This window comes from Onychostoma macrolepis, chromosome 19, assembly GCF_012432095.1.
Source record: "Onychostoma macrolepis isolate SWU-2019 chromosome 19, ASM1243209v1, whole genome shotgun sequence".
In the NCBI taxonomy this organism is placed as follows: Eukaryota; Metazoa; Chordata; class Actinopteri; order Cypriniformes; family Cyprinidae; genus Onychostoma; species Onychostoma macrolepis.
Window position 1 is genome coordinate 24,896,636 of NC_081173.1, and position 144,179 is coordinate 25,040,814.

At 36.0% G+C, this 144,179-nt stretch overlaps 3 protein-coding genes across 10 annotated transcripts; all 3 read right to left on the reverse strand.

Moving 5' to 3' along the window:
• Window positions 1-8,663: 8,663 nt before the first annotated feature.
• On the reverse strand, window positions 8,664-11,891 carry edn1 (endothelin 1). Its single transcript, XM_058753874.1, has 5 exons — window positions 11,124-11,891; window positions 10,570-10,720; window positions 10,327-10,464; window positions 9,938-10,042; window positions 8,664-9,561 (listed from the first exon to the last, which is right to left on the reverse strand). The coding sequence occupies exons 1-5, from the start codon at window positions 11,308-11,310 to the stop codon at window positions 9,423-9,425; spliced, it is 720 nt and encodes a 239-aa protein (XP_058609857.1). The 5' UTR covers window positions 11,311-11,891; the 3' UTR covers window positions 8,664-9,422.
• A 1,060-nt stretch (window positions 11,892-12,951) lies between these two features.
• On the reverse strand, window positions 12,952-93,367 carry hivep1 (HIVEP zinc finger 1). Of its 7 annotated transcripts, XM_058752896.1 has the most exons (10): window positions 93,220-93,367; window positions 88,442-88,557; window positions 71,566-71,727; window positions 28,596-28,649; window positions 20,178-25,891; window positions 19,933-20,069; window positions 19,668-19,843; window positions 18,924-19,025; window positions 17,537-18,081; window positions 12,952-17,287 (listed from the first exon to the last, which is right to left on the reverse strand). In XM_058752896.1, exons 3-10 carry the CDS (start codon window positions 71,603-71,605, stop codon window positions 16,127-16,129), a joined length of 7,929 nt encoding a protein of 2,642 aa, XP_058608879.1. In that variant the 5' UTR covers window positions 71,606-71,727; window positions 88,442-88,557; window positions 93,220-93,367; the 3' UTR covers window positions 12,952-16,126. The 7 variants fall into 7 exon arrangements, with proteins under 7 accessions (XP_058608879.1, XP_058608878.1, XP_058608880.1 ...); XM_058752895.1 differs by lacking the exons at window positions 88,442-88,557; window positions 93,220-93,367 and adding an exon at window positions 75,545-75,783; XM_058752897.1 differs by lacking the exons at window positions 88,442-88,557; window positions 93,220-93,367 and adding an exon at window positions 75,199-75,512.
• Window positions 93,368-99,188: 5,821 nt separating this feature from the next.
• On the reverse strand, window positions 99,189-119,458 carry tmem170b (transmembrane protein 170B). Of its 2 annotated transcripts, none has more exons than XM_058754810.1 (3): window positions 119,022-119,458; window positions 108,778-108,948; window positions 99,189-105,136 (listed from the first exon to the last, which is right to left on the reverse strand). In XM_058754810.1, the coding sequence occupies exons 1-3, from the start codon at window positions 119,176-119,178 to the stop codon at window positions 105,006-105,008; spliced, it is 459 nt and encodes a 152-aa protein (XP_058610793.1). In that variant the 5' UTR covers window positions 119,179-119,458; the 3' UTR covers window positions 99,189-105,005. The 2 variants fall into 2 exon arrangements, with proteins under 2 accessions (XP_058610793.1, XP_058610792.1); XM_058754809.1 differs by having other exon boundaries at window positions 118,911-119,458.
• Window positions 119,459-144,179: the final 24,721 nt, after the last annotated feature.

Consider the following 144,179-nt stretch of genomic DNA (forward strand, 5'->3'; position numbering starts at 1 on the left):
GCATTACATGGATTAAACATGGCAGAAAAGACATTAATAATCTTACAATAATTAATAATGTTCTTTTGCACTTTCTATCCATCAAAGAATACAAATACAAAATAATAAGAATAGATATCATTTTCTAACAAAAATGAGAAGAAATGTTTCTTAAGTATCAAATCAGCATATTAGAATGATTTCTGAAGGATCATGTGACAGATTATGATGCTGAAAATATGGCTTTGCATCACAAGAATAAATTACATTTAGAAAACAGTTATTTTAAATTGTAATAATATTTCACAATTTTACTGTTTTTGATCAAATAAATGCAGCTTTGGTGAGCATAAGAGACTTCTGTCAAAAACATACAATTGTACCAACCCCAAACTTGTAAACAGTGCAGTTTATATTGTTTTTACAAAGCAGTTGGTTTGCTGATCATTTCAACTCATTAGGTTTTACATTGTGCAATAATTCAAGCATTTAACGCAATAACAGTTAGGAATGTGAGCTATTTTTCTCTGAAAACGAGTGTGACATAACTGACAGACAGGTATTTTGTATGTTTTCCATCCTCTTGGCCCCTGCTTTGACCTGTTTCATGCCGCGAGACACGCGTCTGCCAGAGAGATGGATTCAGGGCAGTGACATCAGTATCTATATGAAAACATCCCAGTGTGAGTCCAGACAGCCTGCTTTCCTTCACCGCACACTGCCACACACACCTCACAGACTCATTTGTTGTTAACTTTAGCTACATAAAGTTATACTGACCTCTCTATTCTAAAAAAAAAAAAGTCAAATGCAATTTAAATGTCAAATTATACAATAATAATTTAAATTTTATATAATAAATTATTTATTTTATTTTATTTCATTTGTTGTGACATATTTTTTATAACCTTGCAAAAAAGTATCAGTTTGATTTTTATTTGTGTCATTGTCAGACAAAACACCATTTCTTATAGGCTTCTACACGTCTGACATTTTAAAACTTTTTTCTAGGATTGTTGTTATGTCACTCTCCCCTATCATCATTTGGGCAAATGCTATTGTTGCATTTTAAATATTATGGAACAAGTTGCTGTGTTTGTCCTACAATAACGTATAACTTTATTTTAGAGCCTGAGGTTGTTCAAGAAGCTGATGGTTGCCATAGTACTGAGTGATGTCATGTGTTCTTAACGTTTTATTACTTCTGTTTTCCATTCAAGTGTATAGTCTCCCAAATTGCCACAGAGTTGTGAGTAAAACTATTTCTGTAAAAATGAATGGCTTCATATGTTTTCATATCTTTATCACAGAGATAAAGAAATTACCAGAAAATACAAGAAAAGGATCAAATATGCATTTTCCCAATGGGTGCATGTAAATACAAACAAATCAAATAAGTGTCCTAATTATGATTTCCGAACTCGTCAGTGCATGGGAACTACCCATAAAGTGTTGAAGGAAGTTTATAACAATGCTGAAATGAGATAATAGAAAATAAACTTTAAACATTTAAGAAATGTTCTCTTTAATAATTTAACATCCACTACTAAAGTCAGTAATCTAGAGTAAACATAATTGATTTTTATAGAGAAATCTGGTGATTTCAATGGGCCTGTCAAAATTAATTTTATTTTATTTTATTTTATTTTATTTTATTTTATTTTATTTTATTTTATTTTATTTTATTTTATTTTATTTTATTTTATTTTATTTTATTTTATTTTATTTTATTTTATTTTATTTTATTTTATTTTATTTTAGTGTTACAGTTGGCATATTACTCTTAAATTAGATTCAGTTATTTAATTTAAATTTTTAATTCATTTAACTAAATTTTCATTATTTCAAACCACCATTGTATTTATTCGTTTATTTATTTATTTTGGTGCTTTTGGTGTTTTGCCCTTAAATTAGATTAAATTATTGAAATTAATTTGTTATAAATTAATATATTTAAATATAAATTTTATTGTTTAACAAAATTATAATTTTAAACCACCTGACTGATAAAGGATTCTAAATAAAGGAACAGTTAAAGGACTGAGAAAGGAACTGTTTAGTAAACACTCTTTGCAGACCTGAATAGTGGCAGGTGTGTTGGACAAATTACAAAGAAAATCCTTTACACTGCCATGGTTTGCTAGAAATCTAATCTTTATTGGCACGGCAGTATTTATTTTGCTCATGATTTCTTCTTGAGGCATTTCATTTTGTGTGAGTGTCTGAAGAAGTCACGTTTCTTTTTCAAAATTGGATTTCTTGCAATTGTGTGCTAAATATTTCTTCAACTATATTTTCATTATACCTTGTTTGTCTTGTTTAAATTGCATAATTAAGTATATTTAGTATAAACATTTTTTTATAGAGAAACAGAGAGATTTCATTGGATGGAGGTCTATCTGAATGACATTCAAGCAGTTCACACATTAACTACTGATTGGATTTCTCAACAGCAGTTGCAAGGTTTCATAGAAGTGGCTTCAAATGATTCGTATTTTCACAAGGGTGCTCTGAATAGCTTGAAAACCCTCTGAATTGCCCCAATAACAGCTGGTGTTTAGTGTTTTGACATAAATCATGTTGAGTGCACGAGAAGCCGAAGGGGAAGAGGTCAAGCCATTACGCCTAAATGTTACAAAAATAGCAGGTGGCTATAACAGTGTTTTCTCAGTGAATCTCTTCTGAAACACTGTGGAAACATGCACTGATTAATTACCAGTGACTGAATCATTTCCGGAAACATTATGCATTTATTTGTGTTTTTATTCTGTAACCTCATGCCAGAACATTCTGTGGTGTGATGCTGATGTTTTATTGTCACAAGATAATAGAGGTAAGATAATAGCTCTGTTCTTTCTGTCTGTCCTCTTATGTATAGGAAAGTTGAGCACAACGGAAGCGGAGCCAGAGCACCGACTGTCCATATTGTGACTGAAATGATATGTTGATGGGTTACTCTGACACTGAAACCCCATTCACAAAAACTGGCACATCGGGGTCTGAGATTGGCTCAGTGGTATTAATTTAAACCCACATGCTTAAAAGTTTGAAAAAATACAAATACAGTAAAAACAGTATAACTGTGAGATATTATTGCAATTCAACTGTTTTCTAATTGAATATATTTTAAAATGTAATATCATTACTCCCGTCTTCAGTGTCACATGATCCTTCAGAAATCAATCTAATATGCTGATTTACTGCTGAAAAAAGTTATCTTATCAATGTTGAAAATATTTGTGATACTTAATATTTTTGTGGAAATCATGATACGTCAATGTTGTACTTGAGTAAATCACACCTACTTAACATGAGTACTCAGACTTAAGTACTCTAAGACACCTTGAGAGAAATTTCCTTTTGATATTTTTCTGCAAAGTACCTGACCAAAACAATGATGTGAAGATGTCTAATTGCTTGATTTAGAGTATTCAGTGCAATTTTGTTGAAAATGAGGTCAGTGAATTTCTGCACAGAGGAGGAATCCTTCCCCCAGGATAGTGTTTCCCATCTTATTTGTTTTTGTTCAGTCTATTAGTGTGGTATGTGATGTCAAGTAGGCTTCAGTTACAGTACATGAGAGTGAGGGGAGTATGAAAAAAGAAAAAGAAAAAAAAAGTTGTTTTGGAAAAAAAAAATAACATGAAAGAATGTGTGTCCTCTGCTTAACAGAACCCCATTAGTGCTGTCATATAAAAACAGTGTCTTGTTTTGTGGCGGGGGTCTTTGGATCTTTTTTCCAACAGAGCTTCGTCTGTCTGGATTGTTTCAAATTGTAAATAAGACGATATACCCAATATATACACTTATATTCAAAAATCTAGCATCGGTAAGTTTTTAAAAAAGAACTGTTTTTGAAAGAAGTCAAAAATACAGTGAAATGTATTGTTACAAAAGTATTATTGTGACGCAAAGCTGAATTTTCAGCATCATTACTCCAGTCTTCACATGATCCTTCAGAAATCATTATAATAGGCTGATTTGCTGCTCAAGAAACATTTCTTATTATTATCAATCTTGAAAACAGTTAATATTTTTGTGGAAAAAAGTGATACATTATTTAGGATTCTTTGATGACTAGAAAGTTTAAAAGAACAGAATTTATTTAAAAACAAAAATCTTTTTTTAATATTATAAATGTCTTCACTGACACTTTTGATCAATTTAATGCAGCTTTGCTTTGCTTTGCTTTCCTTTTTTCTTTTCCTTTCTTTCTTTCTTTCTTTTAATGAAAGATATTTCATATTACAGCAGATTTTAACTCATTAGCTTAAATTTTTGGTGGCATAAAATTATTCTGCATTTCAACAGGAATTCACCAGGACGGTATCCTGCTAATGGAAGACGAGATTTGGCATATGTGTTCCTTCTCATAACCAGACTACCTAAACAGAGATGGTTCAGCCAAAGGAGACATTTCTACTCACCTGGAAAAAGGTAAAAGGTGTTGTCTGGCATGTGGTGGCAGGGGACCCTAGAGTACCCAGAGGCCTTTGTGTTTCGTGCCAGGATGCTTTGATGATGCAGCATGCTGGAATGCACTCGGAGCACTTTTCTATTTTCAGTATGTCGTTAACATGTGGGTTATGCCTGCAGCACCTATATGTGGTGTTTTATCTTTTGGGTGTTTAAATGTCAAGTGCAAGGGAATACAGTATTATCTGAAAGACTAGATGAGTTCATGACCGCGGTCCATTCGCACGCACACTTTTTGTATTGCAGAATATTACTCGAAACACTCGTGTGACGTATTCTGTTACAAGATGTTTTTTAGTAATGAAGTACTTGAATAATAACTTATCTTCAGGTTTATTCCAGTTTATTTATTTTTTTATTTTTTTTAACTGAAAGCTGTAGGTTTTTACCTGTTTTTCTTTAGAAATCATTTTAATCTGCTGATTTGGTGTTAAAGAAACATGGTTACACTTTATTTTACAGTACATGTACTTCAAGTGTGCTTACCTAGGAAAGTACTGGGTACTATGAGGTCACTACATGGGTTAAGGTTAGGTTTAGGTGCAGGTTCAGGCTTAGTACCTGGTTATTACCTAGTAATTGTAATTGCTATCAGTACATAGTATGTACACACGGAAAATGACTGTAAAATAAAGAGCTACCAGAAACATTTATTATTACAATGAACGCTGAACAATTAATATTTTTTTGGAAACTGCTTTTTCAGGATTCTTTTATGATTTGTTCAATGGAACAGCATTTATTTGAAATATGTTTTTTTAAATTTATTATTTTTTTATTAGAATGTATTTACTGTCTTATCAATTTTATGCCAGTTTTTGTGAACTGAAAGCTGTAGGTTTATACTTGTTTTTCACCATCAAGTGAATTATGAAACATACACTGTGTTATTCTGGTAAAATAGGCAGTGTAACTTTCCATTTCTGCTTCTGGGTACAAACACATGATGTTTTCCTATCTGGCACTGTCAACAGACTCCATAAGATGGGATCTGATCTGAAAATAACTGTTGTTATGCATGTTATATCAAGTCTGCTTGGCACTGAATGATTTAACCTCTGTTAGGGATGTACTGTAATACTAGTTAAGTGAATTAGAGTCATGTTACATGCAATAACCTTGTAATGGAAATATGTAAGTGAAAATGGCAACTTCACTATTTAGTAATTTGTATAAAACACAATATTATGATTATTCTCTGATATGTCTGATGTGACATTGTGTACAAGAAGTCAGTCTCTTCATCTCTCAGTATCCTTTAGAGTTTTGCAAGAACCTTAAATGGACAGTATTGTTTCAAAGTTTGCAAGCACAAGTAATTAATACTGTCAATGCTTTTCTAAACTTTTGATGGAGAAAAATACATTGTGTACTGTAAATAGTCAATAGTCTAGATTGTGATACTGTCTAATTTATAGATGCTTGAAAGTTCCTGCCATCTATTCTGCTAAATTTTGAAATTAGACAAGCACAGTAAGCAAAGTGCGTACATCTGAGCTCATTAGATATTCGCAAATTGCTGTCTGTCAAAAAAGAATTCTGAGAATGTTTTGGGGATCTTCCATAATAGCTTTCAGAGGTTGTTTTGTTACTGATGGAGATGACTGGAGGCGTAGAGGGTGTGTGGGTGTGTGTGTGTGTGTGTGTGTGTGTCTGAGTTGTGTGTTTACCACAGAGAAAGCTGGATTAGGATGAAAAGACAGTGTGCTGAATGAAGCCTATGCCAATTCTTGTAAATGACTTTGTGAAATGAAAGCTCTGTTTCTAAATCGAAATGCCAAATTCTGAGGCCAGTCAATATATTCAAATTAATGCTGTTCTTTTGACCTTTCTATTAAAAAAAAACAGAAACATTTTTTTTTTTTTATCCCAAAAAATATATTTTTTTGAAACTGTTTTGATCATTGATAATTATAAAAGAAAAAAATATATGTTTTGAGCAGAAAATCAGCATATTAAAATGATTTCTTAAGGATCATGTGACACTGAAGACTGGAGTAATGATGCTGAAAATTCAGCTTTGCCATCGCAGAAATAAATTGCATTTTTAAATATATTCATATAGAAAACAACTCATTTTAATTGTAATAATATTTCACAATACTACTGTTTTTACTGTATTTTTGTTCGAACAAATGCAGCCACGGTGAGCATAAATAAGGGTTTTATATAATATTATCTCACAATAGGTGTTGTTAGCTTGTTGCTAAGCTAATGATGTGGCTTCTAATAACCATAAAAGTACACAAATATTGTGTAAAATAATTACATTTTGACTTATTTTCATTCAGTACTGAATAAAGCTGTCATTTCTCTCACCTTTCTGCCTTCTTGAAATTGAAATTTGCTTAGTTTATTGCACTACGTTCTAGAAATGTCAAAACTACAGAAGAGTCGAGTTTTAAATAGGAAAAATATTGAAACTCTTTGGTCATTTTTGAGCGAGATGCTAACGGTCGAATCAGATTCAATGAACTATGCTAAGCTGTAGCTAAAAGTGCAACCGCCAGACCCGAGATCGGCTGAATGGATTCGAAAACGGTAAAACTCAACTGTTTAACTCTTGGGGAGTTGGAAAATGAGCCTATTTTCAAAAATAGTGGTGTGTTCCTTTAAAACTTGCTGCCTACAAAGATTTGCAACAGAGCCATGTGTCATCACTCTCCACCAGGTGGATGGTCGACCGCAGACATATTAGTGAGACAACACACCTGTGGAATTTGCACTCCCATGACACATTTATTTATCGGGGAGAATCTCTAGCCCTTCTAAAGAATAATTAGGACTTTTATGAGTGTAAAAGACAGCCTAGATCATTTAAAACACTGATCAGTACCCATTCAACAAGCCCTGAGCCCATCAATCAACTCTCATAACGAGCGCCTCGTTCGGAGATGATGAGTGAAGGATTTCAGCTGGAACAGCCATCAGCCTCAAAATCACAGTCCCGGGATGCCCTTGGAATTTACGTTTGCGTCAATGTTTTGTGTTATTATATGGCATGGTGTGTGTGTGTAAGGTGGATGCATTGTTTGCATATGTGTGTGTGTAGGTAACTGAGGGCGGTGACCCCGGCAGCATGCGGAGACGTCAGAAGCCCGAGGCGTGTCCGCCCCTCCCTGAGTATCTCCCATTGTTTGCTCAATGCCTGTCGGTTCGAGGAGATTCCTTGTGCCATAATGGGCTATTATTTGTGCTCAAACTCTATTCAAGCCATAATGACTTCACGCCAGTTTTCCCGGCCCCTGGAGACCCGCATGCGTAAAGTGCACAGCTCAGGAGGAGAGATAGCCTTTGTGTTCGACTTTTACAGGCTGATCCAAGAATATTTCTTCTCCCTTCTACACGTATAGACAAAGACAGGTTAAAATTCACCAATCAAAAGAATCTATTGGAAATTCTCTGCAGGGTGTATTTTCTTATGTGTCTTTTCTAAAGTTCTTGTAAAGCAGGAATGCAGTGTGGGCGGAGTCTTATTAATTCTTTAATAAAACATTAGGGATATAGAACACTTTTTGGATGTTTGTAAGTGTAAATTAAAACCAATTTAATTAATTGCATATAAGGTACTTATTTCAGCCCATCTATTTAATTGAAAGTGAAAATTGTTGCAAAGTAAATAAACTAAACCATTATAATAAACTAAACCACCCTAAACCATTTTTTTATGACACTCATTGTTTTGGTTTAAAACTTTATCATGGATGAAGACTAGTTTGCCATATCCAATTTGCTTCTCATGTGCCCATTTCAGCACACACATAAAACCATCTGATCTGTGTTCATTGAAAGATTTCTTTCTGCACCTGGTTAAGCTCCATTGTAGGTGCTAAGGCTTTCAGTGAAGTACATCTTTCCAGAGCTTTAAGACCATATTAAACGAATGCACTGTTCTTCAACTGACTAATCCCTGTAATGTCTCTGAATGTTACTTGCTCTTTTTGTGTTCCGCTCATGCATGATTGTTTGTGTGTTTGAAAAGGCTTGTTTATGCTTTGTGAAGCATCCTTGGGCTCTTCAAAAAAAAAAAAAAAAAAAAAAAAAATTATTGAAAGTGTTTACTGATTGTCTTTTAGTAGTTGTAGTTGGAGCACATAATTCCGTCTATTAAATTTTAATATTGTTCGAACAAATGAAATTTTGCATTTCAGTGGGATGTAAAAAAATAAACAGAAAAATTCACAAGCAACTGAAGTTGTTTAAATAATGCAATATATTTATTATTACCTAACCATGTTTACCACATTAATGGCAATTGAATGTTATCATTTCATAGAAATAACATTGAGAAAAATCTTATTAGCCAATATGGCTAAAGATAAATATTTAACATAAATGTGAAATATAGCAATTACAATGATGCACTGACACATTTGCAGAGCTTCGTTGTTTTACAGTGAATAAAGTGAATGAGTCCAGTAACAAGATCCATGAAAGAGTCTTTGGCTTGTAGTGGGGATGTTCAGTGTCTTCTGATGGGCATCACACACCGCTTTAGGTTCCTGGAATCCCTGATTCCACAGTTTCATTTAGTTACAGCATATTCCTCCTGTGCAACAAGTATCTTCAATGCATAGTCTTTATATGCAATCAGCTTAATTTAAACGTCCCACTTGGCTTGCCCGACTAGTTATCCCATGCACCAAAGGTCTAGTTCAGAATTGTTTAGGGTTGATAGAGGTTAGTCTTTATAATTTGAGGTTTGGTTTGTTCTAGTCAACATCTTCCTTGGTTTTTCATCCCATTGAGCTCCACAACTCCACACTGATGCCGACTCGCCTCTAGGGTGGAGACCACATGACAGACACCACAATCCAAGACGCTTGCATCTGCAGGTATTCCAACACACCTGATGACACCCAATGGCATGAACACACAAGACGTGTGTGATGAATGAGCAGAGAGGAGCCTTTTATTCAGGTAAATCCTGTGGTGGCTCAGCAAACGGCAAAAGCTGAGCTTGATCTCTACGAGGCAGCGTTATCAGACGTCCACGCTCGTGCCCTATGGTGCTGCCTCACTCGCCATTTCTCCAGGAGAAGATGGATCCTCTTGTTGGCCCTCACCCTGGAGAGGAAGTCACCAATCTGTTTTGTGTTCTTCACTCTATAGAAAAACAAAGCAACTAGGTTAATATCACAGCAAACACAGGTAGAACCCTTGACCTGATTTACCTGGCAAGCACAAGTTGTAATTGTGTGTATACATGAAAAAACAATAGTGCCCTCAAATTTGCATTTTAGACTCTTATTTATACTGTATCCAGCTAAACACATTGACAGTAAAATCCACTTTATACTACAGTCATACTTTCAAAGTTAACGTGCTTATATCTGTTATGATTATTAATGACAGGTAATTTGTCACAGCCACAAAAGACATCAATCTTATAGAGGCTTGTAATTAAAGCACCCATTTATTTCTTGAATGTGAGAATGTGAATGTGCTGCTACATTTTTTTAGTGTATGCGGTTTGTCTTACCGTTTAATCTTTGTCTGTTTGTCTGCCAGTTTGTGTTTGCATTGCTTCTCGGGACAATCTTGGCCCTGGGCGGCATGGATTGCCTTGTCTGACGCTGCTTTATGCCTAAAAAAGAAAGCGAGCAGTCAATTCCTGAACAAGTTCAATAAAAGTCTACAAATAGAACTAAAACCTGTTTCTGCAAGTTCATCAATTCATGCAGTGACAGCTATTATGCCTTAGAGCATTACTGAGGTTCCCACACACAGCTCGTGCTCGGGAAAACAAGTGTGTCCCAAATATTTTTCTAACCAGTAAGTCTTGTGACCTTGAAATTGGTCTTCAGATTAAAACTATCTGGCTTTGAACAATGATGAAGTTCGTGTTATTAGCATTCAGTGTGTACTTACGCATTGTTCGGCTGACAGAAGGAAGAGCATGTTTTGTCTTGGCTATCTGCACATTTGCAGCGTGACTTGGGCACAACAGGTTCTGTTACTGAGCGCTTCTTACGTGGAGCGTTTCCAAGCCCGTATGACACTGTTCGCCTGGGGGAAAGAAAAAATCATTAGAAAACAATGTTAGTCATGCCATCCTTCAATAATGATTTACAGATTTATTTTCTTTTTAAGTCATGAAATATAATGACTTACTCTGGTGTGTTGACCCATATTATGTCCAGGTGGCAAAAGTAGACACACTCTTTATCCATAAAACTTGCACAGGAACACCTCTTAGTCCTGGAGTGTCGCACAGAGATCGGTGTGCCTTGTGCTGTGCCATGACCCAACGATGCTGGAGCAGCTAAAATCATAAAATTGTTGAATTCATAAGGTTTTGCAACATAAAGAATTCTACCTACAAACACACACTGTGATTTTTACACTCTTAACTTGCAAAACTGTGTTTGATGGACTGGAAAAGCTGGAATTTGTCACGCTCAATTAAAAATGACAGTGATGCTCATCATATAGTTTACAAGAATATTAAAACTTTATCTTGCATGTGTTTACAGGTTGCTTAAGCAAGGTCATAAAGCACTACTCTTATACTTAATTACACCTGCACTTTTAGGTCTGTATTTCGACACATTGCAGATTGTTTAATACTTAAACTTTATAAAACTTTTAACAGTAATTAAGAAAACTATTTAAAAAGCACTCAAATAAGCTTTAACACAAATATTGGATGTAAAGTAAGTACATACCCAAGTCAAAAATGCCAGATGACAGCATGGACAACACTGGGAAAACAATCCTCAAATCCATTTTGAAAAAAAAAATTCTTATGCAAGTCCCTGATTCGGCACAAACTGTAATAATCCAATAAATTTGCAAACTGCTAAAAAGGTTCTGTTTTACACTATTAAACTGCAGTCTTCTCAATGCACTCATGCATCTTTCTGTAATCCAGAGCACACTCCTGTACAGGAGCGCTTATATACGCGCCTTCTCCGCCTCCCGCCCGCTCGCTCACGCGAACACAATGCTGTTTGTTAATAGTCACCGACAAGCAACGTGTGGAGCGAGATAAGAACTTTGTATTCCTGAGATTCCAGCGGGATGGAGACGCCGGGCGGCCGACTGGTGCCAAGTGTTTTTTTTTTTTGTTGTTTTTTTTTATGGTAAGTAAGGTGTCTTCACTGAGTACAGTTTTTATACAGGACAGTAGAGGGCGCGCGAATACAAACCGCTCAGACCTGAGACAACAAACGAGGTTTCTCTTCAGGAAAACTGTGAGTAATAAATGTAGGCTAGTGTTAATTGTATTACACAATTTATGTCTATTAGCCTATATACAGTGTTGGGGAGTAACTAGTTACATGTAACGGAATTACGTAATTTAATTACAAAATAAATGTAACTTTAACCAGTTACTGAATAAAATGTGTGGGCCTAGTTAAATTACAGTAACTTATGAAAATGTTAACTATTACAAACAGGGGCACTTGTGTGCATATTTTTAATAAAGTAATACTGTGCAATTTTTTTATTATTTAAAAATAATTGCTTTCTATTTGAATATATTTTAAAATGTAATTTATTCCTGTGATTTCAAAGCTAAATTTTTAGCATCATTACTCCAGTCACATGATCCTTCAGAAATCATTATAATATTCTGATTTGCTGCTCAAAAAACATTTATTATTATTAGTAGTAGTAGTATTATGTTGAAAACAGCTGAGTTGAATTTTTTTCAAGTTTTGTGATGAATAGAAAATGCAGAAGAATGTATAATTTATCTGAAATAGAAATCTTTTGTAACATTATAAATGTCTTTTTCATCGCTTTTGATCAATTTAAAGCATCCTTGCTAAATAAAAGTAGTAATTTCTATACTTTTTCCCCCTCCCCTGACTCCAAGCTTTTGAATGGCATAATGTATAAAAGTTTTTTATTTCAGATAAATGCTGATATTTGGATCTTTTTTGTATTCATCAAGGAATCCTGAAAAAAAAAAAAAAAAAAACTGTTTTAAATATTGATAATAATAATAATAATAATAATAATAATAATAATAAAATGTTTCTTGAACAGCAAATCAGCATGTGACACTGAAGACTGGAGTAACGATGTTGAAAATTCAGCTTTGACTCACAGGAAAAAATTACATTTGAAAATATATTCAAATATAAAGCAGTTATTTTAAATAGTAAAAATATTTCACAATATTACTGTTTTTGCTGTGTTTTGGATCAAATAAATGCAGGCTTGGTGAGCATAAGTTCTTTGAAAAACATTACAAATCTTACTGTTCAGAAACATTTGACTGGTAGTGCATATGTCATTTCCATACCTATAATACATATTTTACAGTCACTGTTATGCACGTTGTGTGTACACAGAATCCGTGTGATCGCGAAATCGAAAGTAAAAGTGAAAGTGAACGGCGAAAGTGAAAAATAAACATAAATATAAAGTTTAAACATTATTAAAGACAAGTGACAGCCAGTAACTAAGAACAAATGAACAAATTATTAATTAAGCATTACCACAAATAAACATAGGCCAATAGTACAAAGATAGAAATGAAACGATGCTTTAGGTTTTTATGTTTTGTAGATGTTCAGGTACAGAACTCGAAAAATCACATATAAAATAACATTACTGTGTGTTGCACCTTGATTTTTCATAGCCATTTGAAATTTTAATCATGGATTAATCCACAAAAATAAATAAAACATGTGCAACTTTTAATTTATATTAGACTGTATAATTTAAAAATCTGAAGCAAAAACAGAATGACCCGACTTTAGCTTTGTGAAATTACGCTATGGTTACATAAAACATCGGCATTAAACAGAAACAGCAGACGGGCTGAGTGAGACGCAATTTCACTCTCTGCCAGCAGGCGGCGCTCACGGAACAGTGATACAGCATTTCCTTGGTTACCACTGTAAACACAGCAGCGCTGCGCATATTAACACCAATTTAATATGCATTATATGGAGACAAGATGAAAAGAAAACGCCATTTCTGAAAACAGCCAGTTCCCCTCAGAAACACATTCATATTAAATTCAATATTTGGATTTTCTTCCTATATTTCACGCATCGTGAACGGAGATCTTGTTCTGCCTGTTAGTGCTACAGTGTTTTCTTCTCTTTGTGTCCGTCTTCATCGTCTCTGGCCTCTTAGAGACTAATTACAATAACAACATATTATTTCCACACAAATGACATTTGGGGAAATGATTGCATTGGAGTTTGTGTGCAAGCAAGGAACAGAAGATGCTGTAAAATAAAACAAAAAAATGTCCGGTCGATAAGTGCATCTGTACTCCAGTGTATAAATTCAATATAGATTAATCATTGTTAAAGTTAATTGCCAAGAGGGGTATTTTGACATACTTTTGTAGGTATTTGCCCGTTCAGGCGGCTCGCGCGAGTCAGAGACGCGGCTGTCTGTGCGCGCGCTGTTCACACAGAACAGAACACAGCGCGCAAGTACTGAAAGGAGTTGTCTTTCGCGCCCAATTGCTTTTTAATCGCTTGAATTTTTAAATGAACAAGGCTTAAAAACGCATGCAAATAATAAACTTTCGTGACAAATCCGTCTACTGTCCCGAACGTCCTCCAGGCTTGCCCCGGGCCATCGGGCACTCCTTATTGTCCTGATTTATATAGTGTAGACTGGGGATAGTTAAGTTTCACAGTGTAGGTAAATTGAAATGTAATGTTTTGTATAGGCGTGAAGAACTTTAAAATTTTGGCTACGAAAAAACTATTGAACATACTCGTCCATATTGCCCAGTAAAGTTCATTGAAGTTAACTGGAGCACTCAATATGGGGTAAATTGTCACAGATTAATCTGCTATTAAACAGAATAGGCTCTTTAGCACAATTTGGTGATCGATTAGTTTGTAATTGTAATTGATTTAGATTCAGAGAGTAGGCTAATTTCGAATCATTTTGGTTTGTATGAATCATTGCAAACTGATGTATATTAAGCAATACTAGCAGTAGTTTAGAAACTTCAGCCTCTAGCTCTGTCCCTGCCCAATGGAAAACCCAGTTAATGGAAACTCTGGCCAGTTTACGCTCACAATTGGCTACCCTCCACCCGCTTCAAAAATTTATTAAATATTACAGTGTGAAGATTCCATGTTCATGCTTGTTGAATCTAAGACAGAGAATTAGGACAACAATAAAAGCAATCTATTAAGATCAGCTGAATATGGATGCTGCATTAAGGACAATTATGGAAATATGCAGTTCTGTTTTCAGTCTTGCTCTCCTCAGGCAAGGGTGGCATGACTGCATTAATATTTTTCAAATATTCTGACATCGTACTCATAGACAAGGCTAAGCCTCACCTGTACATACAGGTCCTAATGATGAAACTTATCCTTTTCCTTTACAAAATAGAACTGATGCAAACATGCATTGACATTTGCCAATTACAGAAAAAGGATTTGTTTAGAATGAGGTGGAAAGTTTGAAATTCATACACATCTACAGTATGGTCAAATCTAGGAATGTCTTTTCCATTGCAGAATAGTTTAGTGTTCACTAGTGAGTTTTAAATGTTCTACTCTCACTTTGGCTAAATTCATCAGATTTGGATGGACTGAATGTTCAGAACTGTTTCCAGAGAGTCTCACCCACTCTCATGCTCTGCTGTGGGTTGGGTAACTAAGCAACATCCTCCCCCACCCCACCTTCCTGCATGATGTGCCCTGCACTCCTCTGTATGCAATAACACTACCCATCCAGCAGGTGGCGTTATTGAGTCACAGTCTTGGTGGACTGGAGCAGCAAGCAGTTGATAGTATTTATCAACTGAATGAGTCATTCTGGGGCTGTAATGAGAGCTTTTGCTCCAAGCCTCTTGAGACAAGGACAGTGTCATAGTCAATAAAACCTCGTGGAGGGACTGATTGGTGACGTCATTTTCTGGCCTCTCCAAGCTCCTCATTAGTGATTTGAACTGCTGAATAATTCTAGTGTCTTGGAGAGCCCCGGGAATAACCCTTTCTACAGGGTTGATTAAAGGAGGGAAAAAGATAAATCAGATAGCTAATTACGGCACTTAAAAAAGGAGACTTCAGAGGCATCTCTGCACTTGTAAACAATGTTTTACTGATACTGTCGATAGTATAGATACAGCAAATGTAAAGCCACCATTTTACTCATACCTATGGACTTATGGAGTTCAAAATGGGCACCAGGTGGAATATAATAAATACTTGACCACAACATCTGTGCACAAGAACACTGCCCCCCAAAAGCCATAGAAATGTTTATATATAAGTACAACATTAATTTCCCCATCAATTTACGATAGACATAAAACTTTTCAAAAAGAAAACATTTAAAAAATAAAACAAATTTCCTCCATTCTTCTTTAACTTCCATATCAACTTAACTTCCAAATAGGTAACTACTAGATTTATAAGATATTATATACAGGTTTCTAAACGAGAAACTCCAAAAGGCACAATTGTCTATACAACATGTACAAAAAGAAAAGGAAAACTGTCTGGTGCTGACAAAAAAGTATAAAATAAAATAATTGGTCATCATTTATGATTGCACATACAATATGACTGTCAGAAAATGTGCTTTTAGAGAAGGCTTGCAGAGCTGCAAACCTTCTGAAGTGTTTCAGTTTTACAAAGTGACAAAGTTTTACAAAAAAGAAGGAGAAAAAGGTGGAAAGAGAAAGAGAAATTCATAGGCAGAAAAGAAAGAGCTTTTATTGGGACTCTCAGGTCGCTATGACAAGTCTATCCTCATCATCACTGGAGGCTTCATTGTAGTCATCAGTCACTGGTTGTCTAGAGACAGGTCGCTGTAGTTTCACTTCACTAGCCCCACCTGCTCTTGCCTTGTGTGCAACCTCGCAGCCTCTCTCATTAGAGGATGAGGGGGAGGAGGGTGAAAGAGGGTGTGGTGGTGTTTTCGGTTTGTCCATCATGGCTGTAGTCTTCTCAGCACCCCCTGTGTCCTTAGATCCAGCGCTAGGGCTGTTTTGAGAGACCTGCTTTGGCTCTGTGGATGGCTTTGCATTTGTAGGAACATCTCCTGGATTGGCTGTTGGAGGACTGGCTGAAGAAGTAGGTGCTGGTGGCGATTCTGCAACCTGTGCTGGTGGAGGTACAGATGCTACACCCTCAGGGCTACGTGGCTTGTCCAGGGCTGCTGGAAGTGGGCTGAGAGCTGAGAGGGGGCTGAGGGATGGTATAAGGGCTGGCAGGGCAATGTTGAGGATCTGCAGGCCAGGGATTTGTGCTGGGGAAGCAGTGCTGCACTGAGGGGCAGGGCTAGCTGCCAACACTTGTACGCCTAGGGTGGCATTTAATGGCAGACTCTGTTGAGGCACCAGCTGGGTGGAGTTGGCTAAACCCACCACGCTCAAGGTCTCCAAACCCACAGGTTGCAGAGCAGTTTGAGGAGCACCTAGTGTCTGAAGCCCTGCCACTTGGCCCAGCGGGAAACAAGGCAGTACACTGCTGACTGGTTCCTGAACTACCAGTGGCTGGGTCGGGGAACCCTCTGGCCGGGGCGAGGTGTTGGGGGCTGGGAGAGGGCTTCCGGTCTGCCTGTGGATCACACTGAGTGCAGGGATGGTTAGCTGAACTGGCCCGGCCTGAATGGGTACAAATGTGGAGTAAGCAGCCAAACCGGCAGGAACAAGCTGGATGCCACCCACAGGTACCATGCTGTATGGGGAACGTGGGGGCTGTTGGGAGTGCAAGGGCAGGTGGCTGAAGAGATGAGTAGTGGCTTCCACTCTGGGCTCACGGATCAGATCTGCATTTGGAAAGTGCAAGGGTCCCTGAAGAGGGTCAGAAGAGGTCTGAGTACCACGGTCAACGTTGGCATTGCACTCATTTGCAGGCTGGGATATGGTGCTTGACACTCCTTCCTGTTAAAGAACAACATTATGAATGCTTTTATCAACACTGCCAAACAACACAATAGCAGTCAGTGACTACATTAAAATTCTATTCACCTTTTCATGCATTCAAAGCAGTTTTGCTGACGTGCCAGGCATGCGAGACTCAAGACATTGAAATGCATATGGGGTCGGGTACTGGTATGGGGTGAAGTGTACATGTAGAGAGGGAGGAATGCATGATGGGAAAGACAATGACTGCGAGGACACGGGTCTCACCTGGCCGAGCTTGCCACCCTTGCCTGGCACTGGGGGACTAGGGGGAACGTCAAAGTCAGGGTAGTCGATGGACATCTGCCTACAAGGTGACACTGGGCTCATCATGTGTACGGAGTCAGTATCAGAGGTGTGGGATTCTGAGGCAGGGGTAGGGTGGGATGTGAAAGATGTGGGATAAGGGCCAGGGCTTGAGCAGGACGCAGAAATTGACATCTGTCTGACCAACAAAACTGGACTTGTCATAGCCACAGACTCTGTGTCTGAGGTCTGGGAGTCTGAAGCTTGAGTAGGCTGAGTTTGGGGAGCGAGGCTTCGAGTCGGGCTGATGGACATCTTCGCCAGTAGAGAACTAGGAGCCATGTCAGCCTGGTTAGCAGGAAAATGCTGTGGGCTTGCAGAAACAGATGGTGTTGCAGAGAGGCCAGACTCTGCCTGACTGTCCTCCTCGTCTTCTTCTTCCCCGTCGTTATCTTCGTCGTCTGGGCCATCAGAGTCATCACCATCTGAGTCCTGTCTGTCAGCACTTCCTGCTCTTCCTCGATCACCTTTGGGAGAAAAACAACTTAATGAACAAAAAGAGCAGGAAGAATCGTATAATATTGCATAGCTAATCCAAGCAGATATCTATAAATTAGCTACTTTGTAGCTCTGCAAAGTAGCTACAATTTTCAAAGTTCTATTTTTTTTTCTAAAGGTCTTTGAAAATTATCCCAAGGACTTTTCACAATCCTAGTGTGACCTAAATAGTGTGACCTAAAGATGACAGATTTAAACTGAATCTTTAAGTAATGTTTGTTTTTTCAACAGCTTTCACTTTCCAGAGTTATAGCTTTCACATCTACCGCAGAGCAAAAAAAAGGGATGATAGGTCTAGAAATACCCATCACATTATATAGGGAAGACATTAACACCTCAGACCACAAATGCAGCCTGTGCTTGACAGCTTGTGTGGAACTGTGTGAGAGGAAAACAAATATGCTCTCAGTAACTGAGACCAGAGAAAGCTCACAGCTTCTCTCTCTCTTTCCTGATAAAATTAGATGCAGCAATTTCCTCGCAGTAAACGCTGTGTATGCCGCCCACATGCACCAAGAGTTAACAAGGAAAAAGACTGCGTTTAGAATCTCTAATTAGACCATGGCATTGCCATTGATCATCACTGCAACGGAACATAGCCAGGGACAATCCACATTTAACAGATGGTGCTATTATTAGTAAGCCTATTAATGGTCAGGTTGATTCTGTTGAATATGTAATGGTGTAAACAAAACTATAGTTTCTGCTTTCTCAAGTTGGTTGGTTAGGCGTTGGTCCTCATCAAATAAACTCCCCTATTCAATGGTCTGGTTAAGATTGTTATTTCCAAAAGCATATATGAGACTTCTACCTGAGTCTTCTGTGTCCTGGTCCTCAATAATACCCACAGCAACTCCCATTTCCATGCACTTCTTGCTGTGGGCTTTGGACTTCATGTGCTTGGTTAGGTTCCCTGTGTGGTTAAAGGGAACAAAGAGGTCACTCAGGTGGGAGGTGGATGCACGGCATGGGAGTGGTTTACATAAGCATGACATGTTCCCAAGCACTAGCTCTATGTAATGGGTGAGTAACTGATAAAGAAGTTCTTAAAGGAACGTGGGCTGGTCTGACACTGTGTGCTGTTCTGCAGTGCCGCGTGGGAAGTTCAACTGTGATGAATCATACTGGCTTTTTTAAGAGAACAGGCACAGTCTTCAAAAAAGCAGGTAAGAAAAAAACACTTTATACAGAAATAATATCCAACCGTCCCTATGAATTGTCTAAATTACCTAACTGTTCTTAAATCCTGACACATTTCATTTAGAAAATGAAACCTTTCAAGTTAACATGTTTAGATGTGTCCTTATGCAAGTGTATGAGTTGGCCATTTATGATGGAAGGCAAGAACCAGAGGTGCTTTTTAATTACATTTTTTCTGGATTATTATTTTTATTTATTTATAATTTTTTTTACAGTCTTTAATCCTGTTTAATATTTGTAACAATTTGCATAAGTTCTGTTCATTATTTATAATAATTAATAATTACCATTTAAGGAAGAAAACAAACTTTAAGCATAATTTAGCTTTCAAATCAGTGTTTGGGACTGAACCCACCTTTGGTCTTGAAAGAGAAGTTGCAGTGCGTGCAGTGAAATGGACGGATGTCCGAATGAGTACGGATGTGTTTCCGCAGCATACTAGGTTTCTTGCAGCGGATTCCACATTCCTCACATATGTATTTTCCTCTTCCACGCCCTCTTACGTACACATACTCCTCATTCGACTTGTAACTGAAAACATACCACAGATAGCACACTTCAGAACACAATGTCCTGTAAAATATTTGTGAAGTGGGGTAAAACAAATGAGATTTACAAACCCTCCATCAAAGATCTTCACTCGTTGGGGTTCAGATTTGGAAGAATCTCTGTCTGACTCTGTCTGATTAATTGGTTGAGTCTCTGGTTTTGTTTTTCCACTATTCTCGGTTGGCACAGATCTTTGCTGAATCAAAACCTGAAACAATACAAAATACAAGAAGAATTTGTTAATCATGCATGTACCAATGCATAACAAATGCATTAAAATGTAAAATAGCAAACTATATGTTCAAAATGCTCTTACTTTTGGCAAGATGTCCTTCAGCTTCCCAGAGTAGGTCAAGATGTCAGATTTCAAAGTTGTTGTTTTTGCTTGGGTGTAGTGTATTTTCTTGGATGTCTGTTTGGAGTCAAACAAGGACATGACCACTTTTGTGGGAAGCCCCAATGGATTGGGATTGTTGGGGTTTACTACCCATGCAGAGTAGGCAGATATCCTCTGGTCTGCCTGTTGAATGTGGAGGGGTTTCCTTTTCATGAGAAAACACCAGGTGAAGGTTGTAGCTGTTTTCAGACTAGGGAAAGACAAGCGATGACTGTCTCTGGTGTTGACAACAGACACAGAAGAAGCTAATTTCACTTGTCCCTGAAATGTTGGAGGCCTCAGAGGAGATTTGGATGGAGACCAACGCTGCTCCTCAGGTTTTTCTTGTGGCTTCAGAGTGGAATTTTCTGGCATGGTATAGCTTTGAACTCTGGGTGAAGAACATGTAGCAGGTGTTGTGGTAGGTGTTCTGCTCTCCATTTCCTGTTCACTGACCTCAGTTGTTGTCTGAGATACTGGTGTCTGGGTGTTCTTGTCAGCTTCTGAAGTCTCTGGCAATTGTTCTGGGGCATCAGTCTCAATTGGGCTATCCACTGGCTCTGTGGTGCAGACCTGTCTAACCAGCATTAACTTCCTCTGCCTGGTAATTTCAGACATCTTTGAGTTCAAGTAGTTTAGAGATCTACCATCAGTGAGACATGCAGCTCCGTGCTCATCTTTAGCCCGTTTCTGTGTTTTTTCCATAGCAATGTCCAGGCTGTTGGCAGGAGAGAGCATACGCTTGCTTGAGGCAGTAGACTCTTGGGGGCATAAATTTGCAGATGCCAGTTTTTGTGTACAATGCAGTGAACCGAGGGACAGAATGCTTTGCTCAGTGGTTTGGTTATGTTCAGTAAATTTCATATTATTTTTCATCTGTATAGCAACAGACCCAGGTTGCCTGTGAGCTTGAATTTCTGGTCCAGTCTTTGAATCACTGTTCGCAACATGTACCGTAGGGAAGTTAACCTTAGAAACCACAGAAGCAGGTGCTAGGGTGTGCTCATGGGTGATTAGAATCTGTGGTACAGGTGTAGATACTGGTGCTATATGAGACGCTGTATCAACTTGCGGACCAGCAGGCAGTACAATTGGGGTCTTATTGATTACAGCCTGATAACCTGGTTGTGCTACATAGACATTTTGCATTCCATCATTTGACTGAGAGACTTTAATTTCATTAGCAATTGGTATAGTTATCACTGGCAAAGTGATCTGTGTGCCTTGTACACCTGCTAAAGAATATGTCTGGCCTGCTTTTAGTACAGGGCAATTCATTTGGTATTTAGGTACAAAGCTCTTCTTATTTTTTTCATCAGAGCTCTTCTGAACATCTGTCTGACCAGCCACCATTTGGACCAGAGGTTGCACATGGCATGCCACAACCCTTGAGGTCTGATGCCATGGATGTGGAAGACCATGAACTTGGGGTTGTTGGGTTTGGCTTCCAAGGTTGATGCTTTGAACCACTTGCTCATTTTTCGGTACTGGGGCCTCTCCAGAATGTAGAGAAACAGACTGAACAAGTGTAGATGTGTTCATATTTACTGATCTAGGTTGGGACCCAGAGCATTCATTAGTGAAGGGGACTCTTTGGATGGGGGGAGTCTGTTTCAATGGCAATTGAGGTTCTGGTGCAATCTTTAAGGACATCTGACGTACCAGAGGACCCCTTCTTCTTTCAATGAGAGGCACCTGGGTAGTTGGAGGACAATGTGTCATTTTTGGCAGGGCAGTCTGCATTGGTGACAAAGGCCTGCTGGGTGACATGCTGCTGCAATCAAAGGATTTGCTACGGTAGTCACAAGAAATTTCCAATGATGACTGAGTGCAGCTGATTTGTTCTGAGGTAGCACGTCTCATCATGCCTGGCACTCCAAGAGTGTTGTTTGCTACAGGGATCCCTTGAGCTTCTGGTGGCTTCCCAACACTATCAGCCCTTGATGGGCTGTCAGATCTTGGTGGATCATCTCTGTCAAAAGAGGCTGAAATACTAGAGCACCTTGACAAGCTACTATCTCTACTGAGGCTACGAGAGAGACTTGACTCAAAGCTAGATTCACCAGAAGAGTGTTCCATTTGAGCAAGTCTTATGCGCTTTTTCTTTGGGGGGAGTTTTTCTGTTGGCAGTTTAGACAAGCTCTCACTCCTCTGAGGCCAGTTGAATGTTTCTGCAGGTTTCTCTGTTGATTCTACAACTGGAGTTTCATGATCTCTGTCTGGTTCCTCTGTTACTAAGATTTCAGGGACCTGAATGTTGTTCTGCCGCACAAGCCGTGATTGCTGTACAGGTGTGCCATCACTAGCAATGGCAAAGGTTTGCTTACCATGAGGTTCAATTCCTTGGCTGGCACATTTGGGTGTAGACATTCTGTCATGGTAACTTTGTGAAGATAAATTCACTGCAGCCTCTTTATGACCTTTTACAGAGCTCTTTACTTCCTTTTCCACAGGATCAACTGGAGATGACCTGTCAATGGACTCAGATGTTTCAAAAGAATTTGGTCGGCTGAGGGAGTTGGTATGTCGAATGACTGAAGTTCCACTTCCTTGTCTCTGGAGGTCTCCTCTTTCTTTATTTGGTGTGCTGATCTGAGCCTCTCTTATTGGAGATAGTCTTGACTCCTGTGATTCTGCAGCTCTGCCAATGATCTGTATTTGTCCTAAAACAGCAGTGTTACTTAAGGACTGGGTATGTTGAGAATAAGGTCGCCCTATCGAACCTGTAGAAGTCTGGCAGGAGTCAAAACTTCTTGAACATGGAGGAGTGGTCTCAGTTGGAGACTGGTCGTCATCATCTCCAACACTTTTAATTTTCCTTCTTTTTCTTACCATGAGTGGTTGCTCTACAATGCCGGTAATTACAGCATTTCTGTTTAAAAGGGGCTGCTGAATTCCACGTCCGAAAACTTCTGTCTCAATCTCTCTGGCATGCGTAGGCTTGTTTTTTGGACCATGCAGTTCAGAACAATAAAACTTCTTGTGATTTTCAAAATTTTCCAGTTTTCTGTAACGGTTACGACAAGTCTCACATTCATACATTGTCCCTTTGTTTTGCTGGGGTTTTCGGTTTCTTTCTGTTGCATGCTCAAAAGACTTACTTCGCAGTTCATGTGTAATACTTGGTCCATGATGGCTCTCATCCATGGAATGAACAGAGATAAGAACATGACCATCATTTGTGGATAAATCCTCAACTGCTATCTGTCTCACTAATGTACGAGGATGTACAGCAGGATTGGGAGTAGAGGGAGCTGAAGAGAACACATCATCATTTAGTGAACTAATCTTGTCATCAAATGAATGACAGATCCTTAGTGGGTGAGGCTGAGGTGTTACATTGGGGAAGAGAGCTGACTGACCAGGTGTTGTAGGCATCGAATTACTTCTTGTAATTGGTAAACAGTCCATAGATGGATACTGAGGTGGTACAGAAAGAAGAAATACTGGCTTGGATTTGTCTGTCGGAGTGAATGGAGATTTTGGTATGTCCGAGTTGGAACTAGATCTTCTTACTGGTGGTTTTAGATCAAATTGAAAAGAGTCTTTAAATATGTAGGATTTTGGGGAGTCAATGCTACCCCTTCGGGAAAGGGAAGTCCTCCTGGGTTTGACACTGTCAAGTTGTTTGTCATCCACAACAGCCTCATTGTCTGAGATCAGCTTTGAGATACGCTCCTCAAGAGATAATGCTTTGGTTTCTAATGGAGGACGCATTTGTCCTGAAGGAATTCGAGGCTTCTCAACAGGTGCTACATGCATGACAGTTGCCACAACTGGGGAAGGGGGAATTTGTGGGGCTTTTGTAATGTCAGTTTCTGCTGGTGGAGTTATCTTAACAAAAGGACTTGGGGGACTCATAGCTTGATCTGCACTCTCAGAACGTGAAAAGTAGCCAGAGTCGGTGCTTCCAAGACTCCGAGGACTAAGCAGACACTTGCCTTGTGGTTGTTGTGAGTAATCAGTTGCTTGTTGCCTTTGTAGCTGGGCATGGCTGCCTCCTAGTGGTGATTTACAATGCTGATCTTCATCTTCACTAACTGAATCTTGTAGAGGACTTGTGCAATCCACTTCTTTCAGTGAGGACAGAACCATTACATTGGACCGTATGTTTGCTGTCTGGAAATCCCTTTGCCTCTGGGCTGTGGCATGTTCAGGTGCCAAATCTGTAACTCTTGGGCTGTCTGCACGCAAAGGCGAAACATTTACAGGGTGGACAACCACTTTAGGGAGAGCAGCAGTGACCTTTGGCTCACATCCTTTCTGAGAAATCAGTGGTTTCAGAGCTTCAAACACCAGCGAAGGCTCTGATTCTCCTTGGCTTCCTGGTACCATGCCTGCACTCTGCAGACTGCTCTCAGAAAATGCCGTCAGGCTGCTTTGTGAAGAATCCGGGTCTAAGTCCGCTGCACTACCTTCCTCATCACTGTCCCCGCTTTCCTCCACATCAGAATGTGTGGCTAGGCCTTTGTCCAACTCTTGAGAGAGCGATCCACTTCCGGAGTCTTTTACCAGACCCAGTTTGATAGCATGCGCATGAGACTTCTTATGCTTGTATAAGTTGCTCTTTGTCTTAAATGAAAAACCACATGTCACACATGGGTAAGGTCTCTCTCCTGTGTGGGACCGTATGTGTTTTAGAAGCACACTTGGCTTGGCACAAGCTCTTTTACAGTATTCACAGACATACTTCCCTTGCTTTTTTGGTTTTTGATCTTTTGCGGAGATATCAGATACTTGGCTTGCACCAAAGTTGACCACAGTTGTCATCTGAACAGGGTTGAAACCTGGTGTGACAGGGACTTGAATTGAGTTTGGTACTGTGGCTGACAAAGACTGGCACGTTTGAACAACAGGGGGCTGGCTCTGAGGGAAGCCACCTGATCCAGATGGAACAGGTGCGTGTGTCAAGGTAAGTGAAGGACCCACACTATAGCTTTTATGGAATCCTGGTTTGTCCTGCTGACGATTTCCTGACATGTTCACATAATGCTGTGTTGTGTGTTGCCCTGTAGATGCCACACTGCTGTAGAACTGTTTGGCTGCGTTGAATGGTGGCACAAATGAAGGTTGTGACTGGACACTGAAATTTACAGCAGGCATAGTCATAGCATAGTCTGAATAAGTGACAGGAATGGAAACGGATTTTCCAAGATGCCCTATTGGACTGCTGTTCTTCCTTTCTGTCAGTGTATTGAAATCTGGCTCCATAGCCTTGAGCAGTACCTCAAGGGGAGCACTTGTGTGAGAAGGAGATGCGTTTTTGTTGCTGCCGTTGCCACACCAGCTTTCTGCCTGCACAGGCCCTGCAGCACAAGGTTCCTCTGCAGCACTTTTGTGACTGAGAGCCTGTGGCTCTGAGGTTAATAACTCCTTGTGCTCCACTTTTACTGATCTAGATCCAGATGCATCCTGTGGTGCATCTTCAGTATCTTGAGGTTCAGGCAATCCATGCGATGGACTGTTTGAAAAAGAAGAGGAGGGTGTGGCTTCCTTGGATGAAGAAGAAATGCTTGGAGAAATGGATTTCTTGGTCTGTGATTGCTTTTTGACAGGAGATTTGGGTATTTTCTTTAGCTGGTTTTGTGCCACAACTTTTTTCCTCTTCAGTCCTTTGATGCTTTCAGAGTTTCTGCCAGTACTTTCATTTATGTCTGTAGGAAAAACAAAACAAACAAAAAAAAAAACATTCATCATTACGTCCAATACCTTTTTGTGATTTTTTTTTTTTCAAATTAAATATTAAATGAAAAATTATTTAATGACATAATTTTTTATGAACAACCACAAGGTTACTTTAAAAAATCCTTAAGCCTAAAACTAAGAAAAAAAATCAATAGGGTTACACAATTCATCAAAAAGATTTGTAAAGGTTAAATAATACACATTTTCGAATAATGTTTAAACAATTTGTTTTGTTTTGTTTTGTTTTTGAATTTCAAAATTAAAATAAACCATGTCCTTTGATTACATTATTCTTAGAATTTTTATTATAACAAGAATGTTACCTGAAACAACTGGCATCTGAGCAATTAATTATTGACATATTACAATAATTATATGATGTTTTATTTTTGACAGTGCAATTCAGTGTAGTGCACAACAACAGAATGTATATCTTTGACATAAAGTCACAGAAAAAGCCTAAAAACCTAAAAATTAAACAAATCTCTGTTAGTGTGCTTGAATACACATAGTAGTCAACATTTATGTCATCTTTAAACACGAATTGTCCATGCATTTTCCTAACAATCTTCAAAACAAACAAGTCTGTTATTTTCTGCTTTCATTTCCTCCTCGTCTAGCAAAATACCTTTCATCATGCAAAGTTCATAAGCAAATCAAAATCAAACCATAGACTGCACTTTCTACAACACCTAAACATCAACATAAACTCTATGTTTAACAGCACAAATTACCCAAAAAGATATACAGACAAGTCAACAACAGCAAAAATCTTAGTATCAGACAAACCAAAACATACCTAAGCAACGAGTTTTGATGAATTGTAGGGAGGACGAAGCACTTCAATTTACAATGAAATAAAATAATCCTTTTCTTAGCAAACCCAGTTCTCTATAAGCTGCACCAGTGCCTCTGACAGCTAGCACATAGACAAGACTGTTTTGGAATCTAGAAGATCTCCTGAGCTGCTACTGAGGCCCACGCATCATTATGTACAAAACCCACTCTCTGTTTCTCAACCCTCTGTCACCATCCCTCTCGCTCTCCCTCTCCCAACCCTCCCTAACTTGCTCTCCTACATCTCATTCAATACTGCAATTGTGTTAGTTAGGATGAGCCTTACCTTGTTCTATTATTTCTTTTCTCTCTCAGTCAGTTGGCACAGAAAGACCATACAAAATAAGTTGCATGTAGGTGTTTATGTGGATGAAAAAGCTTGTGTGAATTAATTAAATCTGTCCCTGGACTGATCATGATCCCGATACTCTGGGCAGTAAGACCCGAGCACCTAAGTCAACATCTGGCAGAAAACAAATCACCCTTAATTTGGAAAAGGAAACATGGCGAAGCACATACACAACTGAATATTGTCCACAATTACTCATTGATGGGCAGAGTTTACCGCATTTGCTGTGTTTGGACTCCCTGTGGTCTTAAAGTTATACTGAAGGCTCTTTGTGTGCCCAATGCCAAGTAGTTACAAAACACGTAACCAAGCCTGAACATCTGTGGCAACCCTGCACTTATTAGGGTTTCCCTTCTTTACTTTGCTTGGCATGGTTGGTGGAGAGAAGTGGTTAGGTGTTAGAACTACAAAGTCATCATTTCCTGGATGCCTCAGGAATTCCCCAGAAATTCAAAAGGCCTGTTAGGATTTCACCAATACATCAATCTAACTTTATTTTGTTTGTAACCTTAGCAAGTCAGTGATCAACAGACAAACTTCCTTACATGTTTCTAAAGAATGTAGAAAGAGGATGTGAGGACATCCGTGAGCTCTGAGCTAATTAACTGCCTTTAACGGATTCAGGATTAACGTGGAGATGACTGGTGACATCACTGCTGTATTTTGAGAAGTAGTTTACGCATTCTTAAACCAGTTACATTCTGATGTAACCTGTCCCATCATGACCACTAAGAAAAATAGGGCCAGAGTAAGCTGAACATAATTATGCAAAATGAATTCTTCATGCTACCATTGTAGATGAGTATGGTCATATTATTGTATTATGGTAACAAAGGATTACATTTATTTACATTGTGCAAGGTGCTGCTTCATAGTGCCACGTTCTCATATAAACAGCGTATTCTCTTCAGAGTTCTCATTTTGCTTTTACATAACCTATAACACGTTCCCATTCCAGCCTATTATGCAACATCTATGCTGTTTTTCCATGTATGCCGGTGAAACGTGGCTTTTAAATAGCTGCTCCTGCATTTTTTGATCAAGCTAAGGATGTACAGTGTGGCAAGTTCATTCACAGAGTGCAAGTGCAGCAGAGCTAAATGCGGTGACCAACAGAGGTGCTGGAACTTCTGGAAACCCCCAGGACATCCAATACACCTTCAAAAGCAGCACGCTAGCAGACCAGAAAACCTGGTCACAGATGCAATCCAGTACAAGCAAATGGTGTTTGCTTTGGGAAGCCGAATGAAAGTATGTTTGAAACAATATTCCAGAATTTGCCCTGGATTCAACACACAAAAGCTTCTGCCTTGGAACATGATTGCTGTAATGAACAGAGCGATTCAACTGCCACACAAAGAAACCCAGCTATTCCCCTTTAAACCCACAGATGAGCTCGTACATCTCTGATATTAAGGAGGAGGAGAGAGAAGCTTCCTGTTGATGCTGCATTTGAAAGGAATGTTGTTTTATACGATGAATCATACCTTTGTGTGCAACTTTGGGGTCTTTGAGCTCCTTCTGTGCCTCCTCTATTTTATCTGAAAAATAAAGATTAATTTTTTAAAGATTTCAGAGTTTCATTTTAGCCAAATCCAATAGTGAATAATAATGGCACAATGATGAGGCATTTCAAAATACAGCTTTTAAAACAGAACATCAAAGTGTGTCAAATATGGAAGAAGAAATTTGTCTTTTAATATATACAGTATACAGTATTATCAATACTAGAAATATTGGTTACCATATCTACCAATATTTCAAGGCTTAATTTTACAACAGCAAAACAGTAACATAATATAATATAATTATAGTAATGGCCTGCAAAAGACACTTGACCGTTCTTCCCATATTTCACATGTACAGGAGACATTTCAAATTTCATATCATCTGCTCTGTATGTGTGGGAGGGATATGCACACTAAGAATATACCCAATATTAGAATGCAATTACTGATTATTATATAAGAGCAGCCAGGAGGGAGTGAGTGTGTGTGTGTGTGTGTGTGTGTGTGTATCTACTGTATGCATGTACATGTGCTCTAAGATGTGAGGAATGAGAAGCAATCATCTCCTTTCACTACCTTAAGTCACACACATACACACCCACCCACTGCATACCAAAATACAAAAAAAGCATTGAAAAGCAGAAGAGATTGGTGTGGTGTGTTTCAACCACAAAACCCCATTACAAGGCATGAGCAAACACTAGTTTGCTTTGAAAACAACGCCTCACTGTGAAGAGAGAACCAAAGCAGTTTCGGAAAAAATCCTCACTTGCTTTTTGGAAAAATGCCGTGGCCACTAAGAGACTCCCGGACACTATAACGGGAAAGACTCTCTTTACTGCAAGAAAAACAGGGTGGAGTGGCGAGGGGGTGCCCAGTGACCGAGGTCACGGCATGTTTTGTCACGATGAGTGGCCTGAAGGCACACCCTTGATTAACTCCCCCACCCCTCCCTTTCTCTCTCAGCAAACTCTATTTGTTATATAACCCAATGTATTTATATACATAACCCAATCTTAGAAAATCTTTCCCTTCACCCCACATTCAGCATCACTCACCACACAAGCCCTGGTGAAAACAAAGTGACTTCTGTCCATGCAATGCACAACAGTTAACAGTTACTGTATGTGAACATGCAAAAACATTTCCAAGGTCAGCATGATTGGTGTGTTCGTGAGAGCCTGAACTTCCTCCATATCTCTGGAGGGCTCATCTAAACCCTTAAAACCTCATTCCCACTCTAGTCTCTTCCATTGCATCACATCACTCCTTACTTGTTCGCTTACTACTTAACTGCCTCAAGCATCACTGCATCTCATTCACCACCAATTATAACAGCATCACATTCTGCACCATCATCTGGGGGGTTTCTGGATGCTGAGTCACCACAGATGCTTGGTCTAACCACACATCCAGATTTACCGGTCCTACCCTCAATCGTTTGGAGCAATCAATGGATCATATGGACGCCAGTATATGAGGGATAGATAACCATGTTGATCAGATAACAATGTTACTCAATGAACCACCAATAGAATCTCCTCCGTTAACCCTATCCCAGAATTCCGAAATGATGTTCAAGAACTCCACCAGAGATGGAAGAACTCAAAGCCTGTGAATCAGAAATCCAAATATTCTGGTTAAAGCAAAAGAGAGAGGTTGAGAATGTCGCTTCCTTAAACGTGGACTAAGTGAATGCAAAGTGGCTTCAAACACAAGCGCATTGCTGAACTTCTTTGCATATGGTTGGAAAATCATTACCAAAGATAATTACGCTTGGTTTCAACTTCTACATGTGATTAACACTATGTTCAAACCAGGAAAACCTTCCAGTGACAAGTAATTTGTCTGTTCACACTAAAAAAGCAAATGCTGCATGACACATCACAATCACAGCCAATAAGAACAGTTGTGGTGTTTAATATAAAGCAAAGTGGAGTGAGATTTAGGACCAATGAGATTCCACTGTGGGCGAGGCTATGTAACACAATACCAAAATTGATACCAAGCAATGAAAATAATGTCAAACACATTGCAGTCTGATGACCTGACAGGAAAGGAACCTCATGACAAAATTAAGAGTGAAAGAAGAACAGAAACTCTTCAGAATGTTGCTAGTCATGAACCCAATGCAAAGAATCTCCTCCAGAGATTTTCCCTTCCTCTTTTCAACTCTGATAGTGTTCTCAAATCATAGCACATTTGTAGATGTGATGGATCTACTGTAGCGTTTTGTGAGGAACTCCCTGGACTGTAGACCAATTGCTCCCAATCAAATGAAATTACAACCAATTACTACTGAATGGCAGTAGATGGGCAGCAGTTGGTCCACTTTCAGTTTTTCTCCACATCTTGTTCTCTTCATCCAACATTCTCTCCCACACACCTTCTTTCCCCCAACACACAAGATTTTCCTTCCAAACCAGCGACCACACCAAATCCAAACCTCAGATTCAGTGGAACACTTAGCGAGGAGAGTTGGAAAACAGAGATGCTGCACAGGGGTGGCAAATGAGGACAATAAAACAGGCTGAAATTTCCCCTGGTTAATGCTGCCATGACAACAAGGAATTCTGAAACGGCTTTCTTCCTCGAAGGAACACGCATTGGTCATCTCGATTGGTCCGGGAGACTTCATTAGATGTTAGCGTATGTGCACTAACGACATAGAGGCTAATGGAAATTTAATGTGATCAGAGCTCTGGTTTTAATGGCCGTGGCAGCGCGAGCAGCATGTGGGTATAAATATCAGTACATGAGTGGGTAGCGCTTATTCACATAAACAAATTTAAATTGGAGCTGGACTGCGTGTACCTGTCCTAAAGAGCAGGGTCATTAGAAAATAGTCTAAGCTTCAGACTGTTCATTGGCCTTCTGATGCGTAATAATGCAACTGAAATGGCAAGAGCTGTCAAAATCCACTATTGCAATACACAGTTTGAATTTAATTCAAATTAAAAACACATACATAAAAAAGAAAGAAAGAAGAAACCTTTTGTTTAATACTCATTTTTAAAATATATATAGGCTATAAATATGTAACAAACAGGATGCAAAGGTTTATATATGTATAAATTGATATATACATATATTTTAGTGCTGTCATATCGCAATTAAAATCGCATCCAAAAGAAAGGTTTTTGTCTACATAATATGTATATACTGTGTACATTAACTATGTATATATAAATACAAACACATGCATGTATATATTTAAGAAAAATATTTTATGTTTATATATATATATATATATATATATATATACACAATATATATTTATGTATAATATAAAATATATAAATGTATATACATGTAAATATTTTCTAAATATATACTGTATGTGTGTGTGTATATTTATATATACATAATAAATACACAATACACACACATATGTTATGTAAACCAAAACGTTTATTTTGGATATGATTAATCCCGATTAATCATTTGACAGCACTCATAAATATATAAATATATAATATAATATATATATATATATATATATATATATATATAAATAAAATGATCTAATCTACAGTGACAAAACAGTTCAGTTTACAACATCCTGCTCTTCAGTATGAAGCATGTAAATCATCAGAGGCCACAGTGTCGCAGCGTAACACTGCTGTTAGTTTTCCACACCACGTGTTTTGGCAAATAACAGAGTAGGTGTCAAAAGGTTAAAGTAATTTGCCTGATAGCGTAGGACTTGTTATGGCATATAGAGGTTGAGTGCCCGTAAACCAGCCTGTCCGTCACACACACAAACACACACTAAAGAAAAAAACAGCATACAATCTAATACTAGGGAATTTAATTTAGGGAACAGTGGATCACTAAATCAGAGTGAAATGTCCAAACACTCAACAGAGCATTCGTACTTCCATCCCAGATCTGATTATAGCAGACAGCATCTCTGCTTTTATGTCAATCTGTGGGAATCACATGACTAAAGCATCTTATGCAACCTATATGTCTCCTGTCATGCATGCAGTAACACACCACCACATCCACAAAAACACAGAAAGAACAAAAGAACCATGCCGTTCAGGAGGAAATATCTGCAAGAATGTAGTGAACTTAGCACTTCCTTTGCATGTCTTTTATCTTGCCTCTTTGCACACACATAAATACTACTTCTTCTTTAGAAACTAACATCTGAGCATGCAAGTACTAAACACACACACTTCCGTGGAATTCACTCCAGGATTCCCTCGAATCCAGCAATCCCACGCTGTTCTACTGGGAGAAATGTAGCCAAAAACCTCAGTTGATTGTTCAAGGATTTCCACACAAAACCACACTGGATCAGTTTTGAGATTTAAACCCTTAAATTTTACAGCGGGACTGAAATAAAATCTGCCTAGAACATTTATGAGTTATCTGTCATGTCAAATTTGCACTTGGGAAAGCCTTTTGATTACATGTACAGTGACCTCTTGCAACATTTAAAAGGGTCATATCACATTTTAAATTTTTTTTTTCCAGCAAAGACATATTACATTGATCAAAAGTGACAGTAAGCAAATCTTTGACAGTAAGCTATTCTTCATATTAAGCAGCACAACTGTTTTCAACATTGATAGTAATTAGAAAAAAAAAAAAAAAACTTTTCTTGAGCACCCAAATTAGAATGATGTCTGAAGGATCACGTGACACTGAAGACTGGAATAATTGCTGCTGAAAATAAATTATCTATTTATTATTATTAATAAATTATCTATTTATATATATCTATAATTACTGCTGAAAATAAATTACTTTTTAAAATAGAAAACAGGTATTTTAAATTGCAATAATATTTCACTATAATACTGTTTTTACTGTATTGTTATTCAAATAAATGTAGCTCTGCTGTGCAAAAGACATCTTTCAAAGATGTTAAAAAAATCTTACTGACCACAAATTTTTGAGTTGTAATATATAATGTTAGACTATTTTTTTCATTAAAGTTCTCACATTTTACTTTTAACTTTTTCTTTTAATCATCTGTATTATTTTAACATAACTGGATCTGCCAAGTTTCTGTCCACTGAAGTTCAATCAATTTTTGGACTGTTTTGTGTTCTAAAAGTTTTCATTGTAGATCTCTGATACAGTATTTACCAAAATAAAATAAAATAAAATAAAAGAATTAAAGAAAATTTGTTTTATTATAATGCGGCCCTGTTAAATCATGACCTGAAGGTGAAACAATGCAAAGTTTAGTTGCAGCCCGATGACCAGAGAGCACCAGGAACCCTGGATGACGATACACAACACTGTTCATAGAGTGGAAAATGGTGCACAGAATGGTGTATATCCTCTGCTCGAGAAAAGTCCATCTTCAAGAGTTCACAGGGTTCCCAAGGTTTCCTTACAGGAAGCTCGGATGAGCCTGAAGCTACCAATCAGCACGCAGGAGACAAACAAGGGAGCTGCTTACCAGAAGCAGAGTCAGTAACCTTCCCCTCCTCATTACTGTCATAGCCCACACACTCTGCAACACAAACAAATATACACACACACTTCACTGCTGGACTACGGCATCTCAGACTGCATTACACAACACTCTGTCTTCATTAGCTGCATCATCACTTGCTGTCCAAACTTCCTCTTATCTTTCTCCTGAAATGAGTAATCTCTCCTTCTCTAATTCCCTGACTCCCCTGTTGAGACTCGAGATAAGATGAGCATGAGCGCAAGACATACAACATCCGGTTCTGCAGTGCTCCCAATAGTTTCATCTACACAAAATCATCAAACGACACAAGCAAAGATCCTGAAAACTGGAAGTGTTCTGAGGAGGCTCCAATAAGCCCCCTCAGGATCTGTCTTTCTAGGTGTTTCTCGTTTGAGAACAGCAGCACTTTTAGGAACGTCTGAAGAGTTTGTGTTAGATGTTTCTAGAGTCAGCGGCGGAGAACGGCACATTACTGATAAGGCGCAATACTGTGAGCCCGCGGCCGCTCTTAATAATGCATGACAATAAAGAGACGGCTGGAATCACAAAGAATGACAGAGACGTGAAGAGAAACACTTTCAAATGCAGAGCCGTACTTGAGCTTCCTACGTCTTCCTCAATAAATACTAAAAAAAAAAAAATAACAATATAAATCAATAAAGATTCACAAGTGGTGGAGCTGGACAAGGCTGAATAGAAGTTGAGTTTATCACAGAAAATTGATCAGCAAAGACATTTATAATGTTACAAAAGATTTCTATTTCAAATAAATGCTGTTCCTTTTAACTTTTTATTCATCAAAGAATCCTGACAAAAAATATATATCACGGATTCCACAGAAATTAGCAGCAATTGTTACAACACTGATATAAATAAATGTTTCTTGAGAGTGAGGGAGTAGGGTAATACCATGATCTGCTTTACAAACTTGAGAAACACTCTTTACTTGATTTAGGTATCTTTAAAATTTTATTTTATTTAAATTTTTATTTAAATTATTTTATGTATTTATTTATTATTTTATTTATTTATTTTTTCCCCTTCTTTTGTTCGGGGACGGGGTGATGGGAGGGAGAATAGGGTGTAAAATGTTTGCTGTGGTTACATGATTGTTACTTGCTGTGTAATCTGCTGTAATATATTGTTAAAAAAAAAAGTTTCTTGAGCAGAAAATCATCATATTAGAATGATTTCTGAAGGATCATGTTACACTGATGACTGGAGTAATGATGCTGAAAATTCAGCTTTGCATCACATAACTAAAAATATATATATTATTATTATTATTATTATTAATATTACATTTAATATTTAAGTTTTTGAATTTTAAAGTTCATTTTAGTGCAATGCACATGGACTTCAATTATAAGTGCATTGCTGCAAACGCAATTTTCGCCAAATTTACAACAACAAAACAATTATTTTCTTTGATAATCTACATTATGTCACAGATGCTGCACAGTTTAAATTGCATTTAGCTTTCAATAGAGGTCAGAAATAAGAACCACTGTTTGCAATGTTGACGGCAATATTTTTTATTTATCTTGAATCAATGTAATACACAGAATTATTCCTATTTGTAAGAAGATACAATTCTACTATTATATCTTTTATTAGTCTGACGGTGTGAAACAACTGTGGGTTGAGGATTGCAATGAGCCGTAAACTGAGTGAACTATTTTAAGATTGAAAAACCCATATATGGAAAAGACTTTGTTCAGGAGCTAGAAATACATGCATGACAAACTATTGATCACCTTCAAAGACACATATATGATAAAAGATACCTGTGCCAAAATACAACGGAGCATATATGGAATACTGTGGAACAGCTTCAGGCATATATATACGAGTGTTAAACAGACATTCTGGAGTTACCTTTGCAAACTGTAACTCGACTTTGTTGTATGGTCAATAAAGTCTACTGGCTTCAAAACCTCTCTAGCAATTTATTTTGAACAAGACATTCTACAACACTCTATGCAAAATAAGATTAATCTACTTTCCTGAGATTTCACACCACACTCCTAGATCATGACCTCCATGTCCCACCCACACACGCCACACGCATCTGTCAATGATATCCTGTGCACTAACATCTCAGTGTGCATCGAATCACACGTCTTACCCACCGAGAATGCTTACAAATCAGTACCATTTGTTGTCAGCTCCTCTCAAACACACACACACACACACACACACACACACGTGTGCGGTGAGATTGCCCCCGCAGGAAGTGGTGGGTGGATGCAGCAGTAGACGGAGCTGATAGTGAAGTCTGCGTGGGCACGCTGGTGAAAAATTGATCCAGTGCAGATCTTCAGTACAAACATACACCTCCTAGACTACAGTTATATTTATATCCCATAATGCAAACATGCAGAGAGAGCGCGAGACGACTGAGCGCATCATATTCAACTACATTTATCATATTCTTTACATTTTCTTACTTGGTTTTGGGAAAAGTAGTTAGGGTGCTCCTATGTGGTTGCTATGCAGTTGTGAGGGTGTTCTGGATTGTTGTCATAGTGGTTTTATATCTAGGGTGTTTGGGATGGTTGTCAGGGTGTTGCTATGTGGTTGCTCAGGAGTTCTGGATTGTTGTCAGGGTGATTTATATCTAGGTTGTTCTGGATGATTGTCAGGGGTGTTGCTATGGTGTTCAGGGTGGTTGTCATGGAGTTGCTATGTGAGGCTAGGTTGTTCTGGATTGTTGTCAGGGTGATTTTATATCTAGAGTGTTTGAGATGGTTGTCAGGGTGTTGCTATGCAATTGCTGGGGTGCTCTGAATTGTTGTCAGGGCGTTGCTATGCGGTGTGCTCTGGATGGTTAATAATGGATAAATCTCTATTTTGTTAAAAGGACAGTCGAGTTACTCCTGCGGTTCATGCTGAGATTTTTCACACCGACTCCCTTCATAAATTACCCTGCGTCTCTCAATGAAGGTTCCTGCTGGATCCAGCTGGGTGGGTGATTCATCTGCGCTGTCTCCATCTCACACACACACACACACACCTCATTCACAGCTTTAATTATTCATCAATGGCTGATCTACCTGAGACTACCACTTGTTGTGTTAAATAATTAATGAACACTAATGCTAAACAGACTAACAAAGAGAATCCGCATGGTAGATGTGTTTCCCGTCGCTGTTCACCTGCACTCGGAAGTGGGAGTCACTTTTACGCATTGCGCATCTTTACACACACACACGCGCCAATGATTAAACTCGCTCTGTTGCGCTGTGGATTCGCTCAAGAGCGAAAGGAGGATAAACAAAAAATGTGCTACATGTCTCATATTGATGCTGCAATGTTCACGGCTGTTCTTGCTAAAGAAATCACGCCACTGGAAACGGGAAGGTTCGGCGGTCGAATATGAGCTTTTGTGCAAAATAGCATGCTCCTGTTTTTAGCTCCCATAAAGAGGAATTGAAAACAAACCCAGTGCATTACAGTCTGACACCACAGCTCCCAGCCAAAGCACTGTATTAAAATAAAGAGTAGACAAACAACAATGAACTTCAAGAAATGAAATGGGGAATACAAACACAAAATTGTCAAAAACAGTATTGGCCACTCCATAATACAATCCGTTTGCTGAATACAAACATTACCAACAAGCACATCTGAAAATTAGAAATATTAATAAATTATTTTCAATTATTATATTGTGGCAGTTGTCTAATTTGACCGAAAATATTTCACGATTTAACCAAAAATAAAAAAAGCAACTCTGACAGAAGTTTCATACAGCAAAAGCAGTTTCATATTATTTATATAAAACAGCACCATATGACATCAAAGTTGTTAATGCAAACTTACATACTGAAATTACCACGTCTAAGAAAGAGAATTTAAGAAGACAATTTACTATAAACAGGCTGCTAATTAATTAGAAACATACAACTTTTTTCACATTTCAGATGTGGAAGTTAAACCTCAAGAATCTGCTTAAAACAGGGAAACACGAGTGTGAACTGACAATGACACGAAGCTACCCTGACTCAAAAATTAGGCCATTTACCATCAAGTCAATATTTCACCTTTTTTTCAACCATATATGTGCAACCCAGATGTGAAAAGCAACAGGTTACGTTTTGTTTTTTTAGAATGATTTTTTCAAATGATTGAATATTTTCAGATTCCAGTGTTTATTTAATTTTAATTATATGTTATTTTTAATTACATAAATTTCTTCATTATATTAATCAAATTGGATAATCAGTTTTAAAATATGACATTCACCCAAACACACACACCAAAAGTAAAACCAACTTAAGTTCAGAACTACGAAAATTAATAACATTTACCTTTTCACCCTTTTAACATTTTCAAGAGAAATAAAGAGATCCGTGAAACAAAACGGACCCCTAAAAGAAAAATGGTTTGTAATAGCAATAACAATTGAAACAGAACCCTAATTACAGAATCAGTATATTTTCAGAATTAAAAATTAAAGATTGGCAAACCTGTTTTCTTTGGCCACAGCTGATATGTTTGAATCTGTGATACTTCTCTGAAGTGAGTTTTCATATCCTCATTGTGTCGGGATAATAAATCGCATCCAGAGTGATCTGGAACGGAGTGCAGCAGTGTGTGCGTGTGTGTGGCTGTCCGTTTACAGCCGTCTGTCTGACTGACAGCAGAATAGCTGCTCCCTGTCGGCTCCCATAACATCAGTTTCTCTTATTGCACTTTGGCACTTAACAGTGGACAGAGCATGCAAACACACACACACACACACACACAGACAGACATGTGTTAATTCAGTAAAGACACAGTACTCACTCTTTCTGACTTTCCAGGGTTATTATATAGTTAACTAAAACTAAAAGATTTTTGTTACTCAAAATAACTAATTTTAACTGAAACAAAATAAAATATAAAACCCTAAGCTTAATTTATTTCAGCTGGTTTCGAAGGCAGCATTTCTCAATTTAATTTAGTTTAACTTGCTACACTAAAAATCTTAATAACAAAAATTTATAATGATAAATAAACAACCAAATAATAATAAACATGACAAATAAACACCTAAATTACTCAACTTTAACTAAAATGAAAAAACACAAAATATTATCAAAACTGTAATAGTATCTCAATGAGACTAACATAACACTGAGTTTTTGTACATTTTTGTAAATATAAGAATCATAAAAACAGGCATCAATCTTCTGACAAAACTGTCAAATTACTATAAGGCAGTAATAGAAAATATAATGATTAATAAATAAATGTAATTTTAATATATCATAATTTTTACATTACAGTAAGTCAAATTTGAAAGTGAGATGAGCCCGTTTGTCATGGGGGAAAAAATGTTGCAAAAATAAAATGGGTTTTATTTATTTTTTTAATGCAAAATACAATTTCTGAAATTTCTGGGGTGAAATATGACCTACATACACTCGACAGATTTTCTGGGAGTCATCCAACTGGCTTGTGAAAGCATGAAACAAAAGAGTGTGTGTGTGTCTGTGTGTGTGTCTTCTTCCTTTAAGAAGAGTCCTGCTTGCCCAGTTAAAGCAACCACACAAAATAGGAGGCACTTGTGTAAATGTGACCATGCACCGCAGGCATTCAACCACACACACACAAGCGGAGTCACGCGGTGTCCCTGTGGAGTGGACGGGGAATCCCTGTCAGGGCAGGCCGAGCCGTTCCTGACCAAACAAACAGATGATGTCATCATTAGCTGGAGCTCAGCGTGGGCGATCCTGTTCTATCCTGCCTCACACAATCCCTTCTTTATGAGCGAGACTCTCTCTTGGACTTCTCTTTTGCTTTCTCTTTCTCTCGGGCAGGTTTAACCCTCTAAGCACTGGGCTGATCCCACTGTGGACATTACAGTAAACATGATTCCACAGGATAAACTTAATGAGTGAATCTCACAAAAACAAGTCCAGGTCACATTTTAACCCAAAATCGAAATAAAAACAATACAATAAAATAAATGTTTTGCATTAAAAATTAAGCAACAAATAATAAAAATTTTAAAAACGACATGTTTAGGGTTTATGGTTATTTGCATAAAATTATGCACAATTACAGAAAGCATAATAATGTATAATTACATATACTGTAAAATAAATAATAATTTTTGTATTTTTGATTTTATGACAATTGAGCACATAATTAAGGTTATCATAAGGTCTCATTAGTTGCAACTAATGAGCAACACATTTGTAACAGTATTCATCAATCTTTGTTAATGTTAGTTAATAAAATAAACTGCTCATTTGTAGTTCAAGTCAGCTGAGGTCCATTAAATAATATTAACAGAAAAAAAAAATATTGTAATAAAATGTTGAACATTAACTAGCATTAATAAATGCTTTAGAAGAACTGTTAGTTCATATTAACTAATGTAGTTATCTAATATTAACTAAACAGACATGCTCTGGACAGGTTTCATGAGATTCACACAAAAAAGGTTTGATTTAAAAAAAAGGGAAACAACTTTGGTCGACACCACCTCTCCTCTTCACAAAGTCCTTCCTGACCGCTTTTCTGATATTCTGCACTGGACAGAACAGCAAAAACTCCATGACGCTTGGCAAAGGAAATTGGTGTCACTTCCAATCAGCGCTCGGTTTGGAAACGGACACGGCCTAATCCGAGATCTAAATAGTCAGGATAACAAGATTGCAGTTTGTAATTTGTTTTTGGAAAAAAGAAGCTCTCAGCCCCGATTGTTCTGGAAACGTTTCTGTGTGAGCATTTGTATGAACACCCTAAAAAAATAGTTTCCAATCAGCACAAAAAACAGCCTGCAGAATCTTGCACAAAGAATGTTTTATTCTATAACTCCATCAAAAGTTCTGGGGATTTAAAGAACCCAGAATCCCAAACTCTGTTCTGAAGAACCTATAAAGCAAACCATATAGGCAACCAAGCAACCTGTTATTTTTCAGAGTTCACACACGTATCACACACACACTCAAACCTTATCGGCTCACAATTACATAAACGCGTTCTCGTTTAGGCTACATATGAATAAAAGGTAAATGCAAGTGCGAAAACAAACAAACACGTAGGAAATCCCCATATTACACTTTTATAAGATGTTAATACTTTCATATTGGGGAAATTTTGGCAGGTTAGCCAAAGCCCCTCATTGGTTAGTTAAAAATACTGTTAAACGAGGCGATTGTTACAGACATGGTAAACCAACACCCTAAGTGTCACTACAAGCAAACCTTTGATGAGGGCAGTATATTAAGTTGTACGTTTAAAGAGTCTATAGATCCTTCCTTCAAAATGAGGGTCTGTGGAATTATTTGCCAGTTTTATCATCTATTGAAAATCATACATCCAGCTTAGAAAAGTAGTAGCAAACTAGCAATGTCCTTAGAACCTAACGAGGCTAGAAATGAACATACCTGTGCTTTAACCCACCTGTTTTACACACATTTTGAAAGGAAATCACTCTTTCTCTCACTCCCTCAGACTGAATCCAGCTTTGCAATGAGTCTCTTTGCATATGAATCTGAAACTGATCTGAATGTGACAAAAGGACAGTTTGAATAATAAGAAAGAGAAAAGGCCTCACAGTGGAGGCAGAAAACTCTCTTCCATCACCGTTTCCTTTCAGAGGCGCTCTGTGAGAGAATTGCGGAGTTTGTGTCGAATGCAGCTGTCATCGCGACTGTATCGCACCAACACAAAAGCACATTCACTCCCGTCCTTTATGCCGCTGAGGTTTTTCATCCCTACTTCCAGTGAAGCAAAAGAATCCAGCTCTCATCAAAAATTAATATTACCGTATGAAAAGAAGAAAAGGGCAATGCATTCTTTTGAAAGCTGGCGTGCCATTTACGGTAATTACACAACGTCTTGTAGACGGACTGTTTAACGCAGTAAAGACTGGCTTTCACTGGAGAATCCTTTTCAGACTTTATTTGTATTTATTTTCTGGGATTATGCTACTTTGTATCGGCAAAAACAGCAGAATGGAACACAGCCTGCAATCAAACCTGTGACGCCCACATAAGCACCACTGATCCGCAATATTTTTCAAAAAGGATTCAGACTTCAAAATTGAAAAAAATACCTAAATAAATAAATAATCATTTTATGCTGCAATTATGCATTAAATTGTTTAAAAGTGCCCGTAAAGTCATTTATGATTTTACAAAAGATTTCTATTCCAAGTAAATGCTGTTCTTTTGAATTGTAAGGAAAATATCTGGGTTTCCATAAAAATATTAAACAGAACAACTTCATAATAACAATAAAAAAATGTTTCTTAAGTACCAATTTAGCATACTACAATGATTTCTGAAGACTGGCTTAAAAGGCTGCTGAAAATTTATCTTTGCATCACAGAAATAAATTACATTTTAAAATATTTTAAAATAGAAAAGGTATTTTAAAGTGTAATAATATTACAAATAATATAACAAACAAATGCAGCCTTGGTGGTTTCAAAAACATTTAAAAATTGTATATTCTTTTATATTAAAAAATAATACTGCATAATGCACTCACTTTTGTATGAACTTTACACGAAACAGCTTACATTATGAAAACAGTTCCAATACATGACATCATTACTTTAACAAGGCCATTTGAAGAAAAAAAAAAAAACACAAGCATTTCTTTGATAGAATCGAGGGCAGGATTTCTCTGGCCCTTATGCAAACGCATTAAATAAAGCGGAACCTCTCATGTCACTCTCCACCTCCTCCCTCTCGAAACATCAATCTCTCTACGCAGCGCCCGCCGACAACTACAACCCTCACTAGCTACTGCTAATGTGAAAGAGAATTTGTGAGTTCCCCCGCTAAATGGATTTAGCCAAGTCAACAGCGGTGGAATTATGACGAGTGCTAAAACGGCAGGAAACGCTGTGTGTTACGGGGCAGCCGAGGAGATTCGCAGGGGTCATGTTTAGAGGGAACATGCTAATCCCTCCGAGCTCATTAGGACAGGGATGTTTAGCATTCATTCATGGAATTCTCTCACTGACTTAGTGCTGCTGGGTAACCTGGATTATATATGTTACGAAATTCCAAAATGTGCCACTGTGTAAGAAACAGAACGGCAGGAATTCAATTGGTACACAGAAAAGGCTAAATTTCCTACAAGGCTTTAATGCTTTAACGCTATGTAGATGCTATTAGGCCGTAATTTACTGATTGGCTAATGGGCTGTACTTTTAACAAAATTAAATTGAATCTATTTAGTAGTTAAATCCAAATGAGGTGTTAGCTAGCTAGCATCAAATTGTAGGCTGCTTTTCAAACTAGATTCACATTTCCTGAAAAAAATATGAGTGCAGAAAGAAAAAAGCAAAGCAAAGTCTTTAAAATTATTTCAGTCTTTTTACTTCAAAATTTCACATTCAATTCAATGTGTAATTTCCTGTTTCTTGGTAATTAGCCTAATTGTGAAATTTACTAGCAGTTTCTGAGTGAAATTATTTTCAAAGTAGCTTAAACCAGATAAGACCTTCTAACCAGTGTAGGCTGGTTTTAGCTGGGTTTTTTTGTTTTTTGTTTTGTTTTTTGCCCAGCAGGGGAAATTATTATAAAACCCAAAAGTAGGCAGAGTGAAAAACATTTTATGATGGTTTGCTGGTTTTAGCTGGTTTATGCTGGTCTCATAATCTAACCAAGCTTGTGTAGCTGAAAGACAATCTGGTTTCTGAGTATGACAATCTGAAAAAGGGGATTGTCCTCTCTCAAAACAACTGAAAGACCAGCTAAGACCAGAAAACAGCCTGAGACGGTTTAAACTTTAAGCTGTTTTTATTTTCAGCAGGGAGGGACAGAATAAGAAAAAAAGAAAGAAATAGATAGTAAGACATACACCACAAGTCAAAAAATAGGAATTATTCTTATGTTTTCTGATGCTCACCAAAGCTGAAAACTACATTACAACAGCAATATTGTGAAGTATTCTTATATCAAAATTTGAATATACTTCAAAATATATTTTTTTCCCGTGACGCAAAGCTGAACTTTCAGCAGCCGTTACTCCAGTCTTCAGTGTCACATGATCTACATGATGAAATAACTAACATGTTTTAGCATGACCAGTGGTTTCTATGGCATTGCTTTGCTGTTGCTAAGATGTTCTGGTTGGTTGAAATCTCAGTGGTATTCGATGATATTGTGGTCTCTAGGTATGACTCAGGTTCCTCCTGCAAAGTCTATTGGGATGTTTTGGTTGTATAGTCTACCAGGTGAAAAATGTACATTCATTTGCTTAGTAAACTAACATCACACCACTACCCAACAAGACACATGCTTTGAGAAACATTCATGTCTGAAGCACAAATGCTGTAGAGCTACATAGCAAAGTTTATTAAACCCAAGGATGAGTAATAGTACTAGTCATGTTATGGTGTCAATAGTACAGCACACTAATCATCTGACTTCCTGCATGTGTGTGTGTGTGAGAGAGACTCAGGAGACAGATGACAGGTGTTTCTCTGCCCCTCTGGGCTCTTTCTGTCTGTTTGGGAATAACTGAGAGTCCCTCTGGCTGGTTCATCTGAAGTTTACACTGTCTTCATACATACTGACTGAGAATGGCACACACCAGAAAATCCCAAGCCTTCGACACCTTCATACCTGGCCTGGGATCTGCATCCTGTAGTGCTCACCTGATAAAAACACACCAACAGCTGTTCTCTTCAGTCACAATCATTTTGATTCTGAAGTATGAACATGTTTTGTGGTTGGACTGTGCTGTAAACCACATGACACGTTGGCCACATACACTCGGCAGTTAAATTTGGTTGTCAATTCACCCTGTTCCACACTTCAGGAATTTTTAGGAAGTGACAACAGCATTCTAAAACCTAATTAACTCCTGAAAAATTCACATAGTCACAAACGCATTTACAAAAATTCTACATAGTGTGAAGAGAACTGAACAGCACGTTGATAATGACGCATTTAAATGCGTATAAGAGTTGTGTTTCTCTCTATTTTATGTACCATGCAAGAACGAGGTACATCTTGACTCATCAGCGTTGCCAGATTTGACAATAAAAAACAGCAAATAAGAACAACCCCATAATAAACTCAAAAGCAAATGCTTTATCTTGGAATTAAGCCACATACCAAAATATCACAAACTGCACCTGCTTACTTTATTAACTCCATAAACTGGATCACTTTACGAACCAAGCCCATGGCAACATGGCAACACTTCAATAATGTACTCTGTGAAGCAGTCTTCCAAACATACAAAACATGACGGCTGTGTCAATGGTATTTTAGTTAAAATTGCTAAACATAATGAGTCTTTGGTCGTTGTAATGTTATTTTGGTAAATAATTGTGTCAGTCAGCGCAATTTCAAGAGCGAGTTCTGTTCCCTACACACACAAATTGATAACTTAGGAGGTTCACTCTAATTTAAATTTGGTTGTCACTTTGCAGTGTGTTTGCAGCAATTTTGATTTTGTTCTTATGCGACACAAGGAAGATTCTGCTCCAACATGGAATTCTGGAGAACAAAAAACCTTTCCACTGAAGTGAATTGCAAAATGTAAATAGAGTGGTGGAACTATGATATCACTTTGTAGGCAAAAACCCGGAAGCGAGTGCATTTTAGCACTTACGGTTCAATCGTCCCAGAGTCAATGGGTTTTTTGAATGGGATTTTGGTTAAATACCTTAAATAAGGTCCGTGGTTCACACAAGCTCAAGATACTTTCACGTTTTATTCTACGGCATAAAACACACCATTTACACCCCACTCGTGATTTTTTAAACTGTTATGTTTCTTAAAAAAGACGGTTGCTAAAAAGTTGCTAAATGGGACTACAGGCGCTGTCGGAGACATTAAACGTCATCACGCCGAACAGTTTGTCAATTTACAGTATTTTACAATTGTAGTATAATTTGTAATACAATTAATTGTAGAATAACAAATGAATAGTTTCCGGCACTATGTTGTTGTTCGACAATTGCCCCAAGATGCAACACAAGTCTTCGGAGGGAAGATGCTCGTTTTATCGCTTTCCTACTGATGCGGAGACTCTGGGTTCGTACCATAAGGTAAACTCATATTACGATTATTACATGTAAACACCACATTTATCGGTTTTTACTCAGTAAAATTCACATACAGTGTAAATCCTTTTCACTGAACGTTAAAAATAAGTTTGAAACAGTTGTCGGGAGCATGGTGGTGGTGACGGTGAAGGCCAGAGACCCATAGTGGTGTAGTTCGGTTATAGCCTAAGTTTAGCTTTTAAGTTCTGGCGCTTTTATTTAGGCTTCAAAATTTGTCAAAGTTATATTATTTTGTGAAGATTATCTTGATGGACAAAACATGTAAGCTTCATGAACTATGATTGAACACAGAGCTTATTTTTTGCGATAATCCAAAAGCCTATGGAAAAATCCTATTTGCTTTTTGTCGAGGGAACCGGTTTCATGCTAACAGCCGATCCGCCTATAAAGTGACGTCATTGTTCCCCCAATCTATTAGAAGTTGCAACAAGTTTTTTTCTTCTTACGGTAAAATGAGATCTACATTTTGTACAGTTCAACCTGAAACCAATCTAATGCAGAAACTCCTAATAAAGCCACCAATAAACTAAGATTTTACACACTTCACTAAACAAATCCCATTTGTACTCTTCTAAGACACTTAGCAAGTGTTAATTTTAGACTGTGGTTATAGAGAACTGTCAGAAACTCCTCCTCCTTCAAATCGCAAGGGAATGTGGGTAATATTAGCCTGGAACATCATGCACCAGTGCATATTTTTTTTTAAATCCACTGAAAACTTTGCACTAATCCTTGTCTACTCAGGATCTATTTGAATTAGGATGCAGCCAATACACAAAATCTGTGGCACTAGATTACAGGAAATATTGTGAGAATATGATTTGATTTCTGTTGGCTCTTTTGGAGCAGCATGTGTGTGAGTGTGTGTATGTCAGGCTGCCTGGTGCTTCAGAGTGTCAGCCAAAGCAACATGACGAGTTACAGACCGTCAGAACAGCCGTCCGTGTGTGTGTGTGTGTGTGTGTGTGTTTGCGAGTTGTTTTCCGTGTTTTCCCACTCCGATTAGAGCCTGGCTGGAGGCAGAATTATGTAATCTAACACGGTGAGACAAGTGAAAGAATCTACAAATAACAATTATCCATCTCTCCCTTCATCTTTACCTCTTATGCCATGCACCTCAATTTCACATCTTTTTTCTCTCCTCTGTTCCCCCATACCTCATTCTCTCTTTCTTGTCTTTTTTATATTAATTATAACACACATTTTTTATCACTATAAATAATTATAAAACAAAATATATATATACACACACATGCACATACACATATTTTTTTAAATATATGCAACCCACATCACATTTGTATTTAGTTTATAACTAATTTCTATATAATAATATATCTATATATATATAATTAACAATTTACAATTAACATAATATACAATATCAAATTATTTCAAAAATATAAACAATAAAAAAAAATTATATTATATAAATTTAATTATAATGAATTGTAATAATTATCAAATATTTCTTACTGCAGTTAAATTGAAAGCTTACTATTACTATTAGTTGAGCTCTGGCACAGCTTACCCCATCTATAGGGACAATATTGTTTCAAAAACTGTCATAAAAAGATCAATCATATTGAGACAGTGACACAACACTAGCCAAAAGGGACAGTTCCATTAGCTGACCCGAAACTGTCTTACACTAGCCTTGGGACAGCTGGTCATCCTAACTGTTGAGCCCTGCTTAATCAAACATTACTTTGCTAACTCGATTCATGCTCACAGCTCCCTGTCTTTCTCTCTGTCCGATTCATCCATATGATGAAGGTCTCACAGCTTCAGCTGTGGCCCATCAAATGCCAACTTCAAACTCGCAGTCCATAAACAAACTCTCTTCCTCAAACAAACACACGCGTGGTTGCATAAAACGTCCTGTGACAGTGTTAACAGTACTCTTGCTCGCTAATGGGGGTCATTTGTCTTACTGGTGTTAATGTAAACCAGAACTCTCGAGCCAGGTCTGTACTGTGTGTTTATAGCACTATGTCCATCTCTGACCGAGTTACGTAACCGCTGTGGGCTCATCCATTCTGGGCTGATCCTCTCCACCCAACCCATCAGTCACTCAGCCCTCGGGGTGGAGGAGGGGAAATATCCCCCATGACCCCACAGAACCTCAATCACGACTCCTAAAGGTTAGCAGGAATCTCTGATAACAAAATAGTCAGGCAAAAAAAATAAAATGAAGAGCATGTATAATGTTGTTCTGGCAATGGTCAGTGTTAAAGTAGGCTGCCTTATTAATACTATTAACCCTAGGACCAGACAGGAGAGTTTCATGACCTTGCTGCACTAATCGACCATAAGATTACCTACAATAATCTTGACATGCCAACTGACATTCACAAGAAAAAAAAAAAAGGTACAAAATAATAGTAATAATAATAATAAAACTACCATAAAAGGAAAAATGACAAAAATCAAACAAATAATACAATACAAATATATAAAAATAAAACAGGTCAAATCAAACTCTTAAAAGCACTTAAAATCTCAAAAGAGACCAAATGTGCAACTATTAGAAATACAAGTGAAAGTTGAAAAATAAGGAAACATTTAAATAACAAACAAAAAGCAAACAAACTAATAAATAAATATCATGCAACAGTAAAATACATACTATTGCATTTCTGTCAAATTGGGTATCATTACAAAAATACAAATGTAAGTTGACCTACCAAATAACAAATAAATTAATAAAACAACTGCAAGGCTGATCAAATGTACAACATGCTCATAAGATAAAAATATTAAGCTGACCAATCATGCAACACTCCAAAATCGCAAGCGTTAGACTGGCCAATCGTGCAGAAGTTTATAAAAAATGGATGAACACAAATCTGGCCAATTGAACACTTTCACACTTACAACTGTAAAGCTGACTAGGCAACATGTAAAAAAGGGCAACAATCAGACAATACAAACACTATGCTAGATAAATAAATAAATAATATATATATTATATTCAAAGATGCCCAATTGTGCAACACTTTCATAAAATGCAAATATAAAGCTGGCAAATCCTGCAACAGTTATTTAAAAACAAACAAAAAACATCTGGCAGATTGTACACTTTCAACATTACAACCACAAAGCTGACCAAAATATTATTTTAAAAATTATTAAATTAATTTTTTTTAAAAACACACACACACAAATAAATCTTTAAATAAAAAAAAAAAATTCAGCAACAATTAGAAAATACAAATTTTAAACTGACCTATTAAGCTCAATTTTAAGCAAACAAAAAAATAATACAAATGCAAAGCTGCCCAACCCTTTCAAAAAATGCAAATATAAAGTGGATCAATCATGCAATTTAAAAAAAACAAAAACAAAACAAATACAAGCATTAAGCTGGTCAATTGTGCAAGACTTTCAGAAATAATAATGCAAATCTGGCCAATCATACAAGACAGATAAACAGCCAATCATGCAACATTTAAAACACAACTAGTCAACAAGACTAGAAAAAGAAGAACATATGATTGCACACCTCCACATCGAGTACCTGAGCAGTGCTGATATACTGATGGCAGGGCTGCTTCAGTTTTTTGTCTCCCAGTGAAAATGTGATTTCCCTGAATCGCAGAGGAATGCCACTGGGGAACACCTGGACCTCCCCTCAGAGTGTGTCCTCTCTCTCAAACACACACATACACACACACCGCATAACCACCTCCGACCACAACACAGCGGTCAGACCTCGCCTAGAAACTCTCTTTCTGTTTCTTTCGCTTTCGTCTGAAAAGCCGGCTGGGTGTTGATAGCTCACTCACTCACTCTATAGCTACCGTTTACCAACCCTCCCTTGTTCCCTCCTTCCCTGTATCTGTGTCTCCTCCTCCTGCGCTCTTTTTTTGCCAACTACTTTTTTCAGTGTTTTTAATCCCTGCGCTAAATCAGGGAAAGCCCTGACTACCACCACGCTGACTTCCTCTCTCAGCGAATGGGAAAGAGAGGGAGAGAGAGAGACACAAAGCAGGACGGAAGGTCTATAAAAAGCTGTCTGCCTAATTCCTTCAGCTGAACGCTTCGAGCCACGCACACAGCGGTGGAAGCCGAGAGTTTGTCAGCATCAGATTAGCTTCGAACTCACTTGCAGAGAGTCGCCGCCCACGTTACCGCCACACACTCCTATTAATACACGACTCGGGCCCACACACTGTACACGGCATGGCCACCCACTCAAAAACAAACCAAAAAAAACATAAACACGTTCAGAGACGTGCACAGATGCACACACAAAAACACTTGAATCTGCCAGGCCAATTACAGCAATTAGCCAGTATTTTGAGATTTACGGTCAGATTTTCACAACTAAATTTTAATATTACCAACACTCATTATATAGATCAATACATTTCGATATTATCAATAAAAATTGGCAAATATTTTGAAATGTGTATTAACATTCATATAATAGTACAATGCTTTTAGATTGTCAACACTGGCAGATTACCAAAAAGTCAGGCGGTTTTCTGAGAACTGCATCAAGATTTATGCTTCATTACGAAATTAAAATGTCAATATTTTGGACAACAAAATGGACGACAAACCATAGATATATTATTATAGGGCTGATTATTCGGTTGTTCACTGATGTCAATAATCACAACATTGAGACATACAACATTTTAATATTGTTGACATAGAATATTTTTATATTAAATATATATTAGGATGTATATAATGTTGCAATGCCTTAAGATTATCAGCATTGGCCAATTATCACAAAATCAGCCGATATTGTAAAATGTATACTGATTAAGGTTACACTACAATATTGAGTTGCAATATTAAAATGTTACAGGTTGTTAACCAATTAAATCAATATTCTCAGATTACTGATATATTTGCTATTCAGCCGAAATTAGTAATGACAAAAAAACATTTTTGGTATATTATGATTTTAAAGGGGTGGTTTACTGCTTTTTTTCTTTGCTTGATTGCGTTTATGGGGTGCAATATAACATGTCTTCGTGTTTCGTTTGTTAAAAAACGCCTTATTTTTCATATATTTCACCTTTATTGTAAGCCGCTTTCTCCTCTGTCATTTGAACGACCGGTTAACTTCCTGATTTTCTGAAACCACTCCCTCAGAAACGGGCAATGGGCTCAGATTGGTTAGTTGTGATCGGTGTGTTGTGATTGGCTAAACTGCGTACTGCACATTGTCCGGAAACTTCACGCCCATTACCTTCACGAGCGACAGTCGCATGTGCTGCGGTCAAATGTAAATAATGGTGTCAATATTGCCGTATCAGTTTGAGCCAGAATCAGACCCAGAAAGCGGTAATGAAGAGAGTCAAGCAGAACTTCCGCAAGCACGGCTCTTACAAAATGTTTCTGAATGGAAGTTTGCTGTTGTGATTACATACAATTTTTTGAAGTTTGTACACGTTTGTCTTATACACACAAAATAGCATCGAACTAACTGGCCACTATAACCAAACAGCGTTGGCTTGTGTTTACGTTCTTGATCAAATCGAAAAATTACGTCAAAGTACACATGGAAAATACATTTACAAAATTAGTACATAATTACAAATTCGGGTCCAAAATGTTTGTACGCGTTTGTCATAGACACACGAAATAGCATTTAACTAACTGGCTACTAAAGCCAGCGTTGGCATTTGTTTACGTCCTTGATAAAACTAAAACATTACGTCTGAATTTATACATGCAAATACATTTAAAATTATTAAATCTTACTTACAGGCTGTGGCCCAACAACTGCTGCCTCTGGTTTTAAAGTTGGAACTGCTCCATGTTTTAGTAATAGTTTCTGTGTGAATCCGGCATTGAACTCTGAACTCTCTTGATTCTGGAAGCTGTCTTCCGTAAAATGCGCAGCACAGAGAGCTAAATTAGGATTGTAATTGTCAGGAACATAATCAAACATAAATTTTAACCATTGTTGACGAACTACAGCATCCGTAGGAAGCCCGAACACAGAAGACCTGACAGCTGGGTGAAAATAACACCGTTTCGACGGCATGGCTACAACTCTCCATTATAACTCTTCCTCTTCGACACAGCCGCAGAACATGGCCTTGCCCCCTCTTTTGCATGTTCCGGAGGGAGGGGTTGATGCAAATTTATGGGTTTTTTACATATGCAACCCGGGAAGTATCTCGTTGTAGTCCCATATGAGTCGTTTTTGTAGGCATTAAACTTCCTGATTTTTAAAAGACGATATCTCCACTTACGTTGAACTTTCAGCGCAGCAACTTTGCAGATACTGTTCATGCACCAACAGCAACATTACACACTATTTAAAATGAAAAAAGTGAAATCGCAGTAAACCACCCCTTTAAAATTACGATATTTAGAAGTAACAGACTGTTAACCCACTAAATGAACAATATTTTGAGATTACTAACAAATTGGCCAATTATTTGTTATCCAGCTAAACCCAGTAACCACAAAACACTAGCATATACATTAAGATTTACATTACGACATTTGAAATGGTCAACATTGACTGTTAAACAAATAACAATTAGTGGAGTAGCATTCATATTTACATTAACGATTAGATTACCAACATATAATTATTTCGCATTCAGACGATATCAGTAACCACAAAACACTGCAATATACATTCAGATTTACAGTACAACATTTTTTATGATCAGCAGCATAAGCTGTTGGATGAATAATTTTCCAATTAAAAATCAAATTTATATAAAATTAGACCATCAACATCTGCCAATAACCATATAATTAGGCTGAATTAAGAGATTATCGCCATAAACTGATACTGATACTTAACAATATGTTGAAATTTACATTGTAATATAATCATACTGACTTTGTCCATTAACAAAAGTGCTAATTTCTTTGTCTGTCAAAATCTGCAGATAGCCTCAATGACAACAATAATGAATTTTGAATATATATTATATAAAATAAGCATAAGGGCACTGTGTACATCTCACTTCCTAAAATTGCATGGCATGTTATATGAAAAATGTGAGTTATATACCAGTGTTGGGCAATGAGAAACTCATATTGTAACCACAACTCTTAACACAACACACAAATGCCTCTATAAAGGCTATGTAAAATAACTAAACATGTCCGGTCATAATCATCTGTCTGGTCAGATGATGTTCCTGTCACCTGCTGCGGTAAACTACGCCCACACATATATAGAAATAGAGGACCGCGGTCCCACACCTGTGTACTAGATACCAACACACCGGAAAGCGTGCAAACACACACAAACACATGCTTACCTACACAGCTGTCTGTGAATCTCTGGTTAACACCTGCTAGAGCTGCATGTTATGGGTGGATGAGCTCTGTTCTCACACTCATACAGACACACACATGGACATAGAGTTAGTCATCATACACCTAGACTTACACACACTTATACACCTCAGGCACAGTTTAGTCAGAGCCCGGCGGTTCTCACGCTCAGAGCACACACACTTTCACAACCTATATCCTATAAACAAGCCCTCACACATTCACAAACAGACACATAAACGCTAAAAACCCTAAAATGCTGACTGAAAGCTACAAATAAAAACAAAGGCTAGGCTGTGAATAGCATCCTAGCACACTGCTTGTCTGGTTTTTGTAGTATGCAAGTATGCATTATGCAAATCACAATACATTTTGTGCAGTAGAGTATATCCACTGAACCCACAATGCAATGCACTAGACCTGACCGTCAATTTCCAGGTGTTCAATTAACCGTAAACAATATTAACCCATTTTTACTCAGACATTTTTACACAACATTGTTTATTTGTTAGATGATAACAGAAGGGCTAAATTAAACACGCAAATAACGAGGTCATGTGACTTACAGTAGGTTTAAAATGTTTATCTTTGCATAACGCTTCATTCAAATTTGTAGTTTCAAAGGAAGCATTTATGCAGTAAAAACAGGCATATTGTGAAATATTTTTAAGATTTAAAGTAACTATTTTCAATTTGAATATATTTTAAAACGTAATTTATTCCTGTTGAATTTACAGCATAATTACTCTTGCCTTCAGTGTCACATGATCCTTCAGAAATCATTCTAATATGCCGATTTGCTGCTCAAGAAAAAGTTCTTATTATTATCAATGCTGAAAACAGCTGTGCTGCTTGATATTTTTGAGCAAACCGTGAAACATTTCTTTCAGAATTCTCTATTTGAAGTCTTTTCAGTCACTTACGATCAATGCTGAATAAAAGTATTAATATTTCTTTTTAAAAAATTACCAACCCCAAATTTTTGAATGGCAGTACATAAAAAGCGCACGATATAAATTGCACGGTACTCTAGTTATTCAATTGCAAACACAGCCGAAATCTTTATTTCATTCTGTCAGTCGCTCACAGATCTGTCTGGGTGCCGCCCGTTTGTTCTCCCAACAGGAAATGCGTGGTTTCCAACTAATTTGTTTCTAATTTGTGGATCTATGAAAGGGAAAGAACTCAAGAGGGAAGACTCAGAGGAGATTCACAGGAATGCTCGAACCCCCCATTTGCAGAATTCCCATGGCAACAGCTGCTGAAGGAACGGCCCCCGTTATGCAACAAAATGAGCTCTGCCAGAGGGCAAATGAGAGCACGCATGAACCACAACCATCTCCTGCTTCACATCAATCCACCTCTTCCCCATTCATCCCTCTCTGCCAATCATTTCCTTCGTCTGACTTTCGTTTTTTTCATACATCCATTCATCCCAGCTAACTCTCTCCGTACGCTCACGGCAGAACAGTTTAACCCTTTCCTGCTCATAATCTCTCCCCATTCATCTGGTTTTGCATTCATATTTTCACGTGCCTCTTTAGCTCTCGTTCAGCAATCAATCTCATCTCCTTCTTCGAGCACAATTTATTCCCAAGCACGCCCTGACGGTCATTTCTCTGCAGAAATCAATACTGAGCATTATTATATTTCACAACCTCTTCGATTTAAATCATCTGAGCCTCTCAAATCATTTAGTTCACTCCCTTTATCATAATAAACCAGAAATATAATTATGATGTCATCACATACTCATCTTCGGGCTTTCAGCGGATTTTTCTCTCTATTCTGGGTTAAAAGGAATATCAGAGTTCCTACACCTTTTGAACAATACATTTTCTGGATAATAAAAAAATAATAATCTACAGATACAATCAAGTCTCACCCTACAGTCTTTTCCTCTGTATGTTGGGAATGACAGTTTACATTGACTTTAATGCAGAGTTGTTATTATTATCATCATGAAGAAACTAAAAGTAAAAATACAGTTTTAAGGTGAAATTACGCTGAAATAAAATATAAAATTGTTAAATGTGACAATGAGGAATATAAAGATATTAAGATGTTATAAACATTAACATCATGATTTTCTTTAAAGCTGCTTTAAACAAAGTGCATTGTGAAAAGCGCTATATAAATAAATTTAACTTGAATTTTGACTTAAATATTAGATGAAATACTTAAACTAAACAAAATCTGAAATATTGCAACAAACTGAAATAATAAGCTGAAACAAATTAATAACAGGAAATAAATAACTAAAACTGTAAAATAACTAAAAATAATTAAAACATAATAGTAATATTTAAAAGAACTAATGAAAATGACAAAAGCACAACAAAATTACAAAAATAAAGGCTAACAATTTAAATATATAAGCTAATTCACAATATATATATATAAAAGCTTTACTGTCTTGCATTTATTTATTTTAATATATATATATATATATATATATATATATATATATATATATATATATATATATATATATATATATATATGGTGGGATATAACCATTGCTGGGTGGGTGGAAAAAATTATATTAACCAATAACATCAGCACCTACTTTTCATGATCCAATCAAATTCCAATGGGCAAAATGAAGCCCGCCCTGCCCCGCCCTTTTCCCTCTGAATATTTCATTTCACTCAGATGCTAAATGCACTGTGATTGCGGTTTCATGTTCAAAGGTATTGTGGACATGCAGTTTACGGTGTATGTCTGCCTACACAATCAATACTAACATCACCCCCATAAACTCCTGACCCTGCAGTGAACAGCATGCGTTTCCCACAGCACCTCTGATCTGAAACACACTTCAAACGCACCATCAGTGGACCGACATCCATCGTCTCCGCTGACAGCGTCTGATTGGACAAGATCTGGCTGGCAGCCTCACTTCATCCACAAGGTGCTTCACTTTCATAATAATGTGCTGTATCTCATTTGCATGTAAAACACTTCACTTGTCTGAAAAGCACTTCACAAACGCAATGGTTCATTCAGCACTTGCTCGTATGGTTATTTGCCTTTCCGAGCTCTAACTCTAATTGTTCTGTGATTTCTCCTGCCTAAACCTTCAGGTGGATCTAAACTGCAATACTACTACACCAACAAAAAACTATTTATGCAACTTTGTATGGAAACATACATTGCTATTTACTAGCTTGTCATGTAAAATGCTAATTCATTCATTAATGATAAATAATACATTTTAACATCCAAAAATTCAATAGGTATATAAACAATTTTCACTCAGAAATTGCTAGAAAATGTTACTATTAATTAAAAAGGAATGGCAGTTAACACTGAATTGAATGTGAAATATTGAAGTAGGAAAATACTGAAGGAGAGAAATAGTATTAAATAGTATAAAAATATTTTTTTACAGTGTAGTAAAGTTATTAGTTTCATATAAAATTAGTTTTATATGAAAACAATACAGGTCTATAGTATATTCATTAAAGGTGGAACTTTTAATATAATATAAAAGCTGGAGAGAGCTGGATGTTTTTGAATCCGTTATTTATATGTGATATTATATGACTTTTCTAAGACAATCTGAGCTGAAAATAACAAAATTCACTCAGCTTTGAAGGACAAGGACAAAGCCAAGGCTGAAAGCAGAGAGAGAGAGAGGAGGTGTCCTGCTGGTGGACAGATTGTGGCGAGGGTCAAAACTCACTCTGGCTCTCTTCCACTGAGGGTGTGAATCAGTTTTAAAGGGGAACAGTCGTATTTTACACACTTACACTTGTACAAACACACAAACATTTCCTTTAAGGGCCAGACTGCAACATAAGGTCAAAGGGCAAGAGAAAGGGTGTGACGGCAACACTTGTGATGAACAGAAGGCAATCTCTGAAACCATTCCTGACCATCTCTGAGATTTTTCAAAACGTTTGGCAGATGGGAATGCACAATATCTATTTTAAAAGTGTCAAAATAAAGCAGGAATATCGCAAATTGAATTTTCAAAAGCTGGTCACTAATGTGAAATTCTCATAGGTTAATGAAAATATGACTCTTTAGAATGCACTGCTGCAAAACCTTACATTTTCTCAGGTTTTGGTCACATGATGGAGTGATTTCACCTGCGTGTCTGAGACGCACCACAACAATTTTTTTTTTTTTTTTTATAATTAGTAGATTATCTGCCTTATTACTACATTGGGACATTATGTATTTTATTATTTTGACAGAATCTGCCTTTCAAAAGCTTGGGATTGGTAAAATTAGTTTAATGTATTTGAAAGAAGTGTCTTATGCACACCATGGCAGCATTTACTTGATCAAATATAGGCCTACAGTAAAAGAGTCATATTTTGAAGAATTATTAAAAAAAAGAAAATGTATTTAATACATTTCAAAATGTAATTTATACCTTTGATAACAGATTTGTGGATGTGGTGAAGGAAAAAACTTTTTTATTTTATTATATTATTATTATCCATGTTAAAACCAGTTGTGCTGCTAAATATTTTTGTGGAAACTGTGATACATTTTATTCAGGATAAATATATAGTCTCTGTACTGTCTGTTATGATTGTGACCTCAGAAAAGACACGAGGGATTGGAGATGTGTGAATGGAGGAGGAAAGTGGTTGGCACAGCTGCTGGAGAAGCCCAGATTCCCCGTCAGAACTGGAGGAATTTCCAGAACGGACCGGGTGAATCTGGCATTGTGCTGGGGAAATCTGCTTTTGTGCGCCTCTGAAAACACACACAACACACACAAGCGAGAATGCAGCGCAGGCAGCAAATTTTTCTGGCTGTGAGATCTAAGTACACACGCACACATAAATAAATCCTTAAAGGAATAGTTCACCCAAAATATAAAAACCTCCCAAAAACACTATTGTACAGTATTGGCCAGCAAATAGACCCTGAAATATAACATATGAGTCTTTCACAATGCTTTTTATATTACTTTTGGAGCTCGACAGCATCAATCTATTAGTTGCTATGTCTGAATTTACTGCATTATTACATTCTTTTCTATGTATTACATCTTTTTTTCCTTCCTTTCCACTCTGTATGAAAGTCACTCGGGTTACCGGACTCCCACTGGGTCCTTGGGCTCCCGTTCAGGCCTGCCTCTCTATAAAACTACCCTTCTTTCTCTCTCAATACTTTCTTCTCCTCTTTCGTCATCCTCCCATTCCCGTTGGGGTCTCTCCCACAGATAATCAATCGTTCACCCAGTCAATCCTCCTTCCTTAAAAAAAAAGAAAAAAAAGAAAAAACCCTCTCTTTCTCTCCCCGCTTCCTCCCGCAGTCAGACGCAGGAACGGCACCTGCACACACAGACTCATGCTGCTCCTGTTGCCCTAGCAACAGCTAGATCGAGCTTCGCTTGTGTAAACCGTTAGGCTTTGCCAGTGTTGTCTCGCACGCACACACACACACACACACACACACACAGGCAAGCCCCACACAACACCCTTATAAGGGTTTCCGGTGGTCTGCAGTCAGGGTTTGATATCTTTAGAGCAATTTTGCTTTCAAACAAAGCCACATTCAAAAAAATGAAGTGCACAACTTTAGATGACGTCTTTGCTTTAAAGTCGAGATGAAATCAAAATTGTGCCTATTTGCTTTCTTAATGCAGGCTCTCTAGACTTATTGTGCACAATCCATCAATGCATGATACTCAAAGTTTGCAATATTTTATCAACTTGAAAAATGACTTTCCATTTTGACTGATTTCACCTGTTAGGAAATGCAATGCTTGATTAATGTTTACTCATTGTTTTAGGTTACTGTTGCAAGTAATGCAGCCTTTCTAAAACAGTTAAACAGTTAATCCCAGTAATTTAAAGTCATTTAACATTAATGTAGTAAAAGTTATGGCAATAAAAGCTAAGCCTCAAACACCATTGTTTCCTCCTTATGTAAATCTCGTGAATAAAAAAAGACCACTGAAAAATAAGCGAATCAGAACATAACACCGACTGTGACGTAATAGTTAGGATCACTAATAGTTACTCCCCCAACATTTGCATATACCCACCCATGTTCTAGGCCAGCCACCAACCGAACAATCAGAAGTTATCAGTAGCCACTTGCTATCGGTAGCCTGTTACATTACATAAGATTTCACTTACCACATAAACAGAGTAAGGAGAGATGACTGAGCATGATGGCGAATGATTTACAGATCCTGAGCACCACTGACAAGCATCTGATCTTGTAAAATGTGTGGTACTGCCGCTCCATAGTATAAACAGAGTTTGTGCGATCGCGAATCTCCAAAGTGAAAGTGAAACTAAAATGCGATCGTGCATTTGAAAGCAGTTTCAATGCCCAGCATATTAATAGCGGCTCCCTGATGCCCGCATTTTATTTACAGTATAATTACCCAATGATATAACTGCACGAGAAAGTATTGAAATATATATTTTCTCTGTTTCTCCTTCCTGTAAGCTACTGAAATGAGCCGCACTGTGAAACAGCCAATCAGAGCAGAGCTTAACATTATTATTTATGACCCTTCCAAACAAGCCAATAACAGACCGTTTCATTCTAGGGAGAAATCCTAAGGTTGTAAATGGACATGCAAAACTGTTTCTGGAGAATTTTTGCCCTTACCTAATCCACATACCTTCTTGTAGATATCAGAGAACAATTGAAACTATTGTATCAATGCATTCTATGGCACCTTTAATATATAAATATTGGTAACACTTTAGAATAGGGAACACTAATTCATTATTAACTACGACTTTTCCCTCAATAAAGTCCTAATTTGCTGTTTATTAATAGTTAGTAAGGTAGTTGTTAAGTTTAGGTATTGGGTAGGATTAGGCATGTAGAATAAGGTCATGTAGAATAAGGCATTAATATGTGCTTAATTACTACTAATAAATGGCTAATATTCTAGTAATATGCATGCTAATAAGAGACCCTAAAATAAAGTGTTGCCTAAATATTAAATAGAAACTTAAATGGAAATTAGAAATGTTGCCTTGGCAAATAAATAAAATAAACTGAAGTACAAAAATACACAGTAAAATATGTTTGTAATATTAACTGTAAGCTGCTGTAAAAGTGCTGTAAAAACCTGTTAAATGGTCAATGGGCACGTTTCCTCATACAATGAAAACGTAACTGCGTGTAATTTTACAGAAAAATACTGTAAAATGTACAGACTTTCAAAGTAAAAGCTAAAAAATCATCTTATTATGTACGGTGAAAAACTTTAAACTGGCATACCTACAATCCTCTGCATAAGGCATTATATTTGATGGTATGTTGTTTAAATAATTTTGTTTCATATTGGACATCTTATGCTGTTTAATTAATGTTTATTGCATTATTTTACTGTCAAGTGTGTCACCAAGATGGTGTTCTGTATTTATGTGCATGACACTAATATATTGCTACAACATTTTTAATTGGTAAAGTACCACAGCTGCCTTTTTTACTGTACATTTCAAAGGTTTATTTATTTTCTTTAGAAAGTGCACTAAAGCTACAATTAAAATAAATTAAAGTTAAATACAAATTTTAAATATAATAAAAAATGACCAAAACTAGAAATTAAAAATGTTTCAAAATTGATCAAAAGATCAATTAAAAGAATATAGCCTAAATAAAACTAATATAACACTGTTGAGTGCATCCCCACAATGCACAGCAAACTCACATTCAGATCTGATTTTATTCTTTTATGAAACACACACTTTACATGATGAATCAATTTTTCCTTCATTTTTTTTTTTTTTCTTGTTGAACATTGTTTCACTTAGAAATAAAATCATATTATGAAAGCAAAATGAGTCTCAAATGCCGTTTTATGACTTTTAGAACAGAAGCCCTCAATACTCAAACGCACCCAAAACCGCTGTTCAGCTGAAAAAGAACAAATGCTGCAGGGTTACACAAATAAGACCAGCAAGAATGTTCACTGGATCTGGGATACATTTCTGGGATTTACTTGTGGGATTTAATTAATCCGTGCCGTTCTACGAACTTGAAAGCTACATAGTAAAAATTTAACAAGTTTGGCGTTTTTTCATTCACAAGTAGCGGTTTTTGTGACCGCACAAAACAAAACACACTGGAATATTCTGTCCACTAGTGTGATGTAGTGTTTGAACTGCAATGCGTTTAAACAGAGACACAAAAAGAGCATTACAGCATGCTGACAGACACGGCGGCAATGAGCATGTGGTGCACTGACTGCGTGAAAACAGAGAGAGAAACAAAAACACAGTGTCCACGCTCTCTTAATCTGTCTCTGCCAAACAGAGCTGTTTTAAACACAAAACCCGAAGGCCTAAACTCCTGTATACAGGCGTATGAGGGCATATCCTCTGAAAATGTGCATGTAAATACACAATCTCCTCTAAACATTAAACCGACATGCAGCGCTCACACAGAAATACCTCTGTGAATCAGCTCTGAGGAGAAAATAAGGCAACACGCAGGCCTGAAGTGTGAGAACACACACTCGCACAACCTTTTCAGCTTATAGCAGGTGGGTGGCGTCGGTCCAGCATTAGTCACTTCGGTCCGATACACAGTCAGAGCTTGACAGACATTCAGAATGAAAGTCTGAATGGTGTTCAGGCACAGTGAGGGGGTGGAATGAACGAAAAAAAAAATGCAAGAACGAACAATAGCCAAAAAAGACCTTGTGTGTAGTAAGAGGGAAGCAGTGAGCTGAAATTTTACTCTGGCTGTATTGTAAACCCTAAGAGGAAGCAATTTGAGGGGTTGCAGGACATCTAAAAGCCTCACAGAAGAGGACAAACACTTAAGAGCGTGGGTAATTTTTACCATGGTAACCATAGTTTCCACCAAAACACTGATACTCCAGTTACTGTTGCTACTGTAAAAGCCAGAAGCGAAAACTATGGAGGCTGATATCGAGTTACCGCAGTCTTTTTTTGTTGTAGCTTTTAACAAAAACTACTGTTACCATGGTACATTTTTTGTAAGGGTTTCTTTTATTACAGAAACAATTCAAAGAACGGTGTAAATATATTTAGACACTACCTTGGCAACAGATTTAACTTGTTACACAAAAGCAATCAGAGTCATTTATGTTGTCATGGATTTAAATTAAAATACTTTTTATATGACCAAACAAAATCACATAGCAGAAAGACAGCATCCCAATTAACACACTGTCCCCTAAATAGTATGTGAAAATCAGAGGTAACACTTTACAATAAGGTTCATTAGTTAATATTAGTTAACAACATTAGTAAACATGAACTAAGAATGAACAATACTTCTACAGCATTTATTAATCTTAGTTAATATTCATTTCAGCATTTACTAATGCATTATTAAAATCACAAGTTGTGTTTGTTAACATTAGTTAATGCACTGTGAACTAACATGAATAAACAATGAACAACTGTATTTTCATTAACTAACATTAACAAAGATTAATAAAGATGAATAAATAGTGTAATAAATGCATTGTTCATTGTTTGTTCATGTTAGTTAATACATTAACTAATGTTAACAAATGACACCTTATTGTAAAGTGTTACCATGCTTTTATTCAGCAAGCAAGCATTAAATTGATCAAAAGTGACAGTTAAGACATTTAAAATGTTACAAAACAATTCTATTTTAAATAAATGCTGTTCTTTAGAACTTTATATCCATCAAAGAATCCTGGGAAAATTGTTCTCAGTTTTCAGAAAAAAATATTAAGCAGCATAACTGTTTTCAACACTGATAACAATAATAAAGGTTTCGTAAAACAGCAAATCAGCAAATTAGAATGATTTCCGAAGGACCATGTGACATTGAAAACTAATGGCTACTGAAAAATCAGCATTGCATCACAGAAATAAATTACATTTTATAACATACTCGAATAGAAAAGAGTTATTTTAAATTGTAATAATATTAAAGTTTTTATTGTGTTTTTGATTCATATAAATACACCCTTGGTAAGCATAAGAGATTTCTTTCAAAAACATTTTAAAAAGTCTTACTGACCCCAAACTTTTGAACAGTAGTGTAAATTGTCACAGAAAATGCATACTATCCACCCTAAGCAGGCAAGATTCAGGATTAATACATTACTAATTTTGAATGTAATAATTGACATAATGCACTAATACAAACTATTTACACATAAATTCCTGCTCATTATTCGTGAGTGAGACCCATAGTGTGTTAAAAAATAGTATGCCAAAGTATAATGTCCACATCAACTGTGAAATACGTACTTTTAATGTGCAATTGAGTGTTTTTTTTTTTTGCACTGCAAGTGTGCAACATCTCACTGATTAGAATGGAACTTTTTTTATTTCCACACTACAGTAGACAAGTGTAACTCCTGCAAGGTTTCTGAGCAACGAGCCTAAAGTAATGGCCTGCATTTCTCCCCTGATGCCAGGAAAAGCAAAAGAAACATGGTGTATGACTGCAAAACCAAATCGTGCTGGACCCAGTTTCTTTTCGGGCAGTAAAAATATACTTTTTAAAAGCTAAGCTGTTAAATTTATAGCTTAATTACTGGAAAGAGTCAATGTTTCCGTGGATGGGAGAAAAAGAATTATTCCTTGAAGAAATAAAAAGCAGCATTATATTGTTTCCCCTCATTATCCGTACACGTTCTGAAGCTGTTTTAAAAATCTTTGCTGACCAGAGCAAAACTGGTTTTGATAACACACACATGCACAATTGTTCCATACGTCACTATGAAAAACAGTCTCTCACATTCAGTTTTTGTTCTCTCACACACTCTTAAATTTCTCTGTAAGGTTTGCAGGGAGCCAAACAGACATGGCCAAACCTGTTGCTGCGCATCTGTTTTAGTTACTGTTGCTAAAACGGAGGGTGATCCCAGCCGCAGGGAACAAGGAGCGCGAAAAAGAGAGAGAGAACAGCATGGGTTTCACTTACTCAAACTGTACAGTAAAGTGCAGAAATACTGGTTCGCCCTCATAAGCATGACACAACAGGTAAAAATCCAGCCATCTGAAGCCGCAGCAAAACTCCATCACAGCATCTCTATTGAGATTATCTGAAACGGTTACCAGAGTTCATCTGCATCATCAGGGTCTGAACTTCATTTCATTTACATCTTCACAAAACTGAGTCAACTCATGAATCTTGGTTTCGTAATAAAATCACATTTAAACCTAAAATTAATGTAGTACATTAATAAAAATCATTAAAATAAATATTTAAATGCATAATATTGTGTATCCTTACAATGTATAAACCACAAAAAAACGACTGTAATTTTAACGGTAAAAAACTGTGAAAATGCTACAGAAAAACCTGTTAAATGGTTAACGGTAAGTTCCCCTAATACATACGATGAAAAACTGTAATAGACATTTCAGACAATTTTACAGTGAAATACTGTTTTTGGAAGTGAAAAAGAATGTAAAATTTACAGGAAAAAAAAAACCGTAAATTGACGTTCCCATAATTTCCTGCGCTGCATTTCAAATTGGATGTTTTTTCTTTGAAATAACTGTTTCTTCTTAGTTTTTCCTTATCAGTTATGTTTATTAGGGTTGTATATTACATCTAATGTTGTTAAATTAATGTTTATTGCATATTTCAGTTTAATGAGTCTCACCATGATGTTGTTTAGTGCTTGTGTAAATGACACTGTGCACCTTCTATATATATTATTTAAAAGCTGCTTGTGATGGGCTTTGGTTCGTCATGTGATTTTCTCATCACCACCTGCATTTGGTGATTATCAGTGCATTACAAAGGTACAAAAAAGATTTAATTACTTCAATAGGTTGGTATGTTAACATTATACCAGTTAATGAAATTACGGTATTTAACTGTAAATTTAAGTTAAAACTGTAAAACCTAAAATGTTGCTACTGTATTTTTTAACGGCAGAATTCCGGCAAAACTACTAAAAACAAAAAGGAGGAAGCAGAAGAAGAAAAAAAGGGAAAGACCATGTTCTGTCATCTGATAAATGTTGGTGTGAACACATCTATAGGAATGCACTGCTTTGATTTCGATATCAGGTTTTGTTCAGAAATATTCACTTTCTTTGTGTGAGATCTGGCCTTCAGACATGACATGAAAAACATGACCCTTATTCTCATGAAATAACTGACTGATTTATATATCACTGTGAAAGGACAGCCTAACTATGCTGATTTCACATCAGCTGCCGCTGCAGCTTTATGTTTGAAATGCTATAAAAAGAACAGAGATGCCAGAACCATTCAACTTTAGACAGAAACAACTCTGGGATATTCATGGGGTCTATCTCTGGGAGTAGACAGACTAGAATTCAGTTCAATTGACTTCAAGATCCCTTCTTAACCCCAAGCCTGACCTCTTGACCTCTGATGCTTAGGGGGAGACAGAAGGGTCAGACGGCTACAGCACTGAAACAAATGTGTGCCCTGGGGCAACGCATGAGAAAAACAAAACTCTGCATTCAGACTGCCTCTCTATCGCTTCATCTCCTCATCTAAACCGAAAAGTACAACTAATGTGAATTTCAGGATAAATATTCTTCATACTGAGGATCATTCAACAGGTCACACTATGAGAATTTATGTTTTTGACCTTTTGAAATAAAACAGTTCATTGTACTATTAAACTTTCAGAACGTAAAATGTACTGCCAAATTCAAAACTGCAAATCAGCTCTCAAAGTTTGAGGTCAGAAAGATTTTTAAACACTTCTTTTCAGTAAGGACGCACTGAACTGATTAAAGACAAGAGAGTAACGACATCTATAATCTTACAAAATATTTCCATTTCAAATAAAAACTGATCTTTTGATCTTTCAATTAATCAAAGAATCCTGAAAATTAAATGTATCATGTTTTACTCAAAAAAATATTAAGCAACAACTGTTTACAACATTGATCACAAGAAATGTTTCTGGAGGAAATTAACATATTACAATGAAAATTCAGCTTTGCAGGAATAAATTACATTTTAAAATATTTTTAAACAGAATGAAGTTATTTTAAATTATATATATATATATATATATATATTTTTTTTTACAATATTACTGTTTTTACTGTAATTATTATCAAATAAATGCAGCCTTGGTGATCATAAGAGACTTCTTTCAAAAACATGATAAAATCTTAATGAAAAAATGGAGTGTGTTTAAGCACATTTCGAGATACTGCAAAAAATGTAAATAAAATCTCCAAAATATTTATCCAATAACTTCACATGAATTTCATTTTGCTAACTACACAATTACAATAAACCTGACAGCCAACCAGCAAACCGTACACGAGTGTAACAACAAATTGCTGTTAATCATTTCATATGTAAAGAGGGTGTTTAAATGCGTCAACAAAAGCAGCCTGTATAGGTGGATCTAGGAGGGAAAAAAGTTCAGGTGAGCCCACCTGAAAAGTCAAACCCAAAATCGTATGCTGTGCATCTATAGATATATAGACTCCTACAGAGAGTTTTTTTGACGTCAAACTTGGCTCAGCCATGCAGGAGGATGTGGAATCAACCTCCCCCACCTCATAAACCATGAGAAACACTCGACAGCGCTACTATGCGTGTCTCTCCTCCGCGTTATTCCTAACGGAGGTAAGTCTCATCTTGCGCCAACAGAGAAGTCAGACTGAATTGAGACAGAAACAGTGGCATCTGCCACAAAAACAATTTAAAAAGACAACTCAGAATCTGTGGACCCATCCATCACGGCCGTGAGAAGCCCAATGCACGTGACACGTGAGATTATCAGCACCGATCTGGGTTACACAATCACACCCCACGCACGCTTGGACTCCACAGAGGTCAGCGAACTAACCCGAGAGTCGATTATTAACAGGTTTGCTGGGTCACGCAGTCAAGACGGGCATTCTGGGAAAAACATTTACCCCTGCAGCGTCAAAGGGACGTTCCAGATTACCACAGCAGTGTCTGTCTCGTACGACAACTAAGTGTGTTTCTGCACTAAAAAGGGCTTTTCCATTTCAGCATTCTGCGGTCATCTACCACCAACACAAGCTGCAACAGTCTGCGAGCCGCACCACCTGTGCGTGGGCGAAGTGTGTTAGACCAAGAGCAGGTTGATTCAATGTCTCAGACAGAGAACGTGTTTTAATGGGCTCTTTGGAAATGGGAAGTAAAGGAAGGCCCGCAGGAGAAACTTCCTGCATTGGCATGCCGTAATTTTCCCACCTACAGTCACTGTGCCAACAATACCACTAAATCTAAAATGTTATGGGGACGGTTAAAGGCAACATTCAACATACTCCCACATTTCTAAAGCGCGTACTTTATGGTCTTTCTGCATGCAAATAAACAACTAATTTATTCTGCAGAAAAGCATAACATGTTTAAAGGAAGCAGACACCAGGACGTGACTAATTTACATTGTTTTGGTAACCACAGTTTTGTTTTTTTCCTAGGCGATCCCAACAACATGATTTGCACACATACAAATTGGACTTCTACGAACTGTTAAAAAAAAAACATGGACGGTAAACAGTAAGGACAGTAAATTCATAATATTCAGCAGACTTGTATTTCAAACAAATGTGCTTTATAAAAATTTTTTTTTAAAATATATTTAAATAGAAAACAGTTATTTTAAATTGCAATAATCTCTCACATTACTGCTTTTACTGTATTTATGACTCCAAAATTTTAAACAGTATATTTATATAAAGTCATGCACTCAGTCATGCTAAATTAACAATAAACTGACTTTGGAATTTCCACCAGAAATGCTTTTTCCAGCTTTTCAACACCTTGTGCTCCTTTCACGGTACGTTTACTAGCGGAAAACTCACTACTGTACGGATTTTTCAAGAGCTCTGACCCTTCCATTATTTTTAACAAAACACTCATAAAAAGGAACAACATTCTAACAAAAAGAAGGCTGCTTTTAACCTTTTTAATTCACTTTTTAAAGCAATCATTCACCCAAGAATAAAAACTCGTGCCAATCCAAACCCGCACATTTTAATTTCTTTCCCATGATACGCAAAAGGGAATTTTTGAAGAAACATCACATAGCTTTTCACTAAATAACAACAGCACATAGCGGCAATGCCTGATAAGCTTCAAATAAACACAATACAGCAGTCCAAATGTCTTATGCAGTAAGATGGCATTCTGCAAGGAAATAATTCACTAATAGCAAGTCAAAAATTGGACTTAAAAGCCTGTTTTGGAGGTAAAGTGTTATTTAAAAAAGACCTTTGTGAAGTTTTGTTCGACTGCAGAAAGAAAGTCATATGGGTTTGGAACAACTTGAGGGTGAGTAAACAAATAAGTGAACTATTCCTTTAGCTAGTCAGGCTAAAATACTGTTTAAAAGGTTTAAAAGCATAAAAAATATTTGTGACAGATTAGTATCTTATCTTTGGCTCCAACACGGTTATAAACACTCAATGGTTTATAATTTTGCAAATAAAAAACAGGTGACTAAAAAGTGGACAACGACGTAATGTGAGCGGCAGCACGAGCGCCTGTGTGCTTGGAGACCAGCTGTTTCAGAAAAGTAAACATACTGAGTCCAATGGGGAGGAAGAGGTTCCTTACTTCCTGCCCGTTTACCCGCAAACTGCGTCACTGAAGCATTCCTGCTCTGCTCTGAAGTCACGAGACGCACACACACAAAACATAACACAGACTGACATGTTGGCTGAGTCTGCGCCTAGCAATGATTTTAACACGCTACCTAACAGTAAACACAGCCTGGAAGCACAGCAACCTCAAAGAACAATGAAAGCTTTATGCTTTTAAGCTTTGACCATCTGACTCGATTATGACACGCTTTAGAATGGGTGTGTTCTGCTGATAGACAGAGGTCACCTCTGTATCCATGACACCAATAACACAGCCGCCCAACACAAAGGAGGGAATCCTCTAGTTCCTTGTTCTGGTATTTTTTTTTCTCTTTCATACTTCATGTTCTTTCAAAACATTGCTGCACAGCCGTTTTCATTTGCACGCCCAATGCCACACTATTCAATACTAATACTGAGTCCAAAAATAAACCATTTTTAAATGTAACTTTTATTGCATTTCAACATTCTAATTGCACTTGGATTCTATACAAAATATTGAGTTTCAATATCATACACGACAAGGAACTTCACTTTTGAACATGAAATGGCATGAATTGTGGCTGGACTTTGAGGTGGGGGCTTTCTTGGTAAAAAGGAAATGTCTGGGATTCCACAGAAACGTCATGCATGGAAGCGCAATTTCAGCATGCACCGACATGCTTGGAGCATTTCCTTGCCGCCATCACAGAAACATTTAAAGCAACCTTGGCTTTGAGAAATACGTAACTAAAACGCATTTGTTATTTGGAGAAGATTAAAGTAAAACCGCTTGGTACCTTGTTATTAACGCACTGTAAAAATGTTTGGGTCACACTTTATATTAGGTGGCCTTAACTACTATGTACTTACATCAAAAATAAGTACAATGTACTTATTGTGTTCATATTGTATTTCAAAACACTTTTGCTGCTATTGAGGTGAGATACGGGTGAGGTTAGGGACAGGTTTGGTGGTTTGGGTAGGTTTAAGAGTGGGTTAAGGTGTAAGGGAGGGGTCAACAGTGTAATTACAGAAATTCATTACAGATGTAACTACATATAGGTATTTTTAAAAATATAAGTACAATGTAAAAACATGTATGTACACAATAAGTGCATTGTACCAAATAATTAATTTAAATGGAAGTACATAGTAGTTAAGGCCACCTAATATAAAGTGGGACCAATGTTTGTAATTTTTACAGAAAAAAAAAGCTAAAGTAAAAACGTTTTTAAAAAAGTTTTTAATAAAACAGATTATTTGAGTCCATTTAACAATAAAATACTACTTGAGTTTTCATAATTTCATGTTTAATTCAATGTGTTACTTGTCACTACTTTGTAGCTGTTTGTGAAACTCACTAGCAATGTCTGTGTGAAAACTGCTTCTATTATTCCATGTTTTTAGTGTGTAATCTGACTTAAAATAAAATAGTGTCAAATGTATGGTTTTTGCAAGTAAAAACTATAAATTATTGAATAATTTACAGTGAAAGGCAGTAAAAGTACATTCCCAGAAGTTTCTGTGTGACACATCCAAAACAATTATATTTAATATAAATAATTTAGTTTTTTTTCTCATTTTTGTTATCAGTAATTACATTAGGGTGTTTCATGTTATATTTTATGTTATTTAGGTAATGTTTACTGCATTAGTTTCATGTGTGTTTCCCCGATGGTTCTCATTGTGTGTATTTTTACAAGACCAAAGTGTTACTAATAAAATCTAGAGTTTTAATGTTAATATGTAATGACACCTTCATAACCTTCTAAAACCATAAACTTGCTTTTAATCAAGAAACAATCATCATGGCCATTTCTGTGGTCTTTATTATAAAAGCAAAAAAAGGACGTTTGCGTTTTTTTTTTTTTTTGGTCCCTCTCTTCACTTAATAATACTAATATTGGGAAAAGTCACAGCCGTCTCTGGTGGATGCTGTTCAGTAATCAAACTAAATTATTCATGTTGTTTAGCCAAGCTCAAAGCAATAACTATCCAAACACTCCAAAATCTGGGTTGCTACGTACTCTGCTACAGTGAGTATATTTTTAATTCTATGAAAATGGCATGAATTAAAATACACAAATACACAAATTCTAATATAAAATACTGCTCACTGTAAATAAACAAACAGATGCTGTCTACATGCTACTGTACTCTTACACATTGACTACAAGTCACAGTAAGCAGATATCTCTCTTCCGGAATACGTCAATAAATATTGATCCACAAAAACAATTTATAGAAAAAGGAAGTCCCTCCCTCAAACGCCACCTGCCAGCAACTACTTCCTGTTTTACGAGGAAATACATCAACACAGAAAAAGAAAACTGTGCCAGTCAATTGACTTCACAGAATCATCAAAACAGGATTATTAGAAACACATAGAACTGAAACCAAACAGTTTTCACTCACACAAGTCTCCTAATGACTAACTAATTTGTGGTAAATAAATGTGTCAGTTCACACAGAACAAATACACAAAAATAGCCCAAGCCACGTCAATAAATGTACTAGTTTGACTGGGAAACCTACGCTTTTCTATTAACTAGCCAAATATTTCCCTTCTATGAAGAAACTTCACAAACATCTTAACCACATAGAGACCTCCTGACACCTGTGAAAGGAAAAGGCATGACCCAACAAAAACAACCTAAGCAAACAGAAATCTGGTCAAACGGAAGACAACACTTACCTTTCAGGTTTTTAGGGTTGTTTTGCTTTGTACGTGGCATTTTCAGGGTTTTTCCGCTGGCTCAGTGACACATCGTACGGAAAGATGCTGGATGGAATGTGGCCGGTCACACAGAGGAAAGACGAGCTCCTATTCCACACAGGAAAGACACCCTCTGCACATCTGGGACAGATGAGAGACAAGTAAACTGAAACAAAAACAAAACAGGCCACAAACACACACTCTTGCTGCTGGAAACAACCCTAGCATGGCTTCCTCTTTCTCTATCTCCAGCTACTGTGACGGAACACTAGTGTTGTCAGTAAGAACTGATGTCTTAGCTGGACTGACACAGATATAGAAGTGTGAGCAGTAATCAGATTTCTGATCTTAATGGTCTGTTGCCGTCGATGCATTGACTAACTGCATTTCTACACACACCTGCGTCTATCTGACTTCAAACACAGAGAAATGACACTGTCATCTCAGCCGTGATGCAAACTCTCCGGGGAATTTTAAAAGTGCTATTCGGGTCTCCATCTCAAGCAAAATTTCACAGTAAGATCATTATTAGACATATTTCTAAATATTAAAAACACTGTCAGGACAATTTACAGCCATTAAACATATATAGCCAAACTGCACAATAAAAAGGACCCACAAAAATATTTTAAATCACTATGGAAAATAAATTAATTTGCTAAATAGAAGATACAACAATATTTAGTATTTAAAAAAATTATTTTATTCATTTAAGTAGAAAACAAACACATCCTAAACATAACAACGCACAGTTCGAATGAATTTGGATTACAAAATGCACCCAAACACCATAAAAAAAGCATTAAACCTTAAATGCAATCAAAAAAACCAGAGGACATCAACTTGTTGTCAACTGATAAGAGAGAGAGATATATATTATTCAACTACATTAAAAATAGGAAATGTGCATTAGCCATAGACTGTATCAATGCTGATAAATAGTCAATTAATCAGCCTGGTTGATATATATCCTCTACAATAATGTTGACAGGTTGTTTATGACAAAAATCACCAAAACATTTTAAAACTGCAGCTCTCAAAATGGCAAAGGCATTGTTTTGGCTCTGCAGGAATAGATGCAAATAAGCCCCACATTCTACACAAGATCCCCTTTGTTTCAATGTTTAGGAGGTTTTTGTTTCTATATGTTCCTCAGCTCCATTGTTGCATGAAGTAAACATCTGACATGCCTCGCCCATGAATTCCCGCATGCATCCCGTCACAGTGTGTGCCAGATTCCACGCGAATGTTCCGTCTCACCACATTACATAACGCTTACTACGAGTGTGTATGATTTCCCTCTGTGTGCAGCTCTACGGCAATGACATCACCTCCCCGAGGATTTGAGCACACACACACACACACACACACACACACACACAGCGCATGCACCAGGTTTCAAACACACATACATCTAGAATAGTGTTTTTCACTCCTGGTCCAGGAAGCCCTCCTGCACTGCACATTTTGGATTATTTGACGCGTCCATTTCAGGACATGGAGTTAGGTGCGTTTGATTAGAGAGACCTATTTTCTTTTTCAGGACCAGGATTGAGAAATACTGTCATAGGACAATCAGTGTGTGTTAAAATAAAATCCCCCCATATAAATATGTTGATGCATAATGTGTCCGTCAAGTTTTTTTTTTTTTTAATCAACAAATACTTATGTAAGAAGTGTAAACTTGTACCTTTGGTCTTGTAACATATTTTTTTAAACTTATTTTAAACTTTCTAAATATAACATCTAGTTCCTGAATTATAATAAGTATAAAACAATCAACAAATGATCCTGCTTACTTTTAAAGCTTTGAATGGTCTGGCTCCTTACTATCTTTGCAATCTGCTCCTCCCCTATTCTCCACCTCGTTCATTGCGGTCCTCTGATTCTCACCTTCTCACCATCCCTTGATATCGCCTCTCTTCCATGGGGGGCAGATCATTCAGTGTTGTTGCCCCTAAATTATGGAGCTCTCTACCCAGATCACTCTGTCTTGCCAATAGCCTGTCTGAATTCAAATCGCTGCTCAAAACTCACTTGTTTTCAGAATGTTATCTTTCTTAGTTAACTTCTGTTTATTCTGTCTTATGTTGTATATTACTTTTTGGATTTCTGATGTTCTTTTCTTTCTGTTTACTGTTTGATGTTTTCCTCCCATTTCTGATGTTTATTGTAAAGTGTCCTTGAGCTCTGGAAAGGCGCTATATAAATAAAACGTATTATTATTATTATTATTATCAACAAAATTATGTTTATGTATGTTAAACTGCATGTCTACTTTTCAAAATTATTTCATCTCTACTACCCATAGCAGAATTAGAAAAATACATTTATACACACAAGTTAACATAACGTTACTGCAGAATTTGAATATGACACTGCAGAATTGAAAGGTTACAATGTTACTGCAGAATCGAAATATTTCGATATTACAGAATTGGAATGCTACTACAGAATTATTTTGTTATTTCAGAGCTAAAATGTTACAATGTTACTGTAGAATTTGAATATGATTTAATTTCAGAGTTGGAATGTTACAGTGTTACTACAGAATTTGAATATGATGTTATTTCAGAACTGGAATGTTACTGAATAATTTGAATATTACATCATTTCAGAATTGGAATGTTAATATTTACATTTTTCTCTAACATTGTAACATTCCAACATTCATAATTTCAAAATTGGAATTGTGCAATGCTACTGAAGAATTTGAATATTATAATGTTACTGGAGAATTGAAATATTTAGTCATTTCAAATTTGAAATTGTGCAATGTTAGTGAATAATTCCAATACTTTGTCATTTCAAATGTTGCTGCGGAATTTGAACAGGACATTGCAGAACTGAAATTTTACAATGTTACTACAGAATTTGAATAAGAAATTATTGCAGACTTGGAATGTTACAGCATAATTGCAATATTGCTTACTTCAGAATTAGAATGTTTCACTACTACTGCAGAATTTCAATACTATGTTATTTCAGAATTAATGTAACTGGACCAGCAATGCCAAGGTCAGGGGGTTTGATTCCCAAAGAACACATACTAATAAAATTCGCCATGCATCTGCTAAATGCATGAATGCAAAATGTTAAAAGAATCTATCAATCGAGCTATTAGGAAACACCCTGAAACCAGTCTTAACAGAGCCAACAGAAACTGCTGCACATGGGACACATACGTAGCCTACTTGGCATGCATGCAATGGCAGAAAAAGATGGCACTTAAACAGGGGTTGCTCCTGTAAGGCAAACCGTGCCAGTGACAAACTGACATGCTCACAGCCCATAAGACCCGCATGCGATGAGTCACCATGTGTCCATGCCTGACACAAAACCACCACGTTTTTCAATAAAAGCCACTACGCTTACATGCCACAGTTCAGTGCCAAATCCAGGTGCGCACTGGATGAATGGCGCATTACTGCCTTTAAGAAACACATGAAGAGGGCGGAGCCGGGGAAAACCCCTCTGCAACAGGACATGAACAAGAAACACTTCCCTAATTCGACAACAAAATGCCCTTTAAACCAGCCGAAGACGAGCAAAGCGCATTCGAAACGCGTTCATTTGCATCCCATGGTCAAGGGAAGGTGTTTTGGCGCTTACCTGCGGTCGCGGTCGGTGCTTCGGAGACTCTCTCCAGCAGCGTTGCGGGCTTGATAAACATTTACACCCCGCGTATTAGGATTCTGGAGACGTGCGCTCTCGGCGAGATACAAAACACGGGCCGGCTCGGTACAGTCCGACCGACACCGGGAGAAATCAGCGTAAAACTCACACAAACATGCTCACAAGTTTAAACAACCCATAAAATCTTTTTGGAAACATTGTGTTCCAAAACAACAGCTCTTGGAGGTGCGTTTACGCACCGCATGCATGCGTTCGCTACGCACTGGATCATGCGTCCAAACGCTTATTAAGTCGCGTGTATTTCTTAACTTTCGGTACTTACAGGTGCAGTCTGAACTGTTGTCAAGGGTTTCAACGGTCAGAGGTCTGTTTTTTTCCCCTCTCTCGCTCTATCTTCTCTCACTTTCTATTGCAGGAAACCGACAGGCCCACTGACGTCAACGGGGGTCCCGTCTCCGCCTCCCAAGCGGAGCAAACGCGCTCAGGGAGTTCCTGACGGCCGTTGGAGCTTATGAATAAAACGCGTTAAGCACCATCTGAGTGACTAATATTGTAAACGTTCCTCATAAACACAGCACGAATGCGAAATTAAGGCGTTTTTTCCGAGCGGCATATGCAAAAGCGCATTTTAAGCGTCATTTGTAAAGCGTCGCTTCTCGCAGGACCCCTCAGATGGGCCCCATGTGCGCATAGTTCAGGACTGACGGTGTTCCCGGAGGTTCCTTGTTTGTTAGGTCACGTTGTGCCCCTCAACCAGCGCTGGGCTTTCCCGCACAGATCCAGGCAAACAATGGAGAATGCAGCACGGAGTGTGATTGCGGTGTAATTATACGCAGAATCATATCGGAAATATAAACGCTTCAACTGTAATGTTTCACAGTCATGCAAAATTGAAAGCACTGAGTATGCTCGTTTAGGACTGATGTTTCAAAGAAAAATATGCACTTAGGCAATGTTACAGCCAGCGTTAAGTTTTTGGATTTATGTGCATTTAAAATGAATAAAACTGGAGTTATCCGCTTTTAGGTTTTCTATTATTCCTTTAATAGTTCTTTGCGGTTTGTTGCAGTATGCGAAGGTACCGAGAAAGGAGGAGTTTAGGGGGAGATCGACTTAATTTTGACTGTTTAAACAGACAATCAGTGTAAGAGAATAAAAAGCGTTTTGGAAAACCATAGAGTTATGTAATGTTTAATGCATTTCAAAGAACGAAATACATTTTCTTTCAGCTTTTTTATATTAATGTGGTACATTTAATAGTACGTTAAAAACAAGTTAGGTAATCTAAAAGTAATCTACAAAGCAGTCAGAATGCATTACATAAAATGAGAAACTAGATTACTTAACCACAATTTTTGGCATGTAATCTGTAATTAGTAAACTAACAAATTACAAATTGTAGGTAATCTACCCATCTTTTTATACAACCACCAATGACAAATCATGATATTCAAGATGATGAAAGGAAACATCTTATAAAACTATTAATGTAATGTTATATGCATGAAAAAATAAATAAATAAAAAGATTTTGTTGAATATAATAGGCTAGCTCTTTTCACAATATACAGATCATTGCAAAGCAGCTTTATAGAATGCATGATGACCTACAGTGGTGATATCTAAACATAAGAATCATATTTAAAAGAAAAAATGAAATTTCAGAAGATAGACCCAAATGCAAGGAGAAATGTTTGCTTTGTCATTTATATTTGCAGTTCAGTCTGTCATAACTATCTGGTTGTCGGCAATGACCCTTGTTCAGAGCGAGTGACAATCACAGCCCATGGCAAACCAACTAATCAATACATTTCCAAAACTGAACACATTCAAATACCAATCAGAATCGAATTGAAACCAGACTTTATGGTTATGGTGCCAGATTCACAATTATGAAAACCAGACTCACAGTTATGGTGCTTAAAAACTAAAACTGATTTATTGATGGATGTTTTGCTTGTTCTGGCAATAATGATGTCATTATTTTCTTTGTAAACAATTGCCTCATGTTGCAGTGTAAGCGATTTGCTGTATGTTGACCTCAAGAATCAGACGTGTGTGCAGAACCACAGGACACCACATATCCGCCAAAAAACCATACTAAGCCACCCTGAGACATCACCAGATAGCACAAATAATGCTGCTCGGCTATTTTTAACCACATCCAAAGCGTCTCACAATATGTCCACGGGTGTTTGTGTTCACAAATGACACATCGCTTAATGAGAAAGGTCAGAGTATTTCAGCCCTGAGAATATAAATAGCTCTTTAATGAAGGTGGAAGAGGTGACTATCCATTCTATCCTTCCTCCAGCAACAAGCCCACAGGGACTCATACATACGTGTGCTGGTGACGAAGAATAGGGGGCGAACAGCATCACGCTAGATATATGTGTGTTCTCCCCCTCTCTGCCTCTCTCTCTATGTTCTATATTTAAATGCCCAAACAAGCACACGCATACAGTGGGATCACTGGCACACTGAATATCTGGGATTTTTTTTCATCTAAACCTGGAAATAAATAAAAGGTTTTAGGATTCTGCACTATTTCTAATTCACCAATCAGATCTGTATCAGTGATCAAGCGACTCCATATTTTCCAGCTTCCATTTAAGTTCAAGACGTTGATCTTGGAGATCTTGATCATCCACTTTTGTTTTAATACTTTACAATTAGTTCACATCTGTTAATGCAACAACTTACATTAATTAACAATAAGCAAGGCATTTGTTATAGTATTTATTCATCTTTGTTAATGATAGTTCATTTTTGGTTCATGCTAACACGGGTCCATTGAATAATGTTTTTAGTTGTTAAAAATATTTTCATTGTTAGTTCATGATAACTAATTTAATTAGCTAATATTAATGTTATATTATTATATGTTATATAAAGTAATATAATAGTTAACTAATGGAAGCTTATTTTATACTGAAAAAAAAAATTCTGGTAACACTTTAATTTAGGGTCTCTTAACTAGTTGCTTATTATCATGCATATTACTAGAATATTAGCCAATTATTAGTAATTAAGCACATATTAATGCCTTATTCTACATGACCTTATTCTACATCCCTAATCCTACCCAATATCTAAACTTAACAACTACCTTACTAACTATTAATAAGCAGCAAATTAGGAATTTATTGAGGGAAAAGTCGTAGTTAATAGTAAATAAGTGTTCCCTATTCTAAATTGTTACCAAAATTCTTATTTAATATCTTTGACTTGTTTTCCAGTGCAAATATCTAAACTTTCTTAAATCAAGATGCAAGCAACATAGGATATTAAATCTTGTTTCAGAGAAAATGATCAAAATTAAGTGAGTTTTAGTTGAAAACTCTGCCAGTGGGGACAGAAAAATAAACATAACTGAAAGAAAAAAAATAGGTAACACTTTATAATAACTGCACGCTATGAATCTTTAGGTAAGCATTAGTAAATAGTCAGTTCATCCTTTATAAAGCATTGTCCCAACATTAATAGTCATTATTAAGCAGTTTATAAATACAGCTATAAATGCATTGTTCTTGATTTATAAGCATATCTATTACACATGAGATTTAAAGGTTAATCTTCCAAAGAGAAAAAAATAAACAAACACAACACAGATGGCTACAGAATGCAAAAAAATTAAACTATACAACTGTACACTTGATTTTTTTTTTCTAAGACATTGCGGTTTATTTTTCATTTTTTATCAAGCGTACAGCCGTACAGTTTCATTTTTTGCATCTTGAAAAAAAAATATTTCTGTGTTCTGTATCCCTCTGTGTTGTGTTTGTTTAATTTTTCTGTTTGGAAGATAAATGAGCTTTGTAAATGCTTTACAAGGCATGAATAGTCCTCACAAAAATAGATGACTGGCAACTACTAAATGTTTTATAACTACCTGACTTAATCATGAATCACAGCAGGTATGTGTGTTAATAAAGCATTTATTATGTTCATTTCAGACATTAAGAACCAAATTTTGTCTACCAGCATCCGCATATTTTGTCTTTCTTCAATTACGTTCTGCTCTCAAAGCGTATGGAGTTCCTTGGGCATCTCCCATCTCCTCTCATCCTATGCAAGATTGGATTGCACCATCTGTTGGTCGGCCGTCTGTTTCTTTAATATATAATAAGATTATTGATTGCATTACAAAACCTCTTGCTATTAAAACTATTTGGAATGGGGAATTATCTGACCTTAATTTGTCTGTCGACTGGGAGAGAGTGTGGTCTAATCTCAGTTTAACATCTAAAAATCTGGCTCATCGTCTTATTCACTTCAAAGTCATTCATAGAGCATACATAACTCCATACAAAAGATTTAAAATGAAACTACAACCGAATCTCAACTGCCATATATGTAATACTACATCGTCAGGTACTTTTCTGCATATGTTTTGGGAATGTCCTGTCGTCATCAGTCTATGGACACATGTAAACCTGGTTCTATCATCCTTACTGCATATTGATTGGTCTGTTAATCCAAGTTTGTGTCTTCTTAATGATGATTCTGGCCTCTGTATAACTTCAATGCAAAAGAGAATGTTGTTTGCTGGTTTTACAGCTGCAAAGAAGACAATAATACAAAACTGGTTTACACCGCACATGTGTGGAAAAACATATTGGATCCGTAGCCTCCTGCAAATAGTGACTTGTGAATGTACAACAGCACGAATCAATGGGGCCAAGCCTTCTACCATTGATGCTTGGCAGTGCTTTCTCTTTGATATACGTGACTGTATAAAGGAGTGACTTTTATGTTTTTCTTGTCCTTCCCTCTCTCCCTCCCTTTGACTGGACTTTGAGATATTGAGTATGTGTCTGTTGTTGTTGTTTTTATTATTATTTTGTATTTTTTATTTATTTTTAATTTTTTTTGGATGTTATGTATGAAAAATAAAAAATGTTGATAACAAAAAAAAAAATAAAGCATTTATTAACACACTGAGAAACTATTATAATAAGATTTATAAATGTATATTTAAATAGTTTATTAATCATTTACTTACACTTTCTAAATGATCTTATGAATCACTGAGAACTAAATAACTGGTTTGTAAATAACAATAAATTTAGAAATGATAAACTGATCGTTAATAAAGTATGAAAATACAATTATTACACATTATAGATATGCTCAAGAACACGGCATTTATAGCTGTATTTATAAACTGCTTACTAATGCCTATTGATGTTGGCACAATGCTTTATAAAGGATGAATTGACTATTTACTAATGCTTAATTAATGATTCATAGCGTGCAGTTATTTTAAGTGTTACCAAAAATATACATAATTTTTTCTTACCCAGATTTCTTTGGACTTGTTTTATGCATAAACACCTCATTTTGATACATTTTACAGAAAACAAGACTTAATATCTCAAGTCATTTTGAATCGCATGTTAATGTATCCTGTTTTCGGAGAGTTTAGTTAGCAGTTTTGTTCATGTCAGGCTCCATTGCTGCATGTCGTCATACAAGTCTAATATTCAAACATTTTGAAAATCATATTTACTGCATATATATTTTTCATTCAGTTTTTCAAATAAATTGTCATGCCAATAATAGCTGTAATTAAAAGTAGTATTAAATCAGAAATACAAACTGCATTTTCTCAGACTTTTGGACCCAACTGCATGTTTTTAATTTCAGCTGGTGCATAGAACAAACCCCCCCCACGGACTGTTGTCGCAGAGCAGGAGCACGTCATATCACACGTAGTCTTGAGGTCCCTGTGCAGAGCACCCGTCTGAGTTTGAGGGGGTGATGATGTTCCATTCAGAGATGCCTCGGTGACAACCAGCCGCCCGCACACTCTCCATATTCTGACACGGTGACTCACTCGCTTTCAACCACCACTGATTACAAAATGGCATCCTGCATTTTATGCCTCTGCTGTTTCTTTCTTAAGTTTGCTTGAAAATGTTTACAAACTTTTGTTAAATTATTCGAGCGATATTAGTTAGCTGAGCTGGTTAGAATTTGTTGTTTTAGTCTATAGCTTTTGCATGAATAATTAAAGCAAACAAGGCATTCCTATTTATGTTTTCATTCCATTTTTAATAGACGCTCCTGGTTTTATTGTAAATGTTTCATCAGTGCACATTATTCCAGAGAAAAGTGTTTGTCTACATAATATTTCATCAAAATACAATGCAATGACTTGCTCTGCCTCTGAAACAACTTTAATTTTCATGTAAAGCTAATAAATATTAACCAGTACCAAACTAGCCATTAAAGGGACATTCTACTTAAAATTGAAAATTCAGTCATCGTTTACTCATCTTCATGACGTTCTAAACCTGCAGGACTTTTTTTTTTTTTTTTTTTCCAGAAACACAAAAGAAAATATTTTAAAGAATGTTGGTAACCAAATGGTTTTGGTTCCCATTGACGTCCATTACGGAAGTCAATGGGAACTGAAACCATTTGTTTACAACATTCTTTGAAATATATATTTTTTAAAATACCTCTATTGAACACCAAAAATACACATATTTTGAAGAAAGCCATTTACCAAACGGTTTCAGATCCCATTGACTTACATAGTACCACCCCCACCCCCCATACAATGAAAGTCAATCAGCATTGAAACTGTTTGGTTACCCACATATCTTATATGACTTCCTTTCCTCTGTGGAACCCAAAAATATATATTTTGAAGAATGCTGGTAACCAAATGGTTTTGGTTCCCATTGACTTCCATTCTATTTTTGTCCATACTATAAAAGTCAAAGGGATCATTTGATTACCAACGTTCTTCAAAATATCTTCTTTTGTGTTCCACAGAAAAAGAAAGTCAGCCAAGTTTGAGAGGGAAGTAAATTCTTAAAGAATTTTCATTTTGGGTGTCCCTTCAAATAACTGTTACTACCTTTGTTCATGCTTAACATCCTATTTTCAGAAAAGATCTAACAATAAACCGAATCTGCTGAATAAGCATGTATAATCAAAATGGTAAAATGGTCATTTTAAACATTGTTGCTGTAACCATTTCATAAAAAACAGCTAAAATGCAGTATGTCATGTTAATGATGGTAAAATCACTGTAATACACAACCGCCTGTCACATCAACATATGGATATCTGTAATTGCATGTAATTCTAGCTATAGTTTGTCAACATTCAATGAATGAGGCGTGTTGCATCATCCCTGGAGTGATGCGAGAGACGTGTGTGCCGCCGCTTTCGTGACATGCAGTCTGATCCTAAGTGCATTCTGGAGTCTGAACAGACGTCCTTTGGGAGCAATCGTGTTTCAGCCGCACCACATCAAAAATAATAAGCTATTTGCATACCCTAGCTAGCACTTCATCCAGTGCAGATAGAAATCAGTGTCATCTTACACTCCGTTGAAGCCTTCGAATGCTCACTGAACATATTATTGTATGTCAGCTTTGGACCTCCTTTACATTCACTCTCTAATTAGTGGCTATTTCAAGATAAACAAATAGCTGTTAGCATAAGACGCTAGCAGGGCTACATTTTGTAACACTGCTGTTTATCCTGTGTAGTTCATACATGTTAAAACAGGGGTGTCAAACTCAGTTCCTGGAGGGCCGCAGCCCTGCAGAGTTTAGTTCCAACCCCGCTCCAACACACAAACTATCTAGTTTTCAATTGAGCCTGAAGAACTTGATTAGCTGGATCAGGTGTGTTTAATTAGGGTTGGAGCTAAACTCTGCAGGGCTGTGGCCCTCCAGGAACTGAGTTTGACACCCCTGTTTTAAAACATCTATTAACTACAAGGTGCTGAAACTGATATAATTCCCATTTACAATTCCCAAATCACTGAAATACATATTTATGCATGCAAGACTTCATTCTAGTCCCCCCTTCAGTGACCCTAAATTGAAGAAACTCTGGTGCACAAAGTAACTAATTTGTACTGGAAAACAGGACAAGCCCTCTAAACACAACAGAAACACATTTAAATCCCCAAAATACCAGAACATTGAAAACTAACAAGTCTTCTTTGTTTCTAAACCTTCTCCAAAATTACATAAAATAACACTTTATTTCAACATTTACTCTCCCAATCCACTCCCATGCTGGGAAATAGAAATGCTTTGCCCAGTTCCTGCTAACAGTCAAAAAAGTATTCATTCAAGAAATGTTGCGAATATAAGCTACAAAATTAAACAAGTAGAAGACATAAGAGAAGATATTTTGAAGAATGTTGGTAATCAAACAGTTTCGGGTCCCATTGACTTCCATTGTATTTTTGTTTTTTTTTGTCCAAACAAAATCAATGGGAACCAAAACTGTTCGGTTACCAACATTCTTCAAAATATCTTCTCTTCTATTCAAAAAAAGTTAAAATATCTTCTGCAGAGAAAAGTAAATCAAATACGTTTTTAAACAAAATCAAGGTTTTGAATTATCTATCCCCTTTAACCAGGGTTTACAATGACCTTAACTAATAGGCCTAATAGTTATCACACAATACCAGCAGAAGCAAGTCTGCTCTACCACACTGGATGCAAAGGGAATTTTGAGCTATTAATATCTTGGAGGGAGTTCAGAGCAAGACGACATCTGCCCGTCTCACTATTAGGAACAATGAGCCACTTGTACAGCGACCAGAAGACCTGAGTTCATCTTCCTCAAATCACATGGATCAACTATCTATCTATCTATCTATCTATCTATCTATCTATCTATCTATCTATCTATCTATCATACTTTCACTTTATTTGACTTGATTTCATCCTTTTTTTGTTCTTCATTTCACTCTATCACTTTCTTTTTGATCTTTTCTTACTTTAAAATCTTCCTTTAGAATCCCTCTTTCTTTTAAACTTTTTTCAGTGTCACTTTTTATTCCTTCACATTTTCTTTCGATCATTCTCACATTTTTCTTTCCCCTCGCTTTCTTCATTCTTTCCTTCTTAAACTGCCAAAAATATATTTAAAAAGGAGCAAGAAACAGTTGCCGAAAAACCTCAAGCAAATCTGAAAATGTTTTTCCCTATCAAATCAGAATCAATTATATCTGAACCATTTATCATTCTGTTATCAGCATTGAAACCATGTCAGTTTTCATATGCAGACTATTTTTAAAACTCTATTTTGAAATGGTTAATCAGCGCTGATAACACAATCTGTAGTCAAGTGTTTAACTGTCCGGCGGGCTCTGCAGAGCAGATTTATGTAATGTGGATATGATGTGATGTGTAATGGTTTTAAGTGGTCAAGGGCGGGGGAAGCCCAGTCTCTCATCACTGCACTCACTTCTTTGTTTACACACCACCATATGATGTTACATAACAGAGGATGTTGCCACGGCAACTGCCTGACTCCCATGCCCCGCCCCTCCTTCTCCCGCTTCAAATGTCCCTCCGCCCCACGCCACATTCAAACAAAAGGGTCGACACTCAATTGCCCTGCATCTAAGACATCTAAGCTCAATTTCAGGCTCTAGATATTGGTGATCCGTACTTCTAGAATGTGTTTTTCTTACATGATGGTAGAGTGATTGAACACCGTGATATTGTACACTGTAAAAAATATTTTTTCAAAGTTCTCAATGATTATTGGAGTACATTTTATAAGAGAACACCATTTCAGTTTTTCTCCTTGAAAACTGATTTTAAATCAGTGTGTTACTTGCCATTTCTTTGAAACTTTTTGGTTAAATTTACTAACAATTTTATAAGTGAAAACTGTTTGTACACCTTTTTTTTTTTCTTTTTTTTTTCTCAATGTAACATTCATGCTACCATAGTATTTACACCAATGTACTTCAAAGAAAACCATGCTATTTACTTATTTTGTATTAATATTATTTATATTATTAAGAATTGTTTTTTAATTTATAATATTTATTTATGCAACATGCACTACTTGATTATTATTTTATTTTAAATACTTAAAATTTTCAAATGCGGTTGCACATTTAAAAAATGCTGATTTCTGTATTACTATAATATGGTACTGTTAAAAAACATGGCAATACTATGGTAGACTGTCTAAAATAAATATAATACTGTGATACTTTATTTGTACGGAATGTAAATTCAAAAACAAATCACAAACTGGCTTCTTTTCTCTTAAGTTATTTATTGCAAAAGAAAGGTCAAAATGAATAAAGGCCCTCTATTGGCAACCAAGACCACAATATTGCCTTTATATTCCTGCTGTTAAAATCTGCTTACATTTCAGTGCCGTGAAATTTATTCATGCAAACGTGCCTGTGGGATCAACAAACAACACTTCTGTATTTTGGAAAACCTTGGAGTATCCCGAACAGTCCTAATGAGAAAAGCATGGCTGTTCTCGGTACACACACAAGTGATATCAATAGCAACATTGTGAATCTTTTTATGAGCTCGTGGCTGTGTGATCCTCGTTTTATTACTGCACCAAGGTCATTTACTTTCCAGTTCCCTTCACTTTTCTGTCTCGTCATCTCTGGGGTCCTTCCTCATCTGTCTTCGCTCTGTGATCTGACCTAAAGCAACAGTGCTAAGTGCTTTCTCAGACAGCAGTATTTCCTCCGTACTTCATTCATCTGGCATTTGACCTCTGTTCCCAGCCATCTGCTAGACTGTTGCATTACGTGTGATTTCGCTCCGGACATCAGTGCAGGTGTTCCTAATGCATGCTGCTTCCCGTATGGACTCAGTCAATTAAATTCCATTTAATCTGCCTCTCGTGATTTACTCTTTACTTTTTTTTTTTTTTTTTTTTTAAATGGTCTTGATTCCTCTCGCTTCACCTTTACGGAAATCGTTCCGTGGTTTTTCATGTCTTTTGAGTGGACTTGTTTTATAGTGTGTTTGCAGAGGAAGCCCACAGGTGGCTCTGCCGATATGATTCAGGCAATGACTCATGGCCCGCTGGTATGAGATGTTTGCAGTTCACAAGTGTTCAGGTTGGAGATATATAAAATATAGGCCTAAGTATATGTCCTGTATGTTTGTGAGGAGAGAGTATTTAAAATGTACTCACATCTGGCTTTAAAATAAAGGAATTAAAAACACTAGTATTTTAACTAATATGTCTGAAATCATAAAATGATGAAAAACACATTCTGTCTTCATAAAGGAGCTCAAATCCCACCGGTGCCCCTCTGTCACTAAACTTATCAACTAGCACAGTTCTGTCACTGCTTCCAATATGAAATGGGTAAAATATTTCAGTACAAGCATTTCAGTCAAATACAATTTGTGCAATATATCAAACCTTTAACCAGCAAGGAAAAAAAATCAACCCACAGAAGCAGTTTCAAAGTAGCTCAATTCCACGGGAAAACCACGGACTTGGCAACCCAGAGTGGCGCTATAAGTGACTTCATGATCTCCAAATCAGATGAATGTGACTGTGGCTGCATTTTATTATGGTAGCTCATTTATATCATATTACATTTATATTTTTCTATTTAGCAGACACCTTTACCCAAAGAGTCTTACAAATGAGGAATATTCTACAAGTATGCCGCCATTGGTTCTTTCACCTATTGTAGCAATTTGGAAATTAAAGCTACAGTTCGTGGCGCTAAGGGATAATACTTTGATCGAGGTTAAAACGAACAAAACATACCCTCTGTACCAGGGATCCTCAAATCTGGCCCACGAGATCCACTTTCCTGCAGAGTTTAGCTCTAACCCTAATCAAACACACCTGAGCATGCTAATCAGAGTCTTCAAGATCATTAGAAAATCACAGGTAGGTGAGTTTGATCAGCGTTGGAGCTAAAGTTCTAAATCTGCAGCAGATTGGGCCTTCAGGGAAAGATTTGAGGAATCCTGCTCTATACTAAACCTAACAGATAAATGGAATATAGATAAAAAGGGGAGGAGGGGGGAGAGGGGGGTTAGATCAAAGAACAATGTCCAAAATACTTCAATAATTAATTTTCTGCCCATTAAGGCCTAATCATTATAAGGTAATAAAAGTTGTTCTAAAGTTGAAAGTGGAAGTGGAAGAACAATTTAATATGATTTAAAGTTTAAACATAAAATGGACTAAATCTGTTGTCACTGTTGAAGTACTTAGGATCTGCGTTCCTACGGATACTAATGGAAATGTCCATCCAGCATGGCAGACTGAAAAATCTTTAGCCTAAATGTCCTGGCAAAAAAATCTCACCAAATGAAGAAAAGAAAATGATATTCCTTTCCTGTGTGACTAGAATGGCATTAGAAGAAAACTTATTTAAGTAAAAAAATAAATGAATTGAGAATGTGTTTTATTTGCAGCCAATGAAGAATTAAAGTGTTACTTTATGGTTCCAAATCATGGCCATGACTTTTTCATAAGTCCATTTTAAGACAATTCAGATACAACATTTAAACAATGTTGTCCTTATCAAATACAGAACACCGTCAAATTTTCCAGAAGAACCAGCAGGAAGATTGCTGGTCGAGGTGATGTCTCAACGGAACATGCTAAATAAAGACCTGTACAGATAACTCAGAGAGTGAGGAAAATATCAGCCTGAGCTTTTCCAGTCACTCCCAAATGAATATAAATCAAATCACTCCACATTTCAGTTTGATTCAGGTTTGTGGCTTGCAAAATTCCAGCCACAATCAAATGAATTGTTCCAAAACAAGTTGAACTCTGTGGACAGCATCTGTGGCCTCACAGCACAGAGCCTGGTGCGACCGCACCAGTTGCACCGCCCCCAAAGGACGGCCCTGATTAAGACATTGGACTAACACATTCTTGCGGGTTTAAAAAAAAAAAAGAAGTGTTAAGCTCATATATTTTCTAAAATGATGTTAAATGCGTTACGCTATGTCTATTTGAACATTTATTCCAGTGAAATGTCTTGCCCTAAGGTAAACTTCCACTGCAATTGCATTACTGTAAATGAGATTGTCGTTTGTTTTGCAAACTGAAGAAGGAGTTGGATTGACTGTGGTAACTGGCAGCATGCCTTTGATGCTGATGATAAAACCCACAGCATGTCTTTAAACGTAATCCAAGTCTCTCTTAAGCAAAACGTCCTTAATACTGCTTCAATTCAAAGCAACCCATAAAGCAATCACTTTAGCTATTATTAATTTTATTCTCTTAAATCATCCGAACAGATCTGGATTCGTGCCGAAACCCTGGCAACAGAATATTACCCATCCTCAGCTTTAGTGGGTGAATCCTGTTGCTCGGGGGAGACTTCTGCTGGATCATACATCAGCTGATTTATGGTCCACACACCATGTCTAATAATCCTCCTCTAGCTCCTCAGCTCAAGGGACCAGAGCGCTGCCACATACCTGCAGAAAGGGCATCATCTCTGGGTAACGGTCTGTGAAACGCCCCCACTGGAAGCACAACACCAATCGATAAGGGTGCTTGACCACTGAGCAGGAAAGTTCTGGAGTCTCAAAAGCTAAAAGGAGATAGAAGAAAGGAAATTACATATTACTTATTACTCGCATTACATGTATATTCATGCTTTTCAGATTTGTCCCTAACCTGCCCTCATCTGCCTAGAAATGTGCAATTCAAAGCTCTGGATTCTTTATATCATATCCAAATATCCTGAAAGCATCGCCATTAGATAATAGTGAAATCTGGGTCAGTGTTGTTTAAAATATGTTTATATATTTGTGTAAAGTGTTATGCTCACATATTCTTTGTATCTTAACTGTGTACTACAAATCAAAGTCAAAAAGAAGCATGTTACATCTCGTAAACTGATATCTTGATTTCTTGATAAAACTTTCATCTCGTCATGATAAGAAAGAGAAACGAGAAAAGAGAAAGTCATCAGATAATCACAAAATTGAAACTCCAAAACAGAAACCATCTCAGACTTTCATAAAATTGAAACTATGATTATTTGGTTTTGATCTAAAGTGAACAAGTTTTTCTGTGGAGCACAAAGAATCTTCTCCATGTATAACATTTTTAAAAGGACCACGACTCTTCAAAAATAGCACATATCATACAATTTTATTTTAAAAGCAGTCCATATGAATTGTGTGCTACTTTTTGAGTCATGTGAATGTTTTGTGTGAGAAAGAAAACCAAATATAAGTTGCTGCTCACTCATAATATTATTTTTTCGCTCTGAGATTCAACTGTAGATGTTCGGAAAAGTTATGAAGATTGCCTTTGTTCAGTAAAAATAAAAATAACAGCATTTACGTTGGAAACCAAATAAGAGCGAGTGAATTATGACAGAACTGTCTTGACTCACTTTTTTTCTTTTTTTTAATCTCCAGTCTGTGCTCTGGCGCCTCCTGTGGGCTGTAGGCAGAAAACGTTTGTTTTTATCCCACAAACATGAAGGGTGCTTGTGTAACGAGTCGCATGAGATTACAGCCCTGTTTTAGATACTTGCATCATGTACATTAACGGGCTCTAAGGTCTGTCTTTAAAGCAAAACAGTAAAATACATAGTGAATAGCTTGAGCTATTCTTGCTTTTCATCCAAAGCACAAGGACAGTTCCTATTTACTCATTCCTTACAATACAATATTTATGCTAGCAGGTTTTGCATATTTATACTGTTTAAAATTTATATTTTTTATGTCAGCTTTATGCAACCGTTTAATTATTATTTTTATTAAATGAACTTACTGCACAGTGGTTCTCAAATGATAGGTCACCATTCCAAAATGGATCTTAGGTTTTTTTTTTTTTTTAAACACACTGCTAAGCACATATTGAAATGCAATTAACAATATAATTGTACAGAAAAAAAAAATTATATGCTTAAACGTTGCAGCATAAGGGGGAAAAAAAAGAAAAGAAAAAAAACCTACAAAAGCCTATTTGTTGTTGTTGAGTTCTCAGGCTGTGCATCCAATTCAACAGTATTTTGGTGCAAATGTATCACAATTGCACATTTGTATCTTGCCAATGAATTATTGGCTACCATTGAAATTTAATACTTTAAGATAACAAATTTTGGCCACCATTTGATGCCCAATATAAGATGTGCATCTTGAAGTAAAGCCAGTCGAGAACTACTGATTTAATGCCGTGCAAAATCTGTTGTAGCTGAAATAAATTAATTTTTGAAAGTTTGCTCGCAGTGTCACCGAACTTGATTCTCTTTTTTTGATAACTGATGAGACGCATGATTCATTCTTTATTGAGAACCTGTATAGCAGACATAACCTGGCAAAGAAATGAGATGAAAGTGCAGAGAAGCGAAGGTGTAATAACAGTTTTCAAAGTTTTTCGCTTGATTTAATTCAGCGCTGATGAATTAAACATGGCGATGGCAGCCGCCCACTCCTGGAGTTAGGTAATACCAGTGGAGACCATATGCTCCTGAGAGCGTGTGTATGTGTGTGTATTTTTACTCAGACTAGGGAGGGTATGCAGTGATGACTCATTCCCTTTCACTTTGTTTTTACCCCCCTCGATACTAGGAAGAATGCAGCCTGGAAGAAATGTTGGATTAGGCATCTCCACGTAGCGACTTTATTTTTAGTCAAGAGTGATTCCTTTTCCTGTTTTCATCGTGTTCCTTTATATCCACCTCGTGTGTGATGCTATTTCAAAAACTCTGACTGCAACAAAAGCAAAATTCTAGAGATAATTGGGGATGTTTGCAATTAGACTGAGAAATGGAGTGCTCTCGCGCTGTGCACATTAATGACAGGCTGATTTCGGCGTGACTGCGACAGTGTCGGACAGTTCAGCTCAGTGTTGTGCCGAATTCTGCACCCCTGCCAAATTATGCACCCCCTAGTTGAAATCGCTACCTGATTGCCTAATCCTAATCTATGCTAGTAGCTACAATTGCTAAAGTGTGATTTAGGCCCTATCCTGCTCTTTTTGTTTACTACTAGCATGCTGATGACGTTTTAAGGAACGTGCGTCATAGTGTACGAGTCAATAAGTGTCCTCATCATACAGTCTACACGTTTATTAGATCCATGTCGCACAATGTGACATGCAGTGATTTTATAGGATTGCTAAAATCGTGCAGTGTGTTTTGGGCTTTAGAAATTGCAAGTAAATTTCACAAGTAATTTCAAATAAACGTCAAGTAACATTAAATTAAGGACAAATTTGAAGTAGAAAAAGTGAAATAATATTTTCTTGTAAAAAGTAGCCTACCCAATAATTGTTTTTTGGCAACGTTTTTACAAATTAACAAATTATTATTATATATATATATATATATATATATATATATTTTTTTTTTTTTTTTTACAGTGTACTAGGGATTCAAACCCAGAAAACATACTACAAACGTTTAAAGCTACACAAGCTTGATTTTATGCATTTTAAAATGTGACTATGCACAATTCATCATAATCTGTATTGCAGTCTCAACATTACCTCAGGGGGCGCTATGGTGAGTGTAATTGAAAAATTGTCTTCTATGCTCTATTTTTTTCTTACAGCTCAACTACTCAGTAAAAAAGTGCTGAAGTTGTAATTAAAACAAAGATTACTGGAATACATTTTACAAGAAAATCTACTTTTAGATTTTCTACTTGAAAATTCAATGCTCAATTCAATGTGTTCTTGCCATTTCTTTGTAATTATTTGTGAAATTTACTTGCAATTTTAATTGTAAATTATAAAGTAAAACCCACACACTGACACTGAGTGAAAATTGCTTCGAAGGAAATCCTACACCAAATTTTGTTCAGTGTACTGTTAGTTTAAGAAAATCTAGAGCAAGTTAGTTAAATTTTGGCTGAGCCACTTGCCTTATGTAATCTCAGTTATCCTGACCATTCTTCTTTAAGAAAAACACAGCTAATCATGGCTTTCCAAGGGCTTGGCGTTGGAAAGGTCAGTGGAACTGCTTGGAATGTCTTGGATAAAAACAGCACCGAGCGAAGGGTGGCAGGGAGACGCCAAATCTGCAGAGAAACATTGCTGATGGCTCATTAGCACTGCCTGAATGCCTCATCAAAATGTCAGGCCCGGGTCAGACCGGAAGGTGAGATCCATGAGCTGACGTCTGGGGAGGTCTGATAGAGTTGAAGCCATTGTGAAGGACTGGGGACCTGCACCTTGCACACCACTGCTGAGGCTGACACACGCTTGGCATTTCACATGCTCACAGAGAACCAGAAAGGTTGCATAACTGATGGAGAAAATCTGGGAAAAGTCAGGGCTGATTGCTGTTTTAAGAATTGATGAGGATGTGGAGATCAAGCACCGATAATGTGCTCACGACCAGTCTTTTAAGAAAGAATATATACACACACATAGAAGGGTTTTAGCATTGATGTCAGAATATTAAAAAAAATAATAATTAAATTTAAAAAAAATCACACCATCAGTAATTAAAAAAAACAAAAACAGAAAACTGAAACTTATCTTATTTCAGAGAGCTGCCAAGAAAAAAAAAAAATCTCATTATCATTTAGTTCAATTTGATGTATTAAAATAACTAAAATAAAAAAAATAAAAAATAAAAATATATATATATATATATAAAACAATGCAAATATTTAAATAAGTAATTAAACAAGAAAAAAATGACAAAAAAAAAAACTAAATTAATTTAAAAAGGACTATTTAAAAACTAAATAAAACACATTAGCAAACTTTATCTAAAATTAAAATAAACATGGAAAATATAAAAATAAAAAACATCTATTTGACCCCAGCTGCAAAGCATGTTTGGTCACCAGCAACATCACACTGTAATATTTTCTTAAAGTTAAAATACATTATCATTTTTCATTTGACAGTATCTGATGTAAGCTGGAGACATGGCACACTGGTAAGCATGAAAGCAGGTTCAAGGCTGGATTGCATAAAACATTTATGCATTTAGCAAACGCTTTTATCCAAAGCAACAACACTGCACTGAAGGCACAGAGTTTATCAGTTCATGCATTCCCTGGGAACCAAACCCATGACCTTGGCATTTCTACATCGTGGTCTACTGTATTAGCTGCAGAAATTAATTTAATGCAGTTCTGTCAAATAAAAAATTTTAAAGGATGGGGCAGTGACTTTATGCTGCCTTGTAAGATGCCTAGTGCTGACCAATTTTACATGCTTCCCAGAAGTCACTGCAATCAGTCAGTCAAAATTTCGCTTGCCCTACAAGTAGGCCTACCTCTTTGTATCCAAATGGTTATCCAACATTTTCCTTTTTATTAAACAATACAGTCTCAATAACTGTGAGGGATCCAAACAAAAGGAGTGTGGTAATGATGTCTTCCTTCAGATCAGCCATTACTTGGCAGTAAACACGTGTGCCTGCATAGAAAGTGAGAGCCACAGACGCCCCCTTGTGGTTATTGTTGGACAATTAGGCCAGGTTTATTACAGTTAAATAAAACTAAAACCATAAAAACACATTACTTGAATTAAAATAAATATTAGCAGAAATAAAATGAAAAATATAGAAAATATTTTATTTTAGTTAGTTGCCATTTTCATTTTCATTTTCATTAACATTAACTATGCATTAAAATACCTAAACCTAAAACTACAATTTATTTAAAAATGACATAGACAAAACAAAGATGTCAAAAAACAAAATGACTAAAACTTTAACAAAAAATTTAATAAAAATGGAACCCATTTAAAAAATAAAAAAGGAACAAGTTTAAATAAATAAATCATTCAAAACATGACAAATGTCTGAACTTCATGTATAAGCACATCTATAAAATAAAACCAGCAGCTTTTTTTGAAATGTGACTGATTATGCAACTGACATATCTGAGTCTAATAAAATCCTTAATGTCGAGGACCAGACAAAGAACAAATACGCAGGTAAAAGTCAAAGGGAGTGATCTTTCTTTTAGACACGTGTCCGCGGCTCTCCTCTTAGGGGTCAGTGGCTGGCGCCGGGACAGCAGGTGACAGCTGGCCTGTCATTGCACGCGACCGCCCGCTGTTGTCCCGACAGAGCCCTCCACCATTCACTCCCCCGAGGAGCGGAACAAAGGACATGCACCTTGTTCGGCGCCTGCCGAGGGGCGAGGATACACCATTGTTCGCGCTTGGCTGCGAAGGCCAGAGAGAGCACGCTATGAAACAATGGAGCTGAAGACCGAGTACATTTTTTAGGTCCTGCTAAAAATAGTGTGATTCACTGACCATCATAAATCCCCAAAGCATTTCTGGGATCGGGAGGGGCAGAATCAGACACTTCTGTGGACTCTGGAGGTCTGTGGACGCTTGCTTTCCAGCCCTGCTGGAGCGCGTCATGAAGCTCAAAGCTTCCAGGGAAGAATTCATCATTGAAGATCGCTTTATAGGTTGAGGGGCCAGGCTTGCTTGCAGACATTGTTTCCTCACTTTTTTCCCCTCCAAGTTCAAGAATGCAGGAAGTTCTATAGTCTGGATGACTTCTAGACACGAGAGCACATCTTACCAATAAAACAGGCCAATTCGAGTGCTCATAAATCAGATTTACAGAGTAGAACAACAGTATTTGGAAGTCAGAAATTAAATCCATCGCTTAATTTACAATCACATAAATTAGTTTAAGGCTTAGAATTTCAGATATGAAAGAACTTCAGAAAGAGTTAATAGTGGCAGTCAAATGATTAAAGACACGAATCTAAAAGGTCTAATTGTTTTCTAATAAATTGGCATTTAAATTAGTTAAAAATGATGAAGCCTACTTTGAAATGAAAAATAAAACTAATAAATAAAAATGTTGTGTCAGATTTATTCCGTTGTGGAATTTAACTCAACACAACATTGTAAAATTATTACAAATAAAATAATTTAAAATAACAATAAAAAAATGAAATAAAATAAACAAACAAATAATAATAAATAACCAAACATTAAATGGATGGATGGATGGATGAACAAAAAAAATTAACAAACAAATTAATAGAGAAAGGTGGCCATGTCTGGAAAGCGAGCATCTGCAGACCTCAAGAGTACACCGTTTTTTTTTTTTTTAATATATATATATATAATAAATATATATGTAAAACAAATAATTAAATATATGTACAATAAATACATAAATATATTTATTAATAATGAATAATGAATACACTGTAAAATATTATAAGTCATGGCAACATATGTTTTTACATGAACTCATCAAAATAAGTTAATAAATTGAATCTTTTTTTTTTTTTTTAGTTTAACTTAATTTAAGTGGAAATGACTTGGTACAACGGCACAACCAAGTTGATTAAACTTAAAATTTGAAGACAGCAACTGAACTGAACTGCCATCCTTCAAAGTGTTTGAGTAATGTTAATAATATCTAGTGGGTTTTAATCAGAACAAATGCTGTTTTTGGAGACATTTTATCTCAGCTTTATATTTATTACATTGAAAGAATTTAAAATAAATTGCTTGTTTGTTATCTATTTCCATAGCTGAAACATGTAGATGTTTTCTTTTTAAAGTGAAATGTCTTCCGTGCCCTATCACTATACTGTATGTGTGACAAACCAGAACATACTGGTTCAGCAGTAAGAAGCAGTCCAGAGAAAGTCACTTCTTGTTTTTGTTTTGATATGAAATCATTCACTGGACTGTTGCCCCTTGATAATGAATCTGTTTTTCTGACCCACTGTTCAATTCTTTAAATTCCAGAAGGGTTGAGGGAAACGTCTTTTCTTAAGTGGATCACGTTACAGCAGTTTCCTGCTGTGTTCCCAACATTTCCAGGTCAAACACATTCACAATAAAGACGGACCGCTGGTTCGGCCGAGGAGACGGGAATTTGATCACAAACCAAAGGGACAAAACAGGATATTGATGACAAGGTGCTTTCCTATGTCACTGAATGATAATATGTGTGACAAATGAACTTACAATCAACTTCATTTCACCACAAAAACACATAGAAGCACATCGCAAAAGTGCTCTCAACTGTTTCCCTTAATTTGACTTTTGCGCAAACTTCCTACTTTTCAGATGTTCACTTAAAACAGTGTTATTGTACTACTGTTTAATAGTACTTATTAATGTTTTAAAACTATAGCTTGTATTTTCAGTTTTCATTTTTAGTTCTTTTAATGTTATTTTTATTCGTTTTTTAATATTTCTATTTAGCTTTAATTTCATATTTATTGCAGGTTTAGTTAGTTGCCAAGGCACCATTTCTATTTTTTGTTTAGTTTTTTTTGTTTAATATTTATATTTAATTTTATTGCAACTTCATTGTGTTTCAACTGTGCTCAACAAATCTGCCAATCAAGTCAGAAAAACTCAATATGAAATTATATTTCTCATAAGATTCTCACAAGCTAAATGCCACAATCTATGCACATTAATTTTATAGCTCTATATTATCAACCATTTGTGCCTTTTTTAAAAGAAATGACAATATAATAATATTTTTTTTTAAAAACAGTGATGGATTTGCTTGATACAAACAAGCAGCTTCTCACTTCACAAGCGGTTGGAGTCGTGTTAATTACTTGTGGATTATTGTGATGTTTTTATCAGCTGCTGGACTCTCATTCTGACGGCACCCATTCACTGCAGAGGATCCATTGGTGAGCAAGTGACATAATGCTAAATTTGTCCAGATCTGTTCTGATTAAGAAACAAACTCATCTACATTTTGGCCTGGCCTGAGGGTGAGTACATTTTAGCACATTTTTATTTTTGGGTGAACTAATTCTTTAAAAGAAGCACATGAGATATTCATAGATGAAACATAACAAACGTGCACAATTAAAGAGTGACATCTGAGCAATTAAATAGTCCTCAGGTCATAAAATACGAGACATGCATGGCTCTTATGAAACATTTCCTGTATCATTTTGCATACGGTAGAAATACTGTACCGAATAACCAACCCCCCATTGAACTCAACTAGAAATGCAGGGCCAACTGGAGTACAGCAGAGCTGGACAGCACAATGCACACAATATCCTGGAATAAAATAGCACAATAACAAAACCGAGCGATTATCAGCAGGGAACTTTGACTCTCGGACCGGCTGATTAAATTCCTCTGCTGTGACTCTATTGTACCATCTTGTTGAACTTCCGCAGCTGTGCTGTTAAAGTAATGAGCATTGTGCTCACTTAAAAAGCTCCTCGGAGGTCTAAGCATCCAAATGGGCTTGAGGCTTCAACACAGGATACTTTGCCTTTGGCCAATTTTAGTGGATATTCATTTTTGGGGCTTTGATGTGCTTGAGCAGACTAAATAGGGAGTGTTGTGGCTGATAGACGACACAATTGTTGGGCATTTGGCTGACGTTTTGTTCCATATTTGAGTTTTGGAGATTGTCTGGGAATGGGTATTATTGTTCAGAGCCATCATTCAGTACTATTGAACAGTGGCTCTGTTCCAAAACATAGTGAGCTGACTACATAGACAGTATCTTATGACATTTGTTGCATCACACAGCTGTTACCAAAGGTTTACTGCAGAACTGTTTTATGTTTTTGATTATTATTATTGCATTCAAACATTAACATTGCAGGCTAACATGTAAAAATAGAAGCAATATATACAGTACTGAATATGTGGATCAAAGATGAAAAGGGCTTTTCAAGCTTCAAAACAATAAAATTGCAATACAGCTTTAAATATAGATTCCCTTTTTTTTTTTTCTATGGAACATATATATTTATGTTTATATTTATATATAACAAGGACAGTGGTGGACATGGAAGCTGACAGACAGAAAGAAGTGGCAGTGACAGTGAAGGAAAAGTTAATAAATATACTAAAATTAATTCAAGAACAAGTAGTTTAGTCGGACCATATGACTCATTACTTGTGTTTTTGTTTTTGTATGCTTACTATAATATTGCATCATTAGCTTTGAATTCAGTGGCACAAAGTCACCTTGGATAAAACTCTCTAGCAAACATAAAATTCTAATTGCAAACTCATTAAACTCAATCAATCTCTTGTGTATCTACTATTTGTATGGCACAGAGTTGCTGCCGAGAGCTTTCCATTTGCTGCCTTAAAAGGTGCTTATTTGGACAGCAAAGGAGCTCGTTGATTTTGGAACAGAGCCAGAGTCGGGCCGTATGGCACAACCTCACATATTCTCTGGCAGCCACCGTACATCCGTCTTTGTGCCTGTTTTAAAGGATTTCTAACATATTCAGTGCTCACATTAAAACTGTGGCTCTGAAAATAGTACCTTGGCGCCCTCGGAGTGTCTCCAGGAGGGTGTTTTCTCGTCGGCAGGTGGTAAGGGTGCACTGCTTCTGCACGTCCACGCCAGCGCCTCGTGCTTGGTACACTGCGGAAAGATGGCTGAGAGAGATGAAACGCCTGTGTAGAGGCTAAATGACCCATGCAGCAATGAACCAGCTTCTTGTCGCATTATAAAAAGTAAACGAGTCAGTCTGACCTCTATTGTGAATTCTGGGTGGTTATACAATTCATGACATTGTACCATTCGCCCTGCATTCAGCAAAAAGGAGCCAAAAAGATCAAATGTCTGCCAAGACTATATTAAAACCAGACTATGTCCAGACATTGAGTCAAGAGTTGATGACAATCAGTTAAAACAGACCAAAATGCATTAATTAATAAGAAAATGCCAACTGTCCCCCCCCACAAATATTTATTACAAAATATTTATTATATATTATACACACTTCCACTGAAAGGTTTGGGGTCAGTAAGATTGTATTTTTTGAAAGAAATTAATGCTTTTATTCAGCAAGGATGCAGTAAACTGGTGAAAAGTGACAGTGAAGACTATAATAAATTAATGCTGTTTTTATCATTAAATTTATCATCAGAATGATTTCTAAAGGATCATGTGACACTGAAGACTGGAGTAATGAAGCTGAAAATTTTGCTTTTTCATTACAGGAATAAATTATATTTTAACATATATACAAACAGAAAACAGTTATTTTAAATTGTAATAATATTTCAAAAAAAATAGTTTTTTATGGGATCTTTATAAAATAAATGTAGCCCTGGTGCAGCCAAAGTTTTTCAAAAACATTATAAAGTTTAACTGACCCCAAACTTGTATTATAGTGTAGAATATACATATATATTTATACAAAACATTTTTGTATAATATATATATATACAGTATATATATAGTATTGAAAACGTTTTCATTTCGGTGAGTGAAGACAACAAGGCAACTTTTACTGCAAAACATTTTTATTTCAACTGACCGCAGAGTGTTTCACAGAGGAGCATTTGTACATAAATAGAGGTGCTGGAAAGCACAGCTGTTTGCTCATACAAAATTAAAAAAAAGAACATATCATACACTATCTACACACGCCACTTCTTGCAGAGCGGCATTTAACAAGGATTGTCAGAAATCCATTTGCACATTTTAAAGTCCGAGAGGAGTTGCATTTTTGCATGCAATCACTGAGGTACAGACACGTGACAGGCAAACGTCTGACTGGGTTGAATGTTGTACGTTAACAGATGAAACAGTTTCTGTCAGGGATGTGTCGTATCATGTCCCTCTCTGTATTGCAATATTCTCCATCTCAAGTATTTCCAAGGCCTGAAATCTTACCAGCCGTTCATGGCACATCTTCAACTCAAAATAAGACTTTTTCAGACGCATATGTCTTATGGATACCAACTGACCAATCAGCAGCTCTGAATATGATTGGGTCAGAAAGACGCCCACTTTATAGTCCAGCTGCTAAACTGGTTTTATGGACCCTCAAACTGTGCAAACAACAAAAAGCAAAACCTTCTATTAATTCAACAAAAATAAAGAAAGACCAAGAGACATCATGGGTTTTTTTTTTTTTTTTTTTTGCAGAGCTATATGAACCCATAATCTTAAAGGCAGCTTTTTCAAAACAATTCTGCTCTGTCAAACTCAATCAAATCTTCTTGGAAAGGGAAAACACTCCATCACGAAACAGTTAAGGTGTTTCAATACACTCAAACACACCTACATACACAGACAGCACACTTAACACATCTACAGCTTCACTCATCATGCTAATCATGTTACACACGCTTGATATGTTAAAATATGCCATTACATTAGCCAATTACCTTTCCTATTCCATGCAATTTAAAGCAACTGTATGTCAGGGTTTTTTTTTTTTTTTTATTACCTTAAAATATCTGTTCCAAAATCATTCTGATGGTACACTGACTTCTAATAAGGTGAATGGCTTCTGTTTCTTTCCTGCGCTGCCCTCAAACGTCTGTTCTGGGAGTTCTTAGGTGAGCGGGTACGAAATTCCGCGAAAAGTGTGGACTGCTTTACGGCAGTAACAAATGCACATGAACAGCTATCCGCTGTAATTACAAAAAAAAGTTGTATTTTACACTTATTTAACTGTAGGGGGCTCCAAAGTCGCAAAAATGCATAAAACTACATACAGTTGCTTTAACATATTTTCGTTCTCTACAAACATGGACTGAATAAATCATAAATATACACAGTTAAAATTAACTCAAATCCAAAACATTTTGTCAAAACAATATAAAACTTGTGTGGCTGCATTCAGAATGGAATACTAGCATAGCCTTCTGTATAGTATGCATTACACACTCAATGTAGACAGTATTTATTTATTATTTTGTTTTTGAGAACAATGTGAAATCGTATGCAGTATGTAACAATTTTAAAATGTAGTCACATGACATCAAGTTGCAAGTTTTTTATTTTTTTATGCAATTTTGTGATTAGGGTAACTGCAAAAATTATTTTCTTACTTAGTATGTAGTATGTAGTTTTTAGTATTTAGTAAAAGTATCCAAACTTTCTTAAATCAAGATACATGAAATTAAGAAGCAAAATAACATAAGATTATTATTTTTCTGTAATAATAATAATAATAATAATAATCAATAAATAAAATAAAAATAAGTACTTTCATGCGTAAAACAACAAATATCTGTCAAAATTATGTTTATACTTTATTTTATTATTTTTATTTATTTATTTGTCTTGTTTTAAGTTCAATCTCACTTCATTTTGATACATTTTTCAGAAAACAACCTCTGTCACCCCCATTTCTGAACACAGACGTTAAAGTGCACTATCCAAACATAAATTAATTCATGAAAGAGTACATTTTGTAATATGATTTTGAAGTACCATTTCCATTGTAAGGCAATGTCCAATTGTAAAATGCTGAGGGGACGGGTGACAGTTAAGAGGTTAAGAATGTTTAGATATTTGTTCTGGAAAACAAGTAAAAAATACTAAATAAAAAATTTAAAAATCAGTTTTTGCAGTTTACACAAAAATAGTTTAAATAGTACGGTAGTATGTCATTCTGAACAGCTTGAGTAAAACTATTAAAAAGTTCAGTAATGAATTTCCAAATGAATCAATTACAAAGAAAATACATGATATCAATAATCAACAAAAAGTGAACATTTTTGCAGAATCCCTCATACATTATGCATCAACACATTAGACCTGCATAATTCTACAGATACAATCAGTTTCCTTTGACAGAAGGAGGTTTCACACTCATTCACAGTCCACTGTCGCCCTCTGCAGTGCTGGTCTGGTACTGAAAGTGAACTTTTAGTTGCATAAGATTGGAAATAAGTAAATAGCCATTACATCCAACACCCTCATCAATACCTTAACACATTAATATCGTCTGAAAGTCTTTCACAGTATCAATAAATGGAAAATCAGCCTTTTCAGGAGTGGCTTAGTTCAGACTTCATGAACCAGTGCTGAGAAATCGGACAAGCAAAAACACATAATATAAAAAATTCATAAACAACAGTTGCCTTTCATAAAAATCATATTCAATTTAAAAAATCCTAAAGCTGAAGAGATAAGGAATACTTTGGCTTAAATAATCATTATGTCAATGACAACAGAACAATAAAGCAAAAGAAATCCCATGATCCTGTGTGTTTCAGTGGCTTCAGACGTCACTTGTTTCATACAATGCAGTGTTTTAAACCAACAATCAGACATTATTCACTTTGACACAACAGCCATACATGAATGAACTGTAAGTAGACAAACAAGTATTAGGAATATGCTCTTTTGTAATGCCTAATACAGTAATAAACAGGAGGAATTTGGCATCAGTCTTAAAGAGATTGGATGGCTATTAAAAGACGAAACACTGAAACGCCAATTTTGAGTTATAGAAACAGCTCACATGCTCTGAAAAAAGTAAATAATACTTCAAAATAATAATTAGATCAGATGCATACTGTACCAAATGCAACTGAGTTTGTTCTTGGTTGAAAAGTGAAGCCTATATATAATGCATTTTAAAGGTTTTTTTTATATAATGCCTTAAAAATGCAGCTGTAATCGATTCCTAAATAATTTTAATGTAATACTCCTATTTATGGTTATAGTTTTAAACATAAAACAGCATAACGTTATAAAATGCATTAAATTAAATTTTCAGTGAAAAGCTGAATTATCATTAAATGATTTATTATTTAAAAGTTTTATTATGAAGCTTTTTAACAAAAATTCAGTGCTACAGATATTTTTGCACCCATTTTTCCATTCACTAGATAAAAAAAAGGTCCACAATTTAATACTAGTTTGTTCAAATCCCTAACCATATTTATTTATACCAATAATAACAGTGATTTTTGCCTTGGTAACTTCTGCATATTTATGAATACCTTCATGATGCATTATATATATATAAAGCTTCATAGACGGTGCTACCAAATAAATATATTAAAGAATAAAAAATGTAATTGTTTGCAAAAATTTACATTTGAATGTAAATCGAATTTTTCAACAAGTTGAATGGTCTTGCACTATTAGGTCATTATTAGCATTAAAATTCATGGTGTTTATAAGAAGGAAATGGAAAAACAAGGAACGTTTTGCCAGAAATAAAGCCAGTGGCAGCAGAGAGGTATCGTAAAACACACCGCTGTCATCACATTCCACACTGTTCACCGTTCAAAACGTTTTCCAATTCAAGGAATTGTTCTCCCAAAAATGAAAATGTACTCACCCTCAGTCCATCCAAGGTGTAGATGAGTTTGTTTCTTCATCGTTACAGATTTAGCAGGAGAAAAATAGCATCACATCACTTGCTCACCAATGGATTAGATGGGTTTAAAAACATCATAATAATTCACAAGTAATCCACATAACTTTAACATCTTATGAATTGAAAAGCTATGTGTTTGTGAGAAACAAATCCATCATTAAGGTGTTTTAACTTTAAACTGCAGTTTTCTGGGTCCATAATACATAATGCTTTTTCCAGTGAAAAAGTCCAGCCCCTGTTATCTCTCACATCCAAATCCACTCACATATTTATGGACTGTTTTTGCTTGTAAACAGTGCTTGATCTGCACATATTTCTCTCCTAATCCAGACAAGATGACTTTTTCAGTGAAGAAAGCAATATTATGAATAGAGAACTCATATTTTAACCAGAAGCAAAGATTTGACTTTAAAAATGTCTTCATGATGGATTTGTTTGTTTTTTTTACAAACACACAGCTTTTTACTTCATAAGATGTTAATTGATGGACTGGATTTGTGTAGATTACTTATGGATTATTGTGATGTTTTCGTCAGCTCTCATTCTGACGGCACCCATTCACTGCCAAAGATCCATTGGTGAGCAAGTCATGTAATGCTAAATTACTCTAAATCTGTTGAAACAAATTTTGGATGGCCTGACACTACGTTTTAGCAAATTTTCATTTTTGGAAGAACTACTTACTTAACATTTTAACACCAGGACACCTGCTCCTGTTCCTTACAGAACTGTAGTTCATACTGTTTTGGTGAAGTCCATCAGGAAAAGGGAAACTTACAGAAGGCAAATAATTACCAGTGCAATTTCACACGTCTGTTGGCAAAGACCCACGAGTGACGTTTTCATTATGGCATCAGTGTGCACTTCCACACAAAAGCTTTCAAGTACAATACATTTTTCAGGTTGAGCTTGTGATGCCAAAGGTGAAAATCACCCCTTGATTTACTCACATAGTGGTACGCCAGCCTCTCAAAATTGTCTCTCTTGTCTTTTAAGGCCTGAGGTTTAAGTCCCCATATTTGAGCAGGGAGAGTATTGCCACAGTAATGCTGGATAATAATGGATTATACATGAAGACGTTAAATGCTGTGTACAATGACAAGATCAGATTTGAATGTTTCCATGATATAATCACAGTTGGTGGATTACATCACATCTTGACAAAGAACAAGACGTTGTAGGCCATAGTGACTTTCTGAACTTGTCGTCTTTGTTTTAAAACTGACATTTGATTAAATACCACACTTAAAATTCATACTAATGTTCCATTATGTGTTACCATATTATTATAAGGCAAATTTAGAATGGTTAAAAGAGACCAGATTACACCTAAACCTCCTTGAATTAATGTCCATTTTGCATCCCGGCATACCTTCTACAGATCTTACACCTTTTAGACAGTTTTCAAAATGCAGAAAGTGCAAAGTGGAAGAAGAAAACTGGATGTGGTAATACTGCTGGACCAGAAGGAAAATCTATAATAATACAAACAGGAATGTTTTGGACCATTCAGCAGAGCAGAATTAGAAAACGTTTGAGGACAGACAGACATACTGACAGTTAAATTATTAGAGGATGTTTTTTATGCATCCATCTTGGCGTTACTTGGCCCAGCTACGGCTCCAAAACCATCCAGTTTACATAAAGCTGAAGCGATCCATGTGCAAAAACAAAACAAATGTTTAACAAAGATAAACAGACATCCGAAGATTCATCTCAATCCTCCATCGAGGCAGTTGGCACGTTGATTGAGTTTAGTCATTGGCCTATAACACTGTTTTTGCTTCTTGAAATTTTAAAATCTTCAAGACTGCCATTCCAGAGGGTTTCATATAGTGGTCCATTGGCCATTAGTGACTCCTAAAGCTCATCGTTTTGTACCGCAGGCCAAACCTCTGTGGTTTAACCCCACTCACCTCGACCCCGGCTCTTCTGCCGGCCGATTGGCTGTTGGGTGTGTCAGTCAATGATGCTTTCAGTCCATTTAAAGAGTGGCCAAGATCCGTGAGAATGAGATGATGACGGTGAAAGCGGTCTGGCCCACCCCAAACACCAGAGCTTCAAGAGGAGCCATGTCCTTCCCTGCCACACGGTACACACCTGCCACTGCTGCACCTGAGACAGGAGACATCAACATTCACATATAAATAGATAGCAAAGACTGTAGACAAACATTGATGTTGGCTTGAGAAACCCTAGTCTGAAATGTTAAGCTTAAAGATAGACAGATAGATACATAGATAGTGTATCATGTTTATTTGTTCTTTGTTCTGAGGATTTAAAAAGAAACATCTGAGGCAAAGTTAATAATTAAATAACACATAACCTCCAAGAGACCATCAGGTCTACTGAGCCATGAAAGGGCAATATGTAAATGATAAAACCTTTCTCTGGGAAATCACATCTGAAACTGAAATAGAGATGTTTTTGTGACTGTTGCAAAATCGACATCAGTTTTGCAGCCTTAAGAGTTTAAAAGTTCAATTAAAACAACAAATATGTTCCACTAAATTTCTACTTTAAAAAAATAATAGGAAAATATTATGTAATATGCTTGTAAATATTGACTCTCAGACTAATTCAAAATTCAGACTGGCAAAGAACAGCAGCAGATACCAGATTAGAAAAATGGTTGTTTCAATAAATGTTCTAGGATGGGAGATCTACATAAAATTAAAGAATATGAAATATGATCAGTTTAATGCAAATCCTGGAAGGATGAATGTGCTCTCAAGGTCCTGTTTGGGAGTCTTACTAATATAAAATAAAAGACTTACGCTAAGGATCTCTAGACTGGGTAGCACTTTAGCCATTCATTCATTCAAGTCATTCATGTTCTCCAAGCAGACGTCTGACAGTTATTAAATGTTTTAGTGACATGATTCAGTGTGTTTGTCCAAAAGCCTGAGTGTAGGTTAATGTACAGTATCTCACAGAAGTGAGTACACCCCTCACATTTTTGTAAATATTTTATTATATCTTTTCATGTGACAACACTGAAGAAATGACACTTTGCTGCAATGTAAAGTAGTGAGTGTACAGCTTGTATAACAGTGTAAATTTGCTGTCCCCTCAAAATAACTCATACACAGCCATTAATGTCTAAACCGCTGGCCACAAAAGTGAGTACACCCCTAAGTGAAAATGTCCAAATTGGGCCCAATTAGCCATTTTCTCTCTCAGGTGTCATGTGACTCGTTAGTGTTACAAAGTCTCAGGTGTGAATGGGGAGCAGGTGTGTTAAATTTGGTGTTATCTCTCTCACTCTCTCATACTGGTCACTGGAAGTTCATCATGGCACCTCATGGCAAAGAACTCTCTTAGGGTCTGAAAAAAAGAATTGTTGCTCTACATAAAGATGGTGTAGGCTATAAGAAGATTGCCAAGACCCTGAAACTGAGTTGCAGCACGGTGGCCAAGACCATACAATGGTTTAACAGGACAGGTTCCACTCAGAACAGGCCTTGCCATGATCGACCAAAGAAGTTGAGTGCACATGCTCAGCGTCATATCCAGAGGTTGTGTTTGGGAAATAGACGTATGAGTGCTGCCAGCATTGCTGCAGAGGTTGAAGGCTTGGGGGTTCAGCCTGTCAATGCTCAGACCATACGCCGCACACTACATCAAATTGGTTTGCATGGCTGTTGTCCCAGAAGGAAGCCTCTTCTAAAGATGATGCATAAGAAAGCCCGCAAACAGTTTGCTGAAGACAAGCAGACTAAGGACATGGATTACTGGAACCATGTCCTGTGGTCTGATGAGACCAAGATAAATTTATTTGGTTCAGATGGTGCCAAGCATGTGTGGCGGCAACCAGGTGAGGAGTACAAAGACAAGTGTGTCTTGCCTACAGTCAAGCATGGTGGTGGGAGAGTCATGGTCTGGGGCTGCATGAGTGCTGCCGGCACTGGGGAGCTACAGTTCATTGAGGGAACCATGAATGCCAACATGTACTGTGACATACTGAAGCAGAGCATGATTCCCTCCCTTCTATTCCAACATGATAACGACTCCAAACACACCTCCGACATGACCACTGCCTTGCTAAAGAAGCTTGCGCATCTGTGGGGCATCCTCAAACGGAAGGTGGAGGAGCGCAAGGTCTCTAACATCCACCAGCTCCATGATGTCGTCATGGAGAAGTGGAAGAGGACTCCAGTGGCAACCTGTGAAGCTCTGGTGGAAAATAATGGTGGCCACACAAAATATTGACACTTTGGGCCCAATTTGGACATTTTCAATTAGGGGTGTACTCACTTTTGTGACCAGCGGTTTAGACATTAATGGCTGTGTGTTGAGTTATTTTGAGGGGACAGCAAATTTACACTGTTATACAAGCTGTACACTCACTACTTTACATTGTAGCAAAGTGTCATTTCTTCAGTGTTGTCACATGGAAAGATATAATAAAATATTTACAAAAATGTGAGGGGTGTACTCACTTCAGTGAGACACTGTATATGTAAACCGCTGTGTGTGACAGGTGTGTGTCACACACAATGTGTGTGATGTGGCTCTCAGTTAATGTTTCTCTCTCTATCTATCTTTCTCTCTCTCTGCAAAATCCATATTAATAATAAAGCAGGCCACTGGGAATGGGCACTACAGTGTACAGCTATATATAAATGGAGTCAAACTCCATTTGTGTCTGACTTGAGAACAGCTAACAGCTAGTTCACTGACACCCTGCCCAATCTTAAAACATCTTTAACTTATTACATTATAAAGATGCACCAAAATTTTGGCAGCCAATAAAAATTCATTCAAAAATACATTTTCAGTTTCAGCCAAAATAGTTATGAAATTATGAAATTAAAATTAGGTCCCTCAGCTCAACTGGGAAGCGAACCAATCACCGCTCCCTCTTTACTACTAGTTACAGCACAAAATAAAAATGAATGAACATCAGAAGGTATGTTGAAGGAAACAGTACAGCTTACTGAACTGATTCATGTCTCTTGTAATCGCACAATCAGTGCTTCGACCGCAGAAATATGTCAATCACACATAATATTTACCTCATGAAAGCCAATTAATGTCCATAACCTCAACAGCCAGCTAGAAAAAAATAACTCTAGAGAACAGCATTTTGCTAAATATATACACTATAATACATATTATATTTTTACTGCACCTATGGTCTTCATTATGCAATGTATATCTGTCACAAAATAAAGTTTTTAATACGGCCATCGTTTAAATGTTACCAAAATAAATGTTAACAATATATCATTAAAGAGTTGCATCTTATGTGCAGTTTAAAATTTTATATACAAGTTTTATTTGAGTGTTGGTTATTATATAAACTTTATTTACAGTTTTGCATTAAAAAAAATGCGTAAAAAAAAAACATTTTGGTGCATCACTAATTATAATGCATTTTATTAATCACATTAAAAATCACTACAAAATCCTTAGTAACTGTCTAGAAATCTCTCAGAACTCACTAGCATCATGCACAAGCAAACACAACTCAGTTTTACTTCAGAAAATGTAAAATTCTAGTATATTTAGACATTTTAAATATTTCCTAGCCTCATTTTGTCAGCAGAAAAAGTGTTTTCAGAATTGAGAAAAAAAATAAGAAATTTAACAAACAAGCTTTTAAAACTATTCATTAATAATTCATGCACAAAACAACCAAGGACATTTAATAATATCGATGTCGTATTAGCTTTAAAAACATGCACACTTATTTCTAAAATTGCTTGGACCACAAAGGCTGATAAGAAAAGCAGAAGTGAGCGAGTACTGACTAGTGATGACCCCCCCAGTGAGAGAGGCCAGGAACCCCACGCTGATGAGCACCAGTGTGATGAGCCGTCCTCTCTTATGACGCTGCAGCGTCACACACATCAGCAGACCCACAGCACTGTGAACGAACAGAGACGAGAATAGACACCACAGGAACACCCAGTACCACATTTCTGCAGACAAAACACACAGACACAGAGAGAGACAGAGAGAACAAACCAGTTAGAAAGTTAGCTGGTTTCCAAAAATGCAAATGAGCAGCATTTTTTTCAGGAAGCATATGCATGAATATGTTAGCTGCATGTTTCATTCAGCAAGTGGCAGCCAGTTATTTCAGTGCATTTTATTCTAATATTGTGTAAAACAGTTAATACTGATGATTCACAATGGAAATAGATGGTAAAGCACAGTAAACATACAGCACACTGCAAATGTAGTATGGTAGAATACAATTCTGAACCAAATCATGCATAGTTATGATTTTCTGTGTCACTGTCACATCAACTAATAACAAAATACAACCCACATTCTGGGTCTTGTTTGTTCTTATGTCTTAAAAAAAAAAAAAAAAAAAGGTTCTGCTTTCATGAGTGAAGAGGAACTGTTTTGTGAGGAACCGCTGCTAAAGGAGCACTAACAAACTAAAATTCAAACATGTACAGTACTTCATACGTTAATTTATTAAAATTAAGAGACTGCAACCTTTTTGTTACATCATATTAATCTGTCATGAGAAACTGTCATTTATTACTTTTATAGTGCCTTTTAAACTCAAAATAAAAAAAGTCATTATTTTGATTGAACACAAATTACAACTTGTGCATTTGCACCACAGTCACCACTAATATGCAGCACAACTGTTTTCAACATTAATAACCATAAATTATGAATAATAGTGATTTCTGAAGGATCAAGTGATACTGAAGACTAGAATAATGGCTGCTGAAATTCAGCTTTGTCACCATAGGAATTAAAATATATTACATATACATATATATATTAACAGAAAATGTATTTTAAATTGTAATGATATTTCACAATATTACTGTTTTTACTGTATTTATAATCAAATAATGAAGCCTTGGTGAGCTTATGAGACTTTCAAAAACATTTTACAGACCCCAATGTTTTGGACATTAGCGATGAAGGAATGAAAATTCAAGGCAAATATCATCTGTGAACAATGTTTTATTGTGTCATTTCCAGCCACGCTGTAATTTAGTCCAATTATGCAAAAAGCATGAAAACATATGTCATTGTATATGTTTAGAATACACGGAATGTTGGAAATTAAATTAGCCTTGGCAAGACAAAAGAATCAGTCAGTCCAAAAATGTATAAAATGTCATTTCCACCTCATAATTCTAGTAAACAATTTTGCATGTGATGCACATGATATATGTTGGCTAAAAATGATAAAAACCACAGAATTCTGAATGGATATGCACTCTTGGAACAAATTAAATTAAATAAATGAAAACTGTATTAAAGTCAACACGGCCAAATATGCCTGTATTTGAAGAAGTACTTCTGAGAGTCTTGAGTCAGAACACATCGTAACAGAGCAGAACACACCGTACTTATAACAGTGAAGCTCAATAAATACTCTCTCGCTGTCTCCAACCTCGCTTTCTCAGAAACTATCCATTCTACTTTCATTTACTCTCTCTCTTTCACACTCCATATACCTCTCTCCATCTACCATGAGCTTGGAGACTGTTATTATTTAAGTGTCTTGTTCACACAGCTCTGAGGGGAGTAAATGGGCAGTTTGGCTCCGCTGATAAGAATGAGTCGGCTCTGGAGCCTTCCAGAAGATTCCAGGACATGGATGAGCATCGTAGCTCAACAACCAAACTGATTATCAAACTGCTGTTGTCATGAACTCTGGGAAATGCAGCTCCGCATAAATGAGAAATGCTTGAGAAACCACACACTCAGGCAGAAATACTGCTGACAGCTGTAATTTAACATGTCAAAGCGAACGCGTCAAATAACAAACTGCATATTTGCACATGCAACGCTATACAGTGATGATAGCTTTTGTTTACCCTGAAGCGTGAAGAGATGTTACGTCATTAGAACCTTAGGATCTGTACATTTGTAAATCAACACATATATACTATATTTACTGTATATTACATCATATATATATATATATATTTTTTTTTTTTTTTTTTTTTTTTACTGTACATATACATTATCTACATACACATAACCATTGAAACATTTAGACTCTTTTTTTGAAAGAAGACCCTTAAGTGCACCAAGGCTGCAAACAGTAATATAAAAAAAGAAAATAAATAAAAAATAAAAAACAGTAAAACTGTGAAATATAATAAAAATTTAAAATGACTGTTTTCTATTTCACTATATTTTAATCATTATTATTCCAGTCTTCAGTGTCACATGATCCTTCAGAAATCATTCTAATATGCTGATCTGCTACATAATAAATATTACTTGTTATTATCAATTTTGAAATGTTTCTTGAGCAGCAAATCAGTGTATTACAATGATTTCAGAAGGATCATGTGACTCTGAAGACTGGAGTAATGATGCTGAAAATTCAGCTTTGCATCACAGGAATATATTACATTTTAAAATATACTGAAATATAAAACAGTTATTTTAAATTGTAATAATATTTTACTGTTTTTACAGTAATTTTGATAAAATAAAAGCAACCTTTGTCTCAGTCACCTATGTATTACCTATGTCTCAGTAATACAGACTAAACACTGTCTGACACACAAACACAATGTATTGATATATACATTAAGCTATAAGCTGCCAGTCACATGATAAGTGAGACGTAACATCCAGACTGAGAGGCCTTTGTGCTGGAAGTCGTTAAACCGTATATGCATGCACACACACACACACACACACACACACACACACACATACATACACATCATTATAAACAGATCAACAATAGCAACACAGAGAGTCGTCCATCAAACTGTGTTATCAGTAAACTGAGGCAGACGGCCACAAAAGCCTCAGAGCCATGCTGTGCCAGGAATGAGGTGGCACTGCCTACTGCCTAACAAAAAGCACAGATAACACACAACTACTGGACAACAGACACTTCAGCACTGAGATGCAGGAAGAGAGACATTTTAGAACAAATGGACTGGAAGAGAAAGACTGAGAAAGACTTTAGCACAGAGGAGTAAAACTGAAGCACAGAGATCCAGGAACACAGACAATGACGTTGATGGAAAGCATTCCTTCAATGTACCACTGACCCACATTACCAGGTACAGAGACACTTAGTCATTATTTCAACACTCACAGACACATTTTAATCACTAAAGGATACAGGGTAAGGATACTGGAGCTAAATGCACACCTTTACTATTCGCATAGTGTATGATTGCACACACACACAAAAAAAAATGTATTTGAATATTGATGGAGTAATTGCTTTGTTTAAAAATCTTATAAATGACAGTCTGGGGGAAAAATGCACTCAGTATTGATACAAATGCTATAGTAATAGTATAGCACAGTCGCAGCTGTTGCATAATATAGCACAGCTAAAGTAATGTGTTTTGCATAATGTTTAAGTTAATACTTGTGCAAAACAATCACTTCAGCAAGGTTTCTACTATTTTCTGTTTATTTTGATCAAATGTATTTTTGTTCAATATATACAGTCATGGCCAAAAATATCAGCACCCTTGGAAAATATGATCAAAGGCGGCTGTGAAAATTAATCTGCATTGTTAATCCTTTTGATCTTTTATTTTTAAAATAATCACAAAAATCTAACCTTTCATTGGATAATAAGAATTTAAAATGGGGGGAAATATCATTATGAAATAAACGTTTTTCTATAATACACATTAGACACAATTAACGGCACCCTTTTATTCAATACTTTTTGAAACCTACATTTGCCAGTTTAACAGCTCTAAATTTTCTCCTATAATGCCTGATGAGGTTAGAGAACACCTGACAAGAGATCAGAGACCATTCCTTCATCCAGAATCACTCCAGACCCTTTAGATTCACAGCTCCATGTTGGTGCTTCTTCTCTTCAGTTCACTCATTTTCTACAGGTTTCAGGTCAGAGGACTGGAATGGCCAGCAGAAGCTTGGTTTTGTGCTCAGTCACCCATTTTTGTGTTGTTTTGATGTTTGGATTATTGTACGGTTGGAAGATCCAAACATGGCCCATTATAAGATTTCTAACAGAGTCAGTCACTTATTGATTTTTTATCTGTTGGTATTTGATAGAATCCATGATGCCATGTGTCTAAACAAGATGTCCAGGACCTCCTGCAGACATATAGGCACACAGCATCAAAAATACAGCAGTATTTTTCATTGTACACATGGGGTACTTTTTATCCCTGTGTTCACCAAAACCATCTTGAGTGTTTGCTGCTAAAAAGCTATTTTTTTTAGTTTCATCTGACCATAGAAGCCAGTCCCATTTGAAGTTCCAGTCGTGTCTGATAACTGAATATGCTGGAGTTTGTTTTTGGATGAACAAAGAAACTTTGTCTTGAAGGTTTAAGGTTTTCTGACCCCGAGACTCAACTATTTTCTGCAATTCTCCAGTTGTGGTCCTTGGAGAGTCTTTAGCCACTCAAACTCTCCTTTTCACCGTGCATTAGGATGATATAGACACACGTCCTCTTCCAGGCAGTTTCGTAACATTTTACGTTGATTGGAAATTCTTAATTATTGCCCTGATGGTGGAAATGGGAATTTTCACTGCTGTAGCTCTTTTCTTAAAGCCACTTCAGTAATTTGTGAAGCTCAATTATATTTTGCTGCACATCAGAAATATATTCTTTGCTTTTTCTCATTGTGATGGATGATTAAGGGAATTTGGGCTTTGTTTTCCCTCCTATTTATATTTCTGTGAAACAGGAAGCCATGGCTGGATAATTTAATGTTCATAATCACGCTGGAGTGCTCAAAATTGTGAATATGAATGGGAATATACTTCAGAGATATTTTACTCATAAGAATTTCTAGGGGTGCCAATAATTGTGTCCAACGTGTATTTGAGAAAAACTTTTATTTCATAATATTTCTCCCCATTTTAAATTATTATTATCCAATGAAAGGTTAGATTTTTGTGAATTTATTAAATAAAAGATCAAAAGGATTAACAATGCAGATTAATTTTCACAGCCTTCTTTGATCATATTTACCAAGGGTGCCGATATTTTTTAAACATGACTGTATATATATATATATATATATATATATATATATATATATATATAGAGTGGTGGCCAAAATTATTAGAACAATAGTATTTTCACCAGCTAAAAATGTTTTTTGCTGTAGTGTGTCAGTAGGAAACATCATTTTACATTTGCAAACATTCATTTTGCCATTAATTGTAATAATCCAGTGAGATTTTTGTTTGCACAAGGAGTCTGACAACAGCCAGTGCTCCACACAGAGATCTGATCTCATCATCATCCAGTCTGTCTGGAATGACATGAAGAAACAGAAAAAACTGAGACAGACTAAATCCAGAAGAACCGACAATGTCTCCAAGATGCTTCCTACTGATATTTCCTACTGACTTAAAACAATTTTTAGCTGGTGAAAATACTAGTGTTCTAATCATTTTGGCCACCACAGTATGCATGTGTATATAGTATAAACACACACACTTTTCTCATTCGCTACACAATTCTACACATTTTTAAAAAGCAATAAATATTAGATCTGATTAGTGCAGAATCAACATCAAGGATCAGCCAAAGTTTTCCACAGTTATACAATGGCATAGACCATCAGGATATATTTGCAAGGTCATATTGTTGAAAAGAAAAAGGAGGGTTTAATGTAAAGCATTCAGTGTTTGAAAGGCCTCTTTCAACAGCCACGACAGCCTGGGCGCTGGTCGTGTCAACAAAGCAGTTTCCGAGGTGACAAAAAAACTCTTTTATCAGGCTGTCAGCGGTCACAGTGAGAAACAATGTTCTCCAGCATCAGCATATAATGATGTACAGCACATACAAACAGCCAAACCTCTTATTCCAATTAAGCAAACGAACAAATAAACAAGCCTACCATCATCAAGCACTGTCTAACTCCGTGGCGAACCACAATAAACAGGACCGAATTTAAGATAATGATCACCAAATGAGATGCAGCAACATCGCGGATCTTTACCAATAATATACTGTAGTTAAATCTTTGTTTTCATGACAGTGTAAAGTTTCTAATGTACTTCTGCACAGGAAACTCAGTCACTGATTATTGAGACATTCTATATTATTAGCAGTGTCGGGAAGATGATAAAACACCAAAAAACCCACAGACTTACACAAGTGAAGAACTTGACAAGGAACCCATTTAAACACCCACAACCCCTTGTAATAGCAAGTCTTTCACAGGAAAGCACAACTCAAATTTACATCAGAAATATATATTCTTGTAATATACACTACCATGAAATAAATTCTTTTATTCATCAAGAATGCATTAAATTGATCAAATGTGACAGTAAATACATTTATAATGTTACAAAATATTTCTTTTTCCATATAAATACTGTTCTTTAGAACTTTCCATAATCCTGAAAAAAAGTAGCATGGTCTCCACAAAAAATATGAAGCAGCATTACTGTTCTCAACACTGATAATAAAAAAACTAAATGCTAACTGATAATAAAAAATAAAAATAAACAGTTTTTGAACAGTGAATCAGCATTGGAATGATTTCTGAAGGATCATGTGACACTGAAGACAGGAGAAATGATGTTGAAAATTCAGCTTTGAATTACAAAAATAAATTACATTTTAACATATATTAAAACAGAAAACAGTTACAATATTACTGTTTTTACTGTATCAAATAAATGTAACCTTGGTTTGTAATTTCAAACCTTTTAAAGGTAGCGTTTACAGTATTCATTTAGTTCTTATACAACAACATCTTATTCGCTGCATTATAATGATGTTTTGGCTTCATTAATTGTCAATCAGTTTGTAATGCTGAACGCGCAGAATTCAAATTAATCTCCCATTTATGACCCAGACAAACCAAAGTTTCTGAGAATGCACTGCTTACCCAAAGGCACAAACAACTGCTAAATAGGCAGAAGTCTGTCTCCTCCCTAAGCAGCAGAAGGAAATGAAATGACTAAACAGGCTTGTTGCACTGACCAAAACAGGAAACGCCATTAACTTTCCTCCCGAGTGGGAGTTTGTCATAATCTCATGCATTCTCTTTGAGTCTCTGTGCTTCTGCACCTGTGCTGTTCCTTCACATCATCACAAAGAGAGATGTCTACTGCATCAGAGCCATTTGAACACAGCTGTCTCTGTCAGCGGCGGGGGCTTTTGAGGTGGACGTTCTCACTGATGGTCTGTTCTGATGGGGGATTGAAGCCACAGCTGATGTGCAACCTCATCCTATCATGTTCTTCAGCCAAAAATTAATATTCTGTCATTGTTTACTCACCCTTTATGTCTTTCCAAACCCGCATACAGTTGCACAAATAGATGTGAGGTACTTTTTTGGAGCTTACTGTTGTGGTCACTCTGAACTGCTTTTATTTCGAGATGAATTACAAGGAAATTCTTCAAAATTAATTTTTTGATGACACCAAAAAAATAAATAAATAAAATAGCATATTGCTTTGGAATGACAAGAGGGTGAGTAATAATGACAGAGGGGTGAATTTCTTCATCAATCCTCACATGCTGCCTGTCCCGCAGTTCTCTCAAAAGTTGCATCATGTGTTGCGTCATGCCAGATGTCCACGAGATTGCAGAAATTATAATCTGGCCAAATCTCGGAAGTGAAAGGGCGTGTCATGTGCCTCACGCACCGTAAACCGGCCTACACTTGCTCCCTAGAAATGCTACATGCTGACTTCCAACATCCACTTACTTGTGATCTGGCTTCTATATTACATCACATTGTTCACTGCAGTGATTTTAGCCAGTATTTCAGTGGTTCTAAACTGGTTTTGACCCAGATTTTAAATCTTGTGACACCACACAATACCAAAATATTTGTAAATACTATCAAGAACTGCATAAGACCATCAAAATTACATAAAATGTGTCATACTAAACATAATATTGCATATATTGAATATATATATATATATATATATATATATATATAAACACACACACACACACACAGTACAGTACATACAGTATATATATATATATATATATATATATATAATTATTAGTATAACAAAAGACATGTAAAGCATAATTCAATAATCTATTTGTTTTATGTTCAACTGATTTTTTTACAGAAATTTATTTTTGATAATGTGTGTGTAAAAAGAGAGACAGATTATATACAGTATATACAGCCCGATCTCACGGCAATTCGTACATATTTTATGAGGTGAATAATTCGTGTGAATTCGTCCGATCTCACTCGTACAAATTTTATGAGTTGCCAATTCGTATGAATTTGTACGAATTACCTACACCTAACTCCGCGCCTAAACCTACCCGTCACTGGGGTTTAGGTACGAATTCGTACGAATTTGCCACCTCGTAAAATATGTACAAATTGGTCGTGGGATAGCGTTGAGATATTATATATATACATACATACTTACATACATGTACATGCATATATATATATGTTAAACTATATGTCATATTGTGTATTATTATGTCATATGTGTGTGTATGTTATACTATATGTTTTATATATATATATGGAGAGAGAGAGAGAGAGAAGTATCCGACAAATCAAATCCATCAATTATTTAATAACATTCGTTTCATATATGCACCATTGATTGTAACACATTAAAAGAAAAGAAAATAGTATTGCTGTAGTTGTTCATACAATTATGGGTGTACCTTATCTAGACCCTGAAAACGGAAATGAATTACACTTACACAGTTTTTTTCCATAGCAGGTTACACCCTTCACATTGAATAGATGGTTTTACACAGTATTGGTGTTGACTAACACAGCCTGCTCTAACTCAAATATGACTGTATGTCACCAGTATTATGAAATGATCAGAGCAAGCACACAATCTACAAGGCAAAAGACTGTATAATGCTGCACAAAAAAAGCCCACGAGCACGGTATCATGTGGAGACCAATATGCTGACGGTAATTACTAACGATTACTCCACTACACAAGCAGAGAGCCGCCAGAAACGATGCAATGACTCAAGATTAACTAAAGATTAATGAGTGGCACGATGCTTTTCAAAGGTTCACATCAGACTGGCCGCAGGCATTAGTGCACTACGGTCTAGACAAGCACAGCTTTTACTTCAAAGTACACAAAATCAGTTCAGTAAGGTGCATGAGAAACTATTGTTGTTAAGAAAATACTACAGCCAACAAAAAAGTATAATGGTAATATGTTTTTTGTACATAGTGCCATGGTAAAACATTATGGTTTGGACACAACTGATATCAATACTGTAGTATTCATTGAAATACTTGGGAGTACTATAAATATCACAGTATATGAAAATTATACATAATATACATATCTTGATTCTGAATGATTGCCATATTAATGTTATTTACAAAAACTGCCACTCTTACAAAACATCATTATTGCAGTACCATAGTATTACAATGTGTTATGAATATGCTCCAAGGTAAAATCCTGTTTTGTCCACATTTACCATGGCAATACTATGTATTTTACATTACTGTGATGTTAATAGTGCAATAGATGAATATAATACTCATTCAGTATTATAATAGTGCTATATAGAAAAGTACCAACTGTGCCATGTAAGGGATGTAGTTTGCTGGCAATACATTAAAATATAACATAATAGATATTAGCAATACTATACCTTAATACCAAATTATTACTATATTAACGTACAATGTTATTTACAAAAACTACCACCCTTACAAAAAGTACTTTGGCATGTTGCCATGTTTGAAGTAAAATCTTATTTTTACCATGGTAATACTATATCTTTTACAATACTGTTATGTTAGTAGCACAACAGATTAATATGGTAGGGTAGTTTATATATCAAAGTACCATGGTGTTGCTATCATGTAAGGAACTGGCAATACACACTTAATATATAATATAATAAGTATTAAGTAATGCATGCAATACTAAACACTCTGCATTATTAATTTGGCGTAAGCACACAGTTAGTGTGATGTGAAGTGTGACCTTGTTCAGATGGGATGCTCGTGCGTCTGCCGGTGTGGATAGGCGTGTGCGCGCGGCTGGATGAGACACAAGAACCCGTTTCACCGGGTCTTTCTCCTCGTGTGAACGTACCTGTGAAGTGCTGTAGGGTCGGTACCGTGCCCTGGACCCACAGGCTGAGCACTTGCTGCACCGATAGATTAATGGAATAATCCTTATTCATGTTCGCGCTGGGCGGCTGGAGCGCGGCCCTCTTGCTCAGATATCTGACCGAGGATGGGGGACACATGGAGCCTCTTCACCGGTGCCGCTGCTCGCTGGAGGAGGATGGCGGAGCGGCGGTCCGTCTGATCAGCTGCTGCTCAGGGGCCATGATGGGTACGGCTGACACACACATACATACACACACACACACACACTCACTCTCTCTCTCTCTCTCTCTCTCTCTCTCTCTCTCTCACTCACACACATATACGCACGCACTCACACACACACACACGCGCGCCAGCGCTTCTGCATGGCTCTTAAAGGCGCAGCGCTCTTAAAGGGAGGTGGACAGCACTTTCACATTACGACCAACTACAGCAGTTTATGAATGAATATCATATATTCATTCTGTATTTAATTTAGAAATCAATTTAAGTAGCATGCTATAGATTATTAAACCAGATTCCTTAAAACTATCAATCTGTATATTTAAATGTCAATTACATATTTAATATTAAATAAATACTACTACTAATGATAACAATTATTTTTGCGATATTAAATTAATCATATTAATGAAAATATTGTTATTTAAATGATTAATAATAAAGCTCTGATTGTGCACAGTTTAAATTAAACCAGATTCTATACAAATTAATATGAATTTGTTTATTTAAACATTTATAATTATTATTATGAATTTTAGTAATTTATTTAATGTTAAATAATTTCGTAATATTACAAATAAAACGATTATTCACTGTTATTAATATTATTGATAATAATGTTTTAATTGTGCATAGTTTTACCAGATTATATAAACTATTAATTTGAATATTTAAAAGCAATTAAATATTTAATACTAAATAATTTAAAAATGTAGTAATGTATGCAATATATGCAAATGCGATATTAAATAATCTAATAATATTAATGACAAAAACTGTTATTGTTATTAATATTATTGATAATAATCATGTTTCGATTATGCATGGTTTTAATTCAGATTCTATATAAAATATAAATTAGTATTTTTCAATATCAATTAAACATGTAATATTAATAATAATGATGATTATTATTGTTGTTGTTGTTATTATTATTTAATCATACATACCACATATAATTTATCCACAGAATGCTGTTTAAATTGATCATCATAATTAAGTGGATTTTTTTACAGTCACTGTGGAAACTGCACTAGAATATTTTCTGCTAGTCTCATCTCCTCTCGCTGTTGCCCTGCTGAACTAGATAAGGTGTTGCTGTTCTGGAAAATTCCTGTGAAATAAAACAGATCCATTTTAGGACAGGGATCTGACAGGGTTTAAATTTAAATGTCGTCTAGGACGCGTAGACATTAAGAAGTAATATTATGTCTGAGCATTTCCTAAAGAAACTGAAGAAGCTTTCCTAAGATCCTGCACTTTGTGGAAGAGATTATAGACTTAAATGTGTTCACATACATAATATTACATGAGCCAAAGCACTGGAATGTATCAATCCAAAATGTGCCAACTATCAGAAAAGATGCAACCTCACATTAAAAGTCTAATATTGAACATAAAAGTCAAAAGATCCACCCTTTTTATAGACAATGAAGCAGGTTCCCAGAACAGGTTTACTGGACTCTGAAAAAAAAAAAAATCTGAGCATGAACTAATGGGATTTTCAGTGGGACAGTGACATAATCAGAGCAGCTTCTGTTCCTCAAACACACACCCTGATCATTTTTCCACTATTTATCGGCCTGACATTTAATCCTACGCTTGTTGTATTACCTTACAAACCCAAACCTCTCAGCTTCTGCTTTCTCTTTGTAAACGCTCCATTGTAGGAACAATATCAAATAATGGCCGTATTGCAGGTCACGTGAGGACACCACACCAAAGGAATGGATGAATAGTCTGAAGGCAAACACCTGACACTGCACCTTTTGTGAAGAAATCCCAGCTCCTCTAAAGGGCCGAAGGGTGTGTTTTTCCAAAGGCAGAGGGAATCATTCAGCTCCAAGAGCACTGTGGGCCTGCATGTACACAAACTTAAAAGTGACAGAAATGCATTCAGGCATCACTGAGCAACGAGTATCAATCACTCAGTTTTGTGCAAATGATGAACAAAAAGTGCTTTGCAGCTAAATAAGATGTGGATAATAAAATAATACCATTCATTACTTGCATAATGAATTACCATAACAAACAACTATGTGATTTGCATATCACAAACACACCTCTCCCGTGTGGTTCCTTCAGCCTTGAATTTAATGAGGTATGCTGAAAGGCAAAATAAATAAACAACCATCCTACTTTACGGTTACATTCCATGTGTCTTTTTTCTGATACAATGAAAATTGCCTATGGAAAATTCCATGTGATAAAATAAGTTGTTCTCTTCCACCGTATCCAGCAGATGGCGCTGTGAACTTACATTGTACTGATTGACCCAGTAGTTTTCCAGTCTCCATCAATTCTGTGTAATATATATCTGAGACCGTTTACTAGACTTGAAGCATCGTAGATCATACGATAAAATACAAAGAAACAAAGCAAATAATAACTATACAAATAGTCATTTTATATTTGAACAAACACTTTCATAAAGCTGCAATCAACTGTAATGTTATGTACCCTACTGTTACCCTTGATATATTTTTGTGGCGTTGCAATTCTTTTTTGAGCAATATGTGAAATGTGAATATGCGAGCTCTCAGTCTGACTGTAAAAACTCTCACCCTTTCATCAGAATGGCCTCAGGTGTGTAAATGGGAAAGATTCTCACAGCCACTGCATCTAAATCTGAACATGCATGCATCGGTTGATGTTAGTGTGTAACTAAATCTAAGGGAGTGACATTGCTGGAAGCCTGCAATATCTATCTATTCATACTTTTTTTTTCTGGATCCTCACATTGAACGTTTCTTGATCTCTTCAGGTGACTCACATTGTGTGGAGCTCATCTGAATATTACAGCTGTCAGAGTGACCCGATTCACTAGAAAAATCAAGTCCTAGCCTGAGTCACAACCACAGACCTCACCAAACAAATGCAACATGACACCAGGCCTATTCATCACCCTAAATCTCCCCTTTCATTTTACTTTTTTTTTTGCTGGTGGTGGTTCATTGTCATATACATTGGTTTAAAGGGCTTCAGAAAACTTACAAGTTGAAGTTGTAATTTTTAAGTTACGTTTTTTTTTTTTTTTTTTTTAATTAAAAAAAAAATTGATATTCTTTAATGTATATATCCATTTATGAACAGTTCCTGAAATGTCTGGTATCACAAAATGAATTGTGGTTAATTTATTTATATATATATATATATATATGAATGAATGAATGAATGATTGATATATATATATATATATATATATATATATATATATATATATATATATATATTGAAGACAAGCAGCTAAGTAGTATATTTGAACTCTAATTCTAAAAATGAAGACATAAATATGTAATTGTTGTAGCTTACAATTGTAGTGTAAAATGTAAAAAATAATAATAATATTTAATAATTATAATAAATGAGCTGTATACTTTACTGTCAAATGTGCAGTGCATTAGTTATTAAATTGCAGCCTTTAATATTTGGACTAAGCTAAATTGTGATTATTGTGCAGCCCCATTTATTATTATTTTCTTTTTTTTATTATTATTATTATTTTACATTCAATATAAATAATTAAATTAATTCAATATAATCAGCTTTTTCATTTGCTTACAGGAAAATAGTGTGTAGACTATGAGGCCTTTGAGTCCAAAATGTTGAGGCTTTTGAGCCTTTGAGTCAACCCAATACCCCCAACCCAAAATAAAATAAAATAAAATAACTGATTACTTGAAATTGTAACTGTAGATCTCAACTCTGATGCAAAGAGACTAATGGTACCATATCTGATTTGTAAAAGGCTTCAAAAATCACATGGATTATTTGTATGATGGTATTTTCATGTGTTTTTTTTTTTTTTTATTCAGTTTGAACCCAACATATTCTTCAAAAACTCACCTGTTTTCATGCAAGTGAGACTTCAAAGCAATCACTCTCTCTGTCAAAGAGGGAAGGGAAGGATTCAAAAGTTCATTCAGAATAGTTCAAACAGAAAACGGCTCACTTTGTTACTCACTGATAGGCGGCATTCACATATGAGTCTCTCCTGAAGTTGTTTAACAAATAACAGGCTGAAAACTCTACTGATGTGGGACTTTAAAGCTTTAACCTTGTTTGACCTGTTAGCTTATCAGTTGTAAGATCATTCCAGATGAAATTGGTTGTAGTACAGACACCTGTGGGACACCTGCCCATACCTGCCTGAGACTAAAACACAGCCCTAAGGCTACGGAAACCAAACCCTCTGACTTTTAGCCTGATTTTTCACAGATTACTCGTCTACACATAAACCTGCTCTGATCTTAATGAAGGGAATTTCTCTTCTGACGTTGCAAGACATATTAAACCACACATGTAACAGAAAACATCCTTCATATGCCATTTTTCCAAGGAACTTGTGGTACATTCACTTTTGGTTTCAAAATAAGCAAGAAATGCTGTTACCGCTTGCGGTCTGTTACTCATTCAGACAGAGCCTAACAATTAAAAATCATGTACCATTCAAATGATTTTTGGCTCACCAAGGCTATATTTATTTGATTAAAAATACAGTTAAAAACATGCAAAACTGAATTTTCAGCATCATTACTCCAGTCTTCAGTGTCACATGATCCTTCAGAAATCAGTCTAATATACTGATTTGCAGCTCAAGAAACATTATTATCAGTGTTGAGAACAGTTGTGCTGCTTCATATTTTTTTGTGGAACCTTAAACTTTCATCAGGATTCTTTGATGAATAGAAAGTTCAAATGATTTTTTTTTTTTTAAAAAAAAAATGTGTGTGTGTGTGCGTTTTTGTGACAAATGAGGACATAAATTTGTATAATGACAAGGGTATGACATAGGTATCACAAGGAGAAGGTGACTTTTCAGGACATTACCCTATGTCCCCATTTTTCAAAACACTTATAAATCACACAGAATGGAGTGTATTGAAAATCTGAAGTTTCCTGTAAGGGGTAGGGTTCGGTGTAGGGTTGGTGTAGGGCAATAGCACATACAGTTTGTACATTATAAAAACCATTACGCCTATGGGATGTCCCCACTTTTCACAAAAATAAATGTGTGTGTGTATTTTTTAAGAAAGAAGATATCAATGCTTTAAAAAAAACATACTGACCCCAAACTGCCTTAAAGGGAAACTCCACCCCAAAATGAAAATTTTGTCATTAATCACTTACCCCCATGTCATTCCAAACCCGTAAAAGCTTTGTTCGTCTTCGGAACACAAATTAAGATATTTTGGATGAAAACCGGGAGGTTTGTGACTGTCCCATTGACTTCCAAGTAAATTACACTGTCAAGGTTCAGAAAAGTATGAAAAACATCACGTTGACGTAACAGTGCCGAATTGTTGAATAAAGTCGTTATTTTTGTTTTATTTCCGTACAAAAAGTATTCTTGACGCTTCATAACGTTATGGTTGAACCACTGATGGCAGATGTTGTTCTAACTTTTCTGGACCTTGACAGTGTTATTTACTTGGCAGTCAATGGGACAGTCACAAACCTCCATCGGAACTCAATTTAAGATATTTTCGAAGACGAACAAAGTTTTTATGGGTTTGGAACGACATGTGGGTAAGTGATTAATGACAAAATTTTCATTTTGGGGTGGATTATCCCTTTAATTATAGTTCAGTGTTATGGAATCTCATAATTACACACATCATAAAGACAACTGAATGCCTGTGTTTCTTCGACAATGACCTGTCCATTTGACAAAGGGTCTGTGACATCAAACAGACCCTCCTGTCAATCAAAATCAGCCTCCATGGGAAGCGGTGGTCTAGAATTCGCTCCAGGCAACCTAGAGTTAAAAAAGGAGGTGTAACTCTGACATGGTTCCGAGAATATCGCATTAATTAGAATGACACATACCGTTTGAGCAAGGTCTATCATATTCTTGTCACAACGTGAAGGTGTAAGTCCTCCTGGCTTTGATGAACGGCCCCTGAGGGGGTGGATTTTCGAACGCAGAATTCCCCTCATTCAATCAGACATGACTAAGATCCACACGCGGTAGATGTCATTATCAAGGCATGATGCAGACATCCAGTTTTAAATTTAAATCACAGTTATGTCTGATTTTAGATGTTTTGACAACTTATCCAGAATTACGTAGTTTACATAATAGCAGGACGGAAAGAAATGATCTTAACGTTTGACGTCAATCTCAAAGACTGTCTCTGATGCATGTGTCAACACAATTTAAAGGTTAAATTCAGACATCTACTACAATTACAGCTGAAACATACATTTAAAACTTTTATTAGTTTTAAGATGGTTGCTAGGGTGTTGTGTGTGGTTGCTTGGGAATTACTAGCTGGTTGCTAGGGTGTTTTGGGTTGTTACTAGGCTGTTGGTGGTTTGCTAAACGTTCTGACTGTTTGTTATTGCATTGCTATGTAATTAGTATTGTACTCTAATTGGTTTTGTTTTGTGTTCTGATTGGTTGTTAAGGCATTGCTAGGTGGTTGCTAAGGTGTTTTGGGTTGTTACTAGGCTGTTTGTGGTTGCCAGATGTTCTGAGAGATTTTAGTATGTTGCTATGCAATTAGTATTGTGCTCAGATTGGTTAAGGCATTGCTAGGTGGTTGCTAGGGTGTTATGGGTTGTTACTAGGCTGTTTGTGGTTGCCAGATGTTATCAGTGTTTGTTAAGCTGCTGATATTACTAGGCATTACTAGGTGGTTGCTAAGGTGTTGTGTGTGGCTGCTTGGAAATTACTAGCTGGTTGCTAGGGTGTTTTGGGTTGTTGGTGGTTGCTAGATATTCTGAGTGTTTGTTATTGTGTTGCTATGCGATTAGTATTGTGCTCTGATTGGTTGTTAGGGCATTGCTAGGTGGTTGCTAGGGTGTTTTGAGTTCTTACTAGGTTGTAGGTGGTTGCTAGATGTTCTGAGTGTTAGTGCGTTGCTATGCAATCAGTATTGTGCTCTGATTGGTGAAGGCATTGCTAGCTGGTTGCTAGGGTGTTTTGGGTTGTTACTAAGCTGTTTGAGTGGTTTTTAACACATTGCTATGTGGATGCTGAGGTGTTTTGAGTGGTTTTTAACACATTCCCATGAAGTCGCTAAGGTATTTTAAGTGTTTTTTAGCATGTCACTATAAGTTGTTCTGTGGTTGTTAGCATGTCACTATGTTTTATAAGGTGTTTATAATATTATTTAGCGTATTACTATGCAGTTGTTAGGGCATTGTTTCTCGCTAGGCAAAATTGCTTATAAAAGTAACACATCTCTTCTTAACAAGTCAGATAATTTCTCATTTTTGTCTGAAGCATAAACTGTGCAAGATGAATTTCACATTAGAGTTTAATACTTAGGGTTAGGGGTTTGTTCAAATCACTAACCGTAAGACTGGGCAGTAACAGTGATGCTTGATTTACCAAACACAGTCCGTGTCCTGGAGGTTCTCCAGTCAGCAGCTGTGATGATCATACAGAAACACAGACACGGCTGACTGAAATACTGTCAGCTCAGGTTCCTCTCATCTCAGCTCAGATAAAGAGTGAAGAATTACAAAGGCAAGTTTCAAAGACATTCGCGCAAACCGAGTTCATCTGATTCTGTCGACTGGAGGGTGAAATTGGGGTGTATTCATTTCATATAGAATAGCAGAGCCTGTTCGTCTTCAGAATAAGGACAGATGTCCTGCCAGAATCAAACATCGGCAGGTTATTTAACGTGTTTGTTTCAAGGGTTTCACGTATTCTGGCTTCATGAGATCTGAATAAAGTTTGTCTGAAATTTAGCAAACCACAGATGATTTGAGCCACAAAAGAGGCTGTGAAACTTTCCACAAGAGCAGCATGCAAAGTCACTCATCACACTCGAGGAAAGGCTAACTTTAGAAGATGTCTTAAACTTTAGTCATGTTTCATTTAAGTATCTCCGTCATAATCAGTATATTACACTGAGATCTTGGATCCAGTTATCTTGGAATATTTGAGACAATGTTGAGATGTGAGATTGCTTGCGTCTGTTTCCCAGGAGAAACATTTAAAGGATAAACCAAACATCTCCATTTACTCTCCATTTCAGTTCATTGCTGTCTAGGAGAAACAATTGAGATATTAAAGAGATATTAAACATCTCACTTGTTTATATTAAACATTGCATTTATGTTTCTTTTTGGGTGCCACTGAAAATAAAATAATAAAAAAGCATATAAATAAATAAATAAATAAATAGGAAATAAAGAAGTGCCTAAATAAATAAAAACCACCTAAATAAATAAAATAATTAATACATAAATTAATTAATAAATAGCAAAAAAATACAAAAATAAATAAATAGTACAAATTAAAAGTGCACAATTTAAAAAGTAAATAAATAAATAGCACAGATTACAAAGCAAACAAACAAACAAATGTGACCCTGGACCACAAAAGCAGTCTTAAGTCGCTGGGGTATATTTGTAGCAATAGCCAAAAATACATTGTATGGGTCAAAATGATTGATTTTTCTTTTATGCCAACATTCATTAGGAAATTAAGTAAACATCATGTTACATGAAGATATTTAGTAAATTTACTACTGCAAATATATAAAAACGTAATTTTTGATTAGTAATATGCATTGCTAAGAACTTCATTTGGACAACTTTAAAGGCGATTTTCTCAATATTTCGATTTTTTTGCACCCTCAGATTCCAGATTTTCAAATAGTTGTATCTCAACCAAATATTGTCCTATCCTTGTTTATTCAGATTTCAGATGATGTATAAATCTCAATTTCAAAAACTTTACCCTTATGACTGGTTTTGTGGTTCAGGGTCACATAAAACAAACAAACTAACTAAATAACTAAATCAATCAATCAATAAATGCATGCATACATACATAAATAAATGAAGCAAGCCCAAATTATAAAGCAAATAAATAACTTAATAATTTCCTCTTAGAGGTATCACATGGTGTCAGTGGTCATCCACAATGCAGAAGGGCTTTTACATGCTGTGTGTTTGTGGTAATTACTCGCTGGATTGAAGTCACGAGTTCAACGGTACTAGTTGTAGTGGTTCAGGCACTATGATGATGTCTTGAATGTTGTGTGTTTGATCCCAGATCACACTTCTCTTGTGATCTTAAACAAAACACTTAGCCTACCTAAGAAGAAGTTCCAGTGTAGTGTGCATTCCTCACATGGGTGAGGATAAATAAATAAACCACAAAGAAATGACTCTCATACTGAGATCACATTTAAGTTCATGACAGAATGATCTGCTCGTGATGAGTCATGATGACCATGCTATGATCACACATACTGTATTTATGGCTTTTTAATTTGCATTGTATTGCATCATGGCCTAAAGTAATGGAAGTGATACAACACTTATAGGGAAATTATTACGAAATGGAACTGACAATTTTTGAGCAATCACTCTAAAACTATGATTAATTATAGCACAAATGTGGTACTGTGGTTAGTCTCAGTCTCAGACACTACAGTGCATAAAAAATGGCAAGACCTCACTTGGTGTTTTGCAATGTCCAGGAGTCAGAGTACACAAGAAATATTCATGTTTACAAAAAACCAAGCTGCAACGATTAGCACATCTGAGGAAGAGCTAATCACTGGGTTAATCATTGAAAACACTGAATCTATGGAAGATACTGAGAAGAAACTATTAGCAAATAAGCAACAATCTTTCAGTACACCAATCACGTATGATTTTCAAGAAATAGGCGCAAACCCAGAGATGTCAATAATCGCAAGGACACAGAGGAAAAGGTGCTAGAGTTTGCAGAAATGATGACCAAATGTTGCAAAACTTTTGCTGCAAAACAATCTGGCACACAGTCATTCATTGACAAATGAGAATTCTTGAGTGGTATGTTCTCTTATGTTTTATTGCTTGCTAAATTTCTCTAAAAAAAATTATCATCAGAGAAAAATAAAATAAAATTTTATATATATTTTTTTTTTTATTGTGTGTGATAGATGTTATGGGTTGTATATGTTGTCCTGTTGTCTTTTAAATTTGGACATTGAGTCTGTAATTAAGTTTAATTGATTGATTGAAAATGAAATAACTTATAAAAGAGTTACAGTAGAATAGTTTGCAACTCTACCATTCAAAAGTTTAGAAAGAAATTTATTTAATTTTTCAATTATTTAATTATTTTATGTTTTTTATGTTTTTATGCAGACCAAGGCTGCGCTTATTGATAAAAGATACAGTAAATACAGCAATATTATAAAATATGATTACAATTTAAAATGGCTGTTTTCAAATGTATTATATTTTAAAATGTATTTTATTCCAGTGATGCAAAGCTGAATTTTCAGTGTCACATGATCCGTCAGAAATCATTCTAATATACTGACTATCAGTGTTGAAAACAACATCTGTGGAAACCATTATACAGTTTTTTCAGGATTGTTTGATGAATAGAAAGAACAGAATTTAATAACAGAAATATTTAGTAATATTATAAATGTCTTTACTGTCACATTTGATCAAATGACTGCACCCTTGCTCAATAAAAGTGTTAATTCAGAATGTGAATTTTTTTAATTACTGAGGCCAGACTTTTTGACCTTATAGCTTAAATTTGTATTAAAATAAATATACTATGAGCACATGAACCTCACATGATTGTTCAGTGAATAATACATCGCAACCACCATTTCAGTCAAGTAGATCCTCTCAGACAGTGTAAAAAGGTGTACCACACTTCTGTTGGGACACAAACAAGGTCAGCCGGGATGCTACTGTCTGGATTTCCTTATCAGCCCTTGTCTCTCACCCCTGCTGTGCTTATGGCTTGATGACTTCCTCGCAACTCTCTCCACCAGACAGTGACCAGTCTAGTGCTTCTATCTGAGATTCTTATCGGCACGCAGGACAAACCCAACCATTTCCTGTAAATAAACCCCGGCAGAAGAAACGATCCCTCAGTCTGCACCCAGTGCAGTCTACATGTATGAACGGAAGTGTTTGTGCGACACATTATCTTGTTTTCTAAATCACTATATATTTGAATTACAGAAGCATGATGTCACATTGCGTAAACACGTCTGCTCACGCTCGTGTGTGAGTTTCCCTCAGCAAAGAAACACACAATGACAGCACACCTGTGAAAACACTTCAGCCCAGTGAACATATTCAGACTTCTCAAAGACATAACTAAGTCTGATCTGTCTTATCTCCAAATAACTAAGCTGTTTTTCTATGATGGCTGATATGGGCGTTTATTTGATGGGAACAAATACATTTTCAGTCTGTTCCTCATATAAAACTATCATACAGCTTCAGATGACTTGAAATATTGTATGGACTACTTTCATGGTTTCTATATTTCTATAATAAGCCTAAATTACATAGAAAAGAGACATATTTACGCTGAAGAAAAAAGATTTAATTGAATTACTCATACTGCTGGGCTATTCCAGCTCATTTTGAGGTTGCTTAAACTGGATTGTGAGACTTTGAAGTTCTGCTACACTGTTTAGTAAATTTGCCTTGGAAGTTTATGTGAATTATTCATTTAGAAAGAACGCAGCCATAAATATCATGTTCGTTTATGCATCTATGAAATGCAACTCTGTTTTATAAATATTACTGTAAGCCGTGATACACCCACAGCCTGCCTGCTGACTCTTTGAAATTGTTATTATTGGATATAAAGCTCAATCTGCATTTTCATCTGTTTGTTTATTAGCTCAACAAACTAAAGACACACCTCGGCACCTGGATACTGTACACAATGCGTCTATTCATGCACAATGAATACAGAGATGCCCCCCTCTTCACGTCCAATACAATGGTTAAAAGTAAAATCACTGATTTTTCGAGATGGAATTTTTGCTATATGGTTACTGAGGAGATCGGAGTATTTATTGTGTTGCTATACTTTTCATAAATGAATACTAAGGTGGCCACATTCTTCAGATTTTCAGATTTGATGCAAAAATTATTAATAATATATACCGGTATATATATATATATATATATATATATATATATATATATATATATATATATTCATTTATTAATTTAATTTATTTATTAATTGCACATTAATTTAAATAATAAATGTTAATTTAATTTAATTTAATGTGATGTTGTTTTTATTTTAATTTAATGTGATGCATTTTTATGTTCGAGAGCTTGGGGTCAGTAATATCAAATAAAAATAATAATTAATACATTTTTTCATGAATGATGCATTAAATCGATCAAAAGTGACAGCAAAATTATTTATAATGTTACAAAAGATTTCTATTTCAAATAAACTTTCAAAACTCTTTTGAACTTTATTCATCAAAGAATTCTGAAGAAAATGTATTTCCACAAAACATGAAGCAGTACAACTACTTTCAACATCGACAATAATATGAAATGTTTCTTCAGCAGCAAATCAGCATATTAGAATGATTTCTGAAGGATCATGTGACACTGGAGTAATGATGCTGAAAATTCAGCTTTGATTTTTAAATAACACCAAATAGAAATCAGTTCCTTTAAATTGTAAGAATATTTTAAAATATTAATGTTTTTTACTGTATTTTAATAGATTAAAAAAACGCAGCCTTGGTGAGCATAACAGAATTTCAAGAACAAAAAAATCTTTTATATTTATAATTTTATACATATAAGAATACATAGTTCTTAATTTTATGAACTGCAAAATGAACAGTCTCATTCCTGTGAGTGTGTGTGAGTACGTTGCACGTGTGTGTTTGTGCCAGTTTCTCTCTGTTTATTTCTGCAAAACAAAGGTCATTTGGTTATTCAACATCTTGTCTACGGCTAATGTAACAATCCATCTGTGCCACATGCTAAATGTTCCAGTAAACACAATTATTCCACGCCTGAGAAAAACAAGGCTCAGTCTGGACGCTCACACTGACGTCACCGGCCAGAAAAAGCGCTCCAGTATCTGCATGGCTGCAAATTACAGGCTGCAGCAACCAACACTCAAGCTGGCAAGGCCTAAAGCCTCCTAAATGAAGCTCTTTTGTGGCAGGGCTTGGCATGACGGATGAGGGCAAGATTCCTCTTTTCCCTTTGTGCTCCAGAAGTGCGAGCCAGGAATGAAACCTTTTGCGAGGCGTCCAGCATAGAGGTGCACAGAAGCGTGCTATGTTAGTGCACGACAGTCATGCTGAAGTCTTGATATACTGTATGTCACAGCAGGCAGCTCAAACAATCCTTATCTGATGTCAGATCCCTTTGAAGTCGTCTTTAAAATATGAATGATTTTCTCTAATGAGACGTGTCCTAATTTAGACTGTGCTGCTGTTTCATTTTATTTGAAGACTGGGAATGGTTTTCTGTTAATCTACTGTGCGTAGCACTTTTCACAATGTATTCTTTCAAATGAACCAAACTTGATATGACGGTCATCTTGAAGTCTTAAAGGCACAGCAGCATATGGATGCTTACTAAAAAGGTAATTGCGATTTTTTTTTAACTCGCAAATTTTTCCCCTCAGTTTCAACATTTATCACAGAATTCTGAGTTTACATCTTGCAATTCTGTTTTTCTGTTTGTGTCAGAATAAAAAAAAATTAAAAGGTAACTGCAGCTTTATACAATTTCACAATTCAGACTTCTCTTTTAGATTTGTGAGTTTATTTCTCACAATTTTGACTTTTTTCCTAAGAATTGCAAATTTACATATCACAATTCTGACTTTTGTTCCCTCAGAATTCTGAGTTCACATCTCGCAATTGTTTTTCTGTTTCCGCCACAAAATTAAAAAGTTAATTGCATAATTTATCTCACAATTCTGACTTTTTTTACCTCACAGTTACAGGTTTAAATGTCACAATTTTTTCCTGAATTTCCCCCTCAGAATTCACATCTTGCAATTTTGAGTTTACATCGTTCAATTCTTTTCTGTAGAACAGCAAGTTATAAACTCGCAATTGCAAGTTCAAATCTTGCAATTCTGTTTTCCTGTTTGTCATTGAACAAAATTAAAAAGGTAATTGCAACTTTTTATCTCACTATTCAGATTTTTTCTGAATTCAGTCTCAATGAAAAATGAAAAGAAAAAAATAATAGTGAGATTAAACATTGCAGTTACCTTTTTTTATTTCTTGGTGGAAAGAAGCTTCCGTAGTAGCAAAAACAGGCTGTTTAATTCTGAATGTCAAAAAGGGTGGAAATGATTCTGGTCAATGGGCCTGCAGTGGCAAACAGAGCTGGAAAAAGCTGCTTTTAAACTCCCTTCTGAAATGTTATTCTCCTCACCTGCTGTCTTTGTCCTCTCACCTCATCTCTTTACCCCTGGGCTCTCTTTGCATTCAGAACGAGGTCCGATGTGCTGCTTAAAATAACCTCACAGTCTCACATCTTCGGCAGGAGGGCATCCCAGGGGTCTGGAGTCACGGTTCTGTCGAATGTTCTCTCCCTCTCTCTCTCTCTCTCTCTCTCTCTCTCTGCCTCTGTTTGTCCTTGTGGTGTTCGATTGCATCCTGAAGAATAAGGATAAAAAGCACAGGGCAGAGTTGCAGAGATTACTGGATGAACTGATACTTCACACGATCTACAAATAAATAATCAACATTTATTCATTTAGCAGACACTTTTATTTAATGTGAATTATGAGTCAAGTGATTTCAGGCATATTCCATAAAGTTTTATGCATGTGTTGTGGCTCCAAAAAAGTATTTGGACACATATGGCATCCTCAAAAATATTCCACATTTTACAATTAAAGCGTCACAAAATAAGTAACTTGATTTGAAATTCTGTGATGCTAAGTTTTTTTTTTTTGTTTTTTTAAGCAAGGATGCATTAAATTGATCAAAAGTGACACTAAATATTATATTTCAAATAAATGCTGTTCTTTCTATTCCTCCAAAAAAAAATCTTGGGAAAAAAGTCACGGTTTCTGCTAAAATATTAACACAGAACAACAAAACAAAACAATTATTTTTAATTGTAATAATATTTCACAATATTACTGCTTTTATTGTAGTTTTAGTCAAATAAATGCAGCCTTGGAGAGCATAAGAGAATTCTTTCAAAACTTAAAAAAAAAAAATTATTGTGTACAAATGTTTTCAAAGTATAAAACGTTTGGGACTGTTTGGAAGTTTTGGAAGCAAAAGCACCTTTCCAAATCCCAATCCAAAAGTTTTTGTACTTAGAAACATTGCACTTGTGATCAGAATATCTAAGACGAATGTTCATACCAGGTGTAAAAGGGGATTCATCAGCAAAGCCTCAAATGTACAGTGCTGGAACACTGAAACAGAACAGCGCTCTGTCTCTGTCTGTGTGTGTGTGTGTGTGTGTGTGTGTGTGTGTGTTGGAAAAAGTCATGGTGTGCGCTTTGGAACAGTAGCTCTCATTCTGGGCTGATTGATTTTACAGGAGTCCTCAGCTCAGAGCTCCAAACTGCTGCTCCGCATATAAAGAAAGATCCACTGGTAGATTTAAAGCCAGGTAGCTTAAAGCAATAGCTCACCAAAAATGAACTTCTTTCACTGTCACCATCTACTCACCAGCATATATTTTGCATGAAGTCCAAGCTGCTCTTTGCCACATAATGAAAGTGAATGGGTGCTATCTATCTGCAAAAAAAGAAAAACACAATAAATTAACTCCATACAGTCCATATACAGTAAAAGGTGGGGTCAGTAAGATTATTATTATTGAAAGAAATGAACTTTTATTTAGAAGGAATGCATTAATTTGATCAGAAGTGACAGTAAAAACATTTATCAAGTTCACCATTTCCACAAAAAATAAATACAATATTAAGCAGCACAACTGTTATTAACATTGCTAATAATAATAAATGTTTCTTGGGCAGCAAATCAGCCTATTAGAATGATTTCTGAAGGATCATTTGACACTGAAGACTGGAGTAATGATGCTGAAAATTCAGCTTTGCTTCACAGGAACAAATTGCAAAAAGATGCAATAAAACATAGCGCATGCATGCCATCAAGGACGTCAAACATGACACTTGCATGCAAGTGTACATAAGACTTCAAAGGTAGAGCAAAGGGAAGGATTTTTACAGACTTTTGGAAAAACACATTTTCATACTTTTAAGATGCTTCAGCATCGACTTCCATATAAGTAACAAAGCTGTCAGATTTCAAACACACACTAAACTCTTAAACTCTCGGGCATGTGTGTAGGACGGTGTGGCCCGTTCCTCACTGGCATCTAAAACGAGTGGAGCAGCCCAATGACTCAGCCAGTGAAATATGAAGGCTTTTAGCAGCCCGCCACAGAGGATCACTTACACTCAACTAAGTCTCATTTTTGGGGGTTCAGTATGTAGTCATCCTGTAAAAAAAAAAAAGGGAGCCGAACAGCAGTGAATGTGATTAAAAGAGAGTTTTTGCCATGTCAATTTGGCTCGGTCGAAGAAAGCAACATCGTAAGGTCATTCATCACCTTCAGACAAACATTTCAAGACAAATTTCTCCAATCCATGGGAGAGGAACTCAAAGTACTATTTGTGGCCTTTTACAAGCCATCTTTGGATTTAGCTGTTCCGGAACAATCCGTGCGGTGAGGAAGAGGAGGGCCAACGAGCCCTTCTCAAAGCAGAAGCATCTGGACTTGGACTGTTTGGGTCTAACCAAACTCTTTCAAGTGGGGTTCTCTGGTCGCTCCACACCACTCCTTTCAAACGGCTGGAGAAAGTAAACACATCAGAACCAAATCAAAACCCATGCTAGACAAGAATCTGATTTTGCTTTAGATGTTTAGAAGGCGTCTGCAATTTGATGAGCTATTTTTTCACAGCTTGATAGATGAACGTCACCTGACAGAGACGGATGAGGTGGTTGTTTTATTGGTTTAGCAGCAGGGGCAAAAGCAGAGACTTGAATGAAAAAGATAATTAAAAAAATTAAAATAAGGAGTGAATAGCTTGCTAACAAGTCTTTGGTTGATTGTTAATTACAGATGCTCATTAAGAGCATTGATTACACCACACATTGATTACACAGACGCACACATCCACCACACCACACGTTCACGTCAAATGTACAAGAAACTGTATTGAAACATCCAGTCCCAATATATGAACAATGGACACAAATTAAATAAAAATAATAAGCAAATTGTTCCACATATAGCAATATGACAAACATGCACATTTTTATTAATAATAATATTATTATATTATAATTTTGTTGAAGGAATATAACATGCATATAAAATAAAATATATATAATTTCATATATATAAAATAAAAATATTAATATATACATATAATAAAAAACAAGCATCCACAATTCAGTATCCAATATTAGCCAAAAACACTTTCATATTGAAAAAGATTTGAAATTTTGTGAAAAATAATTGGAGTATGTTTTACAAGAAAACACAATTTAGTTTTTCTACCTCAAAATTTAGAGTGTTAAGTGTTTATTTTTAATCAATTGTGAAATTAACAAATTTTTGATTGGAATTTGTTTCTACAACAATTTATTTTCAGAGGAACTGATTAAAAAAACACTAATATCAGCTGATAAACAATAATTTGGTGATTTCCTTTTTTAAATAATTTAATTTAAATATTTTGAAAAAATATTTTTATATTTAATTACTGTATTTTTATTTATTGTAATATTTTATTTAACCTTTATTTATTTAACCAGGCAAGTTAATTAAGAACAAGTTCTTATTTTCAATAACAGACTGGCACTTTAAACAAACAAACATTATTTTATAAGTAAAATAAAAATATTGACCATATATTGAATATTGAAGATCACTAATATCAGCCAATAACCAATAAGGTCCCATTATAGTGCATCCTTAATTAGTTCCACATTTATTTAAATAATATTAAATAGAAATATATTATTTAAATATAAAATATTGTTTTTGTTACTGTATTTTTAATTGTAATAATAATAATAATAATAAATTAAATAATAATAATAATAATAATTATTATTATTATTATATTATTATAAAAGATAATTTAAATGAAAGAAATAATAAAGACATATGAGACATAGACACAAAATGCATGCACATATACAACACGCGCGCACACACACTCACACACACACTCAATAATGAGCGGATTAGACAGGATCAGGTGGTCTGTGTAATTAGTGTGAGATTAATTAGCATTTGTTCAGCAGCTTTAGCGCTTGGCGATTCTTTTCTCATTAATTTCAGCTTAAACTCATTCCAAAAACAAACAAAACTAAATATCTGTAAAGCTATACTTCCACATTAATATTACGGCATCTTCTCCAGGACATTTGGTTCAACGGAACTGTGGAAAATCTTTCACAAAAACAGCAGCTCCAGTGAATCTAAGCCAGTGCTGGTTTTGCTTACAGGTCAAAAGCTGCAAGTGAAGAGAAACAGAAATTCACATTCCTGAGACACATCAGACAGTACTCCAACCAGGAAACATACAGTGTCAGTAGTTTAGTTTATCTGTCTGGGATTGTAAAACAGCTGCATATTACTTATTGTAAAACCCATATGCTCACATGCATATGCTGACAAATTCACAGTTCTATCATTGTCACTTTACTGCAGAGGAGAACCGGTGGTCATATTTTACATGACATTAGCAGCGTTTGGGAGCTGCTGATTGAAAATAAACTGCAGTTTTCAACTAAAAGAAAATGGAAAATAGTAGGACATCTGCGACAGTTATTTAATTTTTCCATTCCTCACCATCTCCTCTGATGAATGAAGATCTGGCACTTGTATCTTTGGTAGCACCTGCAAAGACATCATCATTCAGAACTTCATAGCACAATAAATCATTCCGACACACACCAGCAGGACTTTCCCTGAACGTCTCAAGATCACACAAACTTTTCCAATAAGACGTGCTGTCACTCATCCCGTCTCTCCATTCCTTCAGGATGATCCAGAAGTAAATCCAGGCAGAAAAAGACCTCTTGTGCATGTGTTTGTTGAGTACTACAGGGCAAGGTGGAGGCCGGCATTCTGCACTAGAGTGTGAATTTCACAGAACGGCATCACATACGCGTCTAAACTCACTTTCCGAAAGCCAAACCTGCCCTTGAGCTCATTGGAAAGCTCACAGAGAGGCTCCTCACGCACACTAGAGCAACAAAGGTGTCCTGTGTCACCTGTTTCCACAGTCCCAGAGGCCTTATGAACACTCGCAAACCCAGGATAGAGCGCACATTATAGTAGAATATTCTGGTTAAGAACAACCCACTGAAACAAGGCCTTATATAGCTCTGCAAGATGACACACTACACAAAACGTGACAAACGCATTCACACACTGACCACATCATCACACCAAATGTGTTTTCAAGAGTACTCACAGTTGTGAAGTTGTGATACTTTCACATTTTCTGTCTTAAAGATCTGGCTTTGTAGGTGAAAAACAGCTGTCAGCTTTAACCAAGATTCAAACTTGAATATAAGTCATAATGCTGAACAAGGTGCATGCAGTCAACAGGACGTTAAAATGGACCCAGTTTTCTTAATGTAATGTGATAGGCTACATTAATTTAATATTTAAATTATTTAATATTTAATTTAATTCAATATAGAATTTTATTTAATATTTCATTTGATATAATAGTTTAAAAATATTTTTAAAAAAATGAGATTTTTTATTTTTATTAAATTAAATTACATTTTAAAAATGTAAATTACATTTATTTAAATTTAAATGTAATTAAATTAAAAATAAATGATTTTTAAATCATTTTGAAATTAAATTTTAGGTCACACTTTATATTAGGTGGCCTTAACCACTATGTACTTACATTTAAATTAATAATTTGGTACAATGCACTTATTGTGTACATACATGTTCTTACGTTGTACTTATATTGTTAATAATACCTTTATGTAATTACATCTGTAATTAATTTCTGTAATTACATTTATAATTACACTGTTGACCCCTCCCTTACACCTTAACCCACCCTTAAACCTACCCATACCACCAAACCTGTCTCTAACCTCACCCGTATCCCACCTCAAAGCAGCAGAAGTGTTTTGCAATAAAATATGAACACAATTAAGTACATTGTAGTTTTTTGATGTAAGTACATAGTAATTAAGGCCATCTAATATAAAGTGTGACCAAATTTTAAATTATTTTAAAATGAAATAAAATTAAACTAAACTAACTTTAAATTAAATTCAATTAAATCAAATTAAAAATTAAATTACATTAAATTAAATTTAAAAATTTAATTAAATTAAAAATAAATTTTGAAATCATTTTGAAATTAAAATGTTAATTATTTTAAAATGAAATTAACTTTAAATTAAATTTAATTAAATTTGAAATTAAATCAAATTAAAAATTAAATTACATTAAATTTGAAAAATGTAATTAAATTTAAAAAAATCCATAATTGCCATTATGTACATTTTTCGTTGTTAACTTGTTAAAATAATAACACAGTATGAATGCAATAAATTGATAATCTTAACAGTTGACCTTACAATTATCTTCTCTTTCAGGTCAGAGAAATTCTTCCATTCTACACATTACACTAGGTAAAGTTGAGCACTTTTAATTATGGGACATGGTGCGTAAAAATAGTATAAGTACTGTAGTATATCATTCAGAATTTATCAGTGGTTATATTCTTATGCATTAGATAGCGAAGACTAAGGCCACTGATCCAGAAAAGAAAAGAAAAAAGGTTTTCCATCCACATCCTGATAGATTAGATTACAAAAACAGTATTATCTGATGGTCAGGACTCTGTTGTCAGATGATTTACAGTGTAACTGCACATAAATTATATTTTCTGTAAATCATGATTTTACAGGAAGCCACACCAAAATGATGCAGAGGTCACGAGTGCCACCACACAGCTGATGGGGAAAATACTTCATTACATCAGTGACAGAAAGTGAAAGAGCTAAAATTACAGCTGTGATTACACACAGCCGGTGAAGTCACTCAAAAATCATATGGAACGGGAAGAGATCTGATTTTACAAGACTGATTTGTGTAATGCAGATGCATTGTGGTTATAGTCTGGTCATGTTTTTTAGCTTAAGTTGTTAGATATAATTGGTTTTATTTTATCAGATTTTTGTGGTGTTATTTAAAGATCTTAAAACGTTTCCCTCGTCTGGAACATGAAGATAAACTATATTTTCTGGCCTATACATCCAAAAAAAATCCAATATAAATTTTTTTTGGGACTCGCGGCCAACTACACCAGGTGTTTCTATCATCTCAGCTGATCTGACAATTTTATATATGTCTTTGTGTGTGTGTGTGTGTTTTGTGTGCATTAGAGTGTGAGTAAGCGATCAAGTTTTCACTTGATCTAATGGCATGAGCAGATATCCTGGGCCTGTATTGACATTCTTACACATGATGACCAAAACGCACTCGCACTGCAAACCATGTGCTGTCAGACACACAACACACACCTCTCATAACGCATGTCAGCGTTATTTATGAGGATCCAAAAACCGCTCAAAGTAAACTGTGCATGCTGCTCGAGCCACACATTACAATTTACTACTGTAAGTGATCTTTACTTTACAGAATTCATTGACAATGCATTGACCAAACTATGAGAAACGAAAAGCTGCATATTTTTAAGAAACTAATCCATCATTAAGATGCTTTAAACCGTTGCTTCCAGCTAAAATATGAATCCTCTATCCATAATATTGTTTTCTCCAGTGAAAAGTCGTCTTGTCTGAATTTGGAGAGAAACATGCACAGATCAAACAGTTTAAACACAGTTCTAAACAAATATGTTGGTGGATTTTGATGTGAGAGGACAACAGGGGATGGACTTTTCTCACTGGAGGAAGCATTATTATTAGTGCTGTCAATCAATTAAAAAATGTAATCGTGTTAATCACAGTCATGGACTGTGATTAATCATGATTAATCACAAATTTAAAATACTAGGATTTACCTGTAAATGTGTTGAAAAAGAAATGCATGACAAACTAGTTTAAGGAAACAGAACCTTTCACACTTCTGCCAGGTATGAGACATAATCCTTATTATTCTTTTATCATTATTCTTTTGTTTTTATTCAGCCATTATCAGCCTTTAAACTGGCAATAAAACGTTTACCAAGCCACATCGCTTCAATCCCAGTATACATTTACCCAACTATTATCAAAAGTATTTCTAAATAAATACAACAAAACATTTTCTTGCGACCTTACGTGAAGTATTATGACAAAATGCATTATGAAGAAGAATTGGACTTGTTCTGCAGGTGCATTAGAGCTAATATTAGCATCATGCTTCTTAAGACAATTTATGAGATTAATAGTACACTTTTACTCAGAACTCACTTCAAACCACCATCGAGTGTTTGTAATAACTTCCTTTTACGATCACATGTGGAATTTGGTCGTTTACTGTTGTTAAAATATGCTATTTATAGCCTTTTATATCGCTGCGCAAATTAGCATTTCAGATGTACACATTCAACTCAAGAAAATCACATACAAATATCCTATCGGAATCGTGTGCTTATTATCTTATATAATCTATAGTGGCTGTTGTCATGTTTATTTCTGCTGCTCTGCTGAAACTCACGTTGTTTGATGTTACAACCGCCTCTCTGTTCTTAAGTTGCCAGGGATACATTTCAAGTATAATACACATTAGTAAAAGGGTCTATTTTACACTTTGGGTGGCCGCGGTATATTATAAAAGTAGCCCAAAAAAAACGCAACCCACGGCTCTATAAATTTTCCCGGGACTGTATTTTCAAAATAGCCCACTTGTGCCGTTACCCTGGCAACACTGGTTCGCTGTACCCTCATCACACAATGATAGATGACCTTCCGCGCTGTGATGACGGCAAGAAGTTGGGGTCAAACCTTATCAAACGATTAATTTGCGTTAAAAAAATGTATCGCATGCGTTAACGCGTTAACGTTGACACCCCTAATTATTATGAATTATGGTCACATAGCTTTTTGTTTTAAAAGATGGCCTGGAGTCATGTGGATTACTTTGTGATGTTTTTATCAGCTTTTTGGACTCTACTTCTGAAGGCACCCATTCACTGCAGAGGATCCATCTGTGAGCAAGTGACGTAATGCTAAATGTCTCTGAAACTCTTCAGATAAAGAAACAAACTCATCTAGATCTTAGAAGTAAATGTCAAAAAGTACCATGGCACTGCCACATGCTGACACATATTCAATTCAATTTGTTATAATTTCAAAGATTTTTCAAATAGAATTCAGATGTTTGAAAAGTGCAATCGAAATGCCTTTTTTTTAGATAGATTTGAAGTAACACTTTGTTTTTTATGCCTGTAACTGGATGATTTCTCAAACTAATTAGTGTTATATGTTTGTAGACAAAACTTCATTGTGTCAGATGGCATGAGTTCTACAGGCGTATGGAAGACTGAAAAACAGCACCTGGCATGGGCCGCATTGTACACTTGATTATCGGCAGGAAGTCTTGAAGTAAAGCACAATAGGGTGTTTTGTTTCTCTTTCAATTTTCCGCCCTCCTTTTCCTCCTCCTCCTTTTTTCTATCCAAATAAAGCTGAACATGGCTGTTGAGAGTATTCAGTGATTCACCACCTGTGTGAGTGTGTAGATACAGGTCACATACAGTATTTAAAGGGGTTTAAAACAAACAAAAAAGTGGAGTTTTTCTGCTGGCAAGACGTCAGCGGCTGTCAGTTTCCAGAAGAGAGGTATATTTTTGGTTTGGAGTTAAACAAAGCGGAGTACACAGTGTCACTCTACCACGCAGATGTGAAACTGTCAAACTTTAGCTGCAGTTTCTGCAAGTAACTTTGCATCTTAATGTTGTACAAGATCAGAAAGCAAAAATAAATTCAATGGAAAGAGTGAGCAGCAATTAGTGGATTCACATGCCATTGTGCATTGTATGATATTATTCACTTTGCATGCAAAAAAAAAAGTATTACTGACCTGACTGTTTAGACTTAAATAAACCCAATGCTGAAAACAAAACAATATCGGTTTTCAGATATTATGCAATAAATGCTAGCTGAAAAGTCATTTTATTCTTCTGTGTTTGCGATTAACAAAAGGCAGGAGTCAGGAAATACGTCTCAGCTCAGATGAAGAAAATCCCTGTGGTGTCATGTTGCGTTTAAGTCATTTCAAGGATTAAATTCGGTAGTTTTCAGTTTTCCATTCACTAATCTTTAACTGAATGATTAGTTTACTCAGGTTGCAAGTTTTCACCTAGCAACCACCCACAACAACTTAGAAACAACCTACACTGACAAAAATGATTTTGTGGTGAAGTAAATACTACAAAAAAACAAATGTAATTTCTACATTAAATAATTTAGTTCAGGCAAGAATTTAAATAAAATAGTAAATTAAATATTAGTACTCAATTTAAGCTTGTAGAATTTAAAGTTTGAACTTATAAGTACATTTTACTTGGAATTGTTTGTTATTTTTACAAATCTTGTAAGTAAATATCAACGTCATGATCCCGTTGTTCATAATAACATTATTCCTGTTGGGCATAATTAATACGATTTTTTTGTTTTTGTTTTTGTTTTGTTTTTTGCTGTTTTCGAGATGTATTTACACTGTTTTGTGGTTGCTTTTGTTGTTAGGTTAAGTAACTTGCTATTTTGTGACATCTGGAGTTCATTTATTACTCAAGATGACCCATTCTTTACTGATTGTCACCATCATTGTGTATCATGTGCCAAGTATTCAGGTCTCTGTGTTCATTCAGTTAATAATAATATTGAGTCAGTATATTACCTTAAAATGAATAACGAGCAGTCTACTTGCTTACATACGTGCTTGTAACTTAACCAGATGCTTTATATGCAGTTTTTTTTTTCAATGCTATGTTATTTGAGTAAAGTTTACAACCCGTGACTGAGTGAAATGTACTTGAGTATTGTAGGGTAAACTTAAAATAATTAAGTAGAATTTACTCATCAAACTCTACCTGGCCATGTTAAATTTACTTATTTCCTTTACTGATTTTAGATAACTTAGTTAAGTAGATTTTACTTAATTCCTTATTTAAATTTTACTTGAAAAATAT

Excerpts from the sequence above, each read along its gene's own strand:
- edn1 (XM_058753874.1), bottom strand. The coding sequence starts at position 11,310 with ATGAGTGCATTGAGAAGACTGCAGTTTAATAGTGTAAAACAGAACCTT. Across the intron at positions 10,721-11,123 it reads ATCTGGCATTTTTGACTTGG|CTGCTCCAGCATCGTTGGGT; the intron begins GTATGTACTTAC and ends TTATGATTTTAG. Across the intron at positions 10,043-10,326 it reads TTCTGTCAGCCGAACAATGC|GCATAAAGCAGCGTCAGACA; the intron begins GTAAGTACACAC and ends TTTCTTTTTTAG.
- hivep1 (XM_058752893.1), bottom strand. The coding sequence starts at position 41,542 with ATGCAAAGAGACTCATTGCAAAGCTGGATTCAGTCTGAGGGAGTGAGA. Across the intron at positions 28,650-41,457 it reads TCAAAATGTGTGTAAAACAG|ATAAAATAGAGGAGGCACAG; the intron begins GTGGGTTAAAGC and ends TTTATTTTTCAG. Across the intron at positions 19,026-19,667 it reads CTTCTCTTTCAAGACCAAAG|GGAACCTAACCAAGCACATG; the intron begins GTGGGTTCAGTC and ends TTAACCACACAG.
- tmem170b (XM_058754809.1), bottom strand. The coding sequence starts at position 119,178 with ATGTGTCCCCCATCCTCGGTCAGATATCTGAGCAAGAGGGCCGCGCTC. Across the intron at positions 108,949-118,910 it reads GAGCATCCCATCTGAACAAG|AAATGTGGTACTGGGTGTTC; the intron begins GTCACACTTCAC and ends TTTTGTCTGCAG. Across the intron at positions 105,137-108,777 it reads CACTGGGGGGGTCATCACTA|GTGCAGCAGTGGCAGGTGTG; the intron begins GTCAGTACTCGC and ends CTCCTGTCTCAG.